The sequence below is a fragment of the Nycticebus coucang genome, chromosome 3, assembly GCF_027406575.1.
Source record: "Nycticebus coucang isolate mNycCou1 chromosome 3, mNycCou1.pri, whole genome shotgun sequence".
Classification (NCBI taxonomy): domain Eukaryota; kingdom Metazoa; phylum Chordata; class Mammalia; order Primates; family Lorisidae; genus Nycticebus; species Nycticebus coucang.
In genome coordinates this window covers 4,538,775-4,678,997 of record NC_069782.1, presented here as the reverse complement: position 1 = coordinate 4,678,997, position 140,223 = coordinate 4,538,775, and the positions used below count along the sequence as shown (strand labels likewise).

The following is a 140,223-nucleotide window of genomic DNA, read 5'->3' as shown; positions in this document are numbered from 1 at the left end:
ATTTTGAGTACCTGCCATGTGCTAGGTCCTGGTGAGGGTTTTGATCACAATTCCAAAAGACAGTCTCGAATGTCACAATCCCCAACATGGGAATCACAAAAGATAAAAATCTCTAAAATCTAAAATCCCTCATGTCTAATCAAATCCCCAAACCACAATGACAAATTTGGAATTAGGGGCGATCAAGACTTCTGAAAGTGAATTTCAAGGTATTACCAGTAAAGTTTGTTCTTGCCGTTCACCCCAACACATTTGGCAGAAAATTCAGATGAGTGATCAGTCGCTCACTTTGGCAACCACAAGACTTCAGTTGCAAGTGCACCATTTGCCTGCGCGGCATCCCTTCCAGTTGCCGGCATTCCGGGAGCTTCTAATGAATTAAAGCCACCTTTGCCTGAAAAAGCGGGTGAAGTTACTGGCTGGTTTGAAGATAATTATGTGCACGCAGGATACGAAGACTGTTCAGTCCCCACAATCGTTTCTGCCAAATCTTCAGTCTGTACATGAGCGTCTGCGGGATGGATCTCTGCGTGCCCAGAACAGCACAGAAGCAGGGCACAGAGATAGAAAAACTTAACTGCAAAAAGCTCACATGGGTGTGTATCAACTCACAGAAGAATCTCAAAAAGAACAGCACCCCATACAAAACGAAGTGAACAAAGTCTCTGAAGAGCCACGCCCTAAAAGAAAAAAGGCCGCTATTCATCAACACGCGAGATTCCAAGTACAGTTAGCAACCGTGAGGGTCGGCCAGCCCTTGTGGACAATCTCCGTGCAACTGCCCACCATCTATCCCAACAATATGCTTTTTTCCATGCCGATTTTCTTTTCAAGTTTTTGTCTTTTTTTCTTTTCTTAGTTTTTTCCTTCACTCTTTTAAATGGTCAGCATTGCTTTTGCAGTTTGCTATGCTAAGTCCTTCATCTTTGGGTCATTTCCATGACTGGAGATAGTATAGAGACTGTTAGAGAATCCTAACTCATTTTATGCACTTTTGCAAATATGACTCTGAGGCTCTTGGGGTGACTGTGTCTGTGGTGGTGACTCTGAGGCTCTTGGGGTGACTGCGTATGTGGTGGTGACTCTGAGGCTCTTGGGATGACTGCGTATATGGTGGTGACTCTGAGGCTCTTGGGGTGACTGTATGTGGTGGTGACACCTGCTGCCAATTTCCCATCTCTGTATTGAATGTTGGCAAAAGCATTTCACATCCATTATTCTGCTGGGGACAGATTCGAGGATGTACAGAGCAGGTGAGGAAGCTGCGGGAGCATGGGGGACATGGGGAAGCATAGGGGAGCCAGAGGAGCACGGGGGAGCCAGGGAACATAGGGAGACGGGGGAGCCTAGGGAACCCAGGGGAGCATGGAGGAGCACAGGGGAGCACAGGCTCCAGAGCATCCATCCTTCCTGCTCTCAGAGGAAGGACTGCCAAATCCAGAACACCAGGGACTGACAGAAGTCATCATGTCCCACACCCTCTGGAGCTCTGGACATCCCAAAGAGTCCCTGGGGGCTGGGGGAAGGATTGGGCAGGGCTCTGGGTCCACCTTAGTTTTAGCAAGACCATCAGACAAGCCATCAGATGTCAGCCAGACACTGCTCCTTCCTGGTCCACTAGCTCTTGGGGCCCAACCTCATGTGCCCCCACCATGTCTATGCCAACCTGGTGGCAGACCCTAGCCCTTCTTAGGCTACCACCCACATTCCTCCTCTACCCAACCTATCCCCAGACCCCCGTACCAAGCATCAGTGAGCAGGAAGAGCTCTGCTGGGGCTCTAAGGTCCAGCCAGCCCAGGAGGTGTCCTGCGCTGCCCATCACACAGCAGGGACAAGGCCTCCTTGCTTGCCCTCACCACCACCAAGTCCCTGCCTCAGCAGAGCCCCCTGGACAGCTCTGGCCCCTCTATCTCCTCACTTCCCTGGGCCTGCTGCCTCCTCCTCCTCCTCAACTTTCACCCCCAGATTCTCACACCCTCCTCCTTGGTGTGACTGGTGATGCTACCATTCACTCAGACACAAGTGCCACCTGTCAAGAACCAAAAATGGTCTGAGACTTTCCCCTCCTTCCAAGGTAACAAGTGAGCCTGCCTAGGTTCCAGGAAGGCTGTCAGAAGACCCGAGACTCCTGGGTCAGCAACAAAGGACAGCTCACGACTGGAGGTAGAGGCAGGAACCAGAGTGTCAGCATTCTCACAGGTCAGTTCCCAAGAATGTCACTAACAGGGGCCAAGGGACCTGTACACAGTTGGCTGTGTCATAGGAGAGGAGCCCTGAACTCAGGGAACCCACACCTTTTATAGGCGGCAGGAAGCAGCTCCATCTGCTCATTTATACCCTTTGACCGTCTTCCAAAAATTCATGTTCACCTGGAACCTGTAAATGTGACTCTTGGAGTCTTCAGAGACACGATCAAGTCAAAATGGGATCATACTGGAGTAGGGTGGGCCTTTCCCCCAGTGTGCCTGCTGTCCTTATAAAAAAGAGAAAATTTGGACACAGAGGGAAGACAACCACGTGACCACAGAGGCAGAGAGCAGAGTGCTGCGGCCACAAACCAAGATACGCCAAGGACTGCTCACCTCGCCAGAAGCTGGAAGAGGCGAGGAACAATCCCCGGAGAGCCATGGGAGAGAGTGCGGCCCTGCAGACACCTCCAGGCAGACTTCCAGCCTCCGCAACTGTGAGAATACATTTCTGTAGTTTTAAGAGGCCCAGTTGTAATGATTTGTTATAACACAAGAAAAGACAGTGTGGGGCCAACAGCAGCTGGTGCCTCGTTCATAACACGTGGAGAAACACAGGGTATCGTAGGGAACTGTCCCCAACACCCTGCAATGATTTTGCCCAGCGAGACTGAGGACCCAGCAGGTAGGCCTGGGTCTGCCCATCTTTTGTGCCTTTATCCCCCCTTTAGGGAGTCTCTCTCTGGCACAATTGGCTCATGTGGTTCCCCTCCTGAACGTGAGGGAAATGTTTACACCAGCTGTTAAAAAAATGTCAAATGCTTCCATGTCATTGCCACATATCTGACTTCCACCCAAGATTGAAACAAGGTTCCATGGGTTTCAAAACTGAACAGGCTGGAAGGTCCAGGCCCAGCCCACTATGCTGAGAGAGAAAGACAGGGACGGTGGAAGCAGTGTCCATGCTCACCCCAGCCCCGAGGGCACCCCGCCCAACCCAGCAGCAGTCAGGGTGGGCCGTGCCCTTGCTGGTGGGGACACAAGCTGGATTTTAACAAGCAACAGTCTTCAACTCTCCTCCCTGCATCTCCCATCTGACCACAGAAAACCCAGCCATGTTTGGAACACCTGCCGCTCGCAGCCAAGTCACCACCTCAGATACACAGAGATTTCCTCAGAGTTGCAAGTGCCTCTGGGCAACATGTTGCCTAGAGACACCTGTTGAAACGGGGCCACCTCTTGAACAGGGAGGGCAGGGCTTCCTCATCTGTCCTGCTTCCCGCACCGCCCGCGCACCACAATACACACTCACAATTCCCATGCGGGTGCCAGGGCCTGCTCCCCCCTCAGAGACCTGCCTGTTCACTCCACCTTTGTGCACAGAGTTCCCACCCAGATGCCAGACCCTATACCAAGGCTCTGTGGCCACAGCCTGATTTAATCCCCAGGGCAAGCGTGCAGAGTAGATGACAAGAGCCTGTTCTGCAAGCAAGGAGGCCAAAGCTCAGAGAGGCACAGCTACAGCTAGGAGCCAGCCGTGCAGGTGAGTGGGGAGGGAGAGCCTGCAGGAAGGCAAGCAACTTACACACCAATACCCCTCGTGAACATACTCAAGCATCTTCGACACAATTTCAGCACATGGGATCCACGGAAGAAGATGGATCCTGACCAAGTTGGATTTTCCCCACTAATGCAAGGTTGCCTTAATCTCTGAATCAATTAAGGTGATTCACTTCATTAAAAGAATAAAGGATTTAAAAAAAACACATGATTTAAATACATCAAAAAATATTTTTTTTAATCTTCCAGCAAATTAAGAATTTCACCAACAGGTAAAGACACTCCAAGAAAACCCACAGCTGACATCACAGTGACTGGGAGAGCCTGGAGTCTTTCCGCAGAGGACTGGAAACAGGACGCTGGGGTCAGCTCTCCTTTCTCCCAACAGCCTTGTCCTGGAGGTCCTTCCCCATCTCCACCAATGACCTGCCAAGCAGGGGCAGAGCACGCTCAGGGCACTTCAGAACACCACACAGGGCCTGGCCCCAGCGAGGGAGCACTGACTTGGGGTAGGGGGTGTCTGGGGCAGCCCTGGGGGACCCAGTAATGCTGAACTGAACACGACAAGAGTTGCAGGGCCACCTCCACCCAGAAGGCCACCAACGGTGCAGCGTTATTTTAAGGCAAACTGGGCCTGGGCTTCCTACAGAGGCGAAAGCTTGTTCTGGTTGGGAAACCTGAAAGCGGCGACTGAAGACAGCTATTGGCGGGACTGCCAGTTTGCCAGCCACATACCTAATCCTGCTGCCTGGCACGGGATGTTGGGCCGAGTGCAGAGGGCTCTCTGCCAAGTCCTCAGTACAGGCTGGAGGGGCTGGAGCAGGGCTTGGCTGCAAGTGAAAGGCCTCAGCCCAGGCTCCTTTTATCCCCAAGTTACAGCCTCCAGGGTGGGGGAGGGGCAGCGGAGCTGCCAGAGCCATTCCCATGAGGAGGGGTGAATGGCTGTCCCCCCAGACAAGGGTCTCAGGAAATGGAATCTGCAGGCCAGGTCCTGCCCCATCCTCTAAGACCCCTCTGCCCTGGCTCAGGCAGGCAGCGGGCCCTAAGCATTTGGCCACTGAGGGCTTTGGGCTGAGGGCTGTTCCAGGAGTTCTAAGCTCTTTGAGTGAAGTTCCGCTGAGCCCTGGGAGGAAAAAGGGGGCCTCCAGCTCTGGCTTCAGCTTCCCAGGACCCTTACTAGGCTTCCAGTATTGCAGGTTTTGTCACACCAAGTAACAGAGTTGGTTTCTGGGCCTGGCTCCCCCTGTCCCTCCCCACCAGCCTGGAGGGTCCCAAGGCAGGTCCAGCTCTTGCCTGCAGCCCAGCCCCACACCTAGACCCTGGCTCAGACAAACGCCATTTGAATGGAACAGCAGATGCAGTCCCTGTGACCAGACAGGCCATGGTCTAGGCCAACACTGGAGACAGACAGAGGCCTAGCAGACCGAGGCCTGATTTTCCTCTGGGACAAGGGCTGGGAGCACATGACCAAAGTTGAAGTCAGAAGGGGGAGTGGAAGCAGGCCCAGGAGACCGGCAGATGCTGCCCAAAGCCGGGTCGCCTCCCCCAACAGACTGGCCAGGCTTTGTCACCACAAGGACATCAGCAGCTGGCCCTACCACCAGCTTGAGGTTGAGCTGCTCACACCTCTCCTGCTTTCCCCGCCACAGTCTGAGAGTTGGAAGGAGGAGGCTGCCTATTGGCAGTGCCGTTGGCAGAGGCCTCCTTCCAAAGACCACCAAGAGTGGCCCCTGGGCAAGCAGGTCCAGGGAGGAAGGACACACAGGCCAGGAAATGTGAGCTTCTCAGTAAGACGGGTAGGGAAGTGCTGTTACAGTTTTGGGGCTGGGGTTGGGTGATTTGGGAGGACTCCACCTAAGATTGATGCTCTCAGGAAATGGAGGTAATTCTGTGGCCCAAAGGAGGCTGAAGCTCTGATTGGTGAAGCACTCAGTCACTCTGGTTGGCCGGGACAGTCGGCTGATTGGATACCATGTGGCTTGGACACTGTTCATGATATTGTCTGTGATCAGACTGGATGTCAGAGGGGGCTTGATTCTTTCCTGACTTTCATGGTGCCAGAGGGGCCTTGCTGATCCTGTGTACCCTGTGAAACAGAAACTGTGGTCCACAGCAGGACAGCCTGGCTGTTTGGAGACAGAAGCTCCTCAGAGCAGAGGGAAGGCTGTGTGGGACCCAACACAGCCCTCCCTGTAGTCCCTCAAATGTTCAGAAAAACTACGAAACACACGACATGCTCAAGTGGGAGGGCCCAGGTGTGGGCACTGTGGAGGCTACAAGCTCTGCACTGAGGTCTCCACAGGTTTTGTCACACCAAGTAACAGAGGACCTCCCGTGGGGCTCAGGGGTGAGGCAGAGGCGCAGGTGGGAGCCATCAGAAACCCCAGAACTAGGGAGGGAAAGGCGGCCGGGGGGTGAGGAGGCTCTGGGTTTGGGTCACAAGGAAATAGCTCCTGATACAAGTCTGTCTGGGTGGGCTCCATTTGGACAGTGCCCAGAGTGGAACTGGCACTTCCAAGTCCAAAGGAGCTCCTAACCCCCAAAGAGAGACACAGCTGAATGAGGGGCTCCCCCACCCTGACTAGCCCTGGCTAGAGCAGAGCATGGAGTCCAAGTCCCTCCCCGCTCCCACAGGCTCCTCTTGCTCTATTGCCAACCTATGCCTGGTACACGGACTGGCGCATGGGAGTGGTGGATGGGAGCAGTGGACAGGAGTGGTGGATAGGAGTGGTGGACGGGAGCAGTGGACAGGAGTGGTGGACAGGAGTGGTGGATGAGAGTGGTGGACAGAGTGGTGGACAGGAGCAGTGGACGAGAATGGTGGATGGGCAGGGTGCACGGGAGGGATGAATAGGAGCAATCAGTGGGTGTGGCACACAGGAGTGGCACACAAGGGTGGTGTGAAGAAGCAATATACACTTGTGGTGCACAGGTGATGCGTTTATGTGAATTTGCCTTACGTCCACCATCTGCCAGACATTCACCAAGCACCTGCTGTGCACCAAGCCAATGCTGCGCCCGAGAGATACAGAGCTAAAGGCAGGCACTCTGCTTGCAAGGACTTTCCATTCTAGAAAGGGAGAGGAGGTGAGGAAGGCACACCAGCAGCTACTCCAGTTTACTGTGCTCCACAATTAACCATGCATGGCCAGGGATGAGAAGAAACCTGCTACGCCCCCAACCCCCAGCCCCATCACATGTTAAGTGGCGCCACCAGCCTAAACATCCAAGAGAAAGGTCGAATCTGAGAAGCTACAATGCAAAAGGAAAGCAGAACGCACATGGGGGAAACACACACAAATGTCACATCGCTCAGAAAAACTTACTTACCCCTCAAATCACAAAACGCTATGCAGCTGCTACCTTTTAATCACAGGTCAGATCTGCAAGTCGGGAGAGCGCAGAGGCAGGCTGAGCCTGGGAGTTGGGGCAGCATTCTTGAACCCCCATACAGAGATGGAGAGCACCCCCCACCTTCTGAGGCCATTTGACTCTCTCAGGCGGTGCTGCAGCCCTGGGGCACGGTCTCCATCTTCCTTAGCTGCCTCTAGCTGCCACAAATAGCCCGTGGGCACAAACATGTAAAACTCAGGCCAGCGAGCCCCTCTGGAAGGAGGGAGCAGCGTTTGCCCAGAGAGGGGCCCCCAGGGCTTCCGGGCTCTGGTTCTGAGTGGTACAGTCAGGCCACTTTTTTATCAGTTATTTAAGTTCTTGTATGTGTACAATATTTTTCATATCATTTTAAGCCCTTCATGGAAGGAAAAATAAGCCTGAAGCACTGGCTGATCTTGCAGCCAAAGAGCCCATGGACGGAGGGTCAAGAACGGGGACCCAGCAGGGGCAGGGCAAGGCTGGGCAGCAGGAGTCCAAGGTTCCAATCTCCACCAGGCTATGTGTCCTGGTTTCCTATGGCTGCTCTGACAAATATCAAAAACTTAAGAGCTTAAAATAATACAAATTATCCTCTCTCACAGCTCCGCAGCTCTGGAGGCCATGGTGTTGGCAGGGCAGCATCCTACCGAGGCTCAGGATCGAGGGGAACGGGCCCCCCTCATCACCCTGAGGCTCGGGATGAAGGGGACCCACCTCCCTCCTGGCCTTTCCCACCTCCTGGTGTCGCCTGCATCCTTTGGTGTGTGGCCCCACCTCCGTCTTCAGAGCTCTAGGACTAGGGTCTCCCAGCCCCTCTTTCTTGTTACTTCCGTTGTCATTTTGCCCTTTCCTCTCTCCTCTCTCATCCCTCTGCACTAAGGATCCTTGTGATTACATCAGCTCCCCTCAGATAATCTGGGACAATCTCCCATTTTACAACCCTTATTCACACCTGCAAAGTTCCTCTTGCCATAAGGACTGTGTGAGCACACACTCACAGGCCACACACCAAGTGGCCCTGGTTGGGTCCTTGCCCATGGCTGGGAGGGTCCCACGTCCGTCCCAAGGCACAGACCCCTCCGAGTCGGCAGGCTTTCACCTCGTGTTTCAAGGTCACCGAAGGCCTTCTTGGGCCAGCAGGGGTTACGAGACCCCCAGAAGGCCCCATACGAGCAGTGGTAGGAAGACTTACTCATCAGAGAACTGAATTTTGCACAGGTCTTTAGATTTGCAAAGCAGTTTTTCTATGTTCAGGCGACAAACAAAATCTCATTAACTATTTTTCAATGACTCAACCAACCAATGAATAGACAAATAAATGGAAGGACACACTCGTGAAATTAGCAGGCGTGGCCATAATCTGAACTGTAGGAACAAGAGGCCTGAGGCTCAGAGTAGATGGGTCATACGACAACGGACTTAGCCCATCTTCTGGCCATGGGACCAATGTCCTCTCCCTACCAGGTGCTGCCTCATGAAGCCAGGACAGCCCTGGCTCACTGTGGGCCCTGGCTATAGCTGCTAATTTGTCGAGGAAGGGAGGGAAATAGAAGGTCAGGCCATCACCGTGGCCTCCCAGCACTTCCTGCAGCCCCACGTGACCTGAGGAGTAGCTACACACTGAGGTTTCCTGCCAAGACCTGGGGACACACTCGATTCTCACTCACCCGGTGGCTGGGAGGATGAGGCAGATGCTTGTGGTTACTTCCAGAGCAGTGACAGCCATCAGCATGCTCTCTAGAGGGCCCAGGGGTCAGCTGCCTTCTGAATCACCCTCATATGAACTCCAGTCCTGGGCTCCTCCGCAGAGAAGCTGAAAACCCTCCAGGCACCAACCACACAGGCTCCAGTCAGGGTTCTGCACACAGTCCAGGCCCTGCCATCACTTGCTGCGGGGCCCTGGGCATGATTCATGACCTCTCTGAGCCTCAGTTTCCAAATCTGTAAAGTGGCAACAATAATATCTATCTGTTGTAGAATAACCCCAGGTGGTTCAAATAAGGGATATAAACAAGGCACCTGCTCACCAAGGTGGGTTAGGGACACCAGAGAAGAGCAGTCATGGTGAAGCTGTCACCATCCCTGGGGCTGGAGGAATGAGGGGAGGAAGGGAAGCCCCAGGAGCCCACAGGAGCTGGTGCCTGGGGAAGCCTCCTAGCAGGAGCTGTGGCCTCATCCTCTCTCCTCCCTCCAGTCAGCACATACAGCCTCCCATTGGTCAAACACACCCAGATGCTAGTGGGGGTGCCATCCCTCAAGGTTGGCCACGGGGAGCACTGAGCAAGCAGTGAATAGGCCTGAGGTGCAGCAGGTGCCACAAAAGAGAAATGACCAGCACCACTCATTATGGGGTCATACATTCACTCATGCTTTTTTTTTTGTTTTTTGAGACAGAGCCTCAAGCTGTCACCCTGGGTAGAGTGCTGTGGCATCACAGCTCACAGCAACCTCCAACTCCTGGGCTCAAGCGATTCTCCTGCCTCCATCTCCCAAGTAGCTGGGACTACAGGCGCCCACCACAACGCCCGGCTATTTTTTTGGTTGCAGCCATCATTGTTGTTTGGTGGGCCCAGGCTGGATTCCAACTCCGCCAGCTCAGACATATGTGGCTGGCACCTTAGCCACTTGAGCCACAGGCGCCAAGCCCATTCACTCATTCTTTCAACAAATAACTGTTAGTCACTTTCACAGTGTCGAATATTATTATAAATGCCAGAGATACTTGGGGGATGAAAAGCATGTCTCCTTTTTGGGAATTTATGTCCTATGCAGCGGTCCCCAAGACTTTTGCACCAGGAACCGGTTTCATGGAAGACAATTTTTCCATGGACTGGGTTGAGGAGGGGACAGTTTTGATGTGAGTCTGTGAGCAGTGTGCAGTCAGACCTCCCTGCTAATGATCTGTGTTTGCAGCCACTCCCCAGTACTGGCATCGCTGCCTCAGCTCCACTTCAGGTCATCGGGCATCAGATTCTCATGAGGAAAACACAACCTAGATTCCTCACCTGTGCAGTTTATAGTAGGGTTCCTGCTCCTGAGAGAACCAATGCGGCCACTGACCTGACAGGAGGCAGCGCTCAGGCGGTGATGCGAGGGATAAGTGGCTGCAAACACAGATAAAGCTTTGCTCACATGCCCACCACTCCCCTCTGCTGTGCACCCCAGTTCTCAACAGGCCACAGACCAGTATCCAGTCTGCAACCCAGGGGTTGGGGACTGCAGCCCGAGTGAGAAACCTGGGGCCTTCAGGTCACATGTGGCCTCTGGATCCTTGAGTGTGGCCTTTTGACTGAATCCAAATTTTATAGAACAAATCCTTTGAATAAAGGGATTTGTTTATCTGATAAACTCAACAGTAAGAAATGTGTTATAATAACTGACCGTAGAGTGTAATGCCAGATCCAAGCTCTAGGGAGAAAAACAAAGGAAGGAAGGGGAAAGAGACCATTTTAGACAGTGTCAACCTAAGTAACAAACAGAGTCTCGCTAAAGGAGTTACTTTTGTGGAGGAATCGGGCATTGCAGTGGGAACACGGGTGCCGCAGTAAACTGTGTGTGTGCTGGGAGGTAGCATGTGACAAAGGTTTTTAAAGGAAAAAGAAGAGAACTGTTCTGAGATAATTCTCCTCGGCTATAAGGATCAGTAACAAGGGTGACACCAGTCTGGGGTTGGACAGGCACCAGCTGGGCAGACGTCCTGTATTTTTTGTTTAAGGTTGATGTGGCTTTTGTGTAAGGTTGGCGTTTTTGCAGCCTCTTTTGTGACAGTTCTTGCTATCACTTGTTATCGGGATATATGTGTGAGAACCCTCCTCTGTGGCCTTCCCCAGGTCTAATTGTTGGGGGTTTGCGTTGTTGTTGTTCTTTTATTGCTGGTTGTTTATTTTCTTTTTTTTAACCCAAGTTACTCCATTTTGATTCTAACAACTTTCATAGACCATTCCTAGGAGGTCCTGGAACACATTCAATATGTGCGTTTTCTCTGAAAACACTCTCATCTGCTAAAACATCATCCTAGCAACTATCAATGTTTTCTGAAAAAGTATGTAAGAACAAAGAATGACATGATCTCCAAAATAAGAACAAGGTAAGAAGTTAAACCAGTCTCCTTGCCCCTGAGCCACCGGTATCGATTGACCCCATGTTCCTCTCGGTGTGAAGGGCTCGGGCAGGAATCTCAGTTGCTGAAATTCTTTAACACTTGAGACACACAGAGCCAAGTGTGCCTGCCGGGGGCCCGGGCATCCACACCTGGACAATAGACTGTGGGTCACCCTGGCTTCCCTCTCAGTCTCTGCAGCCCGGTAGCAAGGCTCCATCATCTACGAGGTGTGTGTTCTTGAGAAAATTGCTTCACTCCTCTGGGATCCATACACCTGAACTCTTAAATGAGGACATGGGTTCCCATTGAGTTAAACAGGGCACACGGAGGAAGTCTCCCAAAGCCCCTGGCACAATGCAAGTGCTTGGTGACCACTGGGGTTGTCATCTTTGTAGCTGGTGTTATTCTAAGTGGTCTTATGCCCCGGGCTAGGAACTCTGAAGGAGAGTGTCCCCTACATCTAATAATAAGCAATCCCAGTCTCCCCTTGGGGGGGGTGGCAGGGACTGCCTGGTGACTCTATACTTAGATCCTGAGTGTGCCGGGCCACCTCAGCAAACCAAACTCCCTTCTCATCTCCTACTTCAATGGTAAGGGCTTGATGGGACAATGTGTGCGGGGCAGGCGCTGACTCCTTTCCCCTGCCCTGTGGGAACCAGGCTCCACCGAGTCCAGGACCCTGAAGGATCTGTCCACATCGCATTTGTTCCCTGCAGAGATCAGAGGTCAGCAGACAATGCCCTCACAGCCAAGTGGGGACAGCCCTGAAATGCCAGGGCACAGTGTCTGGGTGACAGCCTAAGCACCCCCCCCACCTCAGATAGGGTAGACTTGTATTCTGGAAGGAAATAAAAGAGAGACAGGCTTGTTCCACAGAAGGAAAAATTAATACATTGGACTTCACCAAAATTAAAAATATTTGCTCTGTTAAAGACCCATTGAGATGATGAAAAAATAAACTACAGAATGTGAAAAAATATATGCAAACCACATATCCAGCAAAGGACTAGTATCTAGAATATACAAAGAACTCTTAAAAATCAATATAAAAAAAACCAAGTCAATTAGAAAATAGGTGAAAGACACAGACTTTTCACTGAAAAGAATGTGAAGATAGCAAATAGACTCATAAAATCTTTTCAAATCTTGACATCATTGGCCATTAGGCAAAAGCAAATTAAAGCTATGAGACAGCACTTAACAGAATGGCAAAATATTAATAGAATATAATGACAATACCAAATGCGAGAGAGGATGCTGAGAAACGACATCATTCATCCTTCACTGGTGGGAACGTAAAGTGGTACAATCACTCTGGAGAACAGTTTGGCAGTTGCTTAAAAATCCAAACACACGACCACCATACAACCCAGCAATTGCACTCCTGGGCATTTTTCCCGGACAAATGAAAACTTATGTTCACACAAAAACCTGTACACAAGTGTTTATAGCAGCTTCATTTGTAATCGCCCCAAACTGGAAACAACCCAGATGTCCTTCAACATGTAAACGGTTAAACAAACTGTGATGCATCCATACATGGAATAAAAAGGAACAGACTATTGATACACAAAACAACTCAGAAGAATCTGCAGAGAATTATGCTGAGTGAAAAAAAAGGAATCTCAAAAGGTGACATAGTGTATGGTTACATTTATATAAAATTCTTGAAATGACAAAATTATAGAAATGGAGAACAGATTAGTGCTTGCCAGAAGGCGGGAGGGAGACAGGAGAGTTCATTAAAAGGCAAAGGGAGGGGACCGAGTCGTGATCCAATGTTCTGTATCTTGATGGTATTGACATGGATATCCTTGTTGTCATACTGTGCTATAGTTTTGCAAGATATTACCCATGGGGGAACTGGGGTCCAAGAGATCACTCAGTAATATTTCTTAAAATTTGCAAGTGGGAAGGGTGAGGTGATCATAGCACCCCAAAGACCAAGGAGGGAGGGCTGCTTGAGGACAGGAGGTCGAGACCACCCTAAGCAAAAGCGAAATCCCCATCTCTATTAAAAGTAGAAAAAGTAGCCGGGCACGTGGGCATGCTGGGGAAGCTGAAGCAGGAGGATCACTTGAGCCCAGGAACTTGCGGTTGCTGTGAGCTATGAAGATGCCACAGCACCTCTAGCCAGAGTGACAGGGCTATAGACTAGGTCTCAAAATAAACAAATAAATAAAAATCAAGAAAATGGAACACCGCATATGAGTCTACAATTATCTCAAAATAAGAAAGTTTAATTTAAAAGAAGAAAGGGGTGGTTCCTAGTGATCACGCCTCAAGAGACTGGACTGAGTGACCTTCAAGGAGACACCTCTTGCAACAAATGACTCAGGAGAGCTCCGGCCTCCCTCGGGCACCTCTGGGACCCCATTTCCAGCCGCACCCCAGCATCCCCTGGAGGCATCCTCTGTTTGTATATATGTTGCCCAGACACTTCAGCTTCCCAGAGTCTGCTCCCAAAGTTTCCTCTGCCCAGATGCCCTCTCCTCTCCTCTGGGAGCCTGCTGTCTGGGAGGAGCTGCTCATTCCTGCCCGTGGACCCTGTTAGCCCACTCCGGGTCTGCCCAGGCCACTTGCTCCCCTGGAGTCGGGTTACCAGGGAGGCTGTTGTCACCTGCCCCACCTCATGTTAACACTGTTGCTGGGGCTGAGGGACCTAGTTTCAGACAAGCACAATGCTAAGAGGGAAAAATACGTTTTAGCATTGAATGTGGACACAAATATTTGCACAATTGCACTCCAAAACTTTAAAATAATCACTGCACCCTAAAACACATCGTGACCACCTTAGCCGGGTCCCTGCCACAAGGCTTTCCACCTGCCAGGAATTCTGCCCCTCCTCGCCACCTCCTCCCCCCACCACCATGTCCACAACAGAGAAACTCTTAATCTGGGCGAGGCTGTTTAAATGAAGAGTGACACGGGACACGGGGTGCAGGAAATGGGGTGTGGGATGTGCCGCCAGGACAGCATTTCTCAGACTGGGCGAACTTCGAAGTCACCCCGAGGGCTCCCCAAAACCCGAATCCAACCCAGAGTTTTGATTCTGTAGGTCTGGCGTGAGGCCCCAGATTGCACCGGGGTGTCGCTGAGAGGGCAGGTGGGGGGCACACTTTGAGAACCACAGCCCTGGGCTATTTGGCCGCTGGATCCTTGGTTTGCCCCATCCCTCCCCCTGGGCTGGACCCTGAGCCCCAGGACGGGGCTGAGTCTGACCATGTGACTTTCCCTCAGGCCGGGGCTTGCGGAGGAGGAGCCCAGGGGATCTCCGAGGACAGCCCAGGGGTGGGTTGCGGTGTCCTGGGCCCGGGGTGACCCGGGACGCCCCCCGCCCGGCGGGCACCGCCCTTGGCCTGCGCAGCGCGCGGGGGCGGGGCGGCCGGGTGGGCGCGCGCCCCGCGGGGTGGGCCCGGAGTCTGGGCGCGCTCCCAGCCCGCCGCACTCGCTCGGTCCCTCCCGCAGCGCCCCGAGTTCCGGGGGCCGTGACGGCCGTGGGCGTCCCCGCGCGGACCCGGGGGGCGGGGCGGGGCGGGGCCTCCGCGGCCCCCTCCCCTGCACTGGGCTCGGGCTCTGCTCCGGCTCCGGCTCTGCGCGGTGGCGGCGGCGGCGCGGGGACCTAGGTGAGCGGCGGCGACGGGTCCAGAGGCCCAGCTCGGGAGGGGTGGGGGGTGACACGCTCGGCCTTGCTCACGGCAGGGGCCCCGGGGCGGCGCCGGGGTGGGGGATGCGCGAGTGTGCGGCGCCGAGTGCGGGGCCCCGCGGTGGGGCGGGACCTGCGGGCAGGGGCGGCCCCCTTAGATGGGAGCCGAGCCTCTCCCGGGACCCCCAGCTCGCCCTTCTCCCAGGCTTTCTCGCCCCGCCCCCTTCTATCTCTGAGTTTCTCGCCGTCTCTGTGGGTGGGTCTCTCTGGATCCCCCTGCAGTCTCCTGTCCTGTCCCCTTGTCATCTGGATCTGCCATCCCCTCCCCATTGCAGCTCTCCTTTCTAGCCATTGCCCCCCTTATTAGAGCAAACAAAGATGGACGAGGGAGGGGGAGCCCTTCCTTTCAGAGCCCTGTCCTGGTTCAGCCTGCTGCCCCCACCCCTCTGGCCTCTGGCCTGGGCCTCCAGCCACTTCACGGCAGGGAGCTGGCACTGGCAGATCCCCGGGCAGAGGACTGGGAGCTGGAGCCCTCGAGGTCTGTGAAGTCAGTGCCTGGGGAGACCCTCAGCACCCCTGGCAGGTGAGGACACTGGGCAGGTATGCCTGGCCCTGGGTCTGAGCCTCCAGCCTAATCAGATTAATCTCTAGATTCCAGTCTTCAGGGCCCGACGCTTTCTAAGATTTTTTCCCACTAGAGCCAAGGCGTGGGAACGTGCTGCACTGAGGGAGGGTCCCTGGCCTGAGGGTCGCCGGATATATTCTCAGCGACTGGGTCACTCTCTCCAGGCAGCCTCCACTTTCCTCTCCGAGGCATGGGTGGGAGTGAAGCCATCACTTCCCAGGTGATTAGTGATGTTCTTAGCAAAAGCATGGCAGTGCCCAGGTATCCTGGGATCCCAAGGGCCGAGGCCCGTTTCCCGGACTAGATCTGGAGGGGAGGAGTATCGTAGACCTCAGATCCCTCAGACCTTCTGCCCAGCCTGGAGAATCCTTCCTGGGGGTGAGCTGGGGCTCTCCAGGTAAGGTCCTGGACCAGGGGATTATCCTGCCTTGATGGTGCTTGATGAAATGCCGATTCCTGGTTCCCTATGCTGAGCTGCTGATGGGAGCTCCAGGAAATCTGCCTTTTATAATCTCTCCCGCCCATTCCGATACTTACTCAGGTGTGAGCACCACTGCGTGGTGGCAGAGGATGAAGGGAACAAGGTCATCCATCTCCCTCTAGCAAGCAGGCAGTGAGGACCAGGGAAGGGCCCATCCCAGGACCGAGGCTTTGCTGTGTCCCTGGGCAAACCACCTGCCTCTCAGTCCACCTCTCCCTCATGGTCTAGGACTCTGAGCCCTTTGTTTAAATTGCAGGAGTGGGATTGCAGTGGAGTCTGGCAGCCCTGGGTGGGGATCCTAGCTCCACCCCTGGCTGGCTGTGTGGCCCTGAGCAAGTCACTTTGCTTTTCCGGTCCTCAGTTTCCTCATCTGAAAACTAGGAATTGTAATATCACCCCCACCACCATGGGACAGTCACAGGGTTCCAAAGAGGTGTAGTGGCTGGCATGTCACACACATGCACTTTTGTGTGTCACCTTCTGACAACCATCTGGTGATGGGGACGTTGGCCTGGACTTAATCCCCATCAGCAAGGAAGGCAGGCTCTGCAAAAATGCATGTCAGCTCATGGAGTGCAGTTTCTAATGGATGGCTTAAAAGGCCTGGGGACAGTCAGGCAGGACTACCTGGGCAGAGGTGAGTGGCGTTGCATGGTGCCAGCCTTCCCACTCGTGACAGGCACTGGGAGATGACACCTGGTGTCTCTCAAATTACCCCTAGCAAAGTCAGGGGCACAGACACTGCAGGGGGTGGGGCTAGAGGAGGAAGGAGGAAGGCTGGGCCCTCTCCAGGTCACCTGTAGAAAGGGGCAGGCCACAGGTGCCATGTGGACTCGGAGCTATCTGTATGCCGATGATGTCAGCAGCAGTTCAGGCCTCACCTTGAAGGGGGTCTGCAGGGGACTGGGCGCTGAGCAGGACCAGCCAGCTCTGGGTTAGAGGCAAGAAGGGTGAATCAGGGCAGCGCCTGTGGCTCAGTCGGTGGGGCGCCGGCCCCATATACCGAGGGTGGCGGGTTCAAGCCCGGCCCCGGCCAAACTGCAACCAAAAAAAATAGCCGGGCGTTGTGGCGGGCGCCTGTAGTCCCAGCTACTCGGGAGGCTGAGGCAAGAGAATCACTTAATTAAGCCCAGGAGTTGGAGGTTGCTGTGAGCTGTGTGAGGCCACGGCACTCTACCAAGGGCCATAAAGTGAAACTCTGTCTCTACAAAAAAAAAAAAAAAAAGAAGGGTGAATCAGATTCTTGGGCCATTATGAAGACGTGGCTGGATGGAACAAGGAGGTAACGATACAGGCCTCTTTTTTTCTTGTAACCGCATTTCTCTTTTGTGTCTTAAAATTGAGTCTTGATCGGGGAGCACCTGGCGAGATGGGAGCTCTGAAGTCTGGGCAAGCATATTTCTTGGTGACTTCAGTGTTGGAGGGCAGGCCCAGTGCTGTGCCATCTGTAGGTCTTGGCTTCTGGCCCTTAGGCCCTTGCCCCAGGTGGCCCACAGCCAGCAGAAGCCAGGGAGGGGCAAAGGCTGGGGAGCCCAGAGCCAGGCCCCCCACCTAACCTCTCTGAGTGTCAGTGCTCTCGTTTGCCAAGTATGCACTGGAACAAGCAGCTTAGGTGACTAGAGTGTGGGTTCTGGAGTCAGCTGCCCACCTCTCCCCAGCTTGTGTGGCCTTGGCGAGTTACATAACCTCTGTCTGCCACCATTGTGGCTACTTCTTGGTGAATAAACATGCATCCCCTGTGTAATTACTCTCAGTGACGGGGAGCTCACTACTCTGTGGGGTGATCTCTGATCACCGCTATAAGACGGTGATCAGTGCAGCACCTACCTTACAGGGTGTAGTGAGAATCAAGGGACTTCATGTAGGTGCTCGGACAGCCCTAGCTAGGGGTGTTCTCTGTGAGTAGTGAGTAGTGATGTGGTCTCCTAGTGACACGGTCTGTACTTCTGTAGTGCTGTGGTCACACAGTGACGTGGCGTTGTGGTAAGTCTGTCTTGGCATTGGCTGTGGTTTTACTGTTGCCATTGGTATAAATGTCAATGATGGTACCCATTTTCTGGGGTGGCCTGGGGATACAGGTGGTGAGATGAATACAATGCCTGTGCCCCCTATACACTGCCCCGAGGAGTGGGGACGGAAGTAGAGTTTGCTATTGTGTGTAATCACTGGTCTCCTCATACGGGTCGCAGGCCAGGTCCTTTTTAAAAAGATTATTGAGAAAATATATGTTTTCATTTTAGCATAGAGAGCATTGCTGTCCTCAGTTGGGACTCCAAAGTGCAGGCTCACCCCTGGAAGAAAGGGGCTGCCATGTCCTGAGCACCAACCGTGAGGGATTTTTCTCTGTGCCTCTGTTTTCTCACCTATAAAACAGGAATTTTGATTTCTCCCTTGCATAGCTTCTAGGATAGGTCAGAGAAAGCTGGGAAATAACAATAGCCGGCATACATACAGCCCTATGATGGGCCTAAAAGGCTTCTTAGAGGTTTACATATTTGCCCTCATAGAACCCTCTGAAAGCTCTATGAGGTAATTGTATTATTATGATCCCATTGTACAGATGAGAAAGAGGAGGCACAAAGACATTAGTGTCTTGTCCATGGTCACACAGCTGGTACGACTTTTGGATTTGCTATTGATGAACGGAAAGCCATCCACCGTGGCCCTTTCTTGGTGGAAAAATATGCACACCCCTGCTTGAGTACTCTCATTGACAGAAAACTCACTACTCTATAAGATTCCGTGACTTGGGTAGGTGGTGGTGATGGTTCCTGATACCATAGACTCAATGTGGAAAGGGAAGACAGGGAGAAGATGCCTAATCTACCTTTAGCCTTGCTGGATTGACGGACCTAGATGTCCACCCAGGGAGAGGTGGGGAGGACGGTCCCAAGTTCTGCATCACCCATAGTTCTGTCCATCTCAACTCTCCTGCAGTCAAATCTAAGAGAGAAGAAACCTCTCAACAGGGAGAATGAACAGTGGGCACTCAATAATTCCTCAAGGTGAACCAATCCTATTTCTAAAGGAAAATTTATATTGTAAAACCAACATACACATGTTATATAAAGTCTAGAAAATAGTCTCTAATTTTACTTGTGTAACCTTGCCACCCAAACATCATCATTTTTGTGTATACGTTTCCAGTCTCTTTTTTGATAAATGCATTCTGATGTAGAAGTATTTTTACGTGGTGTCATCACACCACACCTCAAGCTTGTCTCCTTTTGTCTTTGCTGGACCTTAGAGCCGGAGCGCCTTTGCTGTTGTGAGTAACGCGGGAGTTCCAGAACAACAGTGTGAGTTTCTAGCAGCTACACGATGTCCTCCCCACAGATGTTCCATCATTTTGCCTTGGAGATGCCCCCTTTCTTGGGTCTCCGTGTGTACAGTGGTACGGAAAGCTGTGTGACCTTGGCAGGGCCTGGCCCTCTCTGCATCTCAGGTTCCCTCTGGCGGTGGGAGCCAGAACCCTCTGTCGCAGGTGTCTGGGGGGAGTAATGAGGGCACAGGACGTGCATGCTGACCATGGCTGCCGTTTTTGTTGTAGTAATCCACGTTAGGTCACAGCCCCGTCCCCCAGTTGAACTGTGCATCCTAGAAGCAGGAGCAGAAGCTGGTGTTCCTGCACCCTCTCCTGGCCGTGCTCGCTCAGGCTTGCCGATGTGATTCCTGGTGTCCGGTTCCCCCAGAGAGAATGAGTCTATGTGTAGGCAAAGTGCTGGAAGAAACCTCATTTAGGGGATCTCATCTCGTCTCCTATGAGTGGGGACCATTAGCTCCTTTGTAGAAACAGGCTCAGAGCGCGTGATGGGCCTGCCCATGGTTGCACAGTGGGAGTGCTTCCTGGAGGAGGCAATATGGCACTGGACCAGCAGGATGGAGTATTTATTGGGCCAAGGAGCAGGTTTGTTGTTCTAGGCAAGGCAAAGCAGAGGAGGGAAGCTGTTGATGGGGGCGGAGCAGAGTGGGGGGGTGGGGAGGGCTGTGGAGGGAGGGGCCTTTGCTGAGCTGGCCTGAAGTCAGAGCCGGGCAGTAATAAGCCACCCTGAATCCTGCCCCTAGCCACTTCCTTCTGTCTGGGCAGGAAGGGATGCTCTGTGGGCTCGGAGGCTGCAGCACCTTCCTGGGGACTGCTCTGTGAGCAGCGATAAAATATTTATCAGCCAGCAGCTGGGCTTCCCTGCACAGGGCATCGCTGGGGGCAGGTCCCACCCCAAGGCCTGCAGCCTCATTGTTCTGCTGAGTCACGAGGAGCCCAGTGAGCCACCTGCCCTCATGCTCCTGAGCCCCTCTGCCCTTTGGCCACGTGGGTGCCTCATAATGTGTGAGCCATTTGGCTACCTGCAAGGCCAGGCCACCCAGTGTGGTTAGGGCTGAACAGAGTTTCAGAGCTCACCCCCAGAAGAGTGCAGGCCTCAGCCAAGGTCACAGGGCAGAGGAGCCCCAGGGGCCAGGATCCCACCCTGAACCTACCTTGGCAGCGTCCCACCTCCAGAGTCCTCTTGACACCCACAAGGTAGGTCCTGTTTGCATCTTGGTTTAGCTGTGGGGACACTGAGGTTTGGAGAGGTGGGCGCCGTGTGTTGGATCTCACAGCTGTTAGTGGCCGAGCGGAGATTTGGCTCTTGTCTAAGACCCTGCCCCGAGGAGCCCAACTCAGTTCCAGCTCAGAATCAAGATTGGGATATCTGTCCACACTGATGTGACACAGTGCTGTGACTTTGAGTTTGTGCTTTTGATTTTTAGAGTAGCAGCAACAACAACAAAAAAAAAAACAGTAGCAGATGGCTTCTTCCTACTGCCGCATGGTGTGGGAGGAAGAACAGGGGTTTCTTTGGTTCACTCATTCATAAAACACATTCTGGGTGTACTGGCACGGGCCAGCATCCTAGGCTCCAGGGACCAGCAGGGGACATGTTGGATGGACTCGTTCTTTGGGGAGTTTATGCCCATGGATTGAGAGAGGGGTGGGCATGTGCTGTGTGACCTCGGGCAGGTCGCTCCACCTCTCTGAGTCTCCAACTTGGACTTGTGAATTGGGGATGAACTCTGCTTTGCCTCTGTGAACAAGTGAGGCTAATTATCACCTTCGTCCTTGTTCTTCCTCACAGCCTCACATCCACACCAAGGCCTGATGGGCACAGATCAGTCTTTGGGATGGCTCTGGTTTCCAGAGAGGCCCTGGCAGGCTTTGCTGTGAGCCTGCCCAGGAGGGAACCAGTAGCTGGTGCCGGGGGCCCTGAAGGTGGAAATCGCATCTAGGGTGCTGAGCTCTATGGGGGAGGTTTGGTCGTGGAGCCCCTTGAACCACAACAGAGAGGGAGCTGGGCGCATACGAGGTACCAAGTGGAACCCTGTGGGCACCAGGTTGTCAGCCCCCCCGCAGTCCTGCGCCCCTCACTGCCCGCACATGCATGTGGCCTTCCTCCTGTCATCGCTCTGCCTGAAGCACTTTTCCTGCCTTCCTTCACCTGCTGGGCTTAGGGTTCTTCAAGCCTCTACTGGTGCCTTCCTCCAGAAAGCCTTCCTGGCTGCCGCACGTCCACCCCAGGCAGGGCGGACTGCCACCCTTCCAACACCCGCCATGGCCTGGACTCTGCTTATGCCTTTGAGACAGAGCTTGTCAAGTGCCTGCCTGGGGTTCCTTGGGGCTCCAAGGGCTGAGCTCTGTGTGATTGATCCCTGGGTCCTAGGGCTCAGCTGGGGGCTGGCACAGGGTGGGACCGCGGGAGAGAACCTGTGAGTGACAGACATCCAGGACACGTGTGTGAAGGGTTGGCCGTGAGCCTGTCAGCAGCATCCGGTGGGGAACTCACTGTGTTTCTGCCAACTGTCGGTGCAGATGGGCCTTCCAAGATGATGGACGTTCAGCTGGGCTGTAGGAAGCTAAGATTTGGGGGGCCTTGGAGAGACTTGTTGCTGGGGAAGTGCCCTGGGGGGTCTGAGCCTCTCCCTGTGTAGCCAAATGACCCCGAACGACTCCGCTCTCCCCGAGGTCCCTCAGCAGACCCAGCACCTTTACGGAGAGGGACGAGCTGGGGCTGGCTTGTGTTCTTAGGATGCTCACAGTGCCCTGTGACAGGTATTAAAAGTGACGGGAATGAAACACACCAAGGGGAGCGCGAGCTTCTCTGGTAGATTGTTTCTTCCATCTTTTGTGTGTGTGTATTTTTCACATTTTCTAGAGTTCCTTCTGTGACTTGAATATGTGTTGAGAGCCCAGTGCTAAACTTGGGGAGCAATTGCCATAAAGACACAGCCCCTGCCCACTCGGTCTGGTGGCAGAGACTGATGGTGGTGGGGCACTGACCAGGCGCAGAACCGGGTGTGATTAGGGCTGTGGAGAGGGAGGGACGCCCCGGGCTGAGAAAGCCCAGAGGACACCCTGGCCCCAAAGGGCTTCCAGGGGTGCTGAGGGAGGTGCTGGGGGCAGGGGTGTAGCCAGGTGAGTGCAGTGCTCCAGGGACCTGGAGGAGGTGGGGCAGTGATGGTGAGAGCCCCACAGGGAGCAAGGGCTGCCCAGTCCTGAGCGTGTGAGGTGTGGGGGCATTGCTGCCCATTCCCCCACTCAGAGCTGTTGCGATTTGGGGCCTTCTACTCCATTCATTCATTGACTGACTTACTCATTCAACAGGTGTTTCTCAGAATGGATGGTGCTAGGTTCTAGGTGCTGCGGTGCACAGACACTGATACTGACCCTTTGGGCCACAGGGTCCGGAGTTCTAGGCCCACCTTCATCACTGACCAGTTGTGTGGCTTTGGGCAGGTCTACCTCTGCAAATGTCAGACATGTCATCTTTGAAGTGGGCAGAATGGCCCCTGCCCATGACTTCCTCTGAGAGGTATAGAAAGTGCTGGGCACAGCCCTCAGGAAGTCCTGCCCTCCCCACCCCCACCCTGAAGAGGGACAGAGAAGGGAGGGTCTGAGTCCGACAGGAAGGCTGGTCCCCACCTGGCAGGGCAGCAAGGGGTCTTGCCCAGTCAAGCCAGGAGATAGACATCCTGGGCCAGGGCTAACCCCCAGCAATGTTTCTCCCATGGAAATTCCATGGTTGGGTCCACTAGCCTTTGTCCACCCCACCTGAGTTCCAGACTGTCACATGGGAGCATTTTCTCAGGCCTGCCCACAGCAAGCCCGGCTAGGACATCTCTCTGACTGGAAGATGCCCTGGGAATACTGGGTGGGGGCCACAGGCCTACCCCTGGCCCCAGGCCCCTCCCACACTAAGCCTGGCTCCTGGCTCCTTGCCAGGGCTTCACTAGCTGCCTGGAGGTGCAGAGTCCCCAAGAATTCCAAATGACATAGCAGTGGCAGTGTGTGATAGGAAGGGCAGAGCTAGGGCACAGGCTGCCAGGCCTGTACAGAGCAGGGGTCAGACCCCAGCAGGGTCTCCACATCCAAGCCGGCAGCTCCCTATGGACCCTGGCGATCCAGGGCCACAAATGTCTGCCACACAGTGCCCCCAGGGGTCAGCCTTCCTGACTCCACTATGCCACCAGTGCCTAAAAGCCTGGGGCTCAGAAAGGTAGAGTTTGGGGCTGCAGCCCAGCCACTCGCAGTCTGCACATGTCCCTTCTCTCTCAGCCTAAGCTTCCACATCTGTGAAATGGGTGTGCTGATCCTCCTCTCTGGCATCATTGTGAGGCTCAGACAACATGAGCCACAGGGGCTCAGCATGTGCCTGGCACATGGTGGGTGTCTGCTGGATGTTGGCTGTTCACACTGAGGACTGCCCTCCTCAAACTGGTTCCTGGGAACCCTGGGAGGAGCTTGCAAAATGTAAAAATAGTGTGGAAGCTCTGTCCCTTGGAGAGTCCAGCAGGCATCAGTGCAGGCCTCGCTCTGGGAAGGTGAGGACAGCCGCTGAACTGTCTGACTGTTTCCTAGCCTCATGGGACAGCAGCCTGTGGGGAGAAGAGAAGCCACTGAGCCCCAGGAGGACGCTGTGCCTTGTGGGTCCACGTGGGCCGAACAGAGCACGAGAGGACCGAGGCAGAAGACATTAGCAGCTGCCCTGCTCAGAGGTTCCCATGGCCACAGCCTGGCGGTCACCAGAGGTGGGAAGCTGGCAGCAAGGAAGCCAGTGTGGAAGGGATGCTGTGGCGGGGGCCAGGGTCAGAGTGAGGGGACAGAGCCTGGGACGGCACAGAGGGGACCTGCTTGATGTGGCCACCAAGCACCTTGATCCTTGAGCTTGTCCTGCCTCACCTCTGGCCGAGGTCTCAGCTGCCCAGCGAGTCACAGAGGACTATGCCCTGCAGAGACAAGGTGTCCTCCACTTTACCTAAGTCAGGAGAGGTGCTGCCCAGTGAAGCAGAGAGACCTCATGCTGATGGTCAAGGTCCATAGCCATTGCCCAGATCTGCCAGCCCCCAAACTGAGAACACTCCCCAGGGAGGCTACAGGCCATGGTGGTGCTGTCCCTGCCACCAAGTTAGATAAATTTCCTCTTTGTGCGTGCACTGCTATGGGGGTGCAGTAGGCAGAGGGTGGGGGAGAATGGAGGAGAGGGGGAGGCCTGCCTGAGGCTCACCAAGGCCCTCCGTCCTCCATCCCTGGTGAGTGCACCAAGTCCCGGCCTTACCATCGGTGAAATGAAAACCTCCCTACCCCACACCTTCCTCACAGAGCAATTATGAAAGCTCAATAAAGACATTGAGGCCAGCACAGGCACCTGATTCGGTCAGAACCAGGCTGGTGTTTGGAAGGGGCGCTAAGAAGCTGCTAGCCACATTATGGCTACAGGAACCAGCTAAGGAAAGAGATGATCTCATTCTGCAGAGGCTACTGGGGAAAGTGCCCGCTGCAACAGGTGGCCTGAGCAGTATTGTCCTTCTAATTCAGATGTGTGTGGTGAGGCAGAGCTCATGGAGAAGATTTTGGTGGTTGAGGTTACCCTGAGCAGGGTTTTGCAGGTTGAATAGGAGTTGGCTGACTAAACCAGGCTTAGGGGAAGGTCATCCCAGACAGAGTGAAGGGCAAGCATGTAGACATGAACTGGCCCTGACCTCCAAGGAAACCAGCCTTTGCATTCATTCATTCATTCTGGAAACTTCATGGAAGCTACTGCCCCCCTCCCCCGCCCCCGACACCCTGGCATATGAAGATCTGAGCTCCCTCCAAGGGCCCAGGAGTGTCCAGCTGCATGGCTACCCTCTTGCCTCATCCTGTGGCAAAGCCCTAGAGAGCCCCTTTCTGTCATCTGCCCCTTGAGTCTGGGGAAATCCCCACAGGCTGAGCCCATGCTAGGGGAGCAGCACCATTTGTATTCAAGATAGCTGCCGTCCTTGAGGGCCACCTGGCAGCCTCAGTTCTTGGGGTAGAAGCTTCTTGCCTTGGCTCCCACCCCATCTGCCACCTACACCCAGAACCACAAGACAAAGAGCCAGACCTCAGTTACTCAAAACCAGAAACTGCTGAGATCTGAATGAGAAGCTCCCTTGGGGACCCGGGCCAGGTGGCTGGCCAAAGCCGTCCTCCCACGCTTAGCACCCCAGAGGAGGGCAGAGGGAGGGCAGAGGCCGGGTCACTGAGTCTGTGCCCCAGCTCCTGGCTCCTGCCCAGCCAGGCCATGAATCTGCCTCAGGCCCTGTCAAAGAGCAACTTGCAGACCCTTGAGGGCTCCTGCAGCAGGTCAGGGCTGGCCTCAGATACAGTCCCTCAGGACCCATGAGCACCCCTACAGAATCACCTGCTTCCTAGCCTCCCCTTGCTACGTCCTGAGCCTCAGTCTGTCCAGTAAGATGGGAAACCTACTCCCAGGCCACCCGGGGAGTGGGATCAGCTTCCATTTGTGAACTTCTGTCCTTGTCCTCTTTTATAGGGGCTTACAGATGACTGAAGAGGGGCCATCCAAGTCTCTTGTCAGAACCCATAGCCTAAGACAGCAGCTGGACCCCCCCCACCTTGGAGCTCCATTTCATATGCTCTAACTGCAGTGGCCAGTGCCATGTATGCCTGGGCTGGGCAGGGTCCTGGGTGCAGGGTGACAAGGAGTTCCCAAATGGATGAGGGTCCAGGAGGACCCAGGCCAGAGGGCAGGCGGGGGTGGATCTTTCAGCCACTGGGGGACGCCCTGTGTGATGCTCTGCTGTCACTTCTTATTCCCTGCATGCCTGTGGGAACATAAGCTCACCTCCTGCAGCTTCACCAGCCCTGCCTATAAAGCAGGAATTGCAATACCTGCTACATCATAGGGTGTTGTGATCCTGTGATTGTATATATGGGTCCTTCCAGTCTGTGCTTGGCTATTAGAAATGGTGACAGTGTGATACTATGCTTGTACTATTGCTAACATCGTTGTGAAAATGTACTTGAATATTTTCTTTTTTTTTGTAGAGACAGAGTTTCACTTTATTGCACTCGGTAGAGTGCCATGGCATCACACAGCTCACAGCAACCTCCAAGTCCTGGGCTTAGGCGATTCTCCTGCCTCAGCCTCCCGAGTAGCTGGGACTACAGGCGCCCCCCACAACGCCTGGCTATTTTTTTGTTGTTGCAGTTTGGCCGGGGCTGGGTTTGAACCCGCCACCCTTGGTATATGGGGCCGGCGCCCTGCTCACTGAGCCACAGGCGCCACCCTGAATATTTTCTTAGAAACATTGCAGAATATCCAATGAGATGTGGACTGTTTTTTTTTGTTGTTGTTGTTGTTTTACTATGAGCTTCCTAGCAACAAGAGCAAAAAGGGAAAGATGCCCTTAAGGTGAAAGAACAGCTTTTCCTGGCAGTGAGACCCAAGGGAGGATCTTCCTAAGGGCCCTCATAAAAGAACCACTTGGGATGTGGTGACCAGCATCCTCAGTGTTCCTGTGGCCTGGCTTGATCCAAGGACCTAGTGTTCACAGCAGGGTCCTCTGGCTTTCCTAACTGCAGAGAAGAATGGGGGAGGTATCCTCAGGAAGTCTGCAAGGGGGGCCAAAGCCCCAACCTTGAAACAGCTTTGGGGTTTCATGTGTTATCTTCAGAATCCACAAGGATTTCATCTCAGTCTGTATTTAACCACAAAAATGTTTTCCCTCCTCTATCCTAAATTGTTGGGTACCACAGATAGTCCATAGAGCTGGGCCATGCTTAGCCCTTGGCTGCTCCTTAAGATGGTGTCCCAATCCTTCAGGGGTTGTGTAAGCCATATCCTCTCCCCAACAAAAGGCACACTCACAACCAAATGTTGTTTTCACTGGGGCCAGCCAGGAGTGAGCATAGGTGCCCAGGGACGCTCTGAACGTGCCCAGGCACCTGCTTGAGTTGCTCAGGACTGTTACACAGACCCTGCAGAGCACCAAGGAAAGGGCAGGAATCAACACAGAGACGGCATGACGCTGCCTTCCTCTCCTGTCCATCTCCTGTCAACTGGGACAGGTGCCCAGAGAGCTGGTTCCACATGAAGCCCCATGCCCAGGGCCCTGCCTTCCTAATCGCTAAACTTGCTCCTTAAGGGGAGCGCTTTGATAAAGCCCTATCACAGAAGCTCTCCTGGAGGCACCTGGATTTTATAACATCTTGGTATATTTTAATATGGTTTATTCCTTCTTTTATGTCTTTAATCATGTCAGGCAAATTAATGTTACAGTCTCCAGTAGTTCAGCAGGCTGAAGTTCTAGCCTTGGCTCTCTCCCTTGCTCAAGGTGGTCTGTTTCCTCATGTTTTGTGTAATTTGCCATCTTGAGTTTATCTCCAGCAAAGCTTTATTTGTGGATGTGTCCCTGTGGAGCATTTTTTAAACTGATGACTAATGTACATATTTGTGGGGTACATATAATATTTTCATAGCAGGATACTATGCATAATGATCAAATCAGGGTAATTGGGATATCCGTCACCTCAAATATTTGTCTTTTTTTTATATTGGGGAAAAAAGGATAGCTTCTACCTTTTTTTAATTATACAAGAAATTATTATTAGCTGTAATTATTATTAGCTATAATTTCCCTACGTAGAATATTTTTATAATTGCCCTGCCCAGCATCTCAGGGCTGTCACCAGGCTGGGGAGACTTTTATGTCAGTTGGTTTAGGCTGTGCAGACTGGGAGGGAGATAGAAAATCCAGTCTCATCCCAGGCAAGGGCATACCCATGGCTTTAGACTCTCAGGAGAATTGCATGCTTTGTCCTACGTCACACTGAGGGGTCACACAAGTTTTCTGTCCTCTCTCCGTCGGTGGGCAGATTTTCCCTTAGCCTACCCATTTATTAAGGGCGCAGCCCCGTGGGAGAGTTCAGTGTCACCACCCAGAGTCCCACAGGCTTAGTGACTACCTCCTTACTGCTGGTTTTAATCATCCCCTGTCTCCACACCAGCCCCCAACCCCACAAGGCTGCCACGTTTTCACTCAGTGTCTAGGTTTTTCGTTTGCGACATTTTCCTACTTAACCATTGCACTAGTTAGAGTACTGTTCCTACTGTTCCTACCAGTTGGTAGAGTGTAATGGTTGAGAGCACAGACTCTAGAACCAGCCTGCTAGGCCTGAAGCCAGCTCCGCCGGATAGGGGAGTGCTCAGTTTCTTCATCTGGGAAGTGGGCGGTAGCAACAGGGCCTGCCATGCGGGCCCTGGGGCTGGAGGGCGGGACTGGCTAAGGCGATGCGAACGTCCCCCAGGTGTATTACTGCATCTTTCAAGCATCACACTGGCCTTCAGTAGTGTCAGCATTAAATATGCATTATAGATGCATCTGGTGTAAATCTCAGGGAGAGTGTTTTTTGTTTTTTGTTTTTTTTGTAGAGACAGAGTCTCACTTTACTGCCCTCAGTAGAGTGCCGTGGCGTCACACGGCTCACAGCAACCTCCAGCTCTTGGGCTTATGTGATTCTCTTGCCTCAGCCTCCTGAGCAGCTGGGACTACAGGCGCCCGCCACAACGCCCGGCTATTTTTTTGTTGTTGCAGTTTGGCCGGGGCTGGGTTTGAACCCGCCACCCTCGGCATATGGGGCCGGCGCCCTACTCACGGAGCCACAGGCACCGCCCGAGGGAGAGTGTTGATAGTATCATGCTGCCCCCTGGTGATTCTCCTCACTTTCTTGCAAGCTCAGTTCTGTATTGAGAGGATGTTTGTAATTTTTTACCCAGCATTTATAGACACAAGTGGGAGGGAGTTTGCAGGCTTCCTAGTGCTCCAAGTTGCCCCTGGTCTTTATGTCGTCAGCACGACGTTAGTAACTGCGCTGCCTGTTCCTTATGGCTTCCTGCCAGGCACTTTCTGGAACCTGTTAAGTGCCCAGCTCTAATCCTTTGCTAAATCCCAGGGCATCTTTGGAGTCTGGGGAATCCCGCCCTGTCACCCACCAAGTTGGTGACTCCTCCTCCCTTCTGCACACTGCACGTCCTCAAACTCTTATCAGACACCCTCGGGGCCAAATGTGAGTTTGGAATTCCTGTGGGATGCTCCTGTGGCGGCATCTGGGCAGCTCGTGGTCATTACACTCTGGAAAGTTTCTGCAGCAAGATTACCCAAAGTGGGGTAAACAAAGGCCCTAAATAGCCTCCCTCCGGGTCCAGGTGTGTCCAAGGACAGCACAGTGTAGGCTGTGTGCAAAAGGTCCCAGCTGCCCCCGGGAGGATCCAGGCCCACTGCCTGCCATGGGGGAGCTGGGACTAGAACAGGCCTTGGGGTAGATCCCGGCCCTGCCTCTCACCGGACGGGACCCTGCAGGTGATGTCAGGACTTGAGGCATCCTGTGATGTAGGGATAGGCTACCCGGCTGCCAGGACCCTGCCTAGACTGTATCCCCCAAGCACACTCAGAGCCCACCCCTTCCGCCCCCACGGGCAATTGAGATTCCCCCCACCAAGCCCTTCCAGGGACTCTCAGTAGCAGTTTCTGCCTTGTTTCAGAAGGGATCAGAATGGGCCTAGCTACTCTCCTCCCATGTGACCTGCCCCGCTTGGGCCCCAGCCCAGCAGGCACTGAAACCCACTGAATTTTTCTCAGATAATGATTTCCTGGTAGCAGCAGTGGACTCTGTCCTGAGACGACAACCCTTCTCCAGGAGGAAAGCCTGGACAGGACAGCGTCCAGAGGACCTGACATTACCTCTGCAATTAGCTCTGTGTGTTTAATGGATGGAGTCAGGAACATAGGCCCAGTTGTGAGGGGCCATCTCCTGCCCACGGTGAATCTGATTTCTGGCTGGGAACAGTCATTCCTACCTCCCAGGAAAAGCAGTGAGATACTAAGTGATAAAGCACTTCCAAGTCCTGCACTAAGCATGGGACACCAATATCACCCGAGGTCCCTCCCCACGGGGGCCGGGCCAGGCAGTGGACATCTTCCCAACATTCTGCCAATGACAGGCTGCTGGAAGGGGGCCCAGCCCTGCCACCTGCACTGAGGGCCCTCATCTATGTGTCAGCGCAGTGGGGACAGTCATGGGGCCAGGGGATGCGTGTGGAGTACCCAGCATTGGCCATGGTGCCGCTGCCCGTGTTAAGCAGCCAAGGTTCCCATTCACTTCGTGGTCTCCTGGAGTTTGTGTTTTTCCACTGGAGGTAGCAGGGTGGGAGGACGAGTGTGTCTCCAGTGTGCTGAGCATTGGGACCTTTCCCCATCTGGATGGGGTGCCTGGAGGTCAAAGCTAGGACCTGGGGGAACGTGGGCCCTGACTAGGCAGAGGCAATGCATCCTAGGGCTGCCATGACCAGTGACCTCAAATGGGGTGGCTTGTAACAGAGATGCATTTTCTCACAGCTCTGGAGTCTGGAAGTCTGAAATTCAGGCATCAGCAGAGCCAAGAATCATCCCTTGGCTCTCCGTCTTCTGGTGGTTGCTGGCCATCCCTGTTGTTCCTTGGCTTGTGGCCACATCACCCTAATCTCTGCCTCCACTACCCTAATCTCTCCTCTGGGCCTCTGTCTCTCTGGGTCTTCACGTGGCCTTCTCAAGAGGACATGAATCACTGGACGTGGGCCTTGCACACTCCAGTGTGACCTCATCTCAGCTCAATGACATCTGCAGAGACCCTATGTCTGATCAAGGTCACATACACATACCAGGGGTTAGGACTGCAATGTGTCTCTTGGGGAAAACAATTCTACTCACATCATGTGAGCAGTCTGATACCCCAAAGACTCGGCAGGCAGGCAGGCAGTTTTTTTCCAGATCCAACTTGAGCATACGGTGCTGGATGGGCTGGGAGGTCATTCTTGGGACAAGAAGCTACGAGGGACAGGCACCTGTGTGGTACTGGCTCAGCCCTCCCCCACCTGCACTTTCTGCAGACATTGGCTCCATTCATGATGTTGATCAGAGAGAAGAAAGGGCAGTGGCTGCTCACGCCGGGCCTGCCCTGAGCCAGGTCCCAGCAGACATGCATAGTCCGCATTAGTGTAGGACAGCAGTTCTAACTGTATTAAAGGGCCACGGCATTCGGAAGGTTGAGAACCACTGGTGTAGGAGATAGTTGAGTGCACCTGAGTTTGAATCATCGCCCAGCTGTGTGACCTTGAATAAGGCCCCAGCTGGCTCTCCTGTAAACTAGAATGAGAATTGCTATGGAAATTGAACCTTGGAGATATGTGGTTTTATCTCCCCATTCCAAGGGCAAACAAAGAGACTAAGGCTTAGGAAGTTAGGGACTTGACGAAGAAGGTGCTGCAAGTGTCCACCCAGGGAACAGAGGCTCTTTGAAAAGAAAATGACGTTTATTCAGAGATTGGCACTGTGATGGGAACACACATGCATAGTAAACTCTGCATATTCAGAGAGGTAACAGAAGACAAAGGTTTGCAAAGGAAAAGTAAAGTGGATTACATAATTGTGTAAACTATTTATTTTTTATTTTTATTTTTGAATATTTATTTTTGAGTCTTACTCTGTTGCCCTGTGTAGAGTTCAGTGGTGTCAGAGCTCACCACAACCTCAAACTCCTGGGTTTAAGCAATCCTCCTACCTCAGCCTCCCTGAGTAGCTGGGACTACAGGTGCCCACCACAACACCCAAATAGAGACAGGACCTCGCTTTTGCTCAGGCTGGTCTGGAACTCCTGAGTTCAAGCAATCCACCCACCTTGACCTCCCAGAGTACTAGGATTACAGCTGTCAGTCACCACACCCAACTATAATTGTGTAAATTAAAAATAAAATCCTAGCCCCCCCCCCAAGCTGAGTAGACCCCCTCTTGGCCAAGGAAACCCCAGAGAAACCTAAAAAACTGAGCTCCCGGCCTTGACAGGAGGGGAGGTCGGAAGTGCCTGGTTATACCCTCTCCCTTGTGGAGTTTAGACAACAACTGGGCAGCATTAACGTGAAAACAGAAATCACGAGGCTGACAAAACAGACTCTCTGTGTCAATGGGATACCAAACTATAAACAAGACCTGAGGCCCTGCAAGGCAGAGGTTAAGTCACACTTTATAATCCAATAAAATCTAGCCTTTTTCTTTCCTTTTTTTTTTTTTTTTGCCGATGTGCCAGGTAACAGCTCCGTGTTAACCCCCTTATCTTAAGCATTTCCTTCTACTGACTCTAAGTTTTAGACAGAACCTTATTCCTTCCAATTGCACATGAAAGCATCTCTAAATATAGCTATGCTGGTAAGCCCCTCCTTCAAGATGTCCCACCTTTTCAAGCCAAAACAATGTATGTGCACGGCCCATGCGCTAATTATGTCTTTATAACCCCTGCCTCCCTGAAATGTATAAAACCAGACCGTAATCCAGCCACCTTAGGGCCACCTACTCAGGACATCCTAGGTTTGTCTTTTCCCTGGGCTGTAGTCACTTCTATTCAGTCAGAATAAACCTCTTTGAAATATTTTATGGAGTCTGGTTTTTCTATTAACAATTGCTCTGAGATAGTTATCCTTGGCTCCGAGGACCAATAACAAGGGTGACACCAGTCCAAGGTTGAACAAGCAGTTGCACTTTCTGTGTCAGGTTTGTGCAAGGTTGTGGCTTACACAGGGTCCTTGCGATAGTTTTGTTATCAGGCACTTTTACATAAGAACCCTCTCTTCATGGTCTTCCTAACTCTTATTTGTCAAAGTTTGTTGTTGTTGTTGTTTAAACATAAGTGATTCCGTTTTCTTTTTTTTTTTTTGAGACAGAGTTTCACTCTGCCACCTTGGAGTAGCGTGCCATGTGGCATTATAGCTCACAGCGACCTCAGAGTCTTGGGCTCAAGCAATCCTCCTGCCTCAGCCTCCAAAGTAGCTGGGTCTACAGGAGCCCACCACAATGCCCAGCTAATTTTTTCTATTTTTAGTAGAGATGGAGTCTCACTCTTGCTCAGGCTGGTCTCAAAGTCCTAAGGTCAAGCAGTCCACCCGCCTCGGCCTCCCAGAGTGCTAGGATTGCAGGCGTGAGCCACCATACCCAGCCCTGTTGTGATTCTGACAACTTTCACCCAGAGGAGGTGGCAGAGCTGGAAGCAGACCCTGTTCTGGGGACTCTACAGCCCTGCTGTCTCTGCCGGGCTGTGCTCAAGCTGTGATGATGACCTCGTTGGTTCCACAGATGCACTTGTTGGTAGCCCAGGATTGGGGCTATGAAATACCCACCCTGGAAGAGCCCATGGAAACTGGGTGTTTGAGACCTCTTTTTACAGAAGGCTAACTGGGGATGCATCTATGAGGTTGTGGTGTCTTGAGACAAGGCTCCTTCTGCCCAGAGTCCCCTCACTGTCCCGTGATACTGGGACAAAAGGGGAATGTCATTAAGAGTAGAAGACTAGACCAGCAGGGTGGGGGTGGGCCCCAGATGGTGAAGAGACTCAAGAGAAGACAGTCTGTGTTCAAATCTCTAGGCTGCTACCGCCCGGAAGCACATGAGTGAGGTGGCAGAGCTGGCATGGGGTTGTGGGCTCCCCCTGCTAGAAGGCACCATGTTTCCCATGCCTAGAACAGCGGCTGCCATTTAATAAGTGCTCAATAAATGTGTGGGTGGGATTTCTTTTAAGTTCTTCGAAGCGGCCCTGGTCTCACCAGAACTACAGTGTCCCAGGTTCACCACTTTCTAACTCATAACCCTTAATCAAGCAACTTGACTCCACCCTGCCTCAGTTTCCCCATATGTGAGACAGGGATAACAGCTGATGCTGGGCTGAGACTGCTGGGGGAGGGGAACATTTCCTCTGGAGGAACTGGAGGGTGGGGCGTGGTGCCCCCAGTCTAGTCTCGGCACAGGGGAGCCTCCGTGGGGTTCCTCCATTTGTGAATGGCAACGCATGCTGCTTCTGACGGGCCTGATGCCCAGCCTGCCCTGGACGCTGACCGGCCATCCAGCCTTGGATGTAACTGACAATCAGAGCCCTGAGAGGGCCCTCGGAGATGACTGCCCTAATCCCATTCGGTGCTGGAGTCCCTGCGAGTGATATGGTCTCGCCCAGCGTCAGTCACCCAGTTCCCCAACCCCTTTATCAGCCTTGGAGACCCCATAAGTAAGAGAAGGGCCTGCTGGGCACCCAGAGCCCTTGTGCCTGCCTGTAGGGGCAGCAGCTCTGGGCAGACATCACTTGGGGCTCAGGCTGGAAGGCCAGTCACCTGATGCGTCCAGGGCAGCGGGAATCGGGGTTTGTGTGTCGGTCTCCATTGTGAAACACTGGCTGCATGCAATTGGGGGTAGATTTTTCCTCCAACAGTTCTGCACAAGCACATTTAGGGACTGGATTTGGCCCTCTGTCCCCTAGATCCTCCCTGTTCTGGGGGCTTGTAAAAGTCTTGTCTCCTCCCGGTGCCTGCCTGGGATTTCCAGCCCTGAGGTATGGGCAGCCCCTGCAGCCATGCTCTGTCAACAACCCAAGCACGGAGCGTGACACCTTCGCCTGAGCCTCTGGCACTGGGCTCTTGGGTGTAGACGGAGTTCACAGATCTGTGGTTGGGGCCAGGAAGAGGTTATAGCTAGTTCCTCAACACTGACTGAGATGTCTCTTTTTCAAATATCATGTAAATTCTTCAGCCGTTCCCATCTCCGGAACTTCTTACTGGCCCCTTCTCCCACAGCCAGGCTGCATCCCCAGGTCCTGTCACAAGACCACCTGGCAGCCCAGCCTCTGTTACCGGATGAAGAGAGTCTGGCCACTTGTCACTGTCAGCCAATATGCAGAGATGGGTATAGGTCCACCAAACTTTGGAGAAATGTGAGAATAGCCTCTCCAAGACTGCTCTTCCATTTCCAGAACCATAGTTTTATACGTGAAAGTTCAGAGCAAAAACCTTCCTAACCCTTATCTTAAACAACAATAATTAACCCTTATCTTAAACAACAATAATCAGTATAACCCATGACCCATAATAAACTGGCATAACCTATGACCCAAAACAACATTTCTAATTTAAAAGTTAATCTCCTAAATCAATAACCCTAAACTACTCAAGTTATACATTTGTATATTATGGCTGAATTTACAAAACAACAAGAACGGGAGACATGAGGTCAAGGTCACGTAGGACATAAACCAGCCAGACCAGCTGCATCATCTCAGCCCTAGCCTGACTGACTCCATCTTATTCTCACCTCTTCTCCATCCTGCCTCCCTCCTCAGACTGCCCTTCCCTTGGATTTCTTATCCAGAGCGCCCAGCCTCCCTCCCCCTCTGGAGCCAACCCCTCCTGCCAGCAGGACATCCCCGATCCTGTCCTCATCCCCATGATTCTGCTCGGCAGAATTTATACCAGCAGCAGGGATGGAAGTCCTTCCTCAAACCCATCCGATCACGGTACTTTTATAAGCTGTTTTCACCAATATGGTCCAGTTTTCATCTGGAAACATTTACTCCCAGATAAGCGTTTATACAGGGATTAGACCAAGTATTTATTGAGTGCCTACTGTGTGCTAGGTGCCCGGGATAGAACAAGTGATTATAGTTTTTGCTCTCCTGGCTTATGGCATAGGATGGAAAAAAAGTGATTGCATGACCATGAGCCTGAGGGTGAAGACAGCCAAAAGAGATGACCTTCCCTGAAAGACATCCTGGATGGGGAAGGGGCTTGCACTGGACGGCAGGTGGGTCCTCAGGGCAGTGGGGCTCAGGGAAGCTGTATCCTGAGAAGGGGGCTTAGGGGCATGCCATGGGCAACTCCAGCTGCCACATAGGAGAGAGCCATGTGAGGTGACCTGTGTGGCCTGGGAACAGTCTGAAGATATCTGTGGTCTAGGCCAGAGATGCTAGCAGTTGGGCATAGGGAGGAGGAGGGAGCTGATGTGGCCCAAAGCGTTTCCCAAGGGGGAAGAAGACACCAGGGGCTGACTGGGGACAGCCAGGGTGGGCAGCAAAGGCTCATGGGCTCCCACTCTCCACCCAAAGAAGCTAATGCCTCAGGGAAAGATTTGTCCAAGACCAAGCAGTCATCAAGGGTTTGAGGAAGGACTGGCCCCGTCACCTAAGGCCAATGCCATGGGATATGACACTGTGTGAGAACCAGGGGGAATTGCCACCTTCTGTGAGGCCCCCCAAGCTGTGCTGACCATCTCCCCACACCACTGGGCTGCTGCTTTCCTCAGGTGGCTCTAAATTCTCTGTCATATTCTTTTAAAAAACAATTCAGTAGTTGCTTTAGTGCTTTTATTATTTTTTTATAGCAATAAGGTAAGAAATATTTGTCCAACTATGAAATCTGGATGGGATCTAAAAACCACAGTGTCCTGTAAATGTGAGCATGTGATTGGGAAGTGCCAGAGGAGGATCCTCCAGTTCTCCTGAGCAGGGGAACCTAACAGGTTTAGTCCAGCACAGGACAGTTCATAAAGCACATTCCCACTTGACTGATGAGGAAATAAGGCTCTCCCTGTGGTCCCACCCAAGGATTTGTTGTCACCTGTTAGTGAAGCCTGTGAGATCACTCCCAGCCCTGAGGCTTTGGGGTGCCTCCTCTGTTCCCCCAAACCCTGGCCTGGTCCCCTAGGATAACCCAGACAGCCCAGGGCCATTGACTATGCCTGGGAGGAGGCGGGAGCCCCGTCCCTCCTGGCATGTGGGTTCACAATGGGTCTCAGCCAGTGGGAAGGGGAAGCAGGCTCTGTGGGAGACTCCTCCCACACAGAGGGTTTGTCTGTTTATGGCTCTCTCATTACCCTCCTCAGGACAAGGCCTATCCTCCCTGAATGGTGCTATGCAAGGCTCTCTTAGCTGTGTATGGGCCTCTCCCAGCTCCCACAGCTGTCCGGGGTCTGCCAAGAGTCCTGGGAACCCTGTTGAAGCCCCAGGCTGGGGGCTGGACACCCTGTGGACTGGGGTTCCTGGGCTAGGCCCAGTTTTGCTGATTGTAAAACAGGCAAGCCATTTACCTGTGAGCCTCAGTTTCCTCAACTGGGAAGAAGGGAGAATACTCATCCCTACCTAACAGAGGGGGTTTGGTGTGAGATCAAGCATCTAAACTGAGCTCTGCAGGTCGGAAGCACCTGGGATAATGCCCAGCCACAGGGGCTCCGGAGGCCGTGCTTGCTTTCACTTTGAGGAAGCCCTAGGGGTGCAGGATGACTAGCAAACAGCTTTGCTGGCTCTGCCCTGGGGAAACCACCCTCTATTCCTTAAACCCCTGCTCCAGCAAATCCTCTAGGCAGCCGCCCAGGGATAAGGACCCTACCTGAGGAGGGGTCTAGAGTAGCCAGGCCGAGGTTGGACCCCTAGAGTGAGTTTCTGGCCGGAGGCGCCAGGAGGCCAATGAAGGCGTCTCCCCAAAGTCTTCATGAGAACCGTGGAGGACCCTCCACCCAAGTGAAGGCATCCTGGTCACCGTCTTTGCGGTGACTGATGTCTATGAGGGGGTGACTTTGCTCGAGGCGACAATGGGGGTGGTCTCGGGCACGGTCGTCGCTGGACAACAGTGGGGTGTTGTCCCCACTGTGGGTGGGGCCACAGTGTTAGGCTTGGAGCCGGCGCTTGGGGTTGGGCTGTGCGTTTCCTGCAGGCACGTGTGACTCTCAGTAGAGGAGATGCGGGCGGAGCGCGCCTCGCGGAGGACCAACGAAGGGGGAACCGCCCACAGCTGTGGCCGCAGAGTCGCCGGCCCCGCCCTCAGCTCGCGGCCCCGCCCCTCCGTGCACGCCCCGTAGTCGAGGCCCCGCCTCTGTCCCCAAAGCTCCGCCCCGGGACCGGGCCCCGCCCCCGGCCGCCCCTCGCGCCGGGTCGGTGCTGGCGGCGCTCCTGGTACTTCCACGCTGAGCCGCTCCGAGCAATGATTAACCCGGCAGGGCTGCCGGCGCGAGGCCCGGGGCGGAGGCGCGAGGCCGGGGCGGGACCCCGCAGGGCCGCTGGGCTTCCTGCTCTCGCCCAAGTTTCCGTGTAGAGGGCGCAGCGCCGGCCAGGGCCCGCGGAGCCGCGTGGCGCAGGGCGCGGCGCCGGACGCGCGTGGGCGCGGAGCGAGCGGCCGGGTCACCATGAGGACTCTCCGCAGGTTGAAGTTCATGAGTTCGCCCAGCCTCAGTGACCTGGGCAAGAGAGAGCCGGCCGCCGCCGCGGACGAGCGAGGCACGCAGCAGCGCCGGGCCTGCGCCAACGCCACCTGGAACAGGTAAGGCCGCGCCCTCCCAGCCTGCCCACCGGCGCGGGCCCCCGAAGGCAGGGGAGGAGGCCGTGGAGCGGGTCTGGGGTGAGCGACCGCCCCGAGGCAGGAGCGCAGCCTGCGGCGCCGCGGCGCTTCTCAGCTTGCGAAGAACTTGCTCCGCCGGAGTTGTGCGCTCCGGGAGGGAAGTTTAGTGCAACGTGTTTCTAGAACACGGGAGAGACCGAGACCCGCGAGCGCCAGGCCGGCGGGTGGCGGAGCGGGCGCGGAGCCCGCGGGCTCACCTCCTCCCCAGGGTCTTCCCACGTCTCTACTTGGGTGCTCGTGACAACCGGGAGGTCAGCAGGGTAGGAAGTATTTTTCCCATTTTGCAGATGAGCCGATGAGCCTCGGAGCTCAGCGGGGGCTGCCCCTGCTTCCTGTGTCTGCTTACGGTCCCTCTGGTTTTCCCTTGAATGGGCCTCCGTCCTCCCAGCTGTCAGCAGGGGGTGTGGCAGCTGTTAGGCATTCCTTAGAGGACCCTCCTCCAAGGGGGCTGTTCCCAGACATGTGGGGCGGGAGCGTGGGGAACCTCCCCTCACCCCCCCCGCAGCTTTGTTTGATGAGCAGGGCTGAGATCCAGAAAACGGATGGTTTATGATGGTCCCCAGCGTGTCTGCTCCTGAACCCTTCTCAAAAATAGACATTTCCACCAAAAAGAAAATGGGGGTTGAGGGGAGGCGTGGCAGGCTGTACATGGGAGGCAGTGGATGTTGCCCCTGGCCCCCCACACCTGTCAGTGAAATCTTTGCCAGATAGTCCAGCAGCTGTGGTCTTGGGCACCAGGAACCCAGCTGTCACTTGGACACATGTTTATTCTGTTCATCAAATGTGTCCTGAGTTCTGGCAGTAGGCACAGGGCTGCCAGCGAGAGACCTCAGTGTGAGGTCTGTACACTAGGCAGGTTGTGGTCATTCCCATGGTTATTCACAGGCTCATCTTCTGTCCCCTCAGTTGCATAGCGGGCTGGGATGTGCCAGCCTCAGTTTCCCTTTTTGTCAGTGGGTATGCCTGTTCCTTCAGGGCTGAGAGCAGCAAAGGACTCCTTCTAGGGAATCTCCTTGACCCGAGGACTGCTCAGTGGCTTAAGAGACATCTGTCCTCTTGTAGTATTGAGGAGAGAGCAGCCGTCTGCCTCCTTGTTTCTCTGTGATGATTTAGTGGAAAGAGTTAAACAGACTTATTTCAGATCCCTGTTCTGCCTCTTCCCTGCTGTGTGGTCTTGAGCAAATCACTTTACCTCTCTGGTCCTCAATTTCTTTATCCATAGAATGGGTGAGTAACAGAGGCTGTTGTAGGGATAACAAAGCCCTGTGCACGGTGCCAAGCACATAGTAGGGACTCCGTAACTCATAACTCAAGCCCAAACTTACACAGGTGACTCAGGTTGGGGTTTACTTGGAAGAGTGGTGTTTGAGGAACTCCTTAGGAGTCTGCCAGTCCTGAGCTTTGCCCTGACGGTAACTTTGTGAGCTCCCCCCTCATTTAGGCATCCTGCTGGGAGTCCCCAGACAGAGGTGGGGGCACTGGTGAGGTGCTGGAGAGGCTAGCTTGGGCTAGACACCCCTCCAATCTCAGGTGACACTGGGGCAGGCTCAGAGTTCAGGGAGGCCTTACAGAGAGATGTCACCAAGTCTCTACACTGACTTTCACAGTGGCCTGGCAGACTGCAGAGAAACACCAGCCCCTTCCCATCACACCTGCAAGGCCATAGGTCACCCAGCCCATGGATCTGCTCCAGCCCCCACTGCCTCAGGCAGCAGTGGCACTGCCATTTCCTGCACTCCTACTGTGTGCCAAGCCCTGGACCAGCTCCACTCATGACCCTTGGCTCACAGTCCCACAGTGAGAGGCCAGCAAGGAAGGTGTGGAAATGTTACCACCGCTCTCCATATAGAGCTGCCAACAGGCACAGAGAGTGCCCGGGGGACCTGCCCACAGCACCCATCACCTGCAGAGCCTGTTCTCCCCTGGCAGGTGTAGAAACTGCCAGCCAAGTCCCTGGGCAGAAACAGAACCCCTCCTGGGGATGCCTTCTGGTCCCTGTCTGCCTGACAGGGTTCTCAGGACAATAGCCTCGTGCAGAGTTGGGGACAGATGTGTCAGCCTGAGCTGTGGACTCCACATTTTGAATCCAAGATACAGCTCCCTTTTATCTATGTGACCTAAGACGGCTGTAACGAATGATCAAGAACTTGGTGGCTTAGAACAAAAGAAATGTACTCTCTCACAGTTCTGGAGGCCAGAATTCCAAAATCAAGATCTCAGCATGGCTGCGCTCCCTCTGAAGGTTCCAGGGAAGGAGCCCCTTGCCTATTCAGTGCCTGTGGCTTCTTGGCTTGTGGCAGCATCACCCCATCCTCTCCCTCTATCTTGACATGGCCTTTTTCTCTGTGTCCAGATCTCAAGATCCTTAACTAATTTCCTTCAAGGTTTCAGGTAGACATGAATTTCTGGGGGACACACTCTAGCCCACTGTAGTGACCCTGAGCACATACCCTAAGATCTCTCTGCCTATTTCCTCATCTGGACATGGGGCAAGAACACAGCTTGCTCTGTGATAAGAAGTGAACTCATGCCCTCAGCTGTTCATTCTTTATCATGCCTATACTGGGCTGGGCCCAGGGCATAGGAGGTGGGATGTAGGATGCCAGTGGCCCTCTGACTAAGCCCCAGCCCACGGGTGGGCTCTGTACTTGCACCCTAGGCCTAGACTCAGCCTCTGCCTCCTGCCAGGGATGTGCTCTCCCATCCCCTCTGGCCTCTCTGCCAGCTTGGATCTGCTTGAGGCTGTAGAGAGCCCGAGCCTGCCTCACGTGAGGTGGCAGCCCCAGGCAGAGAGGAGAGAGTGTGAGCCCTGGAGGTGCCCGGCGTGGTACACAGCATTGATGCCTCACTTCTCATTCCCTATAAATCCCCCTCTGAGGTTGGAATGACCGTGTTCAGCTGATACATAGGGAAACTGAGGCCAGAGGAGAGGAGCTTGATCAAGACCTCTGTCATGTCTTGGTAATGAACACAGGTCTGACATGAGGCCTCTATTTAGAGTTCATATCATAGCTAGGGCCAGGGCAAGATAGATGGTGGTGGTAAGAGCTGTATTCCATAGCTGTGGCTGTCTCTAGGGTGGGGATGTGAGGGACAGGGGCCTAAGGACCTTGTCTACACTGCCTGGCCCCAGCCCTTGGGAATACTGTGCACCCGTGTGTCCTCTCAGCAGCACTGTGTAGCCATTTCACAGATAGCATGGTGCACACCCACTCCTGGACCTTGCTGGGCCCTATCTACGCCCTGGACACGGATGAGCTCCTTTCATCCCCATGGCAACCCTAAGATGGGGCTCAAGACCCCCATCTTGCAGATGAGCATTCTGAAGCCAAGGGAGGTGCAGGGACTGCCCAGTTTCACTCCATGAGTCAGGGCGGAGGCTGGGATCCCACCTGGTCCTACTGGAAGCTGGTACTCATGGGATCTCCTGAAGCCTCCCAGTTGTGTCGGGGGTTGACAGCGAGTGGGGCCTCTGTTTGGGTCCCCACCACCCTTACCTACTTGCTGTGGGTCAGGTAAGAGATTCTGAGCCCCCGGCCCTCTGAAGCAGTCTGGGTGTGGTCAGCAGAATAATGGCCCCCAAGATGTCCACACTCCAGTTCCCAGGACCTGTGAATGTGAGACTTTACATGGCAGGAGGGCTTTGCAGGTGGGGTGTGTTAAGGACATAGAGACAGGGAAGTCACTCTGGCTTTGTCTAAGTGCACACAGGGTCTTTATGAGAAGGAGGCAGGAAGGTGGAAGTCTTGAGGATGAGATGTGGTGATGGAAGGAGGGCTGAGGACTGGAAGATGCCACGTGGCTGGCTCTGGGGATGGAGGAAGCCCCACACACCTGAGAATGTGGGTGCCTCTAGGAGCTGGAAGAGCCCAGCAAAGAGGTTCGCCCCAGACCTCCAGCACCTTGGTTTTAGCCCAGTGAGACTGTTGACTCCTGACCTTCAGAACTATGAGAGAACAAAGTTGGATTGGTTTGTGTTTTTTGCTTTTTTTTAATGTTCTTTTAGACAGAGTCTCACTTTGTCACCCCTTGGTAAAGTGCTGCGATGTCTCTGCTCACAGCAACCTCAAACTCTTGGGCTCAAGCGATTCTCTTCCTCAGCCTCTGCAGTAGCTAGGACTACAGGTACCCACCATAATGCCTGGCTTTTTTTTTTTTTTTTTTTTTTGTAGAGACAGAGTCTCACTTTATGGCCCTTGGTTGAGTGCCATGGCCTCACACAGCTCACAGCAACCTTCAACTCCTGGGCTTAAGCGATTCTCTTGCCTCAGCCTCCCAAGTAGCTGGGACTACAGGCGCCCACCACAACACCCGGCTATTTTTTGGTTGCAGTTTGGCCGGGGCCAGGTTTGAACCCGCCACCCTTGGTATATGGGGCCGGCGCCTTACACTGAGCCACAGGCACCGCCCAATGCCTGGCTTTTTTAAGAGACAGGTCTCACTCTTGCTCAGGCTGGTCTCGAATCTGGGAGCTCATGCAATCTACCTGCCTCGGCCTCTCAGAGTGCTAGGATTACAGGTGGGAGCCACCATGCTCAGCCTAAAGTTGAATTGTTTTAAGCCACTGAGTAGTGAATTGTTATAGCAGCTGCAGGAAACTCATACACTGGGATTCTCTCCCTCCTGTGTGCATTGGGCCACCAACTCTGTCTCCCCACCTGCCAGCCTGGGCTCAGAGAGTGTCTGCAGCCCTTCCCTACCCACAGCCAGCCAGAACCTACTTCAGGAAGGGGCCTAAGGGCCTGAGGGTGGGCACACAGCCATGGGAGGACATGGGCACCCCTCTGTCCCCTATCCATAGCCGGTACAGGACAAGTGGAGCAGCTTACAAGGTGGGCCCAGGTGCCTGCCTACCTGGGCAGGTGAGCCTACAGAGAAAAGCTCCCGGTATGCTCCCAGGGAAGTATAGGTTGGACAAGGGGCAAGGACCCCTGGAAAGGGGCATATTTTCAGCCAGGTGGATTGAGACCAGGGTGTACATGGCGCCTGTGTACTCAGGAACAGAGGAACCTACCCACAGGCCTGAAAATTATATGTCACCCCCATTTTCAGAGGTGACATTGAGGCCCAGCATAGGAACCAGCTGCGGTTCAGAATCACCTGCCTCTCTCCTTCTCACCCTGAAGTGAGGAGGGTCAGCAGACTGTTGAGTTGCTAGGGGGCTGGTGCAGAGCTGGGAACCCCTACTTTGTCTCTTGAGGCTGATCATAACCTCTCATGTACACATGAGAATACTGGTCACCCTTTAAAGGACTAGACAATGAGAGGACAGAGGCAGCAGACACCACTTCCCCAAGAAGAGGGCACTCCCCAAGAGGCGGGCAGCCAGCAGCAGGGGGAGCCTGGGGCATGCAGGAACCACACACCCTCCCCTTCCCATGGGTCCTAAGCCAGCCCAGCTAGGGGTCCATGTCGGCTTCCTGGGGGCAAAATCAAGGAGGGGCATCTAGCAGAAGTCCATCCTCATCTCCTCATTCTCTGAGGCCATCAGAGGCTCTGTCCAGTGGGGTACGGGCCTGGGAAAGATAGGCCCTACTACCAGGCCCGTGCAGGGGCCTCAGCCTCTCAGGCCCCCCTCCCCCCAGGTATGTTGGGCTGACCTGCTAGAGACCAGGCTGTGGTGGACCCCCTAACTCACCCTGCCCCCGGGCTTCCTGTGTTGGGCAGGTAGGCATCACAGAGACCTGCCCAGTGAGGCTCTAGTACACACCAGCCCCAACCAGGAACCCTCACTCAGCACTCCTGAGCCAGCCCAGCTTGGGCCTCCCTCTCCTCGGGGCAGTGCTGTCCAGTGCTCCTGGGGCTTTATTGAGGGTCCTGCCCTTCTCCCTTCACCCCACACTCACCCAGTGCTCTGTTAGGAAACCCTGGTTCCAGCACTGGGAGTTGGCCTGACCCTCCTGGGACATGAGGGACTGCCTGGGGGCAGGGAGGGGGCGGGAACAGGGCCTGCCCACTGGAGGAAGGGGCCTTCCTGGGGGACAGGGTCCGTGCCTGGAGGAAGGAGGTGATGGGCAGCTTCCATTCACTTGGGCCTCACCCGAAATTCTCCCAGGAGGCTCCTGTGGTGGCCATGGGACCATTCACATGTGCCCTAATGGGGCCCACCCATCTGGTTTGGGAGGCCATGGACCAGGGCAGCTGGAGTTTCACTTCTATTTTGGGGGAAGACACATCACGTGAGGCTCTCCCCCACCCTCCTCTATCCCAAGTGGCACGCAGCAAGGTTTTCTTGTTTACCAAGCACCACTGCCTTCCCTTATCCAAAGGTTTGAGGCAGAGAGGTGGGAGGGGCAGGTTCCCAAGAGCTCCCTGGGGCAGGAGAGGGGACCACGGGCCAGGCTCCCTGTCTCCTGGGTGTCAGGCTTTGTGACTCTGGGCAGCTCCCTTGGCCTCTCTGAGCCCCAGTGTTTTCTCCTCTAGCCTGGGTCTACCAGTCCCACCGTGAGCTGGTGGTTAGGAGGGGCCCTACCTGCCCCTCCCTGTAGCAAAATTGCCCTAGGACCGCAGAGCCTGCTGATTCTGTAGTCCCGTAGGAGGGAGGTGCTGTGCTTACCAATCCCACTGTACAGGTGGAGACACGGAGGCATGGGGTGGTTAGGGAGCTTGGCCGTGGCACCTAGCCAGGAAGCACAGTGCTGGGATCCAACCTAGGCCTGCACCCTGGACCAGCCTGGGGGCTGGAGGAACTTCAGGGTCCACCTGAGGTAGGAGGCTGGGGTGGGTGGGAGATGCTCAGACACCTGTGCACAGGAATGGAGGGCAGGTCCCCGCTTGGCCTTGCCGTGTGAGGCAGGTGGGCGGGTGGGTGGGCGAGAGGTAATAGGAAGCCAGATAGACCTCTCCTCCGTGGAAAAGACGGCCAGATGACTGTGAGGGAGGAAGCGTGGGGAAAGTGGCTGCTCCTTAAAGGAGCAGCCATCATGATCAAGCTTGAGCCCAGGGCAGTGAGAAGTGGTGGAAGTGGCAGTGAGGGCGCCATATTCCCAGATGACATCAGGTAGCCCCCATGGTGTAGGGTCACCTCTGGCCACGGGTCCCCTCCCCCCCAGAAGGTGTCCTGGCAAAGGAGGTAGGATGCAGGGAGGCTGTAAGGGCCAGTTGCTGAGAGCAGCAGGATGGGCTCCCCTTTGCTGGCCTCTTCTGAGGCCTCTCTGCTTCCTCCTCCCTCTGGGCCTTGGGGCATGCTGTTCTTCCTGCCTGATTTGGGCCCAGTGATGGGCCCTAAGGGAGGCCTGGCTACCCAGAGGGAACTAGGGGAGGCCCTTGAGCCTCCAGGAAAGTGGCCAGGAGAGTTCCCTCCTTCTCCCCCAGCAGACAGGACTCGGTGGGACTGGCCCAGGCATCCCCACCATCTCTAATTCACACCTGCCCCCCGTGGCCTTACAGGGCTGGGAGTAAGTTTCCAGCTGTCGGGACCCGGGAGGACAGTGGCTGCCTTAGGACAGCTGGTCTCCAAGTGGCCCCTAGACTTCCTACAGGATTTTTACATTTTTTCAGTCTGTAAAATGAGAAGCATCTTTACTGTGATGCATTTGTGGGGATGGGGTACACAGGACTTCTGACTAGGGAATACCATCCTGGCTGTGAACATGTCCCCATCCTCTGCCCTGGGCCAGGCATCCGGTCCTCACAGCGTCCTGGAGAGGGAAAGGTACTCTTGTGATCCCCATCTCTACACAAGAAACAAGTGAGCAAAACTGCATCCCCAAACACACTGGGCAGTGCCTATGGCTCAAAGGAGTAGGGCGCCGGCCCCATATACTGGAGGTGGTGGGTTCAAACCCAGCCCTGGCCAAAAACTGCAAACAAACAAACAAAACACATAAATAAGGGGCATTCCAGAGTAGTCAGGACCCCCAGGCCAGGTGACATGTGTCCATTGTGGTCTTGACCAGTGCCTTCTGGAAAACTGATGGTAATTCATGGGCAAAGCTGGGTCTCAGCCTGCAGCCAGGGCTGAGCCAGGAGCCAGATGTGGACGGAGGCCCCTGCATTGCTTAGAGCCTCCTTAAGGCATTTGGGATGTAAGGCCTGTGACCCTCCCAGACCTGGCTCTCTGTGGGGACGCTGCTCTGTGCCCTCCTGCAAAGGACTTATCTCTGGGCCTTGGTTTTCTCATCTGCAAAATGGGCAGCCAATCACAGGATAGGGTAGAGTTAAGGAGAGCAGAAGAAGACCCCAGGAGCCCGTGGCCAGCTGCCCCCACCAGCTGTGCAGTGGGAACCTTAGAGCAGCAGCCAGGTCATAAGTGGAAGGTGCTGGTGTCACCCAGGTCTGGTTCTCAGCCTGAGGAGCTCGTGGCCAGTGGCCGCTGCTATCAGGTAGAGGAATCAGTCTGCACAGGGAAGGGAGGGGGCCTGCGGGCTTCTTGGATGGGGTGGCCTCTGAGTCAAGCCCCCAGAATGAAAGGCTGCCTGCCTTATGGATGGGGAGAGGGACTTCAGGGGGGAGAGTAGGTAGTGGGTACCAAGACCCAAAATGTGACCCTACCTGGGGGGGTCTAGTATTCTTTGGGGTCAGAGCTCTTTATGTAGGAATGTCGGGTGGGGTTGTGTCCAGAGGAGCTCGAGTGCCACCTGCAGGACCTTGAGAGGTGTCTCTGGCCACTGGAAGGGGTGGATACAGTGGAGAGGCAGGAGGGAGCCTGGTGTAATCCGAGGCCTGGGCAGGCAAGGACAGGGTGCTGAAGAGTGATCTGGGAGATAGAAATGGGTCGGACTTCAGGATCGATTGGATTTGGAGGGCACAGGAAGGTCGCGGAGAATAGCACGGGGCCCTACACACTCAGGTTTACACACTGTGGCGGAGACAAGTCAGATAATCACACAGAGTGCTGTGACAGCCCGTGGCACCCTGTAATCTGAATGAAGGAACTGAGTGATGGGGATGGGGAGTGAGGAAGAACCTGGCAGGGGAGGCCCGTGCATAGGTGGGTGCAGGTAGCACAGGGTGTATAGTGCTGGGGCAGTTGGGGAATCTGCAGGTCTGGCTCAGGGGCACCCTGAAGCTCCTGGTCGGGAAGCCGCTCAGGCAGGGAACCAGCAACCCCTGGCCCCCTGCTTGTTTCTATAAATAAAGTTCTGTTGGAACACACTGCACACTCCCCCAAGGGCTGGCCACAGCTGTCTTCACACCACAGTAGCCAAGCTGAGTAGCTGCAGCAGAAACTGATGGCCCATAAAGCCTGAAAAAGTTGCTTTCTGGCCCTTTACAGAAAGTGGCTGCCGATTACTGCCTTTAAGGGTTTAGTGGGCAGGGTGGGGACATAATCCGACTTGAACTTTTTACCCTCCCTGAGGCCTAAGTGTGGACCCTCAAGGTGGATAGGGAGCCTGCCTCTATTGGCTGTGTTGAGCCTGAATTAAGGGTGACCATGGAGAAGGGCCCAGGACCTTCAGATGGGGGCAGGAGGGAAGAGCAGAGGGTATCCCAGTGCTGGCCAGTTGCTGAGATTTGGCTGCAGAGTGTATACAGTGGGTATGGGGTGTCCTGGAGAGGTTAGTGGGAGGTACCTGATAACACAAGTCTCAGCTCTGGGGGTGCAGGGTCACAGGGTTGAAAGGGGGTTGTGGACAGGGTGCTGCAGGGGCAGCAATTCCTGCTTTTCTGAGAATAAGGACTGGTTAGCTCTGTTCCAAGCAGAGCCAGAGGAGTGGGCAAGGGGATGGGGTCTCGGGACTCTGGATGGTGACACTCTTCTTCCTCCACCTGCAGTATCCACAACGGGGTGATCGCCGTCTTCCAGCGCAAGGGGCTGCCAGACCAGGAGCTCTTCAGCCTCAACGAGGGTGTCCGGTGAGTGCCCCACACTGGGGCCCGCTGTGGGTGGCAGGGAGGGCTGGGCCCAGGCTGGGATGCCCTGGCCAGGCCCCTGACTCACCCAGGCCATGCTTGGGGTTCCCTCTCAGGGGCCAAGTCAGCAGTAACTGTGGTGCTGGGTTGCGTTTCCCAAGCTACCATGTGGGCCTTGACCTCAGCCGGCTGCTTCCAGGCCTGGTGGGCCAGAGCCCCCACCCCTGCTAAGGATGGTCTTTGGGGGAGGCAGGGTGGGGCCTGGGCAGCACCTCGCAGTGACGCCCAGAGTTTGCTGCTGGTGTCCAGCAGCACAAAGGAAATGTATTCTGTTAAAGAGGAAGGACCTACCTGGCTAATGACTGGAGTGTCGTTCCCGGAAAAGCAATCACAGCCCGCTGAATGCCCTCATTTCCTGCGAAGAGCTGGGAAATGAGGACTGTGAAGCAGGAGGATGTGCGCCCCCTGCTGCTGCCAGAGCCAGGCCGCCTCGAGGATGATCTCCAGGCACCTGTGTAGTGAAGGAGGCTGAAGCTCAGAGAGGTCAAGAGTCTTGCCCAGGGTCACACAGCTGCTGTAAGATGGCATTTCCCTGTTCCATACCGCTTCCCTCAGCTCTTAGCCTCAGCCCTGTCCGTGTCAGAAAAACCCTGGGAAGACAGGTGGTAGATCTTCTTCTCATAGTTCAAGGTGAGAATAAGAGTAAATGGGACAGGTCAGATTTTCATTCTTAGGTGCCCTGCCCCCAACCCGTGTGGCAGAGCTGCAGGGCCCATACATATGGGTAAACTGAGGCCCCTATACGTGACTGGTTCAGGGAATCCTGCTTCACTATGGATCATCTGTGGGGTGGGGCCCCATTTTCCTGACATTCTTCTGCTTTGGGAAGCAGCACCTCATAATAAGCCTGAAGAGTCTGCTGGTCCCTGGGCAGCACAGTGACACCCCAGAGGGGGTGGGGTTGTTCCAGCTGCTTGGGAGGCTGAGGCAGGAGGATGGCTTGAGCCCAGGAGTTTGAGGTTATAATGAGCTAATGATAATGCCACTGCACTCCCATCCTCAGCCTGGGCGAAAGAACAAGACCCTGTCTCAAAAAGAAAGGAATCTGCTGGATATTTGAACAACAAACAAGGGCAGATTTTTAGGTTCAGGGACATAGCAGTGGGCACAGGCCCAGAGCTGGGCCACCTTCCCTAGCCCCTCCAGGCCTGAGCAGTGTGGGTAGGTGTCAGGGGCTTGCTGCCTCCTCCTCTCCCCGGGCCCAAACCAGTCTGCCCTTTTGGGAGCTGGCACAGAGTGGCAGCCTCCATGGGAGTGCATGCTGGGGACATGGAGAAGCCGTCCTGGGGTCTAAGGTCCCCTCACCAGTCCAGGATCCTTACCCAAGAAAAGGTGTAGAAATCGGTATAGTGCAGGACTTTGAGCTCCAGGGCAGCGAGGTTATCTGGGGCAACTTCAGGCAATTTGAAATTTCTAGGAGTCTTTAATAGTAGCAAGGTCTTTTTCTTGAAGTCTTTCTCCGTGCCAGTCTTGGGCCTGGAGTGTTCTACACCTTAAACTCCTTTGCTCTTCCCTGCAGTCCTATGGGTGGACATCGCATTGTCTCCACTTTACAGATGAGAACAGAGGCCCAGAGCAGTTGAATGTGTTGGTCGCCGTCATAGAACTGGCAGGTGGAGCTGGAGCTCAGGCCCCTGCCCCGGGGCCTGTGGATTGTTCAGAACTGCCCGCTGCTCCCACTCCAGCTCTTGTTCATGTGGCCACATTAAATTAGGTGAATTGGATCATGCATTAAGTCCAGAATTGGTCACTAGCGTTGATCCCATGAGAGAGTCTGTGGCTGGAGCCATTGATGTACCAGCATCTGAATATTCCCTCTCAGTTCTTAAGGCTGGTTAGTGAGGTTGGAGGTCAGAGTTTGCCAGGCACAGGTAGGTGGGACCAGGCTGGAATAGTAAGATAGGACTCTGATGTCTGCAGTATTTTGTATGTGTGTATAAAATTTTTATTGAGATACAATTCATATATCATAAAATTGGCCTTTTAAAGTGTACACTTCAGTGGCTTTTAGCATATTCACAAGGCTGTACAACTGTCACCACTGTTTACTTCTAGAACTTTTTTTTATTCTTTTTTTTTTTTTGTGTGTGTGGTTTTTGGCTGGGGCTGGGTTTGAACCCACCACCTCTGGCATATGGGACCGGCGCCCTACTCCTTGAGCCACAGGTGCCACCCATTTTTTTTCTTTTTTGAGACAGAGTCTCACTATGTCTCCCGTAGTAGAGTGCCTTGGTGTCACAGCTCACAGCAACCTCAAACTCTTGGGCTTAAGCAATTCTCTTGCCTCAGCTGGGACTACAGGTGCCCCCACAACGCCCAGCCTTTTTTTTTTTTTTTTTTTTTTGCAGTATTGTTGCTTTAGCTGGCGGGGGCCAGGTTCGAGCCCACCACCCTCGGTATATGTGGCTGGCACCCTACCCACTGAGCGATGGGTGCCTGCAACTTATAGAACACTTTTTTCACCCCAAAAAGAAAGACTGCACCAAGCCGACTGTTGTGGTAGGCGCCTGTAGTCCCAGCTACTCAGGGGGCTGAGGCAAGAGGATCACTTGAGCCCAAGAATTTGAGGTTCTGTGGAAGTCTGCACCCATTAGCAGTCTCTTGTTACCTGCCCCTGTCCTGGCAGAGCAAATGCCAGTCTCCTTCCTGTCTGGAATCACAGCACGTGGCCTCCTGTGCCTGGCTTCTTTCACTGAGCATAACGCTTTCAAGGTTTGCACACATCAGAGCTGGTGTGAGTACTTCTCCATCTTACGGCCAAGTGACGCTCCCTTGTGTGTGTGGAGAGCACACCATTCACGCTGACAGCCACAGGGTTTTGTCCACCCTTGGGCTGTTAAGATGGACATCCATGCGCGAGCATTTGTGGGGCTGTGTTTTCACTTCTCCTTCATGGGAGCCTAGGAGTGGAATTCCTGGGTCATTTGGTAACTCTTGTGTTTAACTTTTTGAGGACCTGCCCACCTCTTTTTGCACCCCTACTCGCAGGGTGGGAGGGTTTGGTTCCCCTACATTCTCACCAGCACTTGGTACTGTCCGGTTTTTAATTCTAGCAACACGAGTGGGTGTGCAGTGGTATCTCATTATGGCTCTGCTCTATATTTCCCTGGTGACTGATGATGTTGAGCATCTTTTTGGAGGAATGTCTGTTCACATCCTTTGCCCTCTTTTTGATGGGTCATTTGCATTTTATTGTTGAGTTATGAGCATTCTTTGTGTTTTCTGGGTCTGGACCTTTATCAGATGCTGATTTGTGAATCTTTTCTCCCATTTGGTAACTTGTCTTCCCTCCCATTTGGTGACTTGTCTTGATGGTGTCCTTTGAAGCACCAGAGGTTTTAGTTTGGGTGCTGTCCAGTTGTCTCACACTCTTGTGATCCCTTCCTTTGGTCACTTTGCTTCTAAGGCACAGGAGTGGGCACACTTTGCATAATAGCTTTTACACATAGGGAAAAACCTTAGAGAATGAGTCCCTCTGGGTTGCAGAGGGCTGCCAGTTTAAGGATTCAACCTTCTTTTTATCTTGATGGCTGTGGGTGAATCACCCCATGTGATTCACCATCTTAGAACCCGAGGCCCCGGGTGCCCTGGTTGTACTTGGTCAGAAGGACTTTCCCCTGCACTTGGTGGCTGAGGCTGCCTGGCCCTTGTTGTCCTACAGGGTGCCCAATCTCCACTATCCAGTGTAACTGCTTCTGGTCTGCCTTGACTGTGAGATCTGAGCCCTTGGGGCAGGGCAGGACTCAGGCCTCCCACTGTGCCCCCTGCAAGGCCTTTCTTGCCTCCTCTGGGGCTTGGCTGAGTCAAATTGTCTTCCCTGACTGCCTCCAGCACCAGGTCCTACTGGCCCTGGCCCTGCCCCTCTTGGCAACGAGGAGATGCCCCTTCTTACTCTGTCCCACAGCCATCCCTCATGAGGCTATTATCCCAGGTGACACCCAGCTGTCTTCCTGTGTCCCCTGAGCCTCCTGCTGCTGTATGAGGCCACCACACCCCTCTTCTCCCTCCCTTGGGTGGGGTCCCTTTCATTCTTAGTATGCATGGGGCTGGCTCGGGTTCCCCTTGGCTGTGTGGTCCCCCTCCCTGCTGTCAGGGGCTTGTGCCAGAAACCCTGTTTGCTTAAGTTTCCCTCAGTCCTGGGCAGGGCAGCTCCCTGCCCCCCAATATCCTGTAGGAAGTGTGTCTGCTTTCCGCCCACAGGACTGGGAATCCAACCTTGGGTTCCCTTGTCCATCCTACAAACTCACTCTGTGCCTTCCCAGAGCCTCAGTTTCTCCATCTGTAGAATGAACGTGTTTCTTGCCTTATAGGGGTTTGGTATGCCTGGAGTTCGTGTGTATGGCCTCTGCCCTTGCTGGAACATCTGCGCTCATGCATCTGGAATGAGGGCCTTGCAGAAGGGAGTCCCAGGGAGCTATAGCTGGTGACAGAAGCCCCCCTCCCACTCACTCATCACCAGCACCCATTAAGTGCAGGCTTTGGAGGCTCATGTGACCTCAGCAGTGTTCCTGGCCAGAGGCGGCAGGGCCCACTGATCAGAGGCTGCCCCGAGCAGCTGCGGGGCCTTCTGTCTCCCAGAGCCATGTTTGTGCCCCTAGTTTGCAGCCAGGAGAGTCAGCGGGCACAGTGCAAATCTGGGGACAGTCAGTCAGTGGTGCCCCTCACCCCTGCCCAGAAAAGAGCAGCTGAGTTCATTTAGTGTCAGCTGCTGCTTTGAAAGGAAGGTAAGAGGAGGCCCAGGGAGCCCAGGGCCTGGACAGAGCTGCCACCAAGTCAGGCTTCACTAGAACCACTCCGGGTTCTCCAGCCTTGGTGAGCTAAGGGGCTGCTTGTCCCTAAAGCCTTGTTCATTCCTCTTTCCCTTCCCCTCTGTTCACACCCTCATGATCGCCCTGGGAGAGAGACTGAGGGAAGCTCCCCTGAACGCCTGCTTATGGTCCCTGCGGCTCCTGGGACCTTCCTGCTCTACATCCAGGAAGATCTCCTCCCACAGGAGAGGATACTGAAGTGCGGACAGGTTAGGGGCATCATGGCTTACTTCCCAGCCCTGTCCTGAGGGGACTCCTCCAGACTCCCCTGGATCTGTGATGGACAGGTGTCAGGATGCGGGAGCCACCTCTGTCACAGTAGCCGGGGTACTGGCTACCTCAGCCGAGGCCACTGACCTCCTTAGACTGCACTTAGGCCCTAGATCCCAGTCCACATGGCATTGATGAGGGTACCAGCTCTGAACTGGGCCCAGCCTATGACTTCATCAGGAAGACAAAGTGTAGCCACACCAGAGGGGCTTCTAAGGGCCAGAGCACCCACTCTGTTGAGTCTGGGGAGTTAGGTACATTTATTGCCACCAAATCAAAGTTAAGACAGTTAACTGGGGCAGGAACAGTTGGGTTTAAACTCCTGATAGGCAGGAGCACAGATGGAAGGGTGGGAAACCTACAGAAAGCGAACCTTTTTCAGGCTTTTCTCTGCTATTGCTTTTGAAAAATCTGTCCAGTCCTCTCTGCAGGACCCTGAAATGACTGTGCTGGTTGACACTGGGCAAAATGGTCTGAGTTGTCCATGGGGAAGACGGTGGCTATTCCATGGTCTTCAGAAACTTTGGTCAGAATAGTAAAAGCTCTTACTGTTGGTTGTAAATGTACAGAGAAATGAAAAAGAAAGTGTAGTAAAATGAATTTTGTATTTAGTACATTGTCATTGAAAACATTAGGTATGTGATAGTTTGAACAGCATTTGCCGGTTCACTTTTTACTTACTTGCTACACTTCATCCCTTTCAGCCAATGCCCCTTTCACTTACCTGTTTTTATAAAACATCACCTGGGTTTATCACTGGGAAACAAGGAGGCAGCACAGCTGTAGCCTTTGCTATCTGTACCTGAACGGGAGACAGGCCCCAGGGGCCACAGACCAACTTTAAAACAAGTGACACAGTTGGTCCTGGTTGTCCTGCACATCTGTTATCTGAACTGTGATTTGTGAGCTAGAAAGCTAGTGGCAGAGCTTGCGCCTGATGCAGTTGCTCAGTTAATGTGCTGGGGAACTGAGATGTGAGCCACGTTGGGGGACTGATGTTGCTTAAGTAAACCTTAGTGACAAACTCATATCAAAACTGGGAAGAATGCGGAGTGCCTGTGATTCAGGACCAGTTAGAAAGTTTTCCTAATGGGAATAGCAACCTAAAAATCAGGCTTCCTGGTGTATTTGCTGCAGAGCATAAGGACTGTCAGTGAGGTCGAGTGTCGAGCCTTGACATTGACAATACCTGTGTGATTTCAGTCTATGGGTGGGAGAATTTGTCAGCATTAAGGACAAAAGACAAGATGCAGTCCCATGTGGCCTTGGGCTGTAGTCACTTGCCTTCCTGAGCCTGTCTTGCCTCCCCTGTGAAAGGGGAGCCCTGATCCCATGCCTGCCACTGGGTCGGTGAAGGCTGGATGAGTGTCTCTAGAATAAAGGAGGCAACACTCTGGAAGAAGCTCTGCAGGGTTCTGGAGAAGAGGAGCCCACACCAGGACTGGGGCAGGTGGAAGAAGGAAGTGAGCTGGCTGTTGCAGGCCCAGCCTTGCCAGGCGTCTGCCGAGAAAGTACGAGACCCAGCCCCCTTCGTTTTCCCTGTGGGCCCCTCAGCTTCCTCGGAGAGGATGTACTTGATAAGCCACAACTATGGACCATGGAGGCCCAGATGTGCAGCCACCTGGACCCCTGCACCTCTGGATGAGTGGGGCTTGCCCACCTTGCATGTTTTTAGGTCGAGCAGGTTTGTCTCCTGCTGCCCAGGAGGCCCCAGCTCACTGCGTGGCTCCCCCCATGCCTGCCGGGTGGTCAATAACTCACTCTCGTTTCCCCTCCTGCCCACAGGCAGCTGCTGAAAACGGAGCTGGGGTCCTTCTTCACGGAGTACCTGCAGGTGGGTGAGCCGTGCTCCCCAGCCAGGCTGGGTGGGCTTCCTTAGCTGGCCAGAAGGGACAGGGGAGGCACCCACTCTCGTGGGTAAGGAGCACTAGCTCCATCACTATCTGCCTGGAGTTCCCGGGATGCGCCGCTCTGTGACTCAGTTTCCCCACATGGTCAGTATGGACTGTTGTAAAGGTTAATAAGAGGTGCTGGCCACATAATGGGCTCATCATTACCTGTCTCCTCCCCCAGCATGTCAGTCTGGGATCCCAGATGTCATGTTTGGGTCTGCATGGCCCTGTGCCCTGACCCTTATGGTGATGATGGTCACGGTGGCATCAGTATCCCCCAAGGCCTCTGTCCCAGGTGCTATGGCACTTGATATTCATTGTATGCCCCTCCCCCCCGCCAGCAGGCCTGTACAGCCGATGAACGCACAGATCCTGGGCTCAGAGTCCGAGGTTACTGGGCAGGGTTGGGGAGCTGCAGGGCTGGGCCTGCGCAGTACTCAGCCCATCTGAAGGCTCGGAGTGAGACGCTCACCTTGCCCAGAGGGTGGGCTGAGAATGGGCCTTTGGTCCTCACAACACATGAGTTTGGGGTTTTTTTAAATAATAATTGTTTAGCAGCTTTATTGAGGTATAATTCACATACTATACTATTCATCTATTTAAAGCAGCGGTTCTCTACCTGTGCGTCGCACCCACAGGAACTGTATTAAAAGCTCGCGGTATTAGGAAGGTTGAAAACCACTGATTTAAAGGATACAATTTAATTATTTTTTTCTTTGTGTGACATAGTCTCACTCTGTCACCCTGGGGTAGAGTACTGTGTTGTCATAGCTCACAGCGACCTCAAAGTCCTGGGCTCAAGCAATCCTCTTGCTTCAGTGTCCAGAGTAGCTGGGACTATAAGTGCCCACCACTGTGCTTGGCTAGTTTTTCTGTTTTTTAATAGACACAGGATCTTGCTTTTGTTCAGGCTGGTCTTGAGCTCCTGAGCTCAGCCTCCCAGAGTGCTGGGATTATAGGTATGAGCCACCACACCCCACCAATTTAATGGTTTTTAGTATATTCACAAAATTATGCAACCATCACCACTATCCACTTTTTGAACTTTTCATCAAAATAAAAAGATGCTCCCCTCCCTTTTCCTGTCCCTCTCCAGCATGAGGCATCCGCTGTTGTACTTCCTGTCTCTGGACTTGCCCATTCTGGGCATTTGGAATCTGTGGAATCAGGCAGTGTATGCCCCTTGTGTCCAACTCCTCTCACTGAGCGTAACGTTTTCAAGGGCCTCCCAGTAGCCCGAGTCAGGACTTCATTCCTTGCATGGCTGAATAATGTCCCATTGTACGGATGGACCACATGTCACTTACCTCCTCCCGCGTTGGTGGACACTTGGGTTGTTGCCACCTTTCAGCTGTTATGAGTTATGAGTTATGTTATATTATGAGTTGTGCTGAGACTGCAGGATTTCGGGCTCAGCTAAGATGCCCCAGGCAGCGTGTGCAGGGTCCACCAGGTAGCCAGCCTGGCCTTTGGTAATTAGCCTCCTGCCTTGTGCTTCAAAGGCTTTTTTCTTCACCGTGGTTTGTACAAGGCCCCCAGTGCAGGGGACTCTACATTCAGATGTCCTTATGGCCACCACCTTTTCTTGACAACCCCAGATAGGTTTAGTCGTGGCCTTCCAGGGTAAGCTCGGCAGCATCGTCTATGGGACCTTGGTGAGTTGCTTCCCCCATCTAGGTCAGGATACTCCAGGGCACCCACAAGGCAGTGACCCGCCTCTGTGTTTACCTTCAGAACCAGCTGCTGACGAAAGGCATGGTGATTCTCCGGGACAAGATCCGCTTCTACGAGGGTGAGTCGGGAGGCCCATGGCCAGGGCCGCATTTTGTGCTGGTGTGGCTGCTGGGCTTGCTGGTATCACACTTGGTGCTAAGAGGCAGTGGCACCAGGGGTGTGCCTGCCGGGAATATAGGTCCCCAAGTGCTCTAGGTGGAAGGTGCAGCTCTGGCCAGGGCCAAAAACAGCCTGAGGGAGCAGGTCCAAGATCTGTTCCCAAGAGCGGGCCTTGGAGGAGAGTCTGTATCCTAAACCTGCTGGAGCCCAGCGAAGTCCCTGCTTCACTACTCTGTGCATGCCCATGGGGCTTTCTGTCCCTGGGGAATCCTGTCCGAGAGGCCTGGGAGGGTGCAGTCTGGGTTTTGGGGCTTGGAGGGCAAAGATTGCCCTGATACTCACAAAGGAAGAGGCAGGCAGACATTTGTAGCTGTGAGGGGGCCACTGACCCCAGTGATGAGTGGCTAGGTGAACTTTTCTTTCACGGATCACCCGCACCCTATGAGGCCTTCAGGTTATTGTTCCCAAATGGGTGTGATGACAGGCAATCACACTGCAAGTCAGGAGAGGCAGGATTTGAACACCCTTTGCCCTTCTAGAGGCCCCTGAGGCTCTAGCTGGCCTCTCTGCCCAGCACAGTCTCAGCAGGTCCTATCCCAGGTTTGGGGCAATAGCCAAAGTGTGGGCATCCTCGCAGGACTGAACTGGTGTGGGGAAAGGTCAGATGAGGGGAGGGCTCAGCTCCAACCAATCCTCCCTAGTTCAGAGCGTGCTGCATGCCAAGCCCTGTGCTGAGTCAGGCTCCATGGCCATTTGTTGAGCACCTACTATGCACCAGGCAGTGGACAGGTGCATACTCTGTGCCAGAGTCTGTCTGCTAACTCATCTGATGCCCCTGCAGCCTTGTGCAGGAGTCACAATGTTATCCCCACTGAATGTGCAGGGAAGGAGAGGCGCCCACAGGTTTGGCATTCAGCCAAGGCACCATGTGGCTGCTCCATGGCAGAGCCAGCGTGAAAAACAGGCAACTGATGCTCAAGCCCATACTCTGCACTCCACTGTTTCAGGTTCCCCCGTGAGCCTTGCACTGATCCTGGGAAGAAGGGGTGCTAGCCCATTCCATGGAGGGGGACACTGAGGCCTGGAGGGCTGGCTTGGAGCTGCCTGTGTTCCTTCCTCACCTATACTGCACACAATGGGTGGGACCAACCACGGCAGGAACAGAGAAAGGCTGTGAGAACCGTCAACCTGAGAGGGGGAGGCACAGGCAGCCGGAGGTCTGGGACAGCTTCCTAGAGGAGGCAGCATCTGAGCGAGGGCCGTGGGCATTTGGCACCTGAGGAGGATGCCCTCCCATGCCCCTCTCCTGACTTAGCACATTGCTGGCGATGCCTGTGCCTCCCACCAGCTCCAGCCCAGGGGAGCCAGGATCACTGGAGAAGGGCAGCTTTGTGTGGCATAGTGGAGCTCGGCCCAAAGCAGCCGGGCCTCACGGTGGGGAGTGCCTGCCTGGCAGAGGGGCAGAGAACAGCCCTGGCAAGCCCTGCCTTGGGGCTCAGCCCCTCACTCCACCTTGTCAGCTCCAACCAACCTCCCCAGGCCTCAGGGACCTCCCCAGGCTGGGAGTCAGAGCCTTGGCCTCCAGCTCCCAATTAGCTATACACACAACATTTCCTCTTTGGCCTCGGTACCCCATCTTAGCGCTGTGGGGTTAGACAGGCTCCAGCCACATGAGAGCTCACTACATGTCAGGCCCAGGTGACCTTTGGGAACTCAGAGATGGACCAAAGTGACAGTCCAGTTGGATAAATGTCAGGGGGAAGGGAAGCTCTGGGGAAAGAAGAGCTAATTCCAGGTTGGCAGTCGGGGTTGGGCTCCATGGAAGTGCTAGCCCATGTAGCTGCCTCCACACCTGGAAGTGTGGCCCCAGCAGCCTCCCCTTCGTGCGTGCTACCCAGGTTTGGGTCCCCCCTGGAGGGGGTGAATGGAGGGAGGCTGGTAGCTGCAGGTGGGGCATCCCCAGGACCTCACTGCCTGCCCCTTCTCTAGCCTCCAGCGAGGTCTTGGACATCAGTCCCTGCAGAGCAGAGCGGTTCCTGGAAGTGGGAAGCTTGAAAGCAGCCTGGAGGCAGAGCCCGCCCCCATCCCACCCCAGGGGAGGGTAGAGGGCTGGCCCATGTCCCAGGCTGTGGTCTGCTGGTCTCCGTGAGGCGGCTTACGGGAATCAGCTCCAGCCACAGCCAGGGTGACTCCTTAGCAGCCTGAATCTCAGGGCCTCTGAGGAGGAGCCTGTGGTCCTCTGCTGGCCCCGGGCACTGGGATCTGCATCTCTCATCCATCAGGAAATCTGAACTTGGTGTAGGTCATGTGCGTAGACCTGCACCTCCAGTGGCCTTCACACATCCTCCTCATGCCTGTGCTGTGACCAACCCCTGCCACACACCCTGGGCCATGTTCCACTGGAGTCCCTGCTGTGGCCTTTGTCACTGCTCTGTGGCCCTCACAGTGCCTGGGTCTTTGTGGGCTATGAGACCTGAGCCAGATCAGCCCAGTTTATTTAGGGCCTATAGTGACAGCCCTCGGTGCTCTCATACTAAATAAGGGAGAGGCAAGAGACACACACTGACCCATTAGGACCAGCCGGCCGCCTGCAAGGGTCAGTGCCTGCCACTGCCAGGCCCAGGTTGAGGCATGGTGCACACGCACAGCCAGCCTCGTCCTCGGGCAGCAGACTGGGCCTGGTGTCATTTCCGCTTTTAGCCTGCCCACGTGGGAGTATTCATCACACCTATTTTGTAGAAGGCTGTACCACTGAGTCTTAGCTCAGGCAGCTTCCTGGGGTCCCACAGTGAGGCCGAAAGCAGGGCCTCAACCCTGTGCCTCTGATACACTGAACCCTGACAGCCCCCCTGCACCCCAGAGGATGGTCCCCAGTGGAGAGTGCTGCCAGCAGACAAGGCTGCCCTTTCTGGCCTCTCAGTCAGCATGTGCCCCAGCTGGGCCTGGATCTTGTGTTTTACAACATCTGCTTTCCACAGTGTTTCCGCCCTGTGGGCTGGAGAACAGCCCACACTCAGCAGAACGCTGGCCTGGCTGGTGCCCAGAGCCGCCCCAGGGCCGGCCCAGGGACTGAGCCGCCTTTCTTCTTGCTGCAGCAGCAGAGAACTGAGGGGACTTTGTGCTGGCACAGTTCTGGGCAGCGTGAGTGTCGGCCATTGCGGGCATTCCTGACGGCCTCTGGTGCCTTCAGAGCCAGGTGTGGGCTACCTGGGAGGGCTGGGAGTGGCTGCCGGCCACACATGGGCCTCCCGGTCCTGCCCTTGGCCCAACTCCCTTCCCAGTGTCCTCAAACATACTCAAAGACCCAGGGCTTTTTGGGCGGTAGGGGCACAATCCCAAGGAATGTGAAGAAAAGAGAAGGGAAGGCCCTTGTCTGTCCTCAGCATTCCCATGGAAAACTTGAGGTAGTTCTGGCCTGACCTGAGGGGTGGCCAGCATGCGTATTGTCCCTCATTAGAGACGCTCACAGCAGCCCAGTTTTTTTCAGCCATTTGCTAGTCTAGCTTCCAAGTGGGGGCCCTTCCAGGCAGCAGAAGCCTCAGGGACAGATGCTGGGGCCTGCTCAGCCGTGGGCCCAGCAGCCACATCCCAGCTTCTCTGCTCTATCCAGGCAGAGGGCCGACAGTTTTACATGTCATGTCTCCTGATGGAGCCTAGAGCCAGCCCGGGGCACCCTGGCTGTCCCCATCTCCCAGGGCCAGCAGAAAGGCCCGAGGAGATTGTCTCCACGCCTGCTCCCCACCTCTCTGCTTCAGAGGTTCACATGCCAAGACATGCCCCACATGCCATCCATCTGACAAGCCCAGCCCCCATATCCCGCCTGGACAACACCTCCTCCAGGAAGCCCTCCGTGCCTGTTCCTCTCCACCCTACCTCCTCCCCAGACATTATGCTGCTGCTGGACGTGGTCTTTGTGACTCCCTAGATCTCACCACTGGCAGCCCAGGCTGGGCTGGTCCTGGGCTCTTGGGGTCGTTCGCTATGGTAGACCCTCTTCTCAGTAGCTCAGTCTCCTGCTCAGTGAAGGTCGCCCCTTGCCACTGTCCTTGTAACTGCTGTCCAGTGTCCTGCTTCCTTATTGTGTGTCGGGTGTGTTGCCCAGAGTCAGGCCAGAACTCTGGTGCTCATTGAGTGTATGTTGGGGGACAGACGGGTGGTGGAGGAGCCCCTCCACTGCACAGCGGGGTTCTTAGGAGGGTCCCGTGAGCCTGGGGCGGGAGCTGGAGCTTCTGGCCAGGGCACATGTTTGCTGGGTAACAGTGGCACAGGGACTGTCACCTGCCGTCTGCTGGCAGACCCTGCGCCAAGTATCTTGTGCCATAGCCTCATTGTGTGCCGTCATTTCTGGGAGGTCTGTCCTGTTACTGTCCCATTTTACCACTGAGGAGGCTGAAGTTAGGCGGGGGCCCGGGCCCAGAGCTGCCACAGGGTAGGGTGGATGTCGAGCCCAGGCCTGTGCCTCTGGGACCTAGGCTCCCCCAGCCTGTGCCTGCATCTTCTGGCCCGTCATGGGTGAGGGAAAGTGTCTGCTGGAGCCAAAGCCTTTTGGGGCTGGGCAGTGACATCTCCCATGCCCACAGGACAGAAGCTGCTAGACTCCTTGGCAGAGACCTGGGACTTCTTCTTCAGTGATGTGCTGCCCACGCTGCAGGCCGTCTTCTACCCAGTACAGGTGAGCCCCAGGGGATCTCCGTCTGTGCTGCCCTCCGGACTGAGCTCAGCCATCCCTGGACCTCTCAGGACCTGTTTCCTCACCTGCATGATGCAAATAAGTACACCCACCAACACATAGTGGGGACTCTGTGTGACAGTAATTCTCCCCTGACAGAGGAAACTGAAGTATGTCCCCTGTCCTTGGGGCAGGCTCACCTGAGGGGTGCAGGGGCCCTGAGGGTCAGCAGGTACATTCTCCTGTATCCAGAGGAGGGGACCAGGCCACAGGTGACAGGCAGGCGGGGTTCTGTGTCTGCAGGGCAAGGAGCCATCGGTGCGCCAGCTGGCCCTGTTGCACTTCCGGAACGCCATCACCCTCAGTGTGAAGCTGGAGGACGCGCTGGCCCGGGCCCACGCCCGCGTGCCCCCTGCTATTGTGCAGATGCTGCTGGTGCTGCAGGTAGGGTCAGGGGCCTTCAGTGGGCACTGGGTTGGGCAGCAGGCCATGGTGCCTCCGAGATCTGGCTCCCCTGAGGCAGGGCCTGAGATGGGGCTTTGTGGGTGTGACTCATGGGTGGGGACTCTCTGGGGAGAAACCTGCCAGGGACATGGAGGCACGAGGACAGGTTTAGGACAAAAGGCACCTTGGCCTGGTCACACCTGACTCCGTGGGGTGTCTGGGAGTTTGGACGGGTCCAGAGCTGCTCCCCTCAGTGCCAGTCAGACTGAGGTTATGGCACATGCATGCACGCGCAGTGGCACCAGACATCTGTCCAGAGGACTTTTTTTTTTTTTGAGACAGTCTCACTATGTCACCTGGGTAGAATGCCATGGTGTCACAGCTCACAGCAACCTCAAACTCTAGGCTTAAGCACTTCCCTTGCCTCAGCCTCCCAAGGAGCTGGGCAGGTTCCCTCCACAATGCCCGGCATTTTTTTTGGTTGTAGTTACTATTGTTTGGCGGGCCTGGGCTGGATTCAAACCTGCCAGCTCCAGTGTATGTGGCTGGCATCCTAGCCGCTGAGCTACAGGCACTGAGCCCCAGAGGGCTTTTATAGCAAGGACAGCTCTGGGGAAGGGCTCCCGTCATGGTTAGTGGTTACACTCTGAGCAGCAGGGCTGAGGGTCCTGCTCCAGAGAGGAGAGAAGGGGGCTTCACAGCACCCAAGCCGGTGCTCACAGTGTCCGAACCAGGTGCTCCCACACATGCTGCCTCCGAGCCCTGTGGGGGAGGCAGCATCTCTAAATCCCCCTGGACATGAGGGGCAGCCAGGAGGACAGCACGGCAGGCAAGGCACCCATGGGGCGGAGGTTTGTAGGTCAGGGAGTTGCACCAGGTGGAGGCTGGTGGGTGCCCCGCCTGCCCAGGGGACTTCAGGATTTCCGTCCTAGTCTGTGACATGGGGGAGGCTGAGTATGAAGATCGTGGCTTCAAGAAGCTGGCTTTGTGATTCTAGTGACCACCTGGACTGGCGGCCAGTGCTGGGCCAGTGCTGTCCCTTGGTGATCAGTGTCCCCTATGCAGCTCCCTGGGGTGGCCCCTGCTGTCCCCCAGACCGTACCCTCCTGCCCCTTGTGGGTGAGCCCCTGCCATTGCCTCATCACTGCCTTGGCCCACTTTGAATGACTTGGTCTCCCAAAGAACCTTCCCCTGACGTCCTGGTGAGCTCAGCTCTGCTGCCTTCATGACCTGGGTGGGTCCGAGGTCACAGCTGCTGGTCCCGTGTTTGGAGCCTCCCGTGTGCCCCATGTTTCACCTCAGTGGGGTTCTGATCACAAAGGAACAGTGAGCCGTAGCTGGGGCCATCATCATCCTGTCCAGCCACAGGCAGAGATGGTTCCAGGGAGGCTGGGATCCTCCGTGCTGGTCAGGTGGCCATACTGAGGGGGCCTGTGGAGGCCCACTCGTCTCCTGTTACAGCTCAGGCTAGGATGCAGGGGCTCCTTTCCCAGTCTTTGGCTTGAGTAAAACTAGAGGTAGGGTGAGCCCTTCCAAGCTCTGGATGAGGGAGTCATCGGGAGTTAGGGACATGGCCTGGTCCTAAGTGAGAAGGAGTGTGGGGCACGGGGATGTCTGTGGATGGGTTTTGATTGCCCCATGTGGACCCAGACCTGGGCCTGTTCTGCCTGCAGGGCCCCTGGGAGAAGATGAGTGCGGGGGACACCAGCAAGCAAGCTTGGCCTGCTCTGGGTGGGGTCAGCAGGTGTCCTGAGGGACTGCTGCAGGGGCAGGGAGTGCAGGGTGACAAGCTGTCTTTGGCTACAGGCTCTTTTTCACCAGGTCATTGTGGTCTCCCAGCCCACAGGGACTGTTATACGTGGCTGGCAGCCACCGAGGATGTTGGGCAGTAAATAGGTCAGGCCACATGCTCTAGAGAGGGGCCCTGCCATGGGGCAGAGACCCCATGGGAGTAAGGAGGGAGGCTGGGCTGGCTGGTGAGCCTCTCTCGAACTCTTACAGGGGGTGCATGAGTCCAGGGGTGTGACCGAGGACTACCTGCGCCTGGAGACACTGATCCAGAAGGTGGTATCACCGTACCTGGGCACCTACGGCCTCTACTCCAGTGAGGGGCCCTTCACCCACTCCTGCATCCTGGGTAGGGTCTGCCTGGGCTGGACAGGGGTGGCCAGTGGGCTGGTAGGCACATGAGGCCCCTCAGCAGAGCAAGGATCAGCTTTCTAGGCGAGCAGCAAACCTGCCCTGCTCATTCACAGCCGTGGCGTGTACTGGCTTGGACATGGGGATGGGCTGGGCGGGCAGCCCCACAAGGGCTCCACATTCCCCAGGAGGGGACGTTTGTGCTCAGTGACTAGAAATTGCCTTCTCCACACGCAAATGCCTAGAGCCTGAGAACTCCCTGATCCACCAGGGAACCACAGAGGGAGAGGAGGGCTGAAGTCTGGGTGGGCAGGGCAGAGTCCCATAGATGGGGCATCTGGGGTTGCCTGGTATGTCCAGCAGAAGCAGCCACCAGCCCCAGACACCAAGCCCCACCCCCCCCACCCGCACCCCCCGACAGGCTTTGGTCCCTTAGGTGAAACAGACCAGTGAGTTCCCAAGGTGACTGCTGGGCTGACGGACAAGAACATCTCAGGCTGAGGGGACAGTTGGTACATAGGCTACTTGGGAATGTGCCCCCATCCTGCTGGTATAAAGCCCACCCCTCAATGTGTCTCAGCTCAGGCAGGGACGTGCAGCTGAGGGGAACATTGGCCACCCAGACTCGTTGTGGCCCTGGACGTTGGCCCCCAGCCTGGGCCAGGAGGGACCCTCTGCTCCCCCAGTCCAGGAAGGACCCTTGAGGTGCTCACTGCACTCAGCCCTGCCACCTGGTGGTCTTTTCTGGGACTGCAGGGTCCTGAGTGGGAGCCAGAAACCTGCCCCCAACTGGCCTCAGCCACCAAGGCGGCTGCCACCTGCCCAGGTGACTGATGGGGCCTCCTCACCCGGTGAAATCCCACCACTAGGGATAGACTCCCAGCCTGCCCTTCAGTGAGGCCTTTCACACCTGCCCCTCATGGCACCATATTCTGACCCTGTGGCTTGCCCATGTAACACACAGACCCCAGGGAACCAGCTCTGAGGGCAGGGGCTGTGTCTGCCTAGGAAAGTGCCAGCACCTAGCACACACCAGGACCCTTAGGCTCCACAGGTGGGGAAGCTGAGGCCCAGAGGGGTTATGTAACATACCCAGGTCACTGTCAGGGTGCAGATTCCAACCTGGACTGTTGACTTGAGGCCCTACCTGGGGTCACTGGGACCCAACCCGGCATCAGGGCTGGGAGCCTGCATCCCAGGTTGGCCCGGGTGGGCCAGACCCAGAATCCAGGTCAGTCAGGCTTTCCCAGGAAGTGCCTGACTCACAGGTGCCAGGCCATGCTGGGCAAAGGAGCGGGCAAGTAGGTGGCCATCCTGCCCTGTGACCACTGTGTCTGTCTCTCCAGAAAAACGCTTCCTGCGCCGCTCCCGTCCTGGGGACATGCTGGCCAAGAACCCGGTGGTGCGTTCCAAGAGCTACAACACACCACTGCTGAACCCCGTGGCCGAGCACGAGGCGGAGGGCTCGGCGTCCAGCAGCACAAGCATCCGCAGACACTCTGTGTCCGAGATGACGTCCTGCCCCGAGCCCCAGGGCTTCTCTGACACGCCTGGCCAGGGCCCTTCGGGGGCCTTCGGGTCCTCCCCGGCCCCCCACTTGGGGCCCTGCCCAAACAGACTGTGCCCACCCAGCCAGCCCCTGAAGCAGGGCCCAGGCCTGGCCTCTGGGTCCCTGCCAACCTCCAGCCCTGAGCACCTGGTGGACCAGATCTTAGAATCCGCAGACTCGGATTCCGAGGGCATATTCATTGACTTTGGCCAGGGCCGAAGCTCTGGTGTGTCCGACTTTGAGGGCCCTGGGGGCCGGCAGAGTGTTGTGTGAGGGCCTTGGGTCCAGCTTCACATTTTTACTGACTCCCACGTGTGCGTGTCCTTATGGTGTGTGCGTGCGAGACTTTTATACTGTCCTGGCCAGTCCTCCCATCGGCCTCTTCACTGGCCTTGGTCACGTTATACTCCTGGGTCTTTGTTGGAAAGACCTGCCTCCCCCGCTCAGCCTAGGTCTGTTTGGAGGTGTCCATGTCTGCATCACCCAGGTGCACAGGTCAGCCTCATGGTGTGGGCAGGATCACTCTCTCCCGCCCCAGCCCTCCAGCCCACACCCACCCACAGAGAATGTAAACCACTGTGTTCTGCCCATACCAGGCCCCGGGAGGCCCAACTCCAGCAGACCTGCCCGTCCACATATCAGACCTCACTCTCGGGCTACAGCAGAGCCACAGTGTGTGACTGCCCCAGAAGCCTGCTAGCAGACTGTCCACTCTCTGCCTAGGGCAGCCGTGGTGACGGGAGGGAAGAATAAAACCTGTCACCCTGGCTCCCAGGCTCATGTGTGTGGTGCCCGCCCCAGGACAGCCTCCTGGGTGCTCACCCTCAGGCCTTGCCCCGCGGGGTTCCCAGGCCTGTGGGCTGGTGTGGGGTGGGCAACAGACCTGAGCCTGGTGTCCAGCCTCAGCTTGCTGTCTGTTCCACTTGCTGGCCCTGATGGAAGAGCCTGGGGGTTGCAGAAGGAAGAGTTAGGACGCCGGAGCCGGGGACTGGGTGTGGGTCACAGGCCCTGATGAGGGGAGAGAGGTATGGCTCTGACTTTGCCCCTGTTGTCAGCCAGGATGGACCCAGTGGGGGCCACCTGGAATAGGAGAGACTATCTAACACCTCCTCTGGCCCCAGCCAGTCACCTGATGAGCAGGGCCCCCAATGTTCCTGAGAGCTGCTGAAGGCCAGTCTGGAACCAAGGACATTCAGGGTAGAAGCTGAGCCTGGGGTAGTTTCTCTGGTCTTACCTTCCTCCTGGGAAGATGGTGTGTGGGTTTGGGGGGCCTGCTGCACCCAATCTGCCTGGTGACCCCTACCTTCCCCAGCACCCCTCAAAGTTCTCCCCACTTGGAGTGATTCTATGTTGTTTGTGGGGCAAGAGGTGGAGCTTTGTCAGGTGCCCCATTCCCAGGGGGATGGGCCACACTTCTGCTGGAAGAGCCTTCCAGAAGCAAGGGTTCCCCCACCAGTGGGAGAAACAGATGGGAAGCCCCTGCTTTGGCCCAGGAGGGGTGTGAAGGACAGAGGGCAGGACCAGAAGGAAGTCTGGCTTTCTAGCCTCCTGGAGCCTCAGTTGTCATCTGTGATATGGGCGCCTACCAGCCACACAGTGCTCTCGGTGCTCTGAGAAGGGTGCAGACCTGGGCATGGCTCCTGGGTGCCTCGGGAACCAGCATCAGTGGGGAGCCTGCAGCTGGTCTGAGAACCAGTCAGCATGGCTTACAGGGCCAAGATCCCTGAACACCTTCCTTGGCTCCCAGCTTCTCATGGAACCTGGGGTGGACCTGGGACCCCACTAAGCCTGAGGTGGGGGGGCTGTGGGCAGCCATTATCAGGGTTTCCAGAGTCAGCAGGGATTTGTAGTCTGGGCTCTGCTCACAGCGGGGTGCTGTACCCTGCGTTCTGTCCTCCACCCCATGGCAGGGCTCCAGCATGGAGGTCTCAGTACTCCCTGTCGAGCATCTTGGGCCCCTGGGTGCTGCTGAGCCTAGTCTGACCCAGGGGATACTGGCTGGCACTCGGGCCCATGGCAAGCCCCTTTCCTTAGTGGCCCCTGAGCTCTTTGATAAAACTTCCTACCTGCCTCAACACCAGCCAGTGATGTCTGCGGCTGCCAAAGCCAAGGGAGGGGGTCACTGAGCCTGAGCCCTGGGAAGCTCAGGGAGGGCGTGGGGGTAAGAGGCTGCTCAGCTGGGCCACACCCCCAGCCCTACAGAGAAGCTGCTGCCAACAGGAGCTGTGCTGTCTGTGTGACCCTGATTCCAAAAAATGTGATCTACATCCAAGCATCTTATAAACTGGGTCATTTCTCTCTCAGCTTCTGTTCTGTCTTAAAAAAAAAAAATGTATGTGTTTGTAAATTAGCAATGAGAACCCAGAACCAGGGAAAAGGCAAACTGGGAGTGAATCAGGGCAGAAGGCCAGCTGTACAGACTCACAGCTTTAGCCTCAGGTGAAACACAGGTGTCCCCTCAAAGACCCTTACTGTGAAGGCCTCATCACTGACCATGCTCACTTCGGCCACCAGGGTGTTCAGGCCAAGTCCCAAGCTAGCTGTGCACCCCACCGTAGCTTCTGCAGCCCTGAAACAGCCCCACCTGCCCTGCCCTCCCCACCCCTGAGTCCCATCTCTGTCCCCACCCACTGCCTGGCATCTGGTTTCCTGAATTTCGGTGGTGAAAGCAGGGTGCCAGAGGCTCACACCACCGTGTGGAAGGGTCTCCTTAGAAGCAAAGTTGCGAGAGTAGTGGTGTGAACTAGACTCAGAGCAGCTGATGGGACATGTTCATAGCACTGTGGGGCCCCTTGCTAGGGCCTGCCTGGCCTCCTCTGAACACCCAGATGACCAGGAACCCAACACATCAGGGCTGACCTGTCTTCTGAGACACCCACACACACACCCTGGGCACTCCACCACCCACGGCTCCAAGCTCTCGCCACTCCTGTGTGCCTCAGGGAGATGCTGCACCTTGTGGCCTGGGTGGCTGCCCACGCACAGGGAGGGAGCCGCAGGCCTCCCCCACCCTCACACCCATACACGCATGTCCACATGGGTCACCTCGCGCAGGTCCCCACTGCTTCATACCTCCATGCTCTGTTCATGCTCCTTCCCAGCCTCCCATCCCGTCTGCTGGCAAACTCCTCAGCTGCTTGCTCCCATTGTGGGGAGACTGGCCACACTCCCCAGGTACAGGGGGTTGTACCAGGACCTGTCAGATTCCCACAGACCGCCCCCCAACTCTAGCAGAAGACTTGGACACTTCCTGGCAGACGGGGCCTTTTACAGGTATCTGGGAGGGACCAGCAGAGACTAACCATGAGGGGCAGGTCAGGGAACAGTGGGGCAGGAACCTGGGCCCAGAGGAGGTCCCAGAAGATCTTTTCTATAAAGGGAAGGTTGGATTGCTTCAAAGTTTGCAACGAGACAATGAAGTTTCCGTCAACGTGTCTGGTGGTGGTGCTTCCCAGCCAGGTCCATCTTCCCACTGCCCCAGAGGAGGCCTGTGTTCAGGGACAGCAGGTTCACAGCAGACAAAGGGTTTATTTACTTCACATAGTGCTCAGCGAGCAGATGGGAGAAATTTCTCAAATCCACCTCCTCAAGAATTGGGAGGACAGGGTTTTTAAAGACAGCTTGGTAGGCAGAGGGTTAGACAGGGTCTGCTAATTGGCCAGTTTGGGGCAGAATCAGCAGTCCTGTGGTGGGGACCACGGTCTGCGTGGGTCAGCTGATCCACTGGAATGCAGTTTCTGGGTGGAGGGTCCAAGACCTGTTGAGTCAGTTCTTTGGAATGTAGGATCTGGAAGGTATCTCAAAAACTACCCTCAGGTTCCGAACAGGTGATGTTATTTCTGGAGAAGAGTTAGGGATCTTTACAACTACAGGCTATGCCCTCTGGAGCAGCAATTACAGAGAAGCAAATAGGGGGACATCAGACAAGCAAAGGGCCAGGCATGATTTTAGTGATGCCCGTTCCTTCACAGATTTGGGGGCCCTTACCCTAGTTCTCTCCATTAATCTGTAAGGATGGTTTCATTGTCACCTGAAGCTGGTCGCAGAGGTATCAACTTTGTCCCTGGTATGTGTTACATTTCATTCAGGCCCTTTGCCACACTGCTGTAGACGCAGGGAGAGGAAAAGCTGGGGCTGTGGGGTCCTCAGCCCCACCTTCCTCCCACACCCTTCCTCTATCTGGAAGCCTCACCTCCCTGAAGCCTCAGTACGCCCTTCCCTCCTGCAGCCCTCACCTGGGCTCCAGAAACTGGTTAGGAGGCTTACTGTCCCATCCTCCCAGTCCGTCAGTAGGTTTGCCAAGGTCTGGGCTGCTCATATCCCACACACATGCACACATGTTATGCCGTGTGCGCTCACAGGCACACACACGTGCACACATGCTATACTGTGTACATTCACACATGCATATAAACTCAAACATATCCATGTACACAGCATACATACTCTCTTGTGTACTGACGTACACACAGACATACACACATGGTAGGCTATGTACACACATCCACACTCATCATACTCCTGCACACTCACATACACATGTACACATGTGCACATGCACACTCACAGTCCAAGAAGAACAGCCTCCCTGCCCGCCACTGACAGGTTTCCTCTACAGGTCATGAATTCTCACATCACCTCTCATCTCCACAGACAGCTGCTATCTGACCAAAGACATAGAGTAAGCGGTTGTTCAGGATTCTGCCTGCATTTGTTGTAGCCCTGTGTCTCAGCTCAGACTACCATAACAAAATTACCATAGACTGGTGACTTAAGCTGCTTCTCACAGTTCTTTTTTTTTTTTTTTGTAGAGACAGAGTCTCACTGTACCGCTCTCGGGTAGAGTGCCATGGCGTCACACGGCTCACAGCAACCTCCACTCTTGGGCTTACGTGATTCTCTTGCCTCAGCCTCCGCAGCAGCTGGGACTACAGGCACCCGCCACAACGCCTGGTTATTTCTTTTTGTTGCAGTTTGGCCGGGGCTGGGTTTGAACCCACCACCCTCGGCATATGGGGCCGGCGCCCTACTCACTGAGCCACAGGCGCCGCCCGCTTCTCACAGTTCTTAAGGCTAGATGTACAAGATCAGGTGCCGGCTTGTGTAGTTTCTTGGTGAGCTCTAGCTCTGGGTTCTTGGGGGCTGCCTTCTTGCTTTGTCCTCACATGATAGAGAGGAATGGAGATAGAGATGTATTTCTTCTCACAAGGTAACTAATCCTTTAGGAACGGGGCCCCACCCTTATGACCTCATGGAACCCTAATTACCTACATAAAGGCTCTCTCTCCAAATACAGCTGCCACATTGGCAGCGAGGGCTTCAACATATGAATTCGGGGGGTAGTCTGTAGCACTTGTGGAGGATGGGCCCATTCCTCAAGCAGCAAGACCCTCAGTCCCATCCCAGAAGCCAGAGGAGGGTCATCATAGGGCCGGTAACCCAGCTGGTCACATGAGCCTCACCCTACTGCAACAGTCCTGCTGAGGAGGGGGAGGGGGCATTTAGGAAAACCCGGGGGTGGGTTTCCAGTGACCTTGACTCTAGAAGCAGGCAGTCCTTGAGTGGGGGAGGGCTGATCAGAATCAGGGTCTGATACTGCACTGGTCACTGTGTGATAGTGGGCAGGTCACCTCATCCTTAGTTTCCCCATCTTTTATGAGAATCTTTCCAGATATTAAATTATGTGACTATTCCTTGCTATGTCTTTGCTTGTCTACACACCATGGACCCACACGGAGAGCAGAGGCTATAAGATTGTAGTCTGCCAGCTACAAGGCATCCCTGATGAAGTAGCTCTACACAGATGCCAACGGTCCGGCAGACATGGACTTAAATGATTTTTGACCTGAAGGTGATAATGGCTTAATAACAAACTGGTGGTTTTACCCCCAAGAACACTTCTCCTCATTGAGAGCTCAGAACAGGCTGTAAAATGCTATAAAAATGTAAAGTATCATTGACATCATCTGTGTGAAGAATTTCTCCTGCTGACATTTCTCTCTATGGGGATCTGTGTTTGGCAGGGGAGGAGGCCGGGGATGCGGGAACAGGTGAGGCTCTTGTTCTTAAGCTACTGACCAGATGCTGGCAGGCTGCACAGAGTTTGTCACAGAATGCTGGGAGCGCTCAGAATTGTCAGGAGGGGAGAGAGCCCAATGTCCAGGACGCCCCAAACCACCCTACACAATGGTATGGCCTGATGGGACAGTGAGCACTGCTGTAGCCACTGCAGCGAGGCTCCCCACACACGGAGACGCTAGCACCCTACAGGGAGGCTCCCCCTGCACAGATAATCAACTGCACAGAGATGCTCCCCTTATGTAGAGATGTTCCAGTTGCACTGGACCAAACTCAACTGCCACCAGCAGCAATACAATTGTGTCCCAGGTCTTATCCTTGTAGCCACTGTGGCCTCCCTCAGCACAGGACATCACCACAGCCAGCCATCTCCAGGGTAATGAATTCCAGGACAGCCCCCTCTCTTAGGGTGTATATCACAGTGGTGGATTCCAAGTAGCAAGGAGGCCGGGCAAACCAGTGTCTGGTCCTCTTGGGGTAGTGGCTTTTTTTAAGTGAAGAATTCCCATATAGCAAGGGCATTCAAAAGGTGAGGGGTACCATTATACACAATCAGTGTCTACCATGATGGCAGAGCATCAGGAGTGTGGCCTGCTCAGCTGCCAATCAAAAGGGTTTCAATTATCAGGCCCCAAGATCCCGGGACACCACGCAGTTTCACCACTGCAGTTTCACTTCAGTCAGCACTAACAACCGAATGCATCTTCTCTGAAGCAGGGAACCGGGGCACACGGTAGGAAGGAGGGTCAGAACACCTGAGGGGTCTGGGCTTGGCCACACAGCAGTATAGAAGGCCAGTGACCCGCTGGATCCTAGTGTCCTGGCTCGTAGAGGGAGAGGGTTGGAAGACCATCTTCTAGATCCCTTTTGGCTTAACCTGGCTGTGGTAGGCACACATCACAGGAGAAATGTTGGTTTCATCACTTTAATAAGATTAAAAGCAGGCCATGTCTTAGCTTGAGCAGCAGGCAGAGTGAGTTAATTTGGGAGAAAACAAATGGGAGGACCAAGACCTTGGATGCAGACCTTCATTTCCTCCTTCAAGTTCTCCATCCCCCAGCGCTTATTAATGTGGAATTTGCTGCTTGGGAGAGAACCAACTCTCTGACTTCATAAACATTTGTAAGAGCAAATTTAATAAAGCTGGGAATAATACCATTCAGAAGTAATTCCTTCACTTTGCATTATTATTCTTTCTTTTCTATTGCAAAGCATTTGAAATGCAAGGAGTTATTGTTATAGCAACAAAAGGAAATGACTAACTGGTTGATTACCGATTCCACAGTGCTTGGGGAAAAACAGAAGAAAGAACCTAAAAGGAGGCAGCCTGGGTTTGCAATTCCTTTATATTTCTTTTTCCTTTTATTATGAATGGCAGGACCCACCTGCATTCTGTGCCACACAATCATTCTGTATTGTTGCTTTATTGCATGTATTTTAATATTGCTAAGCTATCGTTGTAGCATTTGTATGAGGTTTTCACCCAACACAAATGCCAGGAGGGTGGTATATCCCCTCCCCAACATCTCTTAATGCTGTGAAATTACGCTGCCAGTCATAAACTGTAGACCAACTGGGGAGTATTTTCTCTTACTTCTGTCCAAAGTTGCTTTTTGAAACAGACTCCCTGCAAATTGTCCCTCTTCCATGAGGAACTGATCTACCAATGCAATAAAAAATGATGTCTACATTCCACGAAAGCAAAAGAGAAACCTCCACAAAGTACCAGTGGCAAACAATCCAGCGTGTGCCTCTGGAAAGAGACATCTCTGTGATGCCCTTGTCGTGTGTTAGGGGGATGAAACATTCACCTAGAAAGAGGCCTCCTTCCTGATCTGTCCAGACACTCCGATGTGTGTGTTCCTCAGAAGTCCCCACCACAGCTCTCTCTGCTTCCTGCAAGCCCCAGCCCTTAGGGAACAGGGAAGGTATAAAACAATAATATACAAACTACGTGGTGTTACTTGCACAGGCCATGGGCAAGGATGGTTATAAATTTATTGCACAGGAAAAGGCAGCTGTGGTCAAGAGAGAGCAGGGACCTCTGTTAGGGGCTTGCTGTGGGGAGGGGGTACCCAAGCATGGAAGTTAAGGTAAAAATATATTTTTTTTTTCCTGAGACAGAGTCTCAAGCTGTCACCCTGGGTAGAGTGCTGTGGCATCACAGCTCACAGCAACCTCCAGCTCTTGGGCTCAAGAGATCCCACTGCCTCAGTTATTTCTATTTTTAGTAGAGATGTGAGTCTTGCTTTTTGCACAGGCTGATCTTGAGCTCGTGAGCTCAAGCAATCTACCCACCTCGGCCTCCCAGAGTGCTAGGATTACAGGTGTGAGCCACCATGCCCCAGCAAAATTAAGGAAAATCTTGAGCCCCTTCAAGGGAAGTTCCAGGTACCCAGGTACCTGGAAAAGGAAATGAGAACTGAGGAACTAAACTCTGACAGCTGTCCTTTGTTCCAAATGCCTCCTTGAGGGGCGTAGAGAGAGTCGCATCCATCTCAGCTTCCTTTCCACTAATCCAAGAATCCCTGAATCCACCCATAACCCATAGACGCCACATCAGGATATCCCATCTTTGGAGGCCAGGCCAATGTTGTAACCTCCAGGTACTGATTTACAATTTTGCCCGCAACTCTGCTTTCCTGAAATGTGCCCTGCCTTTAAAAACCCTGTTTGCTCTTAAGCACTAACTGCCTGGTCTCCTTGCATGGTGCCAGGCAGTGAAATGCCTCTTTCTCCCGCTGCAGCTCAGTTTCAGTGCCTGGCTTTGCCGTGCTGGTGAGCAGACCCCAGTGTGGTTCGGTGACGCCCATCTGACAATGATTACTTCAGGTTCTGGGAGTGACTAGACCTAAGCCGCTTGACACAGGCTTTCCTCCAACCAGAGAGAGCAGTTTGGGTTAGACTTTGCCTGGCTGGCTGGGGCAAGAGAAAACCTTGCCCTCCCTCTCTGTCCCCCAACCTAAATGGTGAAGCTTCACACACTAGGAGTGCTGGTGTTGAGATGAAAAAGATCTTTTGGTCACCATTGCTGGGTTCATGGCTGAGGCTCCCATAACAAAAGACAAATTAACTAGAGAAAAGCATAAAAAAATTATTTAATATAAGTTTTATGTGACACAGAAGCCTAAGTAAGGAAATGAAGACTCAAAGGAACAAGTAAATCTGGTTGTTGTTTTTTTTTTTTTTACAGTTTTTGGCCAGGGCTGGGTTTGAACCCACCACCTCCAGCATATGGGGCCAGCGCCCTATTCCTTTGAGCCACAGGTGCCGCCTGTAAATCTGGGGTTTGATGGTGAGCGGACAGTCTTGGAGAAATGTGATTGGAGGATACGGGCATGAGATCTGAAGATAATAAACCGGGAACTTGGCAGAGTCCATGTGTTCAGGGTCTTCAGAGATAAGTGTGCTTTTCCCCTCTAGTAGGGAGGCACCTCTCTCAGGAGGGGCTTATGACCTGTTTCGGGGGGAAGGCGAGGTGACCTCTCAGATGCCAATGTGTCATATTGGGGGTAGGGTGGTCAGAGCCCCATCACTAGGCAGCGGCCCTATGAGCATGAAGAGATCTAGGCTTAGGATGCAGCAGAGCTGGCAAGGAAGGGGGCTCATGGGGACAGTGTGGGGCTCTGGGTCAGAGACGCCCACCTCTGGACTTGCTGGCTGAATGTGCCAGCATTCACACTTTCTGTTTCAGCTAGTGTGAGTATTCTCTCTCTCCCAAAGTAAAGGCAGTCACCTTCTCACCAGTTTTGCTAATGTCAGCTATGAAATAAACAGATACATACGTGTTAGGATTAATGGGACAGTGCCTGGTCTTGGCATTACTTGTCACCATTCCGTGGAAGGCCAGCACTGGGAGGCTGTTTGCTCACTGCGATGCCCAGTGCCCAGCCCCATGCTGGTACATTATAGGCACATGATAGGAACTCCAATCAATGGGCAACCTCGGTTACATTCTCTCAATACCCAAGTGTCACTGAACCACACTGGGGTCTGTTCACCAGCACGGCAAAGCCAGGCACTGAAACTAAGCTGCAGTGGGAGAAAGAGGCATTTCACCGCCTGGCATCAGGCAAGGAGACCAGGCAGCTAGTGCTTAAGAGCAAACAGGGTTTGGGGTGGCACCTGTGGCTCAGTCAGTAAGGCGCCAGCCCCATATACCGAGGGTGGCGGGTTCAAACCCGGCCCTGGCCAAACTGCAACAAAAAAATAGCCGGGCGTTGTGGCGGGCGCTGCTCGGGAGGCTGAGGCAAGAGAATCGCTTAAGCCCAGGAGTTGGAGGTTGCTGTGAGCTGTGTGAGGCCACGGCACTCTACCGAGGGCCATAAAGTGAGACTCTGTCTCTACAAAAAAAAAAAAAAGAGCAAACAGGGTTTTTAAAGGCAGGGCACATTTCAGGAAAGCAGAGTTGCAGGCAAAATTGTAAATCAGTTCCTGGAGGTTACACACTGGCCTGGCCCCCAAAGGTGGGATATCCTGATGCAGCGGCCTCTGGGTTACAGTATTAGAGCACATAACTCTCTCCAGCCCCCTCACAGAAACATTCAGAAGAAAGAACAGCTGTCCGAGTTTAGTTCCTCAGTACTCCCTTCTCTGCATTCCCCATCCTCTGGGGGTTTCTGGAAAAACTCTAGATGCCATCTTTTAGTTTCCATAGGGGATCAAAATACCTTGAGACTGGCTTGTGTGAAGGGCCACTGATATTCTCATTCCCTTTTTCAGGCAGCTGGGTGCCTGGAACTTCCCCTGAAGGGACTCAGGATTTTCCTTAATTTCCATGCTTCCCCCCACACGCACACAAACACCAGCAACCCCCTAAAAGGGGTCCCTGCCCCATCTCAGGGATTGTCAAACTGAAAGAAAATACTGAGACGAAATGAATGCAAGTTGAGTTTATTTGGGCTAAATTTGAGGACCACAACCTGGGAGACAGGGATTCAAGCTGGCTTCAGTAGACGCTCTGCCTAGCAGCAGTGAGCCAGTCCTTCAAGATGGATCCCAAGTGGCTAAGCTTAAAGTGAAGCCAAGTGGCCATTTGCTGACTAGAGGTCACATGTGTACTTCCAAGTTCCCAAAGTCCCCATCCCAGTTCAACTTAGAGGACTCTAGTGCTCATGAGAACCAACAAATCAGAGCTCAATCACCTCAGCCAATCAGAGCTGGTGTCATCCAATCAGAACTTAGTTTCAATCCTTCATTTGCATAAATGGACCTGATTGGGAACCTAAGCGGGAATTTTTGCAACGATGCCCGGTGTTCTCTGGACTGCACCGGTTTGCACTGGAGGCTGCCTCTCTCCGCCCTGGAGCAGAGCAAGAGCTCTTGGGTAAGGTTACTTGGATCTGAGTCTCCACAGCCCACTTTGGCTCAAATACACTCTTTAAGCCTTATTTTGCCTTAGCCTCTTCCTTTTAGAACTGCGGGAGAGATATTAATTGGCAGTCATCAGAGTATGTACCCTGGAAAAAGGAGGCTGGTTGACATCTTGGGGCTATGTGGGTAAAAAAAAAAAAAGGTGCCAGGTTGGAGGTGAGAGGAATCAGGAGGAGGCACAAGTGGGCGCACCCAGGAAGATGGGCAGCTGTCACCGGCCGGACATGAACCGTCTTCACAAGTCCACCTCAGTGAGCGGCTCACCCTGAACCCGACAGTGGTGATGTGGGGTGGGGACAGCATCTAACTCTTCCGACTGCACCACCGCCCCCAGCGGAACAGTGGCACCTCTAGAAGTTTCTGGGTCTCCTGAACCTCTGATTACGTGACCGGGTCTGTACAATCCTTGGGGCAGGGGCAGTGCCCACAGGTAGAAAGGCAGCATTTGCCCGTAACCCACCCTTTGGAGGTCCGAGGCTTGGTCACAGACCCTCCAGGAAGCCCTCCCTGCCCCTCGGCCTGGGTCGGGGCTGCAGAGGCCCTGTCACTGTTAGGTTCCGAGCCCATCACGGGCCCCATCACACTCCCAGGAGGTCAGCGCCTGGCCCAGAGGTACTTCGGAAGCGTTTGTCAAATAAGCTTCCTCTGAGGTCCTGGCAAACCTCACTCCTTCCCTCCTGACTTTGCATAACCCTAAAATGGAGAAATAAATCATCCAGGGAAGTGCCCGCCCCGGTGCCCGGCCCAGTGCCAGGGTCCCCGCGCGCGCTCCGCCCTCCCCGGCCGGGTCCCGCAGTCTCCGGAGACCCGGGCGGACCCCCCGGGCCACAGCGCAGGTGTGGGAGGGGGCGGGGCTTGGGGGCGGGGCCTTCCCGGGAGCCACGTCCGGGGCGGGGCCGGGAGAGCGGCCGGGGTTGTAGGCCAGGTGCGGCGCCGCGGGACTGTGGCCAGGTAAGGCAGGTGTCTGCAGGGGGGAGCCCATTGGGTCCTGCGCCCCACGAGGGGCCACCGCGGGTGTGCGCGGCAGACTCACAGGGCCCAGGTAGGGACGACGAGGATGGCGCGGCGCTACGAGGGGCGGTGGGGAGACCCCGACACTCTGAGTCCCCGGGGCCTGCCCCACGAACGCTCCCTCCTGCCTCTCCCCGACACCCCCTCCTCCGCTTCTCCCCCTCCCTCACTTACCCCCTCTTGCGTTTTGATCTGGTCTGGCCGGGCTGTGTCCGCCCAAACTTTCCCTCCTGTAAAGGGGTCTAAGGTGGGACCAGGTGGGCACAATGTACTGATACCCCCCAGCCCTCACAACACACCTGAGGGGTGAGTGACGTCTTTTCCGGCTTACAGATGAGAATACTGAGGCCAGAACGGCTGCTGTGTCGATTCCAACTCACGCTGGGGCTGTGGCCAGTTCCACGCACAGCAGGGCCTGGACCTCCCAGTGTCCACAGGCCAGACTCAAAGTGAGCCATTGACAGTGGCCAGAGGCGGGAGGCCCTGCCCGACTTCTTTCACTTTTCTTTTTTCTTTTTTTCCCTTTTACAGGTAGCCCTCCCAAGCCCCCCTCCCACCCCCTAGCTTCAGAGCGACTCCTCTTTCATGTAAGCCCTGGCTGGTGCCTCCCTAGGCATTCCTTGGAGGCTGGGTCAGCACCACTGCCTGTGGAATTTCCCTACTGCCTTGGGCCCCTGGGGAGGGAGCTGCGGAGTAGTCCAGCAGGGGAAGGGGGGTGGGGGTCAGAATTCCTGTGAGTGGTTGTTTGGCCGTGTGGGGACAGGGCTTTGGCTGTCTGGTGGCCGCAGATTCGGGGTTTTATGGTCCAGGCTGTGTCAGTTGCAGAGAGCCTTGTTCAGTGCCTCTGCTTGACTGAGGTACAGTGTTGCCATTTGTCCAGGTGGGAACTCAGAACTTAATCTGAGACTCCGCAGTTTTGGAAGTCAACCTTCTCTGGCTGTCCTCTCTGTTGGCAGTTTAAGGATCATGTTTAAGAGCACCTCATTTAATACAGTGGCTACACGTGCACCCTAAACCAAAACCAGGGTGGGCAGGAGTAACAAGGGGTATGGGAGGTGGGCCTGAGCCCAGCTGGTCCTCATGAACAGCTCTCTGTGCGGTCTGGTCTCTGTGTGATAGAGAAAAGCCCTGAAGCTGTGGGAGGTCAGGGAAGGCTTCCTGGAGGAGGCAGTCATTGAGCTGGAAGACAGGTGAGATAGGAAGGGAAGGGTGTGCAGCTAGGTGGCTACGATTGTTCATCTGTGAGGTGCATGCAGGTGGAAAAGTCGGTGGAGTACTTGACAGGTGGGGCAGGTGAGAATTTACTCAAGTAATGTTATTGAAACAGGTGACTAAGCTTGCACATTATAGCATCTGCCTAATCAGCTAGTTTCAGGCTAAGCTGATCGTGGACATGTTATAGATGGGGGTATTAGAGGTAGCTTTAGTTAAAGACAGTACAGCAAAGGCTGGGCATGGTGGCTTACGCCTGAAATCCCAGCACTCTGGGAAGCCAAGGCAGGAGGATCCCTTGAGGTCAGGAGACCAGCCTGAGCAAGAGCAAGACCCATCTACTAAAAATGGAAAAACTAGCCAGGTGTTGTGGTAGGTACCTGTAATCCCAACTATTTGGGAGGCTGAGGCAGGAATATTGATTAAACCCAGGAGTTTGAGGTTGCTGTGAGTTAGGCCCATGGCATTCTAGCCTGGGCAACAGAGTGAGACTGAAAAGAAAAAAAAACAAAAAACAGGACAGCAGGGAGCTCAGGCCACCCTGGAGGTGACTGATGTTACTATTTTTCACCACATTAAAAACTCATCCCATTCCAATTCTACCCTCTGTTCACTGATAGGGAAACTGAGGCACAGACCGCACAAAGTGAGAAAGAGCTGTAGCAGGAGTCAGAGACTTAGTTTTTTAGGTGGTCACTTTGCTTCTCAAGGATTCATCCTTCTCCCCTGCAGAAGGACCTGTTAGCCGTCATTGTCCCGAGTGGCTGTCAAGCTCTAAATGCACACTTGATGTCCTTGTTCATACCACCCTCGCACCCTCGTTAGGCAGGGACTGATACTGTCCCTTTTACAGATGAAGAAATGGAGACAGGGATGGGTAGGTCACAGAGTCACTGTGATTGGAGAGCCAGGCTTTGGAGCCAGCTATGCTGCTGCTGCTGCTGCTGCAGTGTCCACACCATCCCCACCGTTCCCCCCACGCAGCACTACCTCCCTGAGCATTGAGATGTGCCCCCCAGGTGGTAGCCCGTGGTCTAGATTGGAAGCCGGCCTGTAATTACTCTTCACATCTGTGAAATGAGCATGAGGATATAAAAATGATGTTTCCACTTCCTTTCCAGATACATTTTTTAACTGTTTCCCCTTCACTCCTTTGGTTAAAATTGGTGGTCAAGGAGATGCACCATGTGTGTCCAGGTGCTTCCTGGCCTCCTGGGGTACATGTGAGGGGATCCCTTCTGGGCTCAGCACTGTGTGGGGCACTCTTGGAGATGGGTGTGAGTGGCAGGGGAGCACATTGCTCCTGAGTCCTGCCCCAGCGTCCTTAGGTGGAATGTCCCTGGAACTCCGGACAGCTAATTCTGCCCAGGTTTCTGGGTCCCCAGAAGGCAGGGAACCTGGCTGAGTGACTCTCACCAAGTCACTTCTTTGGGCCCCCATTTTCTGTCCTCTCAAATGGGCATCAGAAGACGTGAGGCTCCAGGGAATGATGCTGGTGCTCAGAGGATACAGGGCAGTGCAGTGATTATAACGGGGACTGGAGCCTGACCTCTGACTCCTGCTGTGTGCCCCTGAGTAAGCTGCTAGCCACTCTGTGCCGGGGTAATAACAGGCACTGTGAAACAGGGACTGTTACTACCTGCTCAAAGGGTTATAATATATATAAATGAGTTCATTAGTATGTGGAAAGTGCCTAAAACCAGGCATGGCACCTTTATTATAGATGTCTGCTTTTACTGGCATGAATTCTACCTCCTGACTCTGGAAACAGGTGAAGAAGAGTGTGTGGAGACTTTTTTTCCGTGCTAAAGCCCAAGACCTGGCAGCCAGGTCAGAGCAGGGAGCAGGTCATCCAGTAGTGAATTTTCCCAGTGACTGCCCGGAGGGAACTTGTTGGGTTGGTTAGGATTCCAGAAACTCCTGAGAGCTGCTCCTCCCTTCCCCCACCTGGTCATACGGTGAAAGGGAGCAAAGGAATCCCCTGAAGGGTTGTGAGTTGGCTGGGCTGGTGGATTTGTTATCTACGCAGGGTGGTGGGGAGCTGACCCGAGGAAGGTGGGGCTTCTCTGCGGCTCCTTTCTGGGTTTCGTTCTTGGAGCCTCAGAGACCCCTGCCTCCGTGACTCTCTCCTCCATCTCTACAGCGGGCTGCCACGGAGTCGTAAGACCTTGCACTTTATATGAGTTTATTTATTTAAGGTTTTTATGTCTGAAGGATGAATGATGAGCCCCGTCTGCCAGCCTCAGCCTCAGCCCCCTGCTGCCAGCCAGGCCTGTGCTCACCACCACCCCTCCCCACTCCTACATCTCCCACCCTGCACTCCCCCATCCCTGCCCCTATTCCCACGTCATTTTAGAGCAGTGACCAGGCCTCACACTCTCCATATATTGCAGTGTGAATCCTTTTTTAAAAAATTATGTTCTCCCCAACTTTATTAAGGCCTGATTGACAAATAAAATGGTGTGTGTTTATGGGGTTCTGTGCTGTGTCGGTCCGTGTGTGCATCCTGAGGTCAAGTCAAGCTTGAATCCCTTTCTTTTGTATGACTGCAACACCATTGTCGCATTTTAAACACTTAGCAATAATTCCTTAATTTTATCCACTGCTCAGTCTATATTCAAATTCCCAATTGCCTCAAATATCCTAGTTTCTTTTAGGTTTGTTTGTTTGTTTGTTTGTAGAGACAGAGTCTCACTTTGTCGCCCTCAGTAGAGTGCTGTGGTGTCAAGGCTCACAGCAACCTCTAGCTCCTGGGCTTAGGCGATTCTCTTGCCTCAGCCTCCCCAGTAGTTGGGACTACAGGCGCCCACCACAACGCCTGGCTATTTTTTTGTTGCAGTTTGGCTGGGGCCCGGTTTGAACCTGCCACCCTCAGAATATGGGGCCAGCACCCTACTTACTGAGCCAAAGGTGCTGCCCAGGTTTTTTTTTTTCTTTAATTACTAACAAGATTCAAATAAGGACCATGCACAGCAGCTGGTTAATCCCTCTTGTAAACCCCTTCTAAGCTTTAGCCTCCCTGCTCTGGAGTGCTCTTACGTTACTTCCGCATCTGTTGTGATAGTCACGATGCCCTGCTCTGTGTTGTCACATCGGTCACTTTGCTCAGTCTTTGTCACAGGCTTTGGGTGTTGGTGCAGGAGGTTGCCCATTTCACAGATGAGAAAGTGGGGTCTGAAGGGAATGGACCAGTCTCACTGGGGTGGCCTGGGCCTGCACCCCCTCCATTCCTCGTCCCTGCTGCCAGGTCACAGCGGTCAGTACAGGGGTAGGTGGCCTCTACCTTAGATTTAGAGGAGGGATCTCTGGATGGGGTTACACAGGGTGTCTGACCAGGAGGGAGGCAGAAGCTGGCCTGCATTGAAGGGAAAGTCTTCACACAGCCTAGCTAAAGAGTAACCATCTTTTTCTATAAAGAGCAACTGAAGGTTGAGGGTGGGTTCAAGGGGTCCCCATGTATCATAATTTAATTCCTGAGAAGATAGATTAAATTGAGACTGAGTTAATGAATTGGACTTAAGCCATTGGTGATAATGGAAACCATCTAGGAATCACCTGTACTTTGTGTGGTGGGACAGCATGTGTAAAGGTCCTGAGACGGGAGCACTGTGGTGTGTTTGAGGGGCAGCCCAGAGGCCTGTGCTGCAGAGCTGAGGGACTGGGTGGAAGTGGCATGACATGAGAAGTTTGAATTTTTTTCCAAGAGTGACAGGAAGCCCTTGACATCCAGAAGGTTGTCATGGTAGATAGTAGGCAGGTTGGATATTCAGATCTGAGGAGGGGGAGAGATCAGGGCCTGAGATCTAAGTTTAGGAGAGGAGGTCACAGATTTAGCATTCCTTCGGGAGGAGAGAAAAGGACCCGCTGTGTGTTCCCCACTCTGCTGAGTCTGAAGGTGGATGCTGGAGATTATGGCAGAGGCCCCAGCTGCAGCCACTTCATGGCACAGGAGAGGGTGTGCGAAGCAGATGGCGGGAGTGGCCCCAGAGTGCGGCAGGGCCAGGCAGGGCCTTGAATTCCGGCTCTGTCCTGTGCCCTCTGCCTATTGTCTCATTTAGCAGGCATGCCCAGTCCCCTGCTGGCATCCTTGACCCTGGGCTGGCTGAGTGCTAGGACTCAGACAGGAAGGACACTCAGACACATGATGGAGACTGATAAGGGCTGTGATGGAGCTGAGACAAGTGGTGGCACTTGGGCATCAGGAAGCTGTGGCTGTAGTTAACAGAAAATGCAACTCTGAACTGGCCCCCAAATCAAGGGAAATATATTGGCCCATGTAGCCAAAGAAGTCTAGGGATGATATGGAGATCAGGTATGGCTTCATCTGGGCTTGGCTATTCCCTGCCTTCTTTGTGGACTGCTGGCTCTTCAGAGGGGCAGCAAGTTGGCTGTGGTCACCTAGCCCTCATCTCTGTACATAGCTGCATGGCCTGCAACTGCCCCACCAGTATGGGGACTATTACCTGGAGACAATGATGAGGTCCATACATTTGGAAAAGCAAGCTTTGTTTCTTATAAAGGGTTGCAGCCAGTGGTTGGCTGTTCCAACAGGCCAGGAAGCAAAGCCTGGAAGAGAGGGATGGACATTGGGAAGAGGAATTTATGCTGAGTGGGGTGGCCAAAATATATGTCTTTAACTCCTCCTGTGGAGGAGTCATGAATATTTATGAAAGGAGAACCGTGCTTTAGGCCCCTTTATGGAGTCTGTGTCCAGAAAATGGCAGCCCTCTGGTGTCAAAAGGAGGGGCAAGGATGTGAAAACCCTCTGTGCACATGCTCTGTGGGCTGGTTAAAAACCCCGCCGTGTGGGTCGGCTCTTACACAGGCAGAAAGCTGGTCTGGGTCACCAGATCTGTTTCTGTTTAGCCCATAGGGAAAAAGCCTTTAGCAAGGGAAGGGATATAATGAAATGTGTTTGACGTCCTGGCCCGTTACTGCTGAGAACTCAGTTTTAAGATTTCTCTGCAATCCCCTTGGCCAATGGGGTGTCTGTACACAGTCAGTGGGGAGCTTAGGGTTTTATTTTAGTTCACAGGACTCGGTATGTTGTGATGAAGAGTGGGGTGGTTGAGGGCCTGCATGAACCCATTCATGTCTACCTGAGGCAAGAGGATGAAAATTACTTTTTATAGAGTATCACTGTGGGACCGTGGAATCTCAGCCCAGTTGTGACCCCACTCAGCCAAGAGCAGGTGCACCTTCCCTCATCACAGTTGGACTTTCCACCCGAGAATTGTCCATTAGTGCCTGCATCAGGTGTGACCGCCTGCCGGCCCCTTTCTTCCTGGGTCGCAGAGGGCAGGCCTGGAAGGCATCGGGTCCCCCTCCCCCTCCCCCAAGCCCTTCATTAGAATGCCCAGTTCTGAGACAGGAGCCCAGGCTGTGCAGACACCTCTGTAAGCCCGTCCTCTGTATACCCTGCACATTGGATGTGCCACTCAAATCAAATTTGGTGCTAATTTGCTTGAGGTAAGTAGGTGTTAATTTGTAGCTACAGCATTAAGATAATTGCTGTGAGGGTCTGTTTGTGTAATGTGCAAATATTTTTTCAGCAACAAACCCTTCTGCTATGAATTATAAATAGGAGAGTTGGGCGTTTGAAATCTCTTTTGCATAACGTGCATTTTGCAGATGTCTGTTCTGGTCCAGGCCTCTGATAAGGGGCTGTAGCTCAGCCAGCTCAGGATCACAGATGCTGCCCAAAGCCCCTGCCCCGATAGAGGCCCAGAGGGACAGGGTGACAGTGAGTCTGGGGGTGTAGGGGTGAGCTTGTGCTCTGAAGCACACTGCCCAGGAGAAACGGTCCATTTGCAATGTCTGGGTTGATGTGTTTCATTTTGGGGTATATAGAAGGCCTGCAGGTGCCAGCCCCTATACCAGGTAATGGGGATACTGTCTGAGCAGGTCCAGCATGAGCTCGGTTCTAATAAAACTTTAATCCTCATAGGGAGACCCACAGTATCATTAGCCAAAGGATCACAGAAATAAGTACAGTCTATTGACTGAAAAGAACCCAAACTCTGTAAAATAATTTAGAGAAGCTTATTCTGAGCCAAGGATGTGTGACCACAGCCTGGAGCCACACCCAAGAAGCCTTGAGCAAGTGGTCTCACCTTGGTGGAGTTACAGTTTGGTTGTATACATTTTAGGGAGACAGGTATTACATGTAAAGTCACAAATCAATTCATAGAAAGAGTACAGCAGTTTGCCCCCAAAAGGCAGAACACTGTGATTACAGCTTATAGATCAGCTGAAAGATTCTTTGATTTGTAATTGGTTTAAGAAATGAACCATTGTCTAAAAGCTTGGACTGTTTTAAGACAAGGAAATGTTAATCAGAGACAAGCCACCAGACGTATACTCTGTTAAGTTAGTGACCTGCAGGTGTGGTTTAACACTCCTCTTACATGGCCTTATGCCTGTTAATGGTTCTCTGCCTTGTTACAGAGAATAACGCCAAAAGGAACAGGGCATAGCTAGCTAGGCGTGTCTGACCGCCCTTCTCTGATAGCTGGCAACTCAGTTTTAGGGATGTTTTTAGGAGGTGGGGGGTCTCAGGAACAGCCTGGAAGTCAGCTGTGGTGGGCAGGTGGGGCGGAAGGCATCTTTTCATGCCTTTGACATTTCCCATTGTACTCAGAGTCATTCTGGTTGGAGGCTGAGTCAGATGACTGGGGATCCAGATTCAGCTCTCTACTGATTTGCTGTGTGTCTTTGGGCAAGCACTTAACCCTCTCTGGGCCTCTGTTTTCTGCTCTACAATGTCAGCTGATGCACACAGTGCTCACTGTGGTCATTCCTGTCTGGGATGCTGACAGTTCACGGGAGGGAGAAATGGGGTATGTGGAAGAGGCCGTGTCAGTTTGGGCTCTCCAGGGAACCAGGAGCCATAGTGATTGTGTGTGTGTTTTCACACACACACTTCGGAGAAAGCTGAGAGCTGCTTTCAACTACAGGACTGCGGGAGGGAAGAGGGGCTCGTGGGCTCACCCCAGCAGATCCTCCCAGCTGTGCGACACAAGATCCGGATTATGTGTGGTGCTCACACTGAGCACGCAAACTTCAAAACAAGTAATCCAGTCTGCGCTTTTTGAGATAAGTGATCAGGGTAAAAGGTTTTGCTCTTGTGAGGGAACATAAGAAACAAATATCATTTTGTCTGGAAGAGGCCAAGGCTGGAGGGAAACAATGCCTTCCTGACTTCAGAGGCCACTGGGCTCCTGGGCTACAAGCAGGTTCCTCCCTGAGGGCAGTGAGTGGCCCTGGGGGGCTGTAGCTGGTGTACCTTAGGGGTACCTTAGGAGATGCCCCTGCATTTTCAGGGAGGGATGTGTCCCAGTGGGACCTGGTGTCTCCAGAAGTTGCTATCTGTCTGGTTTGTTCCACGTTTATCACTGATCTATGCTGATGCTGAGGGCCAGGGTTCCAGGCTAGCCCACAAAAGGGGTATACCCAGGACTCTGGGAGCTCTAGGGAGGTGTGGGGTGGACCCTGAGGATGCAGTGGGGTCAGATGGTGGGAGTGGGACAGGACAGGGCGGGGCTGGGCTGGGTCGGGCTGGGACTTGTTCTTCCTCTTATCGTCAAGCTTTGGGAGTCCCTCCTGCCTGCTGGGAGGTTCCCGTAGAATGAGAGGGTGACGGGGACCCCAGGGGCAGGAGCAGCCTTCGTCACTCCTATGCTGGGCAGCCAGGTCTTTTTGGGCAGCCAAGGGACAAGTGACCAATGAGCAGCAAGTTCTCAGCTGGCCAGGCTTCCTGTGCAGTGCTCCTTCCTGACTAGCTGCCCTGGGCTGCGTCCTGAGGGTCAGTATAGACCACTGAGCTCTTTTTCTTGCTTTCACAGAGGGCAGGGGCTGGCTCCAGGTGGGATGTGGGTAAGGGTCCCAGCCTGGGTGTCACCCTCCTCCCTCCCAGGCCCCCAGCAAGCCAGCCCCAGCTTGGGGAGAGCTGAACTTGGAGGAGGAACCCAGTGGGGCCAGGTGGGGCATGGTGGGCCTCCCTACCTGGGGAGTGGTGCCCCGCACCTGCCAGGAGGCAAACTGATCCCAAGTCTGTGTCAGGGTCCCTCCCGCTTACCTCAGAAGTGGCTGTGTGCTCCCTAGGATCAGGTAGTTGTGGAAAAACATGGGGCTGGGGGGCAGAGTGGTGGCGGGTCCCAACCCTGGCGGGCATGTGTGTGTTATTGGTGGTCAGATCTGGAAGTAATTATCTACACTGGAGTTGGAAGGAGTGTCAACTGAGGGGGCCTTCTGGGGGCTGAGGGCGTGGAAGTGCAGCATGGAGGAGCCAGTGTGCGCGCGTTAGAGGTACAGAGAAGGTATGCATGCGGTGTGCTGAGCCTGTGCATGGGAGAGAGATACGGAGAAGGCGTGCGTGTGGCGTGCTGAGCCCTCGCCTGCCTGTCTTCCTGGGCCTCTGCCCCAGGGTACCCTCCTGGGCTCTCGGCCGCCCTTTCTTCCTCCCTCTCCTCTGTCCTGGGCTCCTAGCCCTGACAGCCCAGAGAGGGCACAGCTCTCGGCCAAGGCCACACAGCAGTCTAGCAGCAGAGTCCAACTGGAGAGAGCAGATGGCAAGGGCTTCAGGGAGAGTGGGGTAGGAGGTAGAGGGAGGAGGCTGGTTGAAATTGGTGGAAACTATTTGGCTCTTAACGCAAAAAACCAGTGTCAAGGAAAAGAAAATATGTTGAGATGGGAGCAATGGGAGGTATCCCTGGGCTGATTTGCTGTGTGACCTTGAGCAGATGTCTGCCCCTCACTGGCCTCAGTTTCATTCTCTGATAAATGGGAAAGTTGGACTTTACCAGGGTAATGGAGCTGTGCAAGGTCGGTTGGACTGCCTGTCTTCCTCCTTTCCTCCCTTCCTCCCCCCTCCCTCCCACCTTTTCTCTCTTCCTCGCTCCCTTCCTCCCTTCATCCCCCCTCCCTCCCTCCTTCCCTCCTCCTACCACTGTTTTTATGAAAATTGTTCAGACTACAGAGACATTTAAGAAATGCTACCGAGAACACACATACGCTCCTTACCTTGATTCAGAAATCGCTACCATCCTTTGTGGGCACTTCCTCTCTCCCCGCGTTAGCTGAACTACTGGAGAGAAAGTGGCAGACACCCTCGCTCCCTGCTGGGTGTGTCCTCTGTCCCTGATACCAGTATCACACCGAAGGAGAGGAACAGTAATTCCTTAACATCGTGTCCTATTCAGGCCACATTCACATTTCCTAATTGTCCCTGGGACACCCAGTGTCCCTCCCCTCCTACGTTAGAATCTGGCATCCAGGCTGAGTTTTCTGGGCCCCGGGAAAGAGACGGCAGAGCAGCAGGAATGAGGCCTCACCCTTCATCCACTTCTGTCCCCAGTTGCACCCCCTTAACCAATCCTCCTCTCTCTTTCTGTCTTAAAAGATAATTTCCAGAAAAGGATAAAATCATCACGTTCATACAGGTATAGAAACAAACATGTTAAAAATTCTACTTTACTTGGCTTGGCACCCATAGCACAGGGTTACAGCACCAGCCACATACACCGAGGGTGGCGGGTTCAAACCTGGCCCGGGCCAGCTAAGCAATGACAACTGCAAAAAAAAGATAGCCAGGTGTTGTGGCGGGCTACTTGGGAGGCTGAGGCCAGAGAATCGCTTAAGCCCAAGAGGTTGAGGTGGCTGTGAGCTGTGATGTCATGGCACTCTACCAAGGGCAACATAGTGAGACTCTATCTAAAAAAAAAAAATTCTACTTTTCTTACAATGAAGAGACAGGTGGCTGCTATAATCAGTTCAAAAGACTCACAAATAGATGGGGAACCTGGAGCAGGTGCAGAAAGAGAGGTGGACCTGGCAGGTGGGAGGGAGCGTCCAGAACCATACCAGGTGTACGGGATTCACACCGCAGCTTCTGAGGCCTGCCCCTCTGGAGCTGCCATGGCTCCCCCAGACTCAGACCCCAGTGAGCCTGCGGGCTGTGCTGTGCACGCAGCGTATGGCTCCCTGGAAGCCCAGATGTCCACACCCAGGTGACTGATGATGCCGTTCCCTCCCCCATCCTCCCACACTGAGCTCTTGGTGTCTGAGCGCCCACTGCTTCCCAGACACCCCTTGACCACAGCATGATTGCACAGTGCCTATGCTGAGTTGATCAGTTTCCTGGCCTGTCCACCTACCCAGAGTATGGACGCTGGTGAGCACCCCTTCCTCCCATCGGCACAGCAGGTCTCCTGCAGGGCCTTTCCAGGTGATTTGGTGCAATCAGCTTTCAGCTGCATGGCAATAATCTTGTGCCAGAGACTGGTTTACGTTCCACCTGTTGCACATTAGTGAGTCAGTGGTGCTGGGCTCGATGCCTGGGGCCCCACCAGATGCTTTCTGCTCCCCAGAGGGGCAGGTGATCTGTGGCTTCCGACGTGAAGGCATGCAAAGGCCTGAGGTCATCACGTGGGGCACGGCCCCAGACGTCTACTGAGCCCCTGGCCCTGTGGACATACCCTCCATATCAGGCTCCAGGGGGTGGGAGAGGATGGAGGCCCTGTGGGGAGGCTGGGCAGGTCTGAGACCACAGGGAAGCTGGCTGGTTCCTGCTGTTGGCCAGGGTCTCTGGGACACAGCAGCTGTGTCAGACTAGAGCAAAGACTGGTTTGAAAAATCCAATTGTCATAGACATTTTGGAAGTCTAAAAAATCTGAATATCGTCTGGTTATGTGAAGAACTCCTAGTTAAAAATAATTAAAGGTAGAGATTTTTTTCCCCTCTATTGGGCTATATGACATAGGGTAGAGATGTTGAGTGAAAAAAAAGCAGATAATAAAACAGCTTTTATCTCTTGTGGTTAAGAAAGTTTATCTGAAAAGATCTTCAGTGAGGCCTTCAGAGGGAGGTCTAGGGAGTGGCAGGAATGTGCTTGTCAAATTATTTTTCTTTATTGTTTAGTTTTCTATAATTATAATATTAATGTATAATGTGTTAATTACATTAAAATATAGTCATATTCTAATATTTAATATATGTTGACATATTAACAATGCACGTTAACAATATATAACATGAGCATTATGTTACATGTATATTATATTATTATATGATAGATAAGATATGTACATTAGCATATAGTCTTCTGTAATGTCCAATACTGGGTCCGCTGTTTTTTTGTTTTTTTTTTTTTCTTTGAGACAGAGCCTCAAGCTGTCACCCTGGGTAGAGCACTGTGGCACCACAGCTCACAGCAACCTCCAACTCCTAGACTCAAGGGATTCTCCTGCCTCCGCCTCCCAAGTAGCTGGGACTACAGGTGCCCGCCACAACACCCAGCTATTTTTTGGTTGCAGCTGTCATTGTTGTTTGGCGGGCCGGGCTGGATTCCAGCTCAGGTGTATGTGGCTGGCTCCTTAGCCGCTTGAGCCACAGGTGCCAAGCCTGGGTCTGCTGTTTTAAGAAATGCTTTCCAAGTATGGCTGCAGCCCACATGGTGCACTCAAGTCCCTGGCTGCCCCTGGGGTCCCCCAGAGGCAGGTGGGGTCACTGATGGGGGAGTTTCTCTTTCCTTTGGTTCTGAGATGCTGAGAACCACTTCTCTGAAGGCTCTGGTCTCAAGTCTAGATGTTTACAGTGTTCCTGGATCTTTACCTGGAATCCTTGTCTATGGAGTCTCAGTGGCCATTTAACAATTGTATAAATAAAACGTGTGCCTGCTCTTAAGTGCTTCACACACATTATGTCTTTCAACTGTGGCTCAGCAAGGGAGGGATGTCCAGCTCAGCACAGCTGGGCACCTGCGGCCGCAGGAGACTGTGCAGTGTGTGCGGGGCCGGCGGCCACATACTCCACCCCTACTGGCTGTGCAGCCTTAGGCAGCTTGCCTTCTTCAGCTTGCCAGGCCTCAGTTTTCCCATCTTTAAATGGACATAATGATGGACTGGACTTTGTGAGAATTAACCAAGGCAACATATTTGAAAAAGGACTTTGCAAACTGTGAAGCAGTCACTTTTTTTTTTTTTTTTTTTTTTTGAGACAGAGTCTCACTATATTGCCCTGGTAGAGTGCTGTAGCGTCACAGCTCACAGCAGCCTCAAACTCTTGAGCTTAAGCGATTTTCTTGCCTCAGCCTTCCAAGTGGCTGGGACTACAGGCGCCCACCACAACACTTGGCTATTTTTTGTTGCACTTCTCGTTTTAGCTGGCCTGGGCTGGGTTCGAACCCACCAGCCTCAGTGTATGTGTCTGGCACCCTACCCGCTGAGCTATGGGTGCTGCCCTAGCAGTCACTTTTAATACTGCGTCTTTAAGAGCTTTAGCTCGCTGCAGCCTGTGAAGTCAGCTGGTGATGCTGATATGGAGTGGGACATGGGGCTGTGTGCTGAGGTGAGGCCAGGGCTCAAGGAGACCAGGAGGTCCGGCCTGTGACCAGTCTCTTTCTGGTCCCCAGAGGGGACCTGCACTCGAAGAGCAGGAGGGAGGCACTCTGGAGCTGCAACCCTGTGTGTAGAGGGCAAGGGGCAGGGTCCCTAAACTCCCCTCCCCAGGTGCTCCTCTTTGTTTGAAGCAGCCAGATACTGCGCAGGGCAGTGGGGTGAGATCCGGTATCCGAGGGAGTGAGTCATGTGTCTAGACACAGGTGGGCAGTCCATAGTTCTCACCCGCCACTCAGACCTACCCTGTCCACCCCAGCCAGGGACACTAACTCCCAGCCCAGATGGTGCTGGGCCATGCTCCTGTGGCCTGGGTGTTGGGCTAAATATTTGGGGGTCTATGGATGCTCCAGGTTGACGTGGGGTATGACAGAGTTGATTACAAAATGTGCACATGATCTGATTGTAGCGTTATAAAATACAGGTGCCTCTGGGCAATGACTGGCTGGGAATGTGCAAAAAGAAAAAGTGTAGCCCAGAGTTCTGGCTGCCGTTTCCTCTTAAGAGTCCTTTAATGTTCTCATGCCCTGTTGCTATGTGGTAATGAGGGTGGAGCATCAGGAAGTCTGGGGGATTTAAGGAGGCAAAATGGAACTAGCCAGGTTCATTAAAAGGTGGTACTATCTTTCTGGAACAGAGAGGCTGTGATCAAGGGGAAGCAGTGTCCCCCAGGCCTTGCTGAATTAGTGTTGATGGTGCTGTCATTTCTAATTACTAGCTGCAGGGTGAGTCTGGGATCAGGTGTATGTCTGGAGGGGTGAGTCGGCTGTGCGTGTTACATCTCTGATGCAAAGACAGATTTCCCTCCGAGCAGTTTATCAGAGATAAAGTTCATGTATCAAAATATTAGATTAAAAAATGCATTGATTGTTTTATTCTCTAAAAGTAGAAAATATAGAGACAGATTTCTCTGACTTGTTTTAAACATGCACTGATTTTTCAAAGAAAAATGGCACTCATTTTGTTAGAAGTGACAACTTATCTCTAACCCAGACTGGCTTACGCAGAAAAGGGGGTTTGTTGGAGCTTCACATTCAGGTACAGCTGGATCCAGGTGCAGTGCTTCAGGGAGTTGGCTTTTCCCATCTCTCAACTCTGTCCTCTGTCACTGGATTCGTTTTTCTCAAGTTCCATGGTGGTGATCTTTGGCAGTTCCAGATCCATACCTCCAATTTTAAATTTCTATGTAAAATTCTCAAATTTTAAATTTCTGCATTTAAACAGACTGACTCAGCCTTTAGGGGGACCTATCTGCGCTGTGGAGCCATGTGAGGTTGCCCCTAATCCAAGTGGTTTTTTTTTTTTTTTTTTGAGACAGAGTCTCACTTTGTCGCCCTCAGTAGAGAGCTGTGACATCACAGCCCACAGCAACTTCAAACTCTTGGGCTTAAGTGATTCTCTTGCCTCAGCCTCCCAAGTAGTTGGGACAACAGGTGCCCAGCACAATGCCCAGCTATTTTTTAGAGATGAAGTCTCACTCTGGCTCAGGCTGGTCTAGAACTCATGAGCTCAGGCAATCCACCCACCTCAGTCTCCCAGAGTGCTAGGATTACAGGTGTGAGCCACCATGCCCAGCTTTTTTTTTTTTTTTTTTTTTTTTTTTTTTTCATTTTAAAGAGACAAAACAGCCAGGGGGGTCCCTTGAAGGGGCTTTTCTATATTTCTCAAACCCTGTGGGCTTGAGCGAGGAATGCCCCAGGCTGTGCGTGCTGCTCCTCAGGGCCCCCCATGCCGGGATTCTGAAGAGGGGCCAACAGGACAGGCTGCCGGCCAGGAGAGCATGTCCGGGCTGGACGTGGAGAAGCTGGTGGAAATAGATCATGTGTGTCTCCTCCAGGCTCATCCTGGGAGAAGCAGGTCCTTGGTGTACATTTCTCTTTTGAGTGGATAATACATGAATATGACTCAAAAAATCTAACTGTACCCAGTGAAAAGCCTGCCTCCAACTCATCCATAGGCCCCACCCTCACCCCCATAGGGGCCACCGCAGAGTTCCTTCATGCAGATTGCAGTAAACCCCCAGGGCTGACAAGTCACTCCTGGGTTCTGAAGCTTCAGTGAGATAACACTGGGTGCTGTGGCATCCTCTGAGGTGCTAGGATCCCTGTCCCCATTTTACAGACAAGAAACTGAGGCCCAGAGGTTCTTGAAGACCAAGCCTGGGGGGAACTGGGTGACAGGGCCCCAGCTGGGAGGAGCACCTCCCTTCAGGGGCAGGGAGACACCTTTCCCTGGAAGCCGTGCGTCCGAGTCAGAGGCAGCTACTGTCCCTGCTGCATGTGGGGCCTCGGGTTCCACTCATTGATCCAGTTTCCTCCTCAGGGTTTGAAAGAACCAGAGGAGGATGGAAGGACCTATGGTTACCCCTAGACGCGGAGGTCCTGGCAGGGTTTTGCACACCAAGCACAATTTTCCTCCTAGCCTCATAATCTCACAGTCCGGTTTGCTCAAGGCGAGCGAGCTGGGATCCTAAACCATTTCTCGTTCTGTCATTAGGATAGCATGACGATCGTGCGGGTCTGGGGGTTGCCGTAGTGAGGTGCGGGTTTGGGTTGTGTTTGGTTTGGTTTGTGTTTGGGTTGTCCTTTAGCGGTGCTCCAGCACCCTGGCACACTCTGCTTCCTTACAGATGTGCCCCCACGTGCTGCAGCGTTTCATTTGGTTTCAGGTTAACATAAGGGTACATAAGATTTGCATTTGTTAGGTCAAGTCCAAGTGGCAGCTGAACCGTCTCCCAGGAGGTCTGTCAAAGACCCCGACATGGTGCCCGACAGGTGAGAGCTCACCAATGCCCCATCTCCTCCCCCATTTTTTGAATTTAAATGTGTTTTCTCTCGTGTAAGCGTGGAGTTGTTTATCTACTAGTTTCATAAGAGTATCAAGTACTTTGGATGCTTGCTTTTTCATTCTTGTGATATTTTACGTAGGAAGATGTTCTCCAAATAGCTTTTATTTTTAATTGAGGTAATATTCGTGTACCATTAAGTTAACCATTTAAAACCATTTAAAATGCATAGCTCAGTAGTGGTTAGGCCATTCCTGGGGTTTCATACCCACTGCCTTTATCTGATTCTAGAGCATCGTATCACTTTATAGGAAACCCGTACCCACTAGCGGCCACTCCCCTTCCCCCAGCCCCTGGCAGCCGTGCCCAGGGAGTTGCCATTTCATGTAATGGGTGGTTAGTGTCTTCGGTCTAACCATGTTTTCAAGTCTGTCCGTGGTGTAGCATGTGGCAGAATGTCATCTCTTTATGGCTGAGTAATGTTCTATGGGGAAGAGAGACCACGTTTTGCCCATCTGCGCATCCACTGGTGAGCATTTGGGCTGTTGTGAAGGGTACTGCTTTGAACACGCATGCTACATGTATTAGCTTCAGATGCCATTTTCAGTGTTCTTGGGCACACTGGGAGTGGACCTGCTGGGTCCCACGGTGATCCTCTGTCAGCTCCGTGAGGAGCTGTGGGACTGTTCTCCACAGTGTGTGTCTGCATCATCGACATCAGTGTGCTCCCGTGGATGCAGAGAGGGTGGCCTTTCCTTGTGGCTGATGTGCAGGGCCACCATGGGTTACCTTCTGGGAGAGGCCAGCCCAGCTCCAGCCTGACCTTCACACGCCCATCCCCCTTACTGGGCCAGGCCACCTCTGCACCAGGCCCCTCTGCCTCCAGCTTTCCTCTTGACCCTCTTGGGGTCCTCCTGGGCTCCCTGGATGAAGCCCCATCTTCACCACAGCTGGAGACCCTATGGTCTGGTCTGGCTCCCGCCCCTGCCCTCCCCCTCCTGCAGTGGGGCGGTTCCTCTCTCCAGAGCGCTCACTCCCTTGACATTTGATGCCTGTCCATACTCAAGCTGTCCTTATGGACAGGGGCCCTGGGGAAGCCTGCTGGGGTCAGGTGCTCTCAGAGGCAGGACAGATCGTTCCTCTCTGCTGCTGCCCAGCACCAGGGGCCCACACCTGGGGGCTTGCAAATGAAGTTTGGTCTCCAGTGGTCTCCCACTCCCCAGCCCCTGCAGCCTCTGCTGCCTCTGTAGCCAGAGCAGGCCACCCACTGACTCAGGATGCCCAGGGGCTCTGTCACACATTGAGAGTGAAGGACTCCGCCCCGACCCCCATGACCTCCTCACTCCTGCTCTGGGCTCCTCTGTCCAGCATCGGAGCCTTAGTTTCCATTCCTGTCAATATAGACGGTATCCAACCCCTGGGTCTTATTTTTCTCCCTCCATGAGAGAATATGGGTGGACACGGGTGCTCAGGTGAGGTAAGTCACACAGTGGGTGTACAGCTGAGGTGGACACGGGGTACTGAGCTAAGGCACATGGTGGGTGCACAAGTGAGGTGGGGACAGAGTGAGTGTGCACCAGAGGCAGGGTGGTGAGTTATAAAAGGACCGTAGGAGCCTCCTTCCTTCTCCTCCCTATTCAAGAGTACACTGACTTCCTGTAATCTTCCTCTGCTGTAGAGCTGCAGAGAGACGAGGAGAAGGCGGCTGTTCTGGGTGCTGGGAGAAGCCCTCGGTGGTGCCCATGGCTGGCCAGGACCCCACGCTGAGCACGAGTCACCCATTCTACGATGTGGCCAGACACAACATCCTGCAGATGGCAGGTAGGTCTCCAGCTGAGGAGTCCCCAGGATCAGGGGCAGTGCCCTTCCGGGCCCTGGGGGATGGCAAACTCCTTGGGGCCGCCTTCCCGGCTGGGCTGCACCCACAGAGCAAAAGCCATAGTGGGAACAAGAGTGCCTGCCAGTGTTCCGAGAAAGCAGCTGCGACCTTGTCTCTGCCCTGCCCGGTGCTCTGAGGAGCCCTGGGCAGTGTCCCGCCAGCCTTTGAAGAGCAGTGGACAAAATTTAATGGATTGTTTTATCAATACGTTTCTGTTTAGTTCTGTCCACCTTTGCTCCATACATTTTGATGCTTTGTTGCAAAAGCAAGAAATGTCTGCCAACACTTAACAATGGTCCCCAACCTTTATGGCACCAGGAACCAGTTTCATGGGAGACAAGTTTTCCAAGGACTGGTGGTGGGGTGGGACATGAGATTCTCATAAGGAGAGGGAAACCTAGAGCCCTCCCACGTGCAGTTTACAGTAGGGTTTGTGATCCTCCTGCCTAGGCCTCCTGAGACTACAGGTCCCTGCTACCATGCCCATTTAGTTTTTCTATTTTTAGTAGAGAAGGGGTCTCACTCTTGTTCAGGCTGGTCTTGAGCTCCTAAGCTCAAGGGATCCCCCTGCCTCAGCCTCCCAAAGTGCTGGGATTATAGGCATGAGCCACTGCACTGGCCTTTTTTTGAGAGTTGGCTGTGTAGCAGGAGCCATATTCCCAGAGCCACATAAGACATGCTGAAGATTCATATGATTCATGCCTCTGAGTTACTGGTGGGCTTGGCGGGTAGGCGAGGGTGGGGGGCGGGGCGGTTCAGGACCTTGGGCCCTCTCCCCTCCTGCTCCCCCAGGAAGTGGCCTGGACCCCTCCAGGGCTCCTGCAGCCAAGGCTCTGTTGTGTCCTTCAGGTGTGACCAGACATTGCTCCCACCAGGGGGTTTCTGATTTTTGTCTCCCAAGCACTGCTTCCCCCCTGCCCAGCGTTTAGAACCAGAGGCTTGTCAGAGAACCCTTATCTCTCGCTATTCAAGTGATTATGAATTTGGCCAGACGGAAGCTTTCTAGAATTTTGACTCTGAAAGTAGTATTTTGTTAATGAAGTTGACTTCAGTATTTTAAGAAGTGGTCGCGGTGGGTCTCAGTGTGTGTTTTGGGGTCTGGGTCTGAAGCTGAGTGCTCAAAATTGGAGATAGTCAAGTGGAGAGAGAGATGGTTCCAGACCCGAGGTCCTGAGGAGGGGAGGTAGAATCTCAGAGGCACGGATGGGGGGAGTGTTGGAGGAGAGAAAGAGAAGGAAACTCTGGGTTCGGTCCTGCCAGACACGCGTCCACCCGCTCAGGTCCAGGTCTTTCTGCACAAACCATTCAGACAGCAGCGGGGCTTTTCGGCAGGACACAGTCCAAAAGGAGTCTTCGCAAAAATGCTTGGCAACCTTCAAACAGAAACCCAGAACCAAAACAGACATGCTCCCAAACGCCTTGCGTAGATTACCACTGCCTTTTTACACATTTTAATCGTCCTCTGCTGGGAGAAGATGATGGGTGGCTTGGAGCATACTATGGGTGACAGCTCTGGGAATCGTTTCTTTATTCATGAACTGGGCTTCTCCCGTTGCAGAGACAGCAAATGATGTGGTGTAAACAGGAAGGGGTGAAACAGGGGTCATGAATCAATCCGATGCCTTGCAGAATTTGCATTTGATTGATAGTTTTCATTTCCTTCCATATTACATCATTTTGAAGTCTGTTTTCGATACGCTGGCCTGTGTTCCCAGAGAACAGTGAAGGGGTATTTATTCATGTTGACTGATGGCATCAATACAGACGCAGCACTGACAGCTCGCCAAGGGTTTGCCCAGTGTGCTGGGGATTCCTCGCGGTGGCTAGGGAGGCCTGTGTCCAGGCCGCTGGGAGCGTGGCCTTGGCAGGGGGTACACAGAGGGCAGAGGATGCTGTGGGGCCAGATGCCACACATGGCCTCACATGGCCTCCAGGCTTCATTTTCCTCACTTGTAAATGAGAAGATGCTCCAGGAAACACCCAGCATCTCACCTGCACACGGTCATGGCTCGCTATTGTTAAGCGCTGACTGTGCATCAGGGCTATGCCAAGACCTGACTAAGTTATTGATTTAATCCTTCCTGCAACCTCCCAGTTTTATTATTTTCTCCATGTTGCAGTTGACAAGAGAGGCTGGCCCCCCGCTGCCCAGCTGGGGAGTGGAGAGCCATGGGCTGGGCACAGTCCTTGCTCTTTTTCCTCTTTCCCGTGGGCTGAGCCCAGTCCTTGCTCTTTTTCTCCTTTCCTCTTAACTTTTTATTAAAGTTTATGGCTTTAGCAAATGCCTCAAAGAGAGAGAGGAACCCAATTTCTCTACCACTGCACTTGCTCTAAGCTTCATAAGTTTGTCAGGTCTGAATAATGCCGTGATATTAATTTGGAAGGACATTTAGAAATCTGCTGGTACAAAAAGAAAGCACCCAATTAGTTGCCCTTTTGGTTTTGGAGGGAGCAAAAGGCCTTCGATAGGTGCTCCCTTCAGAGCTCAGGATCATGCGAGGCCATAAACTCTGCAAACAATAGGTGCTTAATAAGTGTTTATTGAATGAATGAGTGAATGAGTCAGAGCTTTATGCAAGCAGGATGCTCAGCCCAGTGTGGGCTCTGGGCAGCCCCACATCCACATGCTGTGCTCTGCCCAGGGACCCTCTTCCTGTTGTTTGCAGACAGCAGGCTGGAAGGGCTCATGTGCGTCCGTCCATCCGCTCATGCCCCATTGCTGGCTCCTCGGTGGGTGCTCACCCTCGTCTGCCTGTCTTGCTGTCAACCCCACGCACCTCTGCCCTGCTGGGCCGGCTATCCAGAGCTGAGGTAGTGCATCCCCTGTCTGGCAGCACAAAGGCCTGTCACCAGCAGTGGGTACCAGTGTACCGATCGGCTGTGAGCCCCTCCCCACCTCACTGACACAAGTGAGGGAAGTGGGGAGGGGGCCCGCAGGGGCTCCCTGGTCCAGGATGGATCTGTAGCTATGAGGAGCAGGGCGATGGGATGGCTGCTGGAAACCTGCTGTCCTTCACCCTGACCTGGGGCCCAGCAGGGGCTGTGTCCCATTCTTTCTCTCTAGCATTGGGCCCTCCACAAGCTCATCAAACTGATCATCTGTTGGCCTAAGTAGTTTGCACATTCTCAAGAGTTCTGTGCTTTAGCTAGCCCCTATAGGTCAGTGATGAGTGCGCTGGCCCCACACACCAGGAGTGGTGGGTTCTAGCCTCACAGGAGCCTGATTGAAAAAACACTTCTGCGCCTGGTCTGGTTCTGAACATGATAACATGACTCTCTTTTTTTGACCTTCCAATGCTGACGGTAATTCTCTCTTCCCATTCTAGAGGCATTTGGTTCTTTGTTTTTTCAGTAGCTGCAGAAATGATGTGAAGGAGACTTGTTCTTTTCCCCTTTGTCCCACAGGGAACAGGGTCGCCTTGGAACCCTCCTGGTCTCTGCGATGTAGAAATGGTTTGGAAAATAGTCGGTACTTTTAGGCTCAGCCATTGAAGGTTTTGTGCCCCAAAACTCCCATTTGGCCAAGGGCACAAATACAAGTGCAACCATTTCAAACAGGAGCTTTCTAAACAAACAGGGAGCGTGCCCGGAATTCCTGAAGAACCCGTGAAATGAAAAGGAAGCTGCGTTTGGAAACTGTGAAATTACTCTGGATTCTGAGCACAGAGTAGCTCCTGGGCGCCTGGGAAAGATCAGATGCGTGTCCCAAATAAAGAGCAGCTCCTTGGGCTGCAGCTGGGAGGGCAGCAGAGTGCTCACAGGCTGTGTGTGCAGGTGTGCTCATGCTAGTGTGTGTGTATACGCACGCAAGCTTGATCCATGACCTTTCAGAGCTGCGGGGGTGAGAAAGTTCTGATGTCGCCCTTTCTCATTTCAAGGACACACTCTGAGCACTGATGTAAATGCTTACCAACTACAAAAGTGAGCCGCGTACGTTTCCAGAAGGACACCTTCTGCAGGTTCCTAATAATCTTTCTATAATCAATCCTTCGGTCAATCAATAATTATTGGATGTAGTTGAGGAATGAGCAGGATGAAGGCCCTGCCTTGGGGCCTCTCGGTGCAGGGAAGTACACGGCCACCACAAGCCCTGCTAGTTGGCCAGGGGAGTCCCGGGATGAGCTGGCAGTGGGCCTGAGAGCAGGGGGCCCCCTGGGAGGGGGCACAGAAGCTAAGGTGGGAAGGATGGTTTGGATCAGGCCGAGGGGGTGGGAGGGTGCTGTGGGGGCCTGGGGAGCAGCTCGTGGACCTGGGAAGCAGAGAGAGGCGGGAGAGAGGCCTGGAACTCCTCAGGGCAGTAGGGTGAAGGGGAGGAGGCCAGGTAAGCTGCTGGGACTCTCTAAGGACAGTGGGGAGCCACTGATGGTGGGATTTGGCTGCAGCCCAAGTCCCTGAGTCTGGGGAAACTCACAGGCTGCTCTTGGCACCTGCCGCTGTAGGTCTGCTGGACACCCTTGTCCAGGTGTGTTAGTCACCTAGGGCACGGTGTCACTGGGGATCCATCTAGGGGGAGGCCCTGAGGGAGACACATTCCATGCCTCTCCCTCAGGTCTGGGGGCCTGCCATCCTTGGTGTTACAGGGTTGTGTCTGCACCACGCAGTCACTGACCCCACCGCCACCTGCCTCCTTCCCTCTGTCTGTCCTCGGATCTCCCCTCCCGCCTCTTACAAAGACATCAGTCTCTGGATTGACATCCACCCTAAATTCAGGGTGATCTTATTTTGATCCTTCATTAGATCTGCAATGACCCTGTTTCTATGCAAGTCAGTTCTGAGGTTCCAGTTGGACATGAGTGTTGTGGGGGCACCATTCAGCTCATGACCCCAGGTGAGAGGAAGGCTGAGCCACCCCTCAGCCCCTTCTCTGAGGTCCACAAGGTCAGCACTGCCCAACAGATGTGTGATGGAGACGTTCCAATGCAGTCTCCTCTCAGCATGCGAGAGCACCGAATGCTTGAAATACACAAAGGGGTGGAACTTTTAATCTGATTTAAGTTCATTTAAATACCAGTGCCACAAGTGGTCAAGTGGTGCTGTGCCCTGAACCAGAGGGTGCCACATGGGGTGTGCAGAAGGGAGGAGGAAGGCAGCAAGTCCGTGCAGGGCCAGGCTTGTGCTGCAGGCGTCCTCTCCCCAGTCCCCTCCTGGGTGATGAGAACCCCTGTGGACACCAGGGCCTTGGCCCATTTGCACAGCCTGCAGCAGAGGAGGGCGGATAGTCTAGAGGGAACAGCTTAGGGCAGTAAGATGCCCCCAAGAAAGGCCACTGGGCTGGTGGCAGCCAGGCTATAGGCCCTTTGAGCCAGCAGTGGGGAAGACTCGGGCATTCCCAGCCCTCTTCCTGAGGATCCAGTGTGGTGCTGGCTCCCTCCCTGCACCTCACATCCCTCACTGCCTGTGGTCACCCTCAGCAGTGCTGTGGGCCGGGCTTACTGTGTCCACCCCACGTCCCTCACTGCCTGTGGTCACCCTCAGCAGTGCCTCGGGCTGGGCTTACTATGTCCTTGTGTGTTTGATGTCATAGGAAGCTGGGAATGCTGGGACATGGGGCGTCCTGCCTGTTCTCTGTGTCCCCAGCCATGGCTGTGAGGGGCCCTGTCCCTGCATGTGGCTTTAGTCACTGCCACAGCCCTCCCAAGGGCATCCTGCATGCTGGGGTCTTCTCTCTCAGGGCCCTGGCCGGGGAGAGGAGGCAGATCTGGGCGGGGGGGGGGGGGGTCCCTGATGGCTTTCTGGCCACAGGTGGGGTAGATCTCAGGGGAGCTGGAAGAGGAGGGGACCGTGTGTCCTCGGCAGACAGAAAGAGGCTGTTCTGGTTTTTTATCCCCCTAAGCACCTGCTGTGTGCCTGGCCCTGAGCCCAGGTTCTGGGACACAGGTGATCAGACCCAGACCCTGTCGTCAAGGAGGACCCCTCCCCCCTGCTGTTCTGGGTGGGCACAGGGTGACCTGCGCCATGGTAGAGGCAGGCCCGAGTATCAGCAGTCCTGAGAGGGCTCCTTCACACTACAAGTGAGGGTGCACCCAGAAGCCACCGTCCCCAGGTCACTCTGGTCTCCTTCAGAGCCCACAGTCCTAAAGGGGGCCTTGGGGCATAAAGACTCAGCATGGCCAGACACAGGCTTTGAAGCCAGATGTGTCTGGATTTAAATCCTCCATGCTGTCAGCCAGCCGCGTGGCTTTGCGTGGGTGACTCAGGTTTCCATCTGTCAAATGGGCTGGTTGTGAAAATGAACCTGGGATGAACCCAGGCTGTGCGTGCGAGGCAGCACATCGTGAACACCCAGGAGTGTTGCCTCCCGGCTCAGGCAGGGCTGGCTGAGGTGGCTGCTTTTGTTAAGGACTTGAAGGTCTTCCAAAGAAGGTGGCGTGGAGGCTCACCCTGGGTCTGCTTCTCTAGGGGATGACCACTTTGGAAGGCGCATCATCACGTTCAGCTGTTGCCGGATGCCTCCCTCCCACCAGCTCAACCACCAGCGGCTGCTAGGGTAAGTTCTCCACAAGTCTGTCTCCGCCTGGCTCTGTCCCTCCTTCCACCCCACACCCAGTCGCCGCCTCTTTCCTGAGGCCCCCTTATGAACTTGCTGGCTCTTGCTCTCGTGACCCCGCCTGATGGCCGTCTGTGTACACTCCTGGTCACTGGGCCACCACAGCTGTTGCCAGCAGCACAGTGCAGAGTGGATTGGGTTTCCTTCAGCCAGTGAAGCTGTGTGATCCCCTCTAATCAGGGACAGTTGCCTGATCCTGGGTGTGAGGCCAGCTCTCAGACAAGATGGCCGCAGAGCACCAGGCCTTCCACGCAGGCTGTTCTTGAGTCCTCACTCCCCACCCCAGGGCCCTCGGAGCTATGTGCGTTTCCTGTGGCAGCCTAAAATGACCGGCTGCATGTTCCCTCATGGAAAATCTAGGCATGGGCAGGTCTGTGCTCCCCCAGGGGCCAGGGCCATAGTGGAGGATCCTTCCTGCCTCTTTTAGCCCCAGGTGGCCCCAGGCATTCTGGCTAGTGGCTGCATCACCCCATCTCTGCGTCACCCCATCTCAGCTTCACCCCCTCTGCGTCACCCCCCCGCGTCACCCCATCTCTACCTCACCCCATCTCTGCCTCACCCCATCTCCGCCTCACCCCCTCTCCGCCTCACCCCCTCTCTGCCTCACCCTCTCCGTGTTACGCCCTCTCCACCTCACCCCTCTCCGCGTCACCCCCTCTCTGCATCACCCCCTCTCTGCAGCCTCCAACTTCACACACAGCCTTTTTCCCTTTTGTCTTCTCTTAGAAAGGCACCAGCCCTTGGACTTGGGGCCACTCTTGTCCCGTGTAACCTCATTTTACCTAATTCCATCAGCAAAGACCCTACTTCTAAATAAGGGCTCTGCGTGGGTGTTGAGGGCCCTGCTCAAGCCCAGGACAAAGCCCTGCACTGCTGCCACCGTGGGCTCAGCAGCTTGCGTGTGGGAGCCAAGGTGGCCATTGTATCAGGGCCCATCTGCAGATTGAGGGACACCCTGTGCCTTGGGGTGGGAGAGCCATGGCCAGGAAATGACTCTGAGACAGAAGGGGCAGGATGTGGCACCATCCTCCTGGAAGGAGGCCGGCTGCCTGTGTCCTGTCTGCACGCCCAGCACGCCCCAGACATGCACAGGCTCCAGGGACAGTACAGTGTGGAGCGTGCAAAACCACGGGGTCCTGACCTAACAAAGCTGACCTCCTGGCCATACCCACCCAGATCCACTTCCCCTGCCAGGTGATGGAGAGCCCCCTCCCACCTGGCTCACCCATGGCCACACGCCTAGGAAATCCCAGGCTCTGCTTTCTAGGCTGCGCCCTCCCCCTGCACCATGGGCCTGGCCCCTTTGTCCTTCTCCTCATGGAATCCCCACCAGCCCCTCAGCCCATCCCTCTCCATCTGGAATGCTCCTTACATAGGTCTGCACTTCACTCCCCAGCCACAGTGCTGCCATGGGGCCTTTGCACCAGCTCCTCCCATGGCCTGTGCTTTTCATGCTACAGACCTCAGGTTGGCTTCGCTGCCTGCAGGGCTCTGCTCCAATGCCACTGGGTCCCAGAGGCCTCCCTGACCACTTAACGCATCCTCCCCTGCCATGACCACGTGCCTCCCACACCCCAGCTCATCTTCCTTTAGAACCTTTGACTGCTCCACACTCAATATCAAGGGCAGGACTTCATCTGTCTTGGTTGATACCAAGTGCCTGGCATTTAGAATGTGCTCAGTAAATACATTGGGTTCAAGAAAATGAAGCAGGGCCCTGGCTAGAACATTTCTCAGAACTTTACCAACAAGCATGGGTGGTTTCCCAAACCACTCAGTCAAGGAAGCTTTTGCCGTATTGAGCAGAGCCCCTTAGAGGGATGAAGTTGATGGCCCTCAAGGTCACTGACTGCCTGAGACCTCCCCAACCCATTGCTGTCCCTTCCCTGTACCAGACCTCCTCCTGTGCCTGCGCTCTGCACCATGCATGCAGCACTCCCAGCCACACACACCCTCCCGTGTACACACCGTCCCCCAACGCCCGCCGTGTCAGTCCCCTCCTGTGCACACACCCCTTCATCACTAAGTCCCGTGCTCAGCATAGAATGTATGTTTGGGGTCAAAAGCTAACATCCATATATTGACTAATGGGTGATTGTCACATGACCACCAGGCCACCAAACCCACCTTCTCTAGCCCAAGGTGGCTCTAGACCCATCATCTTGAGGTCTGGCCCCAGACATGGGGCCCTCTCTGCCCTCCAGGCCACGTGGCCTCCCACCCCCTCAGGGAAATGTCTCGGTCTCTGCTGCTTACTATGCCCAGCTGAAAGCATCCCTCCCGTGCTGCTAACATCTGCTCTGCTGTGCTGGCCATTGCTTTCATGAGGTAGCCACCAAGCCTCCTTCTTGATGGGACCAGCTGGCCTCAGGAGACTTGGTACCAGGAGAGAATTGGCAAATATCCAGGCCAGCACCGCCTCTGGGATCGCCATCTGGGAGAACAAGAGCCCTCACGGACTGCATGGAAAGCTGAGTCTGAGGAAAAAGAAGTCTGGTCTGGGGGCCTTGGGGCTTGTTCACTGGCAGGGTACAAGTTGTGCTTCCTTCCCCACAGCCAAACCCAGGCCCATCTCTGGGTGTCCCTGGAAACGTGTGTACCCTTGTGAGGACAGAAGGGACCTGTGACTGGCCTGGTGTGGACTCACACATTGTGGGGGACAGCTTGGAACACGGCAGCAGCAGGGAGGCAGTGCCTGCTGCCACATTCAGATCCTGGTACCCACCTATTAAAGCCAAGTGACTCTTGCACCAGCAGCACCATGGGGAACAGGCTGTGGCCTGGAACCCCCTACTCATGATGAACAGAGGCACGATGGGATCACAGAAGCACCTGAAGACTCCCAGCTGGCTGCTTCCTGAGAATCCCCCTGGGACAAGTATCCAATCTGGTCCATTGAAGAATCTTCCTACAGCAGCTGAAAATATAGTGGCGATGGCAGAGACCCTGCCAGGAACAGGTGCCCAGGACAGTCTCCAGCCAGGCGCTGTTTTCACATGGCCAACTGTGCTGTAGACTTCATGGGGCGTGCTGCGGTCCCAGGCACAGGTTAGCCCAGATGATGAGACTGGCCCTCCCCAGAGGCTGCTCACGTCCATGAGAGGCAGCCAACTTAGTCTGCAGCCTGGCCTTGGCATTTTACAAGGAGTGGGGTGCCAAATCCCGGAAGAGCTCGTACCCTGGGTCAGCTTGTTTATCCTGAGTCATGGCTTGTGGGTCCCCTGCTGGGCCAGGAATGAGTTCAGGGTTTGTTCTTATAAAAGTGCCTTTGGCAGACAGAAAGCAGAGTGGTGGTCGCCAGGGCCTGGGAGAGTGGGAAGGAGGACCAAGTGCTTAACAAGTGCGGTATCCTTGTGGGGTGATGAGAATGTTTTAAAATTGTTTATAGGTGGTGGTTCCACAACTCTGAATGTACTAAATGCTGCTGAATTGTTCACTTAAAAGTGGTTAATTTTATATTACGTGAATTTCTCCTGAAATTCAGTTGAAAAATGAGCACTTTTGCCGACAACCATTTTTTTATGTGCCCATCCAAGATACCTTTGCTACCATATGAAAGTGGCAAGTATGGCTTCCATGAACAGTTGGATAGGTTGTTCACTACACAAGGTACCCAGATGAGGGGTTACCGTCCAGTTGGTGCTCTTCTTATCCACTGCTGGGCATGGTCTGCCCAGAGGAAGGGGTATCTTTTTATAATTCACACAATGTACTCTGAGGGCTTCTTGGCCTTGATAAGTAGAACCGTCAGGTGTAGCCTTCCTCATGGCCTTTATGAAAAAATTATCACCCTGGGGGCTAGAGAACTCTGGTGCGCGGCAGAGTGTCGGCTCGAGTGGCTGCGTAGCGGGGCGCGGGCTATGGTGCCGGGGCTGCGATACCTGCGTGGTGCCTCCGTACGGGCCCGCTGGGGGCTCCTTGGGGCGTGCGGGCCGGCGTCAGGGAGGCCTCGGTCGCTTTGTGTAGCTGGCCGCAGCGCCAGCCCTAGCACCAGCTCGTTTGACATGGTCATTGTTGGTGGTGGAATTGTGGGGCTTGCCTCTGCCAGAGCGCTCATCCTGCGACATCCAGCACTTTCTTTTCTTTCTTTTTTTTTTTTTTTGTAGAGACAGAGTCTCACTTTATGGCCCTCGGTAGAGTGCCGTGGCATCACACAGCTCACAGCAACCTCCAACTCCTGGGCTTAAGCGATTCTCTTGCCTCAGCCTCCCGAGTAGCTGGGACTACAGGCACCCGCCACAACGCCCAGCTATTTGACATCCAGCACTTTCGATTGGAGTTCTGGAAAAGGAGAAAGATGTAGCTGTTCACCAGACTGGACATAACAGTGGTGTCATACATAGTGGAATTTATTATAAACCTGAATCTCTGAAAGCTAAGTTATGTGTACAAGGTGCAGCCCTCCTCTATGAGTATTGTAACCAAAAGGGAATTTCCTACAAGCAATGTGGCAAACTTATAGTCGCCGTTGAACAGGAAGAAATTCCAAGACTTCAGGCACCATATGAGAGAGGCCTGCAGAATGGTGTCCAGGGCCTAGGTTGATTCAGCAGGAGGATGTAAAAAAGAAAGAGCCATATCGTAGGGGTCTGATGGCTATCGATTGTCCATACACTGGCATTGTGGACTATCGGCAGGTGGCTTTGTCATTTGCCCAGGATTTCCAAGAAGCAGGTGGCTCTGTCTTGACCAATTTCGAAGTAAAGGAAATTGAAATGGCTAAAGAAAGCCCTTCTAGAAGTAAAGATGGAATGAAATATCCAATTCTTATAAAGAATACAAAGGGAGAGGAAATTCGATGCCAGTATGTGGTGACGTGTGCAGGACTTTACTCAGACCGGATTTCAGAGATGAGTGGCTGCAGCCCTGATCCTCAGATTGTACCATTCCGGGGAGATTACCTGCTCTTGAAGCCAGAAAAATGCTGTCTTGTAAAAGGACATATTTATCCGGTCCCAGGTAGCCAGTTTCCTTTCCTAGGAGTTCACTTCACTCCCAAAATGGATGGCAACATTTGGCTGGGACCTAACGCAGTTCTTGCCTTTAAGCGGGAGGGTTACAGACCCTTTGACTTCAATGCCAGAGATGTTATGGATATAATTATAAATAGTGGCCTGATTAAACTGGCATCCCAGAATTTCTTGTATGGAGTGAATGAAATGTATAAAGCCTGTTTTCTTGGAGCAACAGTGAAGTATCTTCAAAAGTTCATCCCTGAAATTACTGTCAGTGATACACTTAGAGGTCCAGCAGGAGTAAGAGCCCAAGCTCTGGACAGAGCTGGAAATCTGGTAGAGGATTTTGTATTTGATGGAGGAGTTGGAGATGTTGGAAACCGTGTTCTTCACGTGAGAAACGCACCTTTTCCTGCTGCCACTTCTTCCATCGCAATTTCTGAAATGATTGCAGATGAAGCACAACAGAGATTCGAATTGTAAACAATGAGAGAAGCTAGTTATACCGGGTAGTCTCCATTTCAGCAACAAGAATGTACTAATCGCATTCTTCAATTTAAAAAATAAACAGTTTTTAGGCTGGGTGAGGTGGCTTACACCTGTAATCCTAGCATTCTGGCAGGTGGATCACTTTGCTCAGGAGTTCAAGACCAACCTGAGCAAGAGTGTGGTCCTATCTCTACTAAAAATAGAGAAAAACTAGCTAGGCGTTATGGTGGGCACCGGTAGTCCCATCTGCTCAAGAGGCTGAGGCAGGAGGATGGCTTGAGCCCAGGAGTTTGAGGTTGCTGTGAGTTATGATGTCACAGCACTTTACCCAGGGCAAAAGAGTGAGACTGTCTCATAAAACAAACAAAAACAGCAAAGCAGTTTTTAAAATCTCATTTTTAGGTCAAAGATAGCCACTCAATTGTTAAAATGATGTAATAGAGTAGTAATAATTTTTTAAAAATTAAAGTCCATGCTCTTTGATTTTGTGAATAAAGAGGCAAGATGCAAAAAAAAAAAAAATTTATCACCCTGTACCATCCTCCTCCTCCTTCCCTTCTCCAAATGGATGATTTTCTGGTGGCCAGATGTAGTGTTCCTTTTTTGAAATGGGTGAGAAAAAAGTTCATGTCTTTGAAGCCCAACTAGTAATTTAATTAATGACTTCCTGGGCTGAGCTCACAGCAGATGTGTGCAGGCACCCAGAGAGGCTTGTGCCTTGAATGGAGGGAACACGGGAACACGATATTGGGGCCCGAGGAAAGGTACCTGCTTTTGCAGGAAGTGTCCAGAGTGGATACAGGAGCTATGCAAAGGAATTGCCTGAATTCCCCTTTCTTGAGAAAGAGTCATTTGAGAAATGCAGGAGTGACCATCCTTAGGAGTGACGAGGACTTCTTTCTCGGTGGCTCGGAGACTCGTCCACCTTTTGTAGTAAGTGGGAAGTCTTGATGTGGGTTCCGAGAGGGCGACTTGATGAAGTGTATCTTAGTGAGTCACGTTTGTCCCCGTGGCTTAGACCAAACAGCGTTTGAGACAACACTGGGGATAGGCACTGAGGCTGCTTCCTCAATTGGAGAGCTGAACCCATGTACTGCGTGAGGTCCGATTCGATTCGCATTGTTTTTATACATTGGATAGGCGTGACAGCAGCACGCAGCTCTGGAAAGGCAGGGCAGTGTGGACTTCGGAGCTAGACCGCTCAGTTCAAATCCCAGCTCTGCCCCTTTCTGGTTCAGCTCTGTAAGCTGCCGTTGACTTGTCTGTAAAATGAGGATGACAGGACCTGCCTCACAGAGTCAGGGGGAGAATTCAGTGAGTACAATATGTGTAAGGCCTGCAGTTCAAATGGTTTGGGTTTTTGATAGGGTGCTCTGATGTTGTTTAGAAATCAAATGAGCAAAGGAGATGCTAGAGTTCTTTTGTGCAGGGTTTTGTGCTGGGCGGTGCAAGGCCAGCTGAGCACCTGCAGGTGGGCAGAGGCTGCTGGGCTTTTCTCCTGAGGCAGTTCTGGGAGCATCAGGAGAAGGGCCTGTGGTGTTGGGTTTGACAGTACAGGCTGTGCTGTCAGAGAGGCCTGGGTTCGAATCCCAGCTCACCCTCTGCGCGAAGTTCCTGGGGCTCCTGTAACAGTGCACAGGAATTTATTCTGTCACAGTCTGGAGACCAGAAATACACAATCAAGGTGTCAGCAGGGCTGTGCACCTTCCAGATGGAGACCGTTTCTCACCTGGAGTCCTCCTGAGGGCAAGAGTGAGCCTCAGCCTTCTTGGCCAGTGGCAGCGTCACTCTGCTCTGCCTCCGTCCTCATGTGGCCTCCTTCCCTCTGTGACTTGTCTTTATGTCTATCCTTTAGAGAGACATGTGATTGCATTTAGGGTCTGCCTGGATAATCCAGGATAAACTCCTCTCGAGGCTCTTAATTTAATTACATCTGCAAAGACCTTTTTACCCAAATAAGGTCAGCCTTGCAGGTTCCAGAGATTTGATGTAAGCATTTATTCAGGGGCCACGTTTCAGGCTACCACACACACTTGCCAGCTGTGTGACCTCAGGTAAGTTCCCTAACACCTCTGAGCCTCAGAGGTCATCCAACAAGGATTGGGACCCTGGCATATGGATGGAGTCTGTGTGTGGCCCAGTGCGTCACCCCCTGGTGATGACAGCTTCTGTTACAGGGAAGCATGTTTGGTTTCAGTGATAAGTGGGTGATTTTCATAACTGAATCTTGTGTCTTGTCCCCAGATATTTGAAGTACACCCTGGACCAGTACGTGGAGAATGACTACACCATTGTCTACTTCCACTACGGTCTCAACAGCCAGAACAAGCCGTCCCTGGGCTGGCTCCAGAGCGCGTACAAGGAGTTTGACAGGAAGTGTGTGTCTGTGAGCCTCTGGGGACGGGGCGGGCAGGCCACATGGGTGTGGGGTGCATGCAGTGGTGGGAGGAGGCATTGGGCCCCTAGAGGGCACTAGGCAGGGGACAGCCCAGGTGGGCTGGTGGGAAGGGCAGGTGCGGGGCCTCCTCTCTAGAGTGGGGTCAGCGCCATTCTCAAAGGGCCGGTTACCATTTCAGCTTTTCAGGCCATCTGTCTGTGGCAGTGACTAAACTCTGCAGGACCATGTTCCAGTAAAACTTTATTTATAAATGCTGAAATGTAAATTTCATGTCAATTTCACATGTCGTGAAATAGTAGTCTATTTTTTTTTTTTGAGACAGGGTCTGACTCTGTCACCCAGGCTGGTATGCAGTGGTTTCATTATAGCTCATTGTAACCTAAAACTCCTGGGCTCAAGTGATCCTCCCGAGTAGTTGCGACTACAGGTGTATGCCAGCACATCCAGCTAAGATTTTTATTTTTTATAGAGGTGGGGTCTTGCTATGTTGCCCAGGCTGGTCTTGAACTCCTAGGCTCAAGTGATCCTCCCACCTGACCCCCCAAAGTGCTGGGATTACAGGCGTGAGCCACCACGTCCACCCGAAATAGTATTCTTTTGATTTTTTTTCAACTACTTAAAAATATAAAAACCATCTTCACCTTCAACCTGTACAAAACCTGGCAGCAGGCTGGATTTGACCTATATACCCACTGCCACCCCATCTAGTGAATAGTTGTTAAGAAACAACCACAGTTGTTAAGAAACAACCACATGATGATTTCTTCACTGAAAGTCCTTTCTGCTTACACAGCACATGGTCATCAAAGCAAAGGGCTTTCTGATGCCTCGTGTCAGTGAGGCAGGCAGCCCCATTTTATAGATGGGGACACAGGCCCCAGAGAGCAAGTCATTTTCCCTGGTCACTCAGCTTGTGCATAGCAGGGCAGGCCCCACCCCAGGCCCCGCCTCCCTCTCCCAGCCCAGGCTGCTCACCACGCAGCTGTGGCCTGGAGATGGCAGATCTTTCCTGAGAGGCGTCTTGAGTGACAGTCGACTGTGCAGTTGCACCATGGGTGTTAATGTGGCTATCCGAGAGTCTTCTGGGTCTCCTTCTTCAAAGTCTTTTCGCGCTTGTAATGGAATCTTCCTTATAGACATCTGAGCGGGTGGGACAGCGGGAGGCAGACCCTGACTGTCCCAGGAGTCCTCCCTCGTTTGAGTCTTGCTGTCATTATTAGTATGAGGGATTTCTTGGTTCCCTGCCCCTGTCCTACGGAAGGATCTGTTGGTGCACTTTGCAGTCATTTATTAGGCATCTGAATGAGCCAGAGACGCCTGAGCCCTAGTTCAAGCCTTCCTCTTCCAGGAAGCCCTCCTGGGTTGTCCCAGAATTAGCAACCTGGGAGAGGTGCTGGCTCCCCCATAGCCTCACTGTCCCTGAGCAGATGCCAGTCCTAGCACCTGCACGTTCGTGGATGGGTCTGTCTCTTGCACCAGACTGACCCCTGGCCTGTCTCTGAATCACTTATGGGTAGTAAAGGGTCCGCATGTGGTAGATTTGCAGTAAATGTTGGTTGGGAGGATGGAGGAGTGAGCCGGCAGTAAGTACCAAGCTCCCATCTGGGTAATCAAAGAGGCTGCACGGAGGAGGCAACCTTTGGGCTGCCTGTAGAGTGATGGGCAGGGTGTCGTAAGATGGCGATCTCTGAAGGTCGTTTCCAGTATAAGGAGTGGCCAGAAGCAAGAAAGAGCAACGTGGGCTTTGGCACAGTGGGTGGGCTGGAGGGTTCAGGTGGGGAACTGTGGAGGAAGGTGGCAAAGGAGGGAGGGGTGCTGAGGATGCTGGGCTTGGTGTAGGAGGCAGCAGGGAGCCGTGGAAGGTGCTTGAGGAGAAGCACACCCAATGTGACCCTGTCAGGAAACTGAGGCTGGCCCGGGAGGAAGTGCACAGGAACCCTCCCTTGAGCTGGAGCAGGTCAGGGTTTGCCATTTGCTCTCCCCATGTGGCAAGTAAAGATGCACCCAGATTCCTTCAGGCACCGCCCCACTTCTCAGCTGCCAGAATCAGCCCAGAGAAACCAGCCCCACCTACCTGGTGGGTGCCCTTCCTGTCTTGGGGGTGGGAGGGGCCTGCTGGCGGCGGCGCAGTTTGGTAATGGGTAACTTCCCTTTGGGAGGAAGCAAGAGAATTCCTTAAAATTTAGGGAAGGTGTGCCAGCGGCAGGTGTCTAAAATCTAGCTGAGGAGTTAGAATTGATGTTGCCAGTAGTGCCAAGGCAGAAGATAACATGGCCAGCCCGAGCATGGAAGCTGGGCCTGAGGGGACTAGGAGACCAGCCAGGGGTGGGAGGAAGGGCGTGGGCTTTGACTTGTCAGATGGAAGGGGGCAGACTTGTTCTGTTGTGACTCGCCCAGTCCCCAGGAAGGAGGATGGGGATGAAGGTAGAAATAGGGTTACAGATTTTGTCTCAGTGGGAGCAAAAAGCAGGGATAGTCTTAAGTGTCAAAACCGCCTGACCGTGGAGGGTCTGCAGGGGTGGTGAGTTCCCCGTCACTGGAGGTATGCAAGTGGAGCTCCGATTCTGATCAGACGGGATTTGTGCAGTGAGGGTTTTCAGTCTGCCATTGCTATCGCCCATCGGGTTTCCTTTCTTTCCTGTTCTCTCCTCCGTTGTCTTCTCACCCTCTGGACCATTCTGCGGGGTCGCTCCTTTTGAAAGTAAACTAGTTCACACACAAGTGTTCATGACCCTCTGCCAGGAGGGGCTCTTGCCCCAGGTAGCACCTAGTGAGAGTCATCTGCAACTCAGTCTCATGTGGACTTCATGGCCGCTGCCTTCAGGGCTCTCGGACAACCGGAAGTCACTGCCGGCCTCCCTCTGCCCTGCACTGAGAGCCTTTTTAAAAAGAATTAAGTAGGGGTGGCACCTGTGGCTCAGTGGATAGAGCGCCGGCCCCATATACCGGGGGTGATGGGTTCAAACCCGGCCCCGGCCAAACTGCAACGACAAAAAAAATAGCTGAGCATTGTGACAGGCACCTGTAGTCCCAGCTACTTGGGAGGCTGAGGCAGGGATTGTGGCGGGCGTCTGTAGAACCAGGTACTTGGGAGGCTGAAGCAAGAGAATCGCCTAAGCCCAGGAGTTGGAGGTTGCTGTGAGTGGTGATGCTACGGTACTCTACCAAGGGCAATAAAGTGAGACTCTGTCTCAAAAAAAATTAAGTAGGGTGATGCCTGTGGCTCAGTGTGTGGGGTGCTGGCCCCATATACTGAGGGTGGTGAGTTCAAACCCAACCCCGGCCAAACTGCAACTATAAAAAAATTAAAAAAAAAAAAAAAAAGAATTAAGTAGCATTTCTTGGAGAGATACTTTGAGACTATATAAATATCCTGCTCTTGATCAAAATTGTACGTGCTAGTTTTAACCTTCTCTACTGGTTCTTTGCTTAATTATTTCTACTAGGGCCACCAAATGGTAATTTCAGTTATTAGTTGGCATTTTACTGTGAGTGAGAGCTTTTCTTCTCCTTGCCTATATATATCAATATGGGCATATGACTTCCTATTTTATCCAGTAGTTTATAATCCATTGCTATCATTATTTTTATTTATTTATTTTTTTTTTTTTGTAGAGACAGAGTCTCACTGTACTGCCCTCGGGTAGAGTGCCGTGGCGTCACACGGCTCACAGCAACCTCTAACTCTTGGGCTTACGCGATTCTCTTGCCTCAGCCTCCCAAGCAGCTGGGACTACAGGCGCCCGCCACAGCGCCCGGCTATTTTTTTGTTGCAGTTTGGCTGGGGCTGGGTTTGAACCTGCCACCCTCGGCATATGGGGCCGGCGCCCTCCTATCATTATTTTAATGATCAAATTGTCCAAATTCGACCTCCTGGCATCCCTGCAGGCTTGTGCGTCCTGACGTGTCCTCCTTGCTCCCCAAGTGTTTCCTCTACTTTCTGGCACAAGGTGCTCTGGGCTCATCTTACATTTTCCTTGTCCCAGCTTAGGAATCTGCCACTTCCCAGGGAGCCCTGGCTGCTTTCAGTGGGCTGAGATCAAGACTGCAGGAGTGTCTGCTGCTTCTGACACCCATTCATGCAGACACGTGTCACTTTACTGTGCACATTTACACCTGTCCTTTACCCCTCCACGTAGGGGGCTGAGTCCATGCCGATGCCCATCCCTGCGCCACAGGCTCACCCTCTCTGTGACCCTCTTCTCCATGGTGTGACTCCTTCCCTGCCCAGCGTGCACTCCTGTTGGGCTGCAGTCCATGCCCCTCCTGTGCCGTCTTGGGCACAGCATGTGTCACTGCGCTTCTGTCACCTCCCTGTCTTCATCCTGGCCAGGTGGTGTGCTGCTGTGTTAGCAACCAGCTCTCAGGTGGCATGGGGGCAGCCTAGAACCTTTGCGTATTTCTGTGGATGTAAATCCTGCCAACCTGGCCAGTTTCAAGCTACTGTTATGATGTCACTAGACAGTCAGGAAGAGATGGACAGTAGCTTTAAATCGGCGTCCACCAGGTAGATACAATATACTTGTGTGCTCTGTAGAACCTAAAGTGTAAAGGAGTGGTGGGCAAGGGGGCCTGGATTTTTTTAACCTTTCCTAGTTTTTGTTTAAATTCCTTAAATTGACCCTGATAAGAAATGAAATTTTCTGAGATTCACATTTGAGGAGACTGCTTTGTGGAGAGCCTGGTTGAGGTGTGTCTCCCAGTCTAGTGGCCCAAATCCACTCGCGTTCCCTCCTCAGATACAAGAAAAACTTGAAGGCCCTCTACGTGGTGCACCCCAGCAGCTTCATCAAGGTCCTGTGGAACATCTTCAAGCCCCTCATCAGGTACAGTGTGCTGGGTGAGGACCTTGCTAGGGTGGGACTCTCGATCCACGGTGTCGTGGGACCCTGTCCAAGTTCCAGGAGATCCCGTCTCAGGGGTGCTCATGCGTCCTGGCACGCCCCACCCTGAGGGTCTGCTGTGGGTCATGGGCTGCCCGGTTCACACACCATGACCTACTGAGGGTCCTGAACGAGAGCGCTAGTCCCGGACACCGTGAGGTTTGCGCATGGTGTTTAAGGTCCCCCCTTGGCCTGAGCACCCACAGAACACAGTCACCACATTACGTTAGAAGGACGCACAGGGCTCAGAAAAGCTGTGTTTCTCACTGTTGGGGTCTGTCACAGAGAAAGGACACAGACTACACTCAGCAGAGGTAAAAGGTGCATTTGGGCAGAGCTCAGAGTACAGGCCGGGCATCCAGCTGCCCTCTCCCAGAGTCCCACAGACAGTGCTGGAGTCCCCAGCAGCAGGGGGTACTCACCTGGGGGTTGGTTGCATAGGCATGGAGCACCCAAAAGCTGACCTCAGCAACTCCGTCTCCAGCCCCTCCTGCCCTGTACAGCCTGAGGCCCCACACTTGTCACATTGGTGACATAAATTATCGTGTGGCCATGGCCCCAGGTGTGTATGAGCACAGTCTCAGGGTGTCCAAGGGCTGAGAGGCTCCATCCAGGAGCAGGTGGAGGCCGGACCTCCCTTGGAAATGTGGTGGTGTGCACACCCATGATGCTGAGTCAACCCTTCACTGCACAGCCACCCAAATAGATGGTCTGAAGAGATGAGGCCACAGCCCCCAAAAGTGGCGACCTCAGCCAGCTTCCTCCATGTTTAGGTTCTTTCCTGCTGGACAGTTTCTGTCTCAAGGGGACGGTGAGGCCTCAGAGGCTCTGCCACCATCACCAGACATCCTTTCTTTCCTTTCACCTTGGCCTTGTGCTTCAGGCACTGTGCGCACGCAGCTGCACGATCAGGGTGGTACCTGCGTGGTGGCTAAGTCCAGATGTGCCCAGGTGTGAGCACTGTGCGCACGCAGCTGCACGATCAGGGTGGTACCTGCGTGGTGGCTAAGTCCAGATGTGCCCAGGTGTGAGCACTGTGCGCACGCAGCTGCACGATCAGGGTAGTACCTGCGTGGCGGCTAAGTCCAGATGTGCCCAGGTCTGAGCACTGTGCGCACGCAGCTGCACGATCAGGGTGGTACCTGCATGGCGGCTAAGTCCAGATGTGCCCAGGTATGAGTACTGTGTGCACGCAGCTGCACGATCAGGGTGGTACCTGCATGGCAGCTAAGTCCAGATGTGCCCAGGTCTGGTCACTGTGTGCACGCAGCTGCACGATCAGGGTGGTACCTGCGTGGCGGCTAAGTCCAGATGTGCCCAAGTCTGAGCACTGTGTGCACGCAGCTGCACGATCAGGGTGGTACCTGCATGGCGGCTAAGTCCAGATGTGCCGAGGTCTGAGCACTGTGTGCACGCAGCTGCACGATCAGGGTGGTACCTGCGTGGCGACTAAGTCCAGATGTGCCCAGGTCTGAGCACTGTGTGCACGCAGCTGCACGATCAGGGTGGTACCTGCGTGGCGGCTAAGTCCAGATGTGCCCAGGTGTGAGCACTGTGTGCACGCAGCTGCACGATCAGGGTGGTACCTGCATGGCGGCTAAGTCCAGATGTGCCCAGGTGTGAGCACTGTGCGCACGCAGCTGCACGATCAGGTGGTACCTGCATGGCGGCTAAGTCCAGATGTGCCCAGGTCTGAGCACTGTGCGCACGCAGCTGCACGATCAGGGTGGTACCTGCGTGGTGGCTAAGTCCAGATGTGCCCAGGTGTGAGCACTGTGTGCACGCAGCTGCACGATCAGGGTGTTGCCCCAGGTGTGCATGCAGGAAGTTAAGCTTCTCAGATGAGGAGGTCACATCTGTGAGGGGGCAGGAGGGTCCTGGGAGGGCTTCCCTGGAGAGGAGCACTTGAGCACAGTGGGTCTGAGGCTGTTGCCAGCATACTTCTCTTCCTTAGCCCCCACAGCCACCTGAGAGGAGGTGGGTGTGGTACTCTGCATGTGGGAACCTGGACAGAGCTGCGACGTGAGCCAGGGCCCCAGAGTTCCTGATCCCTCTCCTTCCTATCCCCAGCTGCTTCCCAGGAAGCACCTCAGCCCCCCCACAGAGCATGGGGAGCTCAGGATTCAGCACCTGCCTGCCCTCCCCCACCCCATCTCCCTAAGGCTGAGTGGCCATCTTGCCCTATGTCTGTGTCTGTCACTGTACCTGGCACTTGAGAATGCTGGCAAGTCCCTGGGGTGATCTGGAGCTGCTCTGCGAGGTGTGTCGGAGCCTTTCTTTCCCTACCACTTGATTTCAGAAATGGGACCCAGTGGAGCCCCTGGGAGAATTCCTGAAGCCGCAGCTGGAGACAGCACCCGTGTGTCTAAGGGGAGAGTTTTACAGCCAAGGAGTGCATTTCGTTTTACTAGAATTCCCTCCCTAGCTACCAGTTGGAAGGTGGGGTGTTGTGCTGTGTGGACTAACACCCTGGCATTATATGTGCCTGTTTGTCACTCACACTAGATAAGCTCTTAGAGTTCTGGAAATCTCTACTAAAGATTCTCTTAGAAAAAAATTCACCTGCTCTTACTGTTCCATTTGCCACTTGGCAGTCCGGATGATGTGGGTGCTCTGGAGCTGGCTCCCTCGGTGACCTGCTCTGCCCCTGGCTATCATTGCCCTGAGCAAGATAGGCAACTCTGCTCTGCCTCAGTTTCCCCATTCACTGACTTAACACCTGGAGAGTATTTAGAGCAGGGCCTGCCAGGCACTAGAAAATGCTCAAAGTTAGCTGCTAGTATTGTCTTTGAAAAAATTTTTCTATCCTTTTGTGATCAATTACATTATATATCTTATGTGTCAGGCACCCCAAAAATAATCTTATGAAGTCAACCATATTTTCCCTCTTTCAAAGAAGCTCCAAGAGGTTAAGCAGCTTAGCCCAGATCACACAGCCAGTAAGGAATTGAGCTGAGATTCTGACTTGAGCCTGGGTGGCTCCACCTCTCATCCTACCTCAGGCCTGGACACAGCAGGTGCCAGGATGGTACCAAAGGAATCTGAGTAAGGAGCTCTAAACCTGGACTCAGCTCTTATGCCTATTGGCTGTGTGGCCTCGGGCAGCCATGTGACCTCTCTGAGCCCAGGAGTCCTGATATGGACTCATAGTCTCACTTAAATGGAGAAAGAGGAAGAGTTCTGCCCTTCTCCAGTGCCCACACAAAGGAGAGCCCTCGGGACCAGCCCAGACCTCCTGACCCTGCCTTGGAGGCAGGGCAGTGACTCTGCTGCACGCTGTGTTGGGATCCCCTGGGCAAACTGGTCCCAAGGCCCTTCCCTGGATGAGAGAGGGAAGCAGAGTTCCCTGCCTGCCTCTGCCCCCAGAGCCCAGTGCTCAGCAGAGCCCAGCATGCTGGGGGCGGGGGAGGCTGGACAGACTGCAGAGGGAACGGAGAGTACTCCCATGTGGGTAGGAGAGGCCTCTGAGGCCTCCGGGCGAGTCTGAGCTGCACTTCTGTGCCCATGGAGAGTCCCTGCAGAATGGCAAGGCTCCTTGGGCTCCTCCCACCCATCACATGGGCGTTGGCAGCACTTGGCCCCCCTGGAGAAAAGATCTGGCTCCCTTGGGGTGAAGGCCAGACCATCCCAAGTGAGCAGATGGGGACGGGGGACATCCCTGCAGGACCCTAACCAGCCTCTTCCCGCAGGGCCAGGGGGAAGTGCTAGAGCTCAGGTAGGCCCTTCTCCCTACACTTGTCACTTGGGTGAAGGGCACACCACACTGGTGGCTCCGGCAGCCTCAGCCCCAGCCTGGGTGCCTCCTTGGTGTAGTCCTGGAGGTTGAAAGCCTCTGTGTGGGTGACTGCGGGTCCAGGTCCTGGGGCTGTGTCTCCCTCGTCCACTAGGAGGAGCCCGTGCGCACGGTCGGCTTCCTTGGGGTCTGGGTGCTGGTCCAGCATAAAACTCGCTCAGGGAAGGACTCCTGGGGCTAGGGGGCTGGTGCTGGGTCAGGTGTTTTGCTTCTGCTGCCCCATTTGATCCTCCTAACTGCATTTTTGTTTTTGCAAAAGTAATTTGGATTATTTTAATTTGACAATGTAAGCAACACTGAAAATATATGAATACTTATCTCAAGAGTTACAAATTGTCATAAAAGTATCATAAAATACCTTTGGTTTTACTGTAACCTTCCTTCTCTGGTAAACATACAATTTTTTACCCACATGAATAGTTGTACATCTTAAATAGATACAATGAGGAAATAACACCATTCTAAGAAAATGACAGAAACCCGGATGGCCCTAAAGCACGCATAGGGGACAGCTCTGGGCAACGGCGCGCTCGCTTGTCCAGTCGTGACCCTCATTTTGGTGTTGAGCCTCGCCAAGAACAAGGACAGTCTCCAGGAGTGTCACTGGTCACCAGTCTGCCAGGTGTCAGGCGGAGGACCAGTCCACACACATGGTCTCACTTTGTCTTGCCACCTCACTTGGGAGGGAGGCCCTGAGGGGTGACAGGAACTGTCCCAGGTTCCAGGAGGGGGAAGACACAGTTGCCAGATCCAGCCAGGGCTTGCCTGGCCTTGTGGCTATGCTTGCTCTCTTGGGGTCTCCAGAGAGACACTGGGTGGAGACAAACCTGGAGGATCTTTGGTCCCTTCCCTCAAGGCCACTGTCACAGGAGAGGCCAAATGTGAAGCCATCACAGGGCCCCAAGACCACAGGCAGGGTGGCTGGGGGGAGCTGGGGGCTTCATCCTCCAAGCCCCTCTCTCTGGTGCTCAGCTGCCACCTCCTGTATCTGTGCAAATTCAGGCCACATTCAAACTGGAGGGAGATGTTTGTTTTCATGCAGATGAGACTCCCCAGAGTGTTCTGTGAGTCAAAGATCTGCCGGCACTGTTGCTGTCACTTCAGGTTTCAGTTGTTGCCAGGATCCACATTTTCCTAATGAGAGAAATGCCCGCATTAGTCCTCAGTCGCCTGCTGCCAACACCCCCTCCTCCTGCAGCCCCCATCTCTCTGCCACCACTTAATTGGCTTTTTTTGTTGTTCTCTTGCTTCTGTTTTCTTAGTCACAAGTTTGGGAAAAAAGTCACCTACTTCAACTACTTGAGTGAGCTCCATGAACACCTCAAATGTGACCAGCTGGTGATCCCCCCGGAGGTGATGCGGTGAGTGCCCTGAGGTCCTGTCCCGGAAGGTGTGGGGTAAATCTAGCCTCAGAGACCTCACGGACTTCCACTCATGTTGAAGGCTAATTTCCCAGTGTGCCAGGCTGGATTTGGCTCAGAACTCTGTGGCATCAGCAACGATCTACATGAAAGAGGCCAGCCGCTGACCCCGAGCATCGAGCCCGGGAAGCTCGTGTGCAGGACGGGAGATTTTCCTCACCACCCCCGCAAACCTCGTCTGAAAAATAATCTGTCACATGGCCACTGCCCCTTGCTGTCTCGGTGTTCACCAATTTTGCTTTTGAGCAGAGAATTAGGAGAATTTCTTGGGCGTGTAGATAATGCCATGTACAGAATGAAATGTTCCCAGGGATGGGCAGGTGCTCCGGAAAACAACCTTTCAGTCTTGCTGGGTACTGAAAGCGTAATTGGCATGTCTGCCACGAGGCTTGAACGCAGGGCCAGGCAGGCCCCGTGCAGCCCAGGAAGGTGCGTGGTTGGCCCCGGCTGCAGCTGGGACTAAATTCAGGGTCTCTTACCCCTCGACCCCAACTCCCCCTGCCCTTTGGCATCTCCCTCTCTGAGGCTTCTCTGAAACAGCAGGCCCCTCAACAAGGTGTGTGCAGGGGAGGCTAGTGGCCTTTGGATGCTGCACCACGTGCCAGGTGCTGGGGATACAGAGATGTCTAGGGAGCTTGGTCCCTGCCTGCAGGACACTCATGTTAGTGGGAGCTACAAGAGAAGGCACGGAACCCAGCTGGGGAAAGGACTGGGGCATGCGGGGGGGAAGTAGTAGAATCTGGGAAGGCTTCCAGGAGGAGGTGACTAAAAGTGAGTTTCAAAGGGTCACTTGGCTAGATCTTGCTGGCTCACGTCGACACATTCCCCCTCGTGCCCTGGCTGGGTCACTACTGTGTCCACAGTGCCTGGCACACGATGGGACCTCAGTACGTACTTGCCAGAAGGAGGGAAAGGTGGGGGGACGTACAGTAGCTGGGAAACTGCTTAATGCTGTGCGAAAGCTTTGTTCACCTGAAGGCGTTGACCTTCCCCCTTCAGAGTTCATTCATCTTCCTCGCATTCACCTGTTCAATCCTGGTTTTATTCACTTGGTCCACAGATACTTGACTTGAGCACCTACTATGTAGCAAGCCCTGTTCTAGGTGCCAGGGTCCGTTCGGCCTTGTGAGTCAGCTCTCGGCATAAAGTAGTAACCCAGGAGACCAGGTGATGGCCGCCTGCTTTCTGGGCTGACCCCATGGCGAGAGGATGAGCCTGCATTGCTGGTCAGGGTGGGGCCGCTGTGGCCAGTGGTTGGCAGGAGAGATTGGGCATTTGACAGGGGCTGGGGGGTGTTTCCTTCCTTTTGTGTGAATACCCCCACCCACAGCCTCAGATGCGCAAGGGATGTATGTGTGTGTGTATGCAAGTGACCCAGTGGTGATCAGACACTCAGGTGTCCCACAGATGTCTGGGAGACCCATGGTCCCCACCCAGCACCTGGAAGGGTCCCCTGTCAGGTGAGAGTTGAGCTTCTGCTGTGTCCACAGGTATGATGAGAAGCTGCAGAGCCTGCACCAGGGTCAACCACCACCCCCTGCCAAGACACCACCGCCAAGGCCCCCTCTGCCCACCCAGCAGTTTGGAGTCAGCCTGCAATAGTAAGTGCACCTGGGACGGGGCCCTGGAGCTATGGGACGCTTCTGTGTCCAGGGATGCTTTCCCCAGAGCTTTGCCTCCTGTGGCCAACTTGCCCTGCAGGGAGAAGGGAGCAGGACTCCATCACTTGGGCTGTGCTCACCGCTCTGTGCCAGAGTAGGGGCTCAACTGCTTATTAGCACACAGGACCGTGCAGCCCTCTTGCCTTCCGCGTTTCCCAGAGCCCAGGTTTTATCTGGACCAGGGAAGAGAAAATGATGACTGCCTTTCTAGGCTCATTTTCTGTGTGCTTGGGACCAGCTCGTCTCTGGTCTCCGGGACCACGTGGTTGACAGTGACCCAGGTTTTGTGATCCTGCTCTTCCTGATTAGCCTCTGGGTAGGGACCTGGCCTTCCTGGGACTCTGGGTATGAGCTGTGTCCCAGCCTGACTTGCCAGGACCTCTACCCCCGTAGAGCTTTGGGGCAGTCCCCAGCCATGATACCAAGCAGTTTCTTACTGCCCACCTGCCTCTCAGGAGGGCCAGCCATGCCAATAAGAGCACTGTAGCACTCTGGATCCTTGTTGCCACCTGTCACCTCCCAGCACCCCTTGCCTCACACCAAACCCCCCAACTCACAATACAGGGTTTTGGTCCATTCCTTTTGAAAACTACCCTGTTTCAGGGTGGCGGCCCCATATGCCAAGGGTGGCGGGTTCAAACCCAGCCCCGGCCAAACTGCAACAAAAAAATAGCCGGGCGTTGTGGTGGGCACCTGTAGTCCCAGCTACTCGGGAGGCTGAGGCAAGAGAATCGCTTAAGCCCAGGACCTGGAGGTTGTTGTGAGCTGTGTGACACCACGGCACTCTACCAAGGGCCATAAAGTGAGACTGTCTCTACAAAAAAAAAAAAAAAAGAAAACTACCCTGTTTCCCCAAAAATAAGACAGTGTCTTATTTTAAGGTGTGCTCCCAAAGATGCACTAGGTCTTATTTTCAGGGGACGTCTTATCTTTCCTGTAAGTAGGTCTTATTTTCGGGGAAACAGGGTAAGTACAATGAGGACTTCAGAGTCACATTTAAATTTGAAACCCTAAGCTGTGTGACTCCAAACAAAATAATTTGCCTCCCTGAGCCTCAGTTTTATCCTCTACGAACAGGCACACGATGATGCAGTGAACGGGTATGGTATCTATGTGGCGCAGTAGCCCCAGGGCACAGTGGTCCCTGTGATCATTCACATGCACTGCCCTGCTCTGCCAGTGCCCAGGACTCCACTGGCTGACTGGCTGAGAACTTCGCGAGTCAGTGATGCAAGCTGCAGCCTCCCCCCATTCAGAAATTGGGAGGATGCGTAGTGTTCAGAAGACACACGCCCATCTGAGAGGGCCCGGGAAGGCCTGGGTGCCTCAGTGCTCCCCATCCTCGCTGTAATGCCGTTGCCATTCCTCCCTCCCCATCCCTGCTGTTTTTAAAAAGCCACAATCCCTCCTTATTTGTGTATTCCTCACATGCAAACCTAGGGAAAGAACGTGCTCTGAATTACTCTAAGCACATCTCCCTAGGGAGGGGTACAAGAATTATATGCTGACAAAATCCCCAGTGCCCTCAGATAGGCTGACGGCTGTCCAAGAGCCAGGTGGGAGCCAGGTGGGGCCACAGGGTATGTGCTGACAACAGAATGTGTTCTGGGCCCAAGAGCCTCCCTCCCAGTGTGTACCTTGGAGCTTTAGTTCAGAGTGTGAGTTTAATGTAGTCCACGTGTCCTTGCTGAGACCTGACCCTGACCTGTACACGTTTTCAGGGGAGCAGTGGGGTGTGACAGAATTCTCCACTGCCCAGGGCATCCCCACCAGCCAGGAAACACACATCTGCCATCCCGAGTTCCCTGGTAATTGTTATTCTCGGCACTCTCAGTCCATTGAGCAAGCCTCTCCCCAAGCCAGCATGTAGGGGATGGGCAGGGGAGGAGAAATCCAAATTGCGGGTTTCTGCTCTCTGATGAACAGCAATTTCACACCAGGGGCCCCATTCCCTGGCTGGCACAGGAGGTGCCAGTGAGAGGCGGGTGCTCTTCAAATGCACAGGCAAGGAACTAGCTTGTGCTTGGCTGGGAGCGCTGTGGCTCTGGGTGGGGCCCTTTTAGGACCTGGGTTTTCTCCTCTGCCTGTGGAGAAGGCAGGGAGGGTGGGCTGCCTGATTCCAAAGGCCTCCTGCCCTGAAATTCTGCTTTTGAAAAACAAAACAAGACTGAGAAGTAGGCCAAAGGACCTTAGCAGCTGGTCCTAGCCCAGAGGCTCAGTGGCCCTGGGTGGGGCACTCCCCAGCACCAGTCACTTCTCAGGGGCTCCTGCTGTGTGACCCTGGGCTACTTCTTGAAGCCCAGCTGGCCTGTTTTACATCTGTGAAGTGGGTGCCCGCCCACCCATCTACCTGGCTGGGGAAGGTTGTTTAGCCGCAGCTGAAATGAGTTTATTATAGTCATCTGTACCACTCATTAGCTTGGGACTAACAAAGCCTTTACATTCCTCATTGGTAATATCTGCAGAGCTTGGAGAGAGGTCACTGGCATCCCTACCTTCCAAACCGAGAAACTGAGGCTGGAGAGGATGGGGGGACCCAGCTCCTAGGGTGGGCGGGCAGGGCTGGGACTTGGGCAGGTCTTCCTGGCCCTGGAGGAGGCAGAGGAGAGGAAAACAGTCTGCAGTTTTGGGGGAATCTGGGAGACTGGTCTGCCACACTCCACCCCCCTCACCCATACCCTCTGCTTGGGCCCCAGGCCACCCCTCTCAAGATGTGGAGGGATTAGGGCAGGGGAGTCCACATTCCTGCAGCCATAGGACCTCCCATGGGCAGCACTGGCCCTCCTGACACTTTGGGGAATTGGACTGTTGCTCAGCATCCTGAAGCTCAGTCTCCAGCAAAAGAGAAACCACTGTGAAGCCAGATGACACTCTGAGATCAGGACGTGTCATGGCCTCGTCCCTGCTGCTTGTGAAGTCTTAGCCGTTTACATGGTCCAAGTGTTTCCCATTCCTCTGTAAACCTCAGGATAACATTAAAGCGCAGAGTAGGGAAGAAGCTGCCCCGCAGACTCCAGCAGTCTTGCAGAGTTGAGGCCATAAAGTTCAGAGGTCACCGTAGCCAACATCTGTGAGGCAGAGCTCCAGAGAGGAGAGACTGCATAAAGACGGAACTCCGAGGTCTGCAGAAGGTCCCCGCAAGTGTTTGGCTGAGCACTGACCTCACTGTTCACACAGGAGAAGAAATGAGAAGTTTCCAGGGCTTGCACAGGGATGGGAAGGCTAAGCCAACCCCCCAGCTAGAGTGGAAAGACTTCATAACTGCCGAGGCATTGGATGGAGCCCTCAGAAGGGGATGCCCTTCCTGGTGGAGCTAAATTAGCCATAGCAAAGACTGTTCCAGATTCTCCCTAACAATCTTTTCGCCAGAACATGGCAGAGCAGGATTTAAACCAGATGACTTCAGAGCCTTGTTTCCTCTCAAATATGCTCCAGAGAAAATTCAGATGAGGAAAGAGAAAAAACCTGTTAAGTAGAGCTGACCTTTCTTTACATGAATTTCTTTCTCAAAATAGCGCAGTAAACGACAGTGTTAGCTCGTCTGAGGTAACATACTGGGGTTTTGTCAAGTATGCCTTTTTTTTGGCCTGGGCTGGGTTTGAACCTGCCCCCTCCGGCATATGGGACTGGCGCCCTACTCCTTGAGGTACAGGCGCCGCCTGTCAAGTATGCTTTCTAATTGAATCAGTGTCCAATCCAGAGCTCCAGGTTCTATTCTCACAGCCAAACCATGACCCTTGCCCTGCGCATGTCCATGTTTGGAACGTCCTTCTCTTTTTAGTCTCTGGCAGACTCCTACGCATCCCTCAAAACCCAGCTCTAAGGCCCTCCCCAGCCCCTGGTCTTCCCTGTATAATGTGTAGCCCTCTGATGGAGTTCTGAGATGCTGTACTATCCTTTTTATTATTTTGGCCTCTCACAGATTTCCTGCTTCCTAAGGGCCAAGGTTACATCTCTGTTGCCCTGGACTGCTCCTTGGTTCTCTCGCTCCACTGGGGTGCAGAGGGGGCCGAGCCTTTCTGATCATGCTCTCCACTCCCACATAAAAACTGTTGCTTTCTTTTCTCTCTCAGCCTCAAAGACAAAAATCATGGAGAACTCATCCCTCCTGTGCTGAGGTCCACAGTGACTTACCTGAGGGAGAAAGGTGAGACCGTGAGCCGGCTCCAGCCGGGAGGCACAACAGCTGCTGGTGCACCTCCCAGGGAGGTTTGTCACAGATCCTGGTGCCCCACGGGCCAGGAACTTGGAGGAGCTGGGACCTGTCCGGGGGTGTGACCAGGAAGGGAGGGGGCTTGAGCACTGAGGCACCCGGTGTGGACTCTACGTTTGCATCCCAGGTCCCCTAGGTGCTAGCTGCGTGACCTTGGCCAGTTCCTACCCTCTCTAGTCCCCCTTCACTCATCTGTCCAGTGGGGTTAATAACAGCTCGTGAGACTTGTGAGATGATGTGAGTGAAGCACGTCACACAGTGCTGGTCTGCAGGAAGCCTCCTTAGTGGTCGTGACTCCGGCATGACGAACTTGGGTTTGCAGATGCCAATGGGGAGGGGGAGGTCAGGTACTTGGAAAGAGGTAATCTTTGTGGCCTCTCCAAGATTCCTGAGGTCAGAACTCAGGTCCACAGGGAAGGTGCGGGGAGGCTGCTTTTTCTCTCATGGGAGGAAGATGGTTCCTAGGGAGACATGGGGACAGGGAGGTGACCTCTAGCCAGGAAGCTACAGAGGGGACGTGTGGGCCTCTAACTGGGCCCTGTGGTCTGATACCCATGTGCCCCAGGGATGGTGTATTCTGAGCATGAAATGTTCTTTTGGCCTTGGAGATCTGTGATTGTTGTTTTGAACTGTTTCTACTTTCACCAGACAGTAAGGGAAGGATTCTCATTCCGTATTTCAGATAGTGCCTAATGACTAGATATCAGAAATTGTGAAAAGGAGTCTCTCTTTTTTAACACAATTTATTATTTTAAAAAATAGGCTGGCATAATGGCTCACACCTGTAATCCCAGCATTCTAGGAGGCCAAGGCAGGTGGATTGCTTGAGCTCAAGAGTGTGAGACCAGCCTGAGCAAAAGTGAGACCCCATCTCTACTCAAAGTAGAAAAACTAGCTGATATGGTCAGGGGGTAAGGAGCTATAGTCCCAACTATTCAGAAGGCTGAGGCAAGAGGATTGCAAGAGGATTGCTAGGGAGTTTGAGGTTACTGTGAGTTATGATGCCATGGCATTCTACACAGGGTGACAGCCTGAGACCCTGTCTCAAAATAATACAATAAAAAAAACCCACAGTCCACTGCAGGACCTAGTATTTGTTGAATGCATACAAGAATTAGACATGTATTCACTGGGTATTCACCCTGGGATCCAGCCTGGCAGGAGCCCTGCGGTTGCGGTGACCACACCCACTGTCCCTGCCTTCTGGGAGCTCACACTCTGGCGCCAGGAGAGTCTACGTCTTGTTCAGATCGCTAGCCAATCCTGCTCTTCGCTGTTACAGTTTTGTTTTCTTTTTTTCATACAAAATCTCACTCTATGCCTTGGGTAGAGTGTCATGGCATTATAGCTCACAGCAACCTCAGTCTCTTGGGCTCAGGTGATCCTCCTTAGGGTCGCGACTCTGGCATGATGAACTCTTGCCTCAGCCTCCCAAGTAGCTGGGACTATAGGCACCCAGCACTACACCCAGCTATTTTTTCTATTTTTTGTAGAGACAAGGACTCACCTTTGCTCAGGCTGGTCTTGAACTCCTGAGCTCAAGCAGTCACTTGCCTTGACCCCCCAGAGTGCTAGGATTGCAGGCGTGAGCCACCACACCTGGCCTGCTGATGTAGTTTTGAGGTCCCCACTTCTCCATGGATGCCGTCTAGGGGCCTCAGCCAGCAGCCAGAGGTTCTGAGTCCACCCACCAACACAGCACTGCTCACAGGAACCCTGCCCGGTGCTGGGAATCTCTGTCCCCAGGAAGAACCTTTGAAAGCTCCGGATTAGGTCAGGCCCACCCAAGGTCACCTCTGTATCTTCAGGTCCTTGGCTTAGACCTGAATTCCGTCTGCAGATCCCCTTCTTTACATTACCTAGGTTAGTGTCTGAATACTTGGGAAACTCCAAGTTGTGGGTCCTCTGGTTCCCAGGGGCCAGGGATCTGGGAATCACCTCAGAATTCTGCCCGTGACAGTTGAACTGAGCCCTAAGAGGATGGAGGAGAGTCAGCCAGGGAGAGATAAACGCCCTCCCCCCGGCTCAAAAATGAAGTGACTTATGAGCCACTTTCATGAGCTAGTTGTAAGAGCTGAAAATCCTCTTTGTAAACTGACGACTGAGGCAAATTCCTGCTTTGATACAATCAACTCTTTTATCAATCGTGTCCAGCAGAACTTGGGATTCTTCTCCATCCCAATAGGGCCCTTCATTTGTGGCTTGTGTGGTTGCCTGGATGGATTTTTCATTTTCTTTTTAATTAATTAAAGTCAAACTTAAATACCCGCGTGTAGCTGGTGGCTACGGCACGGGATAGTTCAGTGCTGGGTTATCATGTGAAGTGGCATGTGTGTGGCTCCTGTGTGCCAGGCACTGTCCAGTCCTCTCTGCAGCTCTCGGACACAGGAGCCCATGTCCTTACTCTGTAGACAGACAAGGCAGCTAGGCTCAGAGAGGCTGAGTGCTTTCTCTGAGGTCCCATAGCTGGTTGGGACAAAGCCCGTTTCCAGCCCGTAGAACATGGGGGTGAGCTATGGGGGGATCTGACTGGGCAGGACAGCATGCCCTCCTGCCACAGAAGGGCCAGGCTGTGGGCAGGGGAAGTCACAGAACATTCTGGAAGCCCAATGTGTTAGAACCCGTGAGATGCCTGGAGGCTCTTCTCCCCACAGGACTCCGAGCCGAGGGCCTGTTCCGAAGATCAGCCAGCGTCCAGACGGTCCGTGAGATCCAGAGGCTTTTCAACCAAGGTGAGCATGGCCCTCGGAGCCCCCCACCCTGAGCCTCCCACCTGGCCCCTTCCCCAGAGGCAGCTTAGCCCCCCACCCCAACCTGCCTTACCCTCTGGGGAAGGCTCCGGGTGAGGGTTGCTACCCAGGAGCCACCAGGAACACCCTGTTGTCCAGAGTGGGGCCTCTGCCCAGATGCTGGCCCTGAGCTGAGGACACATCACTCTGACACTAACAGAGCCTGGCTGATGAGCCCTGCCCTGACTCCTACATGGATCATGTGTCCCCATCCAGTGTCAGAGCTGAGCTTGGGCACCTGTCAGCTGTCCCAGGCCTGGGAACCCACGTCTTAGTCAGGAACAACTGTGACTACCTGTTCCAGCCTCCGCCAAGCATGACCCAGGGTCTCTGGCGGGGGGGAACACATGGCTCCAGCATCAGGCTCTGCCCACCAGTTCTCAAGCCATTGTGCCTGGCCATAGTCCAGAGCTCAGCTGTGCCGTGTTCTTGGTGCAGGGAAGCCTGTGAACTTTGACGACTATGGGGACATCCACATCCCTGCTGTGATCCTGAAGGCCTTCCTGCGAGAGCTGCCCCAACCACTGCTGACCTTTGAGGCCTATGAGCAGATCCTTGGAATCACTGGTATGTATCCTCCTGGGGGTGGGCGGGGGGTCCTCACACATTGTCTCCAAGCTGCTGGCCCCAGCCAGGCTTAGTAGCATCTCCCCAGCATCATCCTGTCATCATCTGGCACTGCGGGGCTAGAGGGGGGCCTTCAGGCCTGCCCTACCATGCACAGCCTGGCCACACAGTCCAAGGACAGGGGAGGTGGGGTCAGGGTGTCCTGGCTGGGAGAGAGGGCCGTGGAGGGCATCTCTGGATTTGGAGCGCATGGTCGTGGCTCGAGTCCTGCCTGTACCCCCTCCCCCCTGTGCTGCTCTGGAGCAGCCCCTACCTCAGCACTCTCATCTAGAGAGGGGCTGCCGACATTTCTCCCAAAGTAGAGTAGAGTGCCAAGCCCACATGATAGGAACAGGGTGTGATGATACAGACCACCCCCACTCCAGTTCCAGTCAGTCAAATGCTCAGTGTGTCTGGCTCAGATGACTCGTAACTCAGCCACGGCACCTCACCAGACCAGGAAACTGCTCAGGCCTTGTGCAACCAGACACCGTCACTCTCAAAGGCAGCTGCCTCTAGCCCACTCCCTGCTTGGAGCACCTTGAGCGCAAAATGGGACCTGCTTTCACTGCTGGCTCCAAAGCTAGGTAGGATCCATTAAAGACAGGTCTCGAGCCTTGAGATGGGATTTCTTCCCTGTTGTGTAGTCAGAATCACCTTCACCCAGAGAGCGCCCGGCCTTTGTCCTAGGCCCTGGGAGGTGACCTCTGTGGATGACTCAGGAGGGAACCATTCCAGAAGGACGAACTACATGGTTAGAGGGTAGGGCCTTTTTTTTTTTTTTTTTTAAGAGACAGAGTCTTATTTTGTCACCCTTGGTAGAGTGCTAGGGCATCATAGCTCAAAGCAACCTCCAGCTCTTGGGTGTAGGCGATTCTCTTGCCTCAGCCTTCCGAGTAGCTGGGACTATAGGCACCTGCAACAACGCCTGGCTATTTTTTGTTGCGGTTTGGCCGGGGCTGGTGCTCTACCCACTGAGCCACAGGTGCTGCCCACAGAGGGTTAGGGCTTTGAGTCACACCTCTGAGGAGGTCAGGGGACTGATTTCAGGCTGGTGGCCACTCCTCAAGGCTACAGGACCCCAAACTCAAATTTTGAAACCCAAAATTTTCCCCAAACGAAAATTTACACCCTTCTACTCAGTTTCTCACAAGCACCTGAGGGCCAGGCCTCCTCTGAGATGGGAGAAGTGACCATCCACAGACCAGATGGTCATGACCAACACTGGGGGCTTATTTTGGCTGGTGGGTGGTACACACCTGGGGGAGTTTAGAGCCCGGTGGGTCACACAGGGACGGCTAGTCACATGCACAGAGGCAGTTACCCGGTGGAGACAGACCAGGGGCCTGTCCACTCAGTGGCCTGGCCCAGTGCAGGGATGGATAAGCAGGCAGGATGGACAACGGCCCCACCAACCTGAATGTGCCAGGCTCAGTCCTAGAGAGAAACTTCCAGACTCCATTTGCCCCTTCAGCCTGTGTAGGTTTCTGCCTGAGGAATCTTGGTGCTTCCTGGAGAACTTCTGTTCCTTCCAGCCAAGACCTGATGAGAGGCAGACAGGCCCCAGAGCCCCCTCTTTAAAAAGCTCACAACTGGCCAGGGGCAGTGGCTGACACCTGTCATCCTAGCACTCTGGGAGGCCAAGGTGGGTGGACTGCCTGAGCAAGATCAAAACCTGTCTCTACTAAAAAATAGGAAAACTAGCTGGGCGTTGTAGAGGGAGGCTGAAGCAAGAGGATTTTTTCAGCCCACGAGTTTGAGGTTGCTTTGAGCTATGACACGAGGACCCTCAACCCAAGGCAACAAAGTGAGACTAAGTCTCAAAATAAATAAATAAATAAAAAGCTCACAATTGTAAATCCTTTCTCTGCCCTCTGGGATGAATCGGAGTCCAGGGTGCTCCCTGGTTAAGTAACCTTCCTTCCACCCAGCCTAAGGTCGCTGGCTGTGGAGCTGTAAAGCTGCTGACCAAAAGCAGGTACAAGAGTAAAGCCTGCCTGCTGGGCAGTTTTCTGTGACGCGGGAGGCTGCAGAGGGAACTGGACACCTGACACTCGGTTATGCCTGAGTGCAATTATGCCAGATTGACTGAAGAATGGAAAGTCATGGAAATGGTTTGAACAAACTCTACCCTCGGTTTCTGAGTCTAGAGAACACACAGTTGAAAAGATTTCTAGGCCATGGTGTTGGCGCATTCTTACCTGGGGGAGTGAGGGCAGCAGCCTGGTGGGTTCCTAGTTTGCGGTTTGGATGTCTGTGGCAACGGCATTGGGTGTCTGGGGACCTCCGAGTGGCCCAGGCAGAGGGTTGTCCAGAGGGGATCTGTTGTGACTATCGAGTCATCCACCTGCAGCTTGCAGGGCTTTGGGAAAATGACGATTTTGGTCCTCACTGGTGCTTAGTCAGAAGGGCGGAGAAAACTGAAGCATGAGCTGGAAGCGTCCGTCGGGCAGGATGGCGAAGGAGACTCCACAAGCCTGTGCTACCATTTTGATCTCTTGCCACCATTTTGATATTTGATATTTTTCTTTTCTTTTTTTTTTTTTAAACAGAAGTCTCACTCTGTTGCCCCTGGCTAGAGTGCTGTGGTGTTATCATAGCTCACAGCAACCTCTAACTTCTGGGCTCAAGCAGCCTTCCTGCCTCAGCCTCCAAGTAGCTGGAACTACAGGTGCCCACCACCACGCCAAACTAAGTTTTCTATTTTTGGTAGAGATGGGGTCTCTCTCGCTCAGGCTGGTCTCGAATTCCTGAGCTCAGGCAGTCCACCCACCTCAGCCTCCTAGAGTGCTGGGATTACAGGGCAGAGCCACTGTGCCCGGTCCTATTTTGATTCTGAATCACAAAATCTGGTCTCATCACTTTTGGCCTGATTATTTACAGAAGTGCAGTAAGAATGGTAATTGACCTATCTAGACTCTTTTAAAGTCTATTCTGTTGGAACTTTTAATAAAGAATCTCAGAGTCACTTTTTAAAGCCCCTTGAGGCCAGGAAACCAAACCAAAAACTTGCTGTCTCATTCTGCCTACAGCACCTGCAGGTCTGAGGGAAGTCCTCTCTTCTCGAGGTTCTCGTAAGTTTTAAGCTTCCTGAACCTGCCAGAATGTGACCATTCTCACTCACTTGTAAGCCAGGGAGCAGGTTTTCCAGGACCTTTGTTTGACTCTTTAAACTCAGTCTTAGTTTCTGTTTTGTTTTTTTTTTTAATTTTTATTTTTTGAGACAGAGTCTCATTCGTCACCCTCGATAGAGTGCCATAGCGTCACAGCTCACAGCAACCTCAAACTCTTGGGTCCAAGTTATTCTCTTGTCTCAGCCTCCCAAGTAGCTGGGACTACAGGCGCCCGCCACAACACCCAGCTATTTTTTGGTTGTAGATGTCATTGTTGTTTGGCAGACCTGGGCTGGGTTTGAACTCGCCAGCTCCCTAGCTGCTGAGCTACAGGCACCAAGCCTGGCCTTAGTTTCTTAAACATTTCTGGTCATGTGGGTTCGGTGCATATTCCTAATAGAACACTCCAGTCATACCCTTGTTAATATAACCTGTGTCCTGTTACAAAAAACAGATTTTTAATGAAATGATAGCTCTTAATAAAAAGCCAGCGAGAATTTTCACAGCAGGGAATTTTGTGTCGCTGCTGTGAGTTTGCGAATCACACAGAGTATTCACCAGTAACCGTGCACCTGCTGTTACCACTGGATGGTACAGGTGCACCACATGGGTGTGAATGTGCGCACACGTGTGTGAATGCACACATGTGTCTGCAGCAGGGGATTGATGAGAACTTGTTGGTAGGTTTTGAATTGAAGGTTGCAGAGCTCAAATGGAGGTTGTGGTTATGAGAGAGACTGTGTCTGTGACACTGTGTGTTTCATTGTGTGGGACAGTCACATCCAGACCCCTGGAGGGTAGGACACTGCCCCAAGAGCAACGTGGTCTGAGAATTGTAAACAGGTGTCTAGAGCAGGGTTGCAAACTTTTTGTAAAGGACCCAATAGTAAATATTTTAGGCTTTGTGGGCCATAAGTACAACCTCTGTTGCAATGATTCAACTCTGTTGTAGTAACACAAAAGCAGCCAGACATTGTGCAAACAAATTAGCTGTAGGTGTGTTCCAATAAAACTTTACTGACAAAAATAGGCAATGTGCCGAGTTTGACCTGTGGGCTGATCTCACTCCTGTTTATGGAGAGATGAGGCTTTCCCAGCTTCCTGGGAGGTCCTAGTTACTCTGCCAGCTGTAAAGAGAAGGAACGGAACTGGCAGAAGCAGAGGGTTTGCTGAGAACAGCCACAGGGCTGGGGAGTGGGGGCCCCAGGCCCGACCATGGGACAGTCTGTCCCCAGAGCTGTTCTCCCCATACCTGTGCCCTTCTCCTGTGGGGAGGGCGTGGTGCTGCCCTCGGGCCAGCTCAGAGAGGAGTCTGGTACCATTGCAGGTGTGGAAAGCAGCCTGCGCGTCACCCGCTGCCGTCAGATACTGCGGGGCCTCCCAGAGCACAACTACGCAGTCCTCAGCTACCTCATGGGCTTCCTGCACACGGTAAGTGGGCAAAGCAGGGTGCTCAGGGGAGGTCTGGGCTCCATGCCTGGCCCCGGAGGCTCCTCATGTCCATGGCAGTGCCTGCCGGACCCATGTCCTGCCTGCCTTGGGCCTGGGGTCACAACCCCCTTCTGCCTGAGATGCCACTCCTTTGCTACCAGAGAATTCCATCCAAGGGCTGGTCAAGGAGCAAGGCTGCTAGGAATGCCCCACGCCCCGTCTGCCAGACAGGGCCACCCATGCCTCTGCCTGTTCCCGTGCCTGGCTATCCCTCTCAATGCCAGTGACCTTCCTTATGGGGGTCCTCTGCTCCAGAGCCACCTGCTTGGGCTGAGTCTCTGGGAGTGGGGGCTGTGTCCTGATGTGCGGTTGGCTGAGCAGACGTTCCCATGGGAGGCACCCCACTGCCAGGTATATTAGGTTCCTGTGGGAGGTGCACATCGCCACGTGTGTTAGATTCCTGTGGCTGCCTGGGCAGAGGCCCACAAGCTGGGTGGCTTAAACAATAGAAATTTACCATCTCACTTGGTAAGAGGTTCTAGAGGCCAGAAGTCCAAAATCAAGGTGTCAGCAAGGCCATGTGCCTTAACAGAGGCTGTAGGGGAGGGTGGCCTGTGGCTCACTTAGCTGGTGCAGACCTGAAGGGCTGGGGGAGGGAGAGGGCTGATAAGTGGTGGTAACTGGGAGGTAACACCCAGCTGAACCGCCTGTCCCCCAGCTCATCATCCCTGGTTCTGATTCTCTGAGGTCCTCCCAGTGTGGATTGGTAGGGAGGCAAGAACAGGACATGCCCACAGATGGCCTATGTGGCCCCCTGCCACTGGCTGGCCACATGACCTTGGGCAAGTCTTCTGGACCCTCCAGGCCTCAGTTTCCTCACTGTAAAAGGAGGAGGAATGAAGCCAAACACAACAGCGCAAGCCTGTTGTCCCAGCTACTTTACAGGCCAAGGTGGGAAGATCACCCAAGGCCAGCAGTCTGAGGCCAGCCTGGGCACCAAGCAAGACCCCACCCACCTCAAACGAAATAGTGAGCAGCTCCAGCACTTCCTGGAAGTGCTGAGATGGGCAGGGAGCCTTTTCCGCTCTCATCTCTCCTCCCAACCATCCCCACGTGCTAGCTGGTCTCCATCATGCCTGATCCACAAATTACAGTGTGGAGGATAGAGGGGCCTCTGGGCTCCAGCCAGTTGTGCTGCAGGCCATGACCCCGAGCCCGCTAGACAGAAGAGGGGGCAGTGGGGTGTTGAGGAAACCCAGAAGGGAGGTCACAGAGGTCAGAGCCAGCGGGACCCCCAGTGTACTGAGGCCTATCCCTTCCTTTCATGAATAGGGAAACTGAGGCAGTCCGGCCACTGGCTCCCAGGTCAGTGCTCCTCTCACTGCTCTCGTCCCTCCTGGGTGTAGGAGGTGATGCCAGCCCTCTGCTGCTCCGGCTTCACTCACCGAGTCTCATGTGGTCTGTTCCAGGTGTCCCAGGAGAGCATTTTCAACAAGATGAACAGCTCCAACCTGGCCTGTGTCTTTGGACTGAACCTAATCTGGCCATCCGAGGGCGTGTCCTCCCTGAGTGCCCTTGTGCCCCTGAACCTGTTCACTGAACTGCTGATTGAGTACTATGAAAAGGTCTTCAATGCCCAGGAGGCCCCCGGGGAGCACACTGTGGGCACAGGGGAGGCAGGCGGGCAGGGCAGCCCCCTGGCCAGAGGACATGCCACACACAGGCAAGCCCCAGGTTGTGCCACACCCATCCTGCCGCAGAGTCCAGCCAGGAGACACCTCTAGTGCCGGAAATGTGCCACAGACGTTGATCGCCTGTGCACGGTGTCTTATATAAACCTGCCATCTGTGAAAATAACCAGGCATTAAATAAACTCAGAAACCTAGTGAAAATTCCACGCTTCAGATTCTTGGGCCCTTCTCCATTGTTTCTGACCTGTGGGGTGGGATAAGATAATGTATCTATCAAGATAGATTTAATTTATTTATTTTGGAGCCAGGGTCTTGCTCTCAATCTGTCGCTCAGGCTGATTCCATCAGCTCGCTACCCTCAAACTCCTGGCCTCGAGCAATCCTGCCTCAGACCTGCAAGGTCTGAAGGATCATGGGTGTGAGCCCACCATGCCCTGGCTAGAATGATTCTTTTGGATCATAATCTAACATGACGTAGCTAGAAGTGGGAATGTATGGGCCAGGGCTTTGTACCAGTCACCTGCTGGCACACGGCTGCTACGCCGTGTGTAGCAAACCACTCCAACCACCAGCAACTAGAAGCAACGGCTGCTTATGACTGCCCACAAGCCCAGGGGTCCGCTGGGTAATTCTCTCAGCCTTTGGAAGGGGGTTCACTCACATGGGGACATGGAGTGGGTCTGTGTGTCCTTCCGCTGATACTCTCATTCCTAGCTACAGACAAGACCCAGAGGCCCAGAGCCACGGAGCTGGTGAGCGGCAGAGCTGGGGTTCAGACTTGGGCAACCCGCTGCTCCCCGGGGCTGTGGGAGCCGTGGCAAGGCTCCTGGGCCTTGAGGTTCCCGCCTGGACTGTGGGCAGGCTCCCTTCCAGCTCTTCCAACGGCTCAGAAACCACAAGGTCTGGTGCCTTCATGTGCTGTGATGCCAAGCACGTCTGACCTCTATGCCTCTGTTTCCCATGTGAACACGGAATGGCAAGAGGGACAACCCAGTGAGGACACGGAATATTCATCTGCTGCCACACGGTGTCTTGGACACTTCCTGATTGCACAGAGCCACATAGATCTTTGAGTTCAAGTAGGTTTTATTCCTCCCAGACGGCCATTTGCCCTGCAGTGCTGTAAGGCCTGCTGGGTGCAGCTCTAAGGCAGCAGCAAGTTGCCCCAGGCAGAGGGGACTGGTTTGTACATGTCCCTGCAGTGCACGGAGGCTGGAGGCCCAGGATGTCTTGGAGAGGCACCAGCCCCCACCCAGCTGGGGGGCCACAGCTCACACAGCCTCACTGTCCCAGGCCCCCAGGGCAAGACTGTGCGGTACCCAACCCCGAGCCCTGGGCTTTCAGAGGAGCCACTGGGGCACGCTGCCTTCTGGACTCTTCTCTTCGCCCAGCTCTTCCTCCTAGCGTCTGGTCCCATGGCTGTCTCCGTCTTCCCTGTTCTTCCATTCACCTTTCCCTTCCCGCCGCCACCTTCATATGCTGTCTGCTGTTTCTGATCTTTCTAGCTTTCTGTCGCTCTCAGCCAACCCAGAATGCCAGAATAGTTCTTTTGTGCATCTTAAAAATGGATTAAAACTGATTTTGAAAATCAAAATGGTTTCATTTCTATTCTGCTGCAAAGCCTCCTTTTCGTTCATACATTCATTCTTTCTTTTTAAGACACAACTCTCCAGCTCTGACCCACCACAGCCAGGCACAGAGTGCCCAGGTCCGGCCCGAGTGGGCTCCCAGGACCCTCGGCTGTCTGTCTCCCCCACCACAGCCTCTGGAAGGACAGTGCCAAGCATCTGTACCCCAGCCCCAGGAAGGCATCTGTGCTCACACAATTCAGAGCAACCCTAAAAAGGCCTCAGATTTCTGTTGCCAGAAAAAAAAAAACTGAAATAAAAATGATGGCTCCCTTAAGAGTGCACCATTGTGAGCACCAGAATTAACAATGACATTAAATCGAATCTCATGCATTATGCAGAGAGGTTTCCGGCAAAATGTACGTCTGTGAAATATATGTTTCAAATTTTCTGACTCTGAGAGGTGGCCCTGAGATGTTCTCCTGCGGCTTCTTTGATAACCATTCCCCTTTTACAAACGATAATTGTGGAATCCTAGCTTAGCACTGCATGGCCCTGTCACCCTTCCCTTGTATCAAAGCACAATTTCCCAATCATTTCCACAGCAAAAGAAAGCGATTACGGTGATAATGTGTTGGAAGCACATTGGCGCGTTTCAGCTTAAAACAATGAAACTCGAGGCCGAAATGAGGACTCCAGGGCGTCTCTATTGACAGGGAACATAGAATAAATTGGCCAAACATTCACTTCTGCAGTAACGACAGAGATTTTAAGTGACTGCAGAGATTAGGCAGGCTGCCCAGAATTTGTAACTGACATCCACAATGGATTACTGAACCCTGTCCAGGCATTAAGTCTGCAGTAGACCAAGCAGTCCACCTACCCGGAGGAGCCAGGCTACCGCAAAGCTGGAGGGGCAAAGCTGGGCACCCCACTTCACCACAGACTAACAGCCGGGGGACCCCTGGCAACTCATTTAGTTCAGGAGGAGGAGTTAAAAGTTGGAAGGCTCAGCAAGAGTTTCTGTCCCGAGGTTGGGTGTGTGACTTGGGTAAGTTTTCCAGCATTTTCTCCTTTGTGTGATAGGGAAGGTGGTATTCACTCTGCAGTTCCCTGGGAGCCCTGTGCCAGGCAGTGCGAGTCTCACAGTTAGAGATGAGTGAAATATCACTCCTGCCCTCCAGGGGCTTGCCAACTAGCTGAGGAGAATACAAGAAAATAAATGCACAAATACATATAATTAAGGATTAGAGCATGCCAGGCACAGTGGCTCATGCCTGTAATCCTAGCATTCTGGGAGGCTAAGATGGGAGGATCACTTGAGACGAGAGTTCAAGACCAGCAAGAAAGAGACTGTGTCTCTACAAAAAGTAGAAAACTTAGCCAGGCACGGTGGTGCACACCTGTAGTCCCAGCTACTCAGGAGGCTAAGGCAGGAGGATCACTTGAGCCCAGGAGTTTGAGGTTGTTATGAGCTATGATGACGCCCCTGCACTCTACCCAGGGTGACAGAAAGACTCTGTTACAAACAAAACACAACAAAACAAAAAACCCTCTAAACTAAAGCAGTTTTAGCTCCTCCCAGTTTTTTGGCTTGGGATACACAGGCAACTCAGGGTGATATATTTTGCTGGGCTGGTGGGGAAATAAGAGAAAAAACAGCCTCTGCTGTTGGTTTGGGAACAAAAACCTTTACTTCTTGTTATAAAAACAATAACTGCTCAGGGAAAACCAATTCAGTGACAGTATAAAAAAAAGAAGATAAAAATCAATTGAAATGTTACTGTTCATAGATAACCATCGTTAGTATTTGGAGGAATGGGCTCTCCTAGGCTGCTGGTGGGGCACGCATTGGTACAATCACTTTGGAGAGTAATTGATCCAACTGGTGAAGTCAAAGCATTGTCTGTGCAGGTAAATAACCCAACAAACAGGTAAAGAATATTACCACAACCACTGCTGTCAGAAAAAAACAAT

The 140,223-nt window shown here is 53.8% G+C and overlaps 3 protein-coding genes across 13 annotated transcripts; all 3 read left to right on the top strand.

Annotated features, from left to right (window-relative positions):
• Nucleotides 1-14,493: 14,493 nt before the first annotated feature.
• Nucleotides 14,494-66,726, top strand: PRR5 (proline rich 5). 10 transcript variants are annotated; one of them, XM_053584578.1, is made up of 10 exons: nt 20,053-20,492; nt 35,803-35,914; nt 38,305-38,421; nt 48,217-48,297; nt 55,218-55,266; nt 57,059-57,116; nt 61,738-61,829; nt 62,130-62,270; nt 64,272-64,407; nt 65,756-66,726. In XM_053584578.1, exons 2-10 carry the CDS (start codon nt 35,886-35,888, stop codon nt 66,229-66,231), a joined length of 1,179 nt encoding a protein of 392 aa, XP_053440553.1. In that variant the 5' UTR covers nt 20,053-20,492; nt 35,803-35,885; the 3' UTR covers nt 66,232-66,726. The 10 variants fall into 10 exon arrangements, with proteins under 10 accessions (XP_053440558.1, XP_053440557.1, XP_053440560.1 ...); XM_053584583.1 differs by lacking the exons at nt 20,053-20,492; nt 35,803-35,914 and adding an exon at nt 14,494-14,512; XM_053584582.1 differs by lacking the exons at nt 20,053-20,492; nt 35,803-35,914 and adding an exon at nt 14,520-14,847.
• An 11,591-nt stretch (nt 66,727-78,317) lies between these two features.
• Nucleotides 78,318-138,240, top strand: ARHGAP8 (Rho GTPase activating protein 8). 2 transcript variants are annotated; one of them, XM_053584575.1, is made up of 12 exons: nt 78,318-78,360; nt 96,488-96,630; nt 103,088-103,175; nt 110,924-111,055; nt 115,817-115,903; nt 121,016-121,114; nt 122,665-122,775; nt 126,909-126,982; nt 129,703-129,780; nt 130,276-130,404; nt 134,884-134,987; nt 136,457-138,240. In XM_053584575.1, the coding sequence occupies exons 2-12, from the start codon at nt 96,552-96,554 to the stop codon at nt 136,769-136,771; spliced, it is 1,296 nt and encodes a 431-aa protein (XP_053440550.1). In that variant the 5' UTR covers nt 78,318-78,360; nt 96,488-96,551; the 3' UTR covers nt 136,772-138,240. The 2 variants fall into 2 exon arrangements, with proteins under 2 accessions (XP_053440550.1, XP_053440551.1); XM_053584576.1 differs by lacking the exon at nt 78,318-78,360 and adding an exon at nt 78,415-78,451.
• Nucleotides 107,096-109,182, top strand: LOC128581577 (L-2-hydroxyglutarate dehydrogenase, mitochondrial-like). The gene is given in 3 exon segments (XM_053584588.1): nt 107,096-107,300; nt 107,494-107,760; nt 107,763-109,182. Coding segments are annotated over 3 exon segments (1,383 nt in total). The 3' UTR covers nt 108,674-109,182.
• Nucleotides 138,241-140,223: the final 1,983 nt, after the last annotated feature.

Excerpts from the sequence above, each read along its gene's own strand:
- PRR5 (XM_053584578.1), top strand. The coding sequence starts at position 35,886 with ATGGGGAAGGGGCTTGCACTGGACGGCAG. Across the intron at positions 35,915-38,304 it reads GGGCTTGCACTGGACGGCAG|GTTGAAGTTCATGAGTTCGC; the intron begins GTGGGTCCTCAG and ends GACTCTCCGCAG. Across the intron at positions 64,408-65,755 it reads CACCCACTCCTGCATCCTGG|AAAAACGCTTCCTGCGCCGC; the intron begins GTAGGGTCTGCC and ends CTGTCTCTCCAG.
- ARHGAP8 (XM_053584575.1), top strand. The coding sequence starts at position 96,552 with ATGGCTGGCCAGGACCCCACGCTGAGCACGAGTCACCCATTCTACGAT. Across the intron at positions 111,056-115,816 it reads TACAAGGAGTTTGACAGGAA|ATACAAGAAAAACTTGAAGG; the intron begins GTGTGTGTCTGT and ends TTCCCTCCTCAG. Across the intron at positions 122,776-126,908 it reads TTTGGAGTCAGCCTGCAATA|CCTCAAAGACAAAAATCATG; the intron begins GTAAGTGCACCT and ends TTTCTCTCTCAG.